Raw genomic sequence first — 144,179 nt, 5'->3', positions numbered from 1 at the left:
CGGGCAGCTTGAAAATATCTGACAGTCGGGTTGCCCACTTACCCGACAACTCTCTCAGCACAAGCTTGCTTGTGTTGGGGTCCACCAACCCGCACTAGGCCAGCGTGGTGGACTAGGCCTAAAATCCTTCCTTCATTGGAAGGAGACCCGTGCCCCAGCAGTGGGGACGTGATGGGTCGTAATGATGATGATGTTCTCGCGACCTCGGTTGTAATAAGGATTGTGTGCAATGTTTTCTTGCCGCGTTATTTTTCATACAATTTTATGTGTGGCAACCCTAGCTCCAGCATATCAATGACTTGACGACGACCGCAGCCGGAAGAGTGCAGGTTCGAATTCCGATCGCACCAATTAATCGCCCGTGTCGAATATATTGCTGGGGAAATTCATAATCTGCAGTTTTACACCAACGAATATTAACATGCTTTTAAAACACTTTTCACATTCTCTGTTTTAACGGTATATTGATTAAAATGAGCTTTATAGATTATAGTTTTTTTATTGTATACGAAATTATCAACAAGGGTTGTTCGTAAGAAAATTTTGAAATATTCAATCCTATTCGTGTGGCTATATGGGTGGCAGTTTTAAAGGAAATTGGCAGCAATTACAACCATGGGGATTTAAAAAAAAAAACATTTCAAACATATAGCACTTTTAGTTTTTAAATTGAAACTTTAAGTTTTAGTAAATTAAATATGAAAGCCTTTCTAAAAAAATATTAAAGTAGGCATGCATTTTATTTTCATATATTATTATAATATTTCAGTTACTTAAGGGCCCGTACAGGGTGACGTGCCCCGCCAAATTTGGGTTTTCAATGCTCTTCACACAGCACACGCAGTGACACGCACACATGTAAGTTTGCACAGTGGGTCGATAAACTTTTACTCGCCAACTTTATTGACAATTATTTTCAAGTAGTGATTTGAGGGTAAGTATAATTTTTAATTACACTGGTAAGCACCAGGAAAGAGTAGAAATTAATAGGGGTGCCACTTTTCTCCATACTCGGAACCCGATTAGCTTTCTAAACAAATGTAGTATTTACTTACTTGTAGAAAGGTAACTACAGGTATTAAAGTGTAGATACTAAGGGTATACTAAGCCGAAAGGCGATGACTCAACTCAAGGGGTCATTCTGAACAACTTTTGTTCAACGAGTTTTGCAAATTCGCGAAAAAAAAATATTCGTTTTCCATGGTAAAAAGTCACGTGTCATCAAAGTTTCTATGAAAAAGTTTTTTTTTGTTAATTTTTAAAACTCGTAGAACAAAAGTTCAGAATGACCCCCTTCCTCACTTGTTTTTACCCGACTGCCGAAGGAGGAGGGTAATATTTTTCGATTGTATGTTTGTATGTTTGTAAATATATTTTTTGGTAGCAGAATAATATTTTTTCTTATTTTTAGGGTTTTGTACCTCAAAAGGAAAAAAACAACCGTTATAAGATCTCTTTGTTGTCCCTCTGTCTGACTGACTGTCTGTCACCGCCCTTTTTCTCAGAAACGGGTAAATATATCAAGCTGATATTTCGCATAGATATGGGGAGTACCCCAAAAAAATATTGGGGTACTCCCTCTCCCATACAAGTAAATTGGGGCTGATATTTTTTCCGGTTATTTTGATGGTGTAGGTAGGGTATCGTTGAATTGGTCTTTTAATATAATAGATATAAAAAAAGGTTAAAATATAATTATTTTGCTTTTACCCTTAAATTTGGGGACCACACCATAGACAAATCCTAATTAAAAAATGATTTCAATAGATGGCGTGTTTTTATGTTGGGTAACTCAGAATAAGAAGTGATGATATCTCAGAATAATAATGGTTAATGGTACTATTCCGCTGAGCACCGAAACCGGTGGGACACAAGTGAAAAGTGGCGGTTCCCCTCATCTCGCATAATCTTTATTGACCAAAACTCATTTCGCATAACTCATGGTCTAAACTTTGGCCGAACCATCACTTTGCCAAGAATTATGTGGCATAAGGCTCGTTTCGTCTAAAACTCTTTAGGCACAATCTTTAAACACCTAAGTTTCGTTTGCTCAAATGTATGTTCGTCTATACCTATGTATAATCTTGTTTCTCCTAATGTTATCTTAATAAATAATATATTAAGTATGTAGTAAATGTACAAATTGTGGTATTTTTTCTCATACATCCCGAAAATCACGATATTGAATGATTAAAAAATCGAAAGTTAAAAATCGACAGCGGAAACAATACTAGGCACCAGTTTGCGCTATAGAGAGACGCTCCGTCAAAGTTAAAGCCAAACAAATATTATTACTTTGTATATAAACCTATTATTAGGCTATTCAAGATTTGGCCATACCATTATTAGGCTAATCAAGATAATGCGAAATAACTTTTTACTAATCGAGATTTATGCCATACGATTTTCGGCGAAACGAGACTTTAACCAAACGTTACTATGCAATACGAGATTAGGCAAATAAATCTTGGGCCAAAAAAGGTAGAACCGAAAAGTGGTCATGAAAATGCACTAGGGTAGACCCTGCTCCTAGAACAGGGCATGAGTTTGTGATTTGTGTGCGAGGATGGAAACTTTGAATATTTTCTTGATTTTTTTATTATTAATGCAATAACATATAGTATTTTTTTCTGAGTTACCAACCGAAGTCACCCCGTGACAGGGTGACTAGATAGGTACTTCTGCAAATTACGCCATCTATCGTTGGTTTTTTTTAGTAACTACTGTCTATAGAAGAAATTCCGTCATTATCAATTTTACGTTACGAATGAATTTAGTAAACCCAGTAAACCTAACTAATCCAGAGGAAACCTAAAATATCTTTCTGTCTCTCTGAAAAACATACTTAATAGCCCAAACTCGATGCTTTTAGCTATTAACATCTTTGAAATAAAATTCAGTCACCACCTTGTTACTGCCCTCATCAGATCCTCACGAGACCATTCCTCAACCAGTACCATGAGACTGTGTTTTTGATGAATCCTAACCTAATGTTCCTACGTATTGTCATCACTTAGATCCATTCGCTATATTCCTGCTCCTCATCGGACCTTTACGAGACTGTAATGTCACGCGAGAACATTGCCCACTATCTGATTTAATTTAATGTATTGAATATAGTGTAAGAATTATGCTTCCTCAATTTCAAATCAAATTATGTTGGTGTCATAAAAGTTGAAAAAGTGCAATGACAACCAATGTGCAGTGATTTTGTATCTGTACACGAAAAGATCGCGAGCTGTCAGTGCTGCCTAAACCGACGTGACCCTTCTTTGGAGGCCACCGGCCGACTGAGTCAAACGTCGCTTGTGTTTATGATTTTATAACACAGAAAGCCGCCATAGATATTTGTATGAAGATTTGAGGGAAAAAAATTGCTCAAGTTTGGGATTAATTTACACAAAATAGGTGTGTGTTCATTAAAAAACAAGGTATTTAGCGCCTAATCCAAGCATTTATCTTTATAATTTGATAAGAATTATATTAAAATTCTTGATAATTACGACACAGTTGTTACAATACGGGAGTGTGATTTAGTGATTTTTCAGATTTAATTTACAGTTATCCATAAGCATTTACTTAAATTCGAATGATTCAGCACCTAGCTAGACTCTTCGGCTACCTGTGTGATTTTTTTCAAGGCTGTAGAGCATCATTTACTATATAATTCTATGACAATGCCAACCCTCGATTACCTATTGCCGACCCTTAATTCCAAAAATACATTAGCACACTGAAAATATGTAGGTACGCAGGTTAAATTTGTAAATATCATGTACTTCGTTCATCAAAGGAATATTCTTACTGTAAAATTTCCGGTGCCTAATTTTATTCTAAGGAAGTATTTGTTTGTGTTCTCAAAAGGAATATTTTCTTGGAAAATTGCTTAAAGAATTCTGATTTGAATACATTTTTGAAACTTACATACAGAAATTCTGAAATCCGTATTTAGATAAATATTCATCTGGGTAGGGGGGGGTCAATCTACCATACGAAATCAAAGTCACGAAGCGGTGCCGCTGTAGCGATGACCACGGGCATTGAGTATGAATGGTCTGGAGACGAAATAGGCAGACGTTCCCCTCTGGCGGGGTGGTAGGCCAGAAAGGCCCACCGATTTATAAAAACTAGTTGCAGTCTCAATTTTCACTAGACTCAATCTAGTTGGCAAAGCGTTCGTTTCATAGAAAATGATTTGTTTACATACTAAAATGACAACTTCAATTCATAGAATATCCGGATTCCGGATTTGATCACAGATTTGGTCATGGTTTATTGTTATTAGCTGTTTCCTAGCAACCAATGTCAAAAAAATGCAATAGTGATGTACCGGTATGTATATATGTATATTATGTATTAATCGACAAAAAAGGTCATTGTTGGGAAGCGTCCGTTGTAGAATTGGCTTCAGTAATCGTAACTGATCACTGCGGTTAAGCAACAACTGACACGGTCAGCCATTGGTAGGTACAGCATGAGTTACCGATTTCAAATGGTTCTTTTCTGGACGCTTCCGTGCTTCGGACGGGACGTTAAGCCGTGGGTCCCGGTTGCTGCTTCGGCAGCAGTCGTTAAGCCTGGTCAGAGGCCGCCCGAAGGGGCGGCTTGAAAGCATCTGACCGTCGGGTTGCCCACTTACTCGACAACTTCAGTGCATTGTACTCATTCAAAAACGGCGATACGGCTCGCGACCTATCACGTGAGTATAAATGTACAGCGAAAAGCGGGTGACTTCGCTTATTAATCATTCCTAATTAAATTTAACTATACCTAATTAATTTGAAATTAGTATTTCTAACCCATGTTCTCGAATTCATCGATAACACTTATCGATAATTGTTACATCCATTGGCAAGAAAAATGAAGACACTGTGTTCATTATTAAATGTCGGTTCTACCTTTTTAGGCCTAAGATTTATTAGCCTAATCACGTATTGCATAGTAACGTTTGGTCAAAGTCTCGTTTCGCCGAAAATCGTATGGCATAAATCTCGTTTAGTAAAAAGTTATTTCGCATAATCTTGTTTAGCGTAATAATGGTATGGCCAAATCTTGAATCGCCTAATAATGCTATGGCATAGGTTTATACAAAGTAATAATATTCGTTTGGCTTTAACTTTGACGGAGCGTCTCCATATATACATAGCGCAAACTGGTGCCTTGTATTGTTTCCGCTGTTTGGAAAACGCTCCGCTCCGCTTTGGTTTTGACGAACATGTGCACCTAACATACTCCTCCTCGCTTTGCTCGTCGTCGCACCTATCTTTAGGTTTCGATCCCATGGGGTTCGTTATAATTATAATGCTCGTTAACTTTCGATTTTTAATCATTTAATATCATGATTTTCGGCATGTAGGAGAAAAATACCACAATTTGTACATTTACTACATTCTTAATATATTATTTATTAAGATCACATAAGGAGAATCAAGATTATACATAGGTATAGACGAACATAAATTTGAGAAAACGAGACTTAGGTGTTTCAAGATTGTGCCTAAAGAGCTTTAGACGAAACGAGCCTTATGCCATATAAATCTTGGCAAAGTGATGATTCTACCAAAAAAGTTTAGACCATACGAGTTATGCGAAACGAGTTTTGGGAAACAAAGATTAGGCGAGATGAGCGGAACCCTTAAATGTCACTTCACGTAACCCTTATTGCTGGGAATTAAAACTCATAATGATATTTCCCATGAGACATAATCATGGTAAACGGTAAAATTTCCCCCCGCAAAAATTGGCAGACTTTTTTGTATCAAGAAAGATCGCTATGACGCTTCCCGAGGGTACACCCGAGTCCGCGTTGTTCTATGACCACGGGTCGCGACTCTCGTTGCATTGAACGCACCGATTACATGACAGATGTCGTTTGTAAGCTTTTGCTAAAGCAAGAGTCACCCCCTGATCTTTGTCATAATACTCATAATTAATCTCATTATTTATGAGAACTTTAGTTTGATAACTACTTTAAGAAAATGGCATTGGTAATGGTACTGTAGCTATAGTACCTAGCTAATGACAGGAAAAAGTGTGTTTTTGCTGCAACTTAATAATTATATTATTATGGTTTAGTTAAATAGGTATATAAAAACACTCAAGAATAATAATTTACAAACATTTGTATAATTCGGCGTGACGTGTCGCTGTCAAATACAAATTTCCGAGAAACATTATCCCAAAGAAATAAACATTTAGCCGAAAGCGTCGGCATTTCGCTTTACTCATCCGAATGACATGTAGAGACAAGCGTTTATTTGTTTATTCTCATAAATGGCAGAATGCTGAAACGTAAAGTGATTTATTAAACATCCCACAGCCTTATTCGAGATCCTCTGAGCGGTTCTGATGTGACGAAGAAATTGTATTGTGGAGGTATCCTAAAGGAAATAATTTAAAAAATATAATATGCAAATAACAAGTTAAACACGTTTGAGTTTGCATATAATAATAAAGTAGGTCTCAAAGAAGAAATTTGGCGGTCCATATGCTAAACATCCTGTATATGTAGTTTATAAGCCCTGTAAAATTCAAAGTCAGTGGCCACCCACCGCAAGGAATAATGACATACTTACACTCACGGGCAATGAAAAAGTTCCACTCACAGAATTCCGACCAATCAACCTCAATTTTTTCAAAGATTTAATTTAAAATTTCAACAAAATATTACCTGTTTTTAAATGGTGATATCGTGATGCTCTGTTAAATGTAGTTTAATGTTGCAGAAGGCGTTATTAAGCTAGCCTTTTCCGTTTAGGAGTAATTTGGTAGATTTATCAGTGGAACCTTTTCATTGCCTGTAGGTACCACGAATATGTTGCCCCAATAAACTTTATGGAGTTGGCACTTTTTTCTTCTGTAAAGTTACATTGTTTACCAGCAAAGCGGGCACCAATTGCTTTTGACTAATCCTAAGGGCCTGTTTCACAATGTCTGGACCTGCTACCTGTAGGATAAAATACATGATTGTGACCGCATGTCTTTAATCCTACAGGTAGCTTTATCCAGACATTGTGAAATACGCCCTAATGCCATGGGGCCACATGGGGTAAATTGAGGATATTAAACAATGAAAAATATAAATATTCCTTAAATCATTTGTTTAGTCATCAATTTACACCTACGATTAACGTCCATTATCGCGATAATGAATGGCATTTCCCGTTAGTATGGCCCCAGCATAAGGGACCTAGAAACTTCTGCATTTAAGACGTGACAAAAGTTCTCCGTCGCGCTCGCTCTTGAGGCTGCGCGATGTGAGTGAGCGCGATGCAAAACTTTTGTGCGCCCCGTGCTACTAGCCGTGGGCAGTGGTCAACTCACTTGAACCCCTCATCTAATGAAACCAGGAAACTCCAGAACACTCGTGCTGCATACTCGTCCGTCCGTAAACGCCTGAAAAGAAGTTTCTTAAATAAGCAACAAATTCAATTGCGCTTTCAAGTAAGAAAACCCTTTCAGCCGCCACTTCAGAGTAGTTTACACAACTCTTCAGTTGGAGCTATGAAATTGGCGGTTTTGAAAGAAAGAAAGAAAGAAGAAAAATATTTTATTTGGTTTGGTTTTAGGTAAGCTTCCACCTTTTGGCATCGTACGCAACGGACGCATTGCATTCAGTATTATTTGTATAGAAATTCACACAAGTGCGGCATTGCTGTCGCCGGTTCCACATACATTTATGAAAGTCCGTCTGGTCCGATGTGTACAGTCAAGTGCAATTAATCCTGATCCCCTATATAGCTATAACTACAACCCTCCCACTTAGGCGCCACCTTTGTGAAAGAACCTTGAACCACCTTGTTTCGTTACTAAGACTTGTGCGTGTGTGTTAAAAGATGGCGCTAATTTGATAAATATCGACCTTTATTAATTTAAGCGCCATCTTAGAACAAATATTGGAACTAGCGTCATAAAATTCATGCCCGAATATGACACATGTGTTGTTCACTTTTAACTATTGCAAGCCAGCCCCGTGTGATACGAAATGATGGCATTTTTCACTCACCGACATAGTTGTCAATGTGGTTTAATCGTTAAACTATTCGCTTTTCATTATGGAGGTTGAGGGTTCGAATCTCGGGGACTTCTTTTTAAACATTTTTATGTTTTTTGTGAAGTATTATAAATACTGTGTAGATTATAATTATACTATCATCGTCAAAATATTTTATGGCCGAAAATTAAAAAAAAAACATAAATTAAAAAAACTTTATTTAACTAGGTAAACAAAGTATTACCTATCAGTCTTTAAGCATACAGAATTATGAAACAAAAGTGAATAAATTTAGAAATTTGTAGAATAAAAACAATAGGAACCAACATGTTACTAAATTTCACAATTTACATCTTATGCTGTTTACTACAATTACATTATTATACTTAAATAAAGAGAACCAACATAATAAACATAAAGAGATGTCAATAATTGTGAGAAATACAGGTTGTGCAAAAGTGGTAAGTAACTAAATTTCATCTCTTTATGTTTTCTACAATGAAATAAATACCTAATATTTTAATGGGTAGCCGTCATTGGCTATAATTTGTTCTAAACGGTTTTTCATGTGCATGACCATATTCCAGCACCCATCACTATTGCGCATTAATTCCCAGCTGGATAAGACTTCGTCCTGTAGATTCTGCTTAGTCTTAACTTCACTTGTGTCCCAATTTAAAACCATTTGACCCCACAAGTTTTCAATAGGATTCAAATCAGGACTTTTACTTGGCCAATTTATAACTGTAATGTCATTTTGAGTATGCAGCCATTCCTTCACAATGCGAGCGCAGTGCACTGAGCTATTATCTTGAATAAGATAAATCTGGCCTTCAGGATAAGCAACGCGAACTGAAGGCAGCATATCATATTTTAATATTTCCAAGTATCTTTGGCTTGTCATGCGTCCACCGATTCCAACCAGTTCTCCTGGGCCCATAGATGACATCCATCCCCAGTAACCTTAAAAAAACAATATTATTAATATCAATACATTATATCATAAATATAATATAATAGAACTATGTATATTTTTCTATAGATGTTACCTAACTACCTAATATTGTAAACTTCTTAAAGAAAATTTATATAATAGGCATTACTATAACTAAAATACGAACCCAATGTTATTCTGCCACTCGCCCTATTAGGCAAAAGATTTTTTGGTTCATATCGTTCGTTAGGTTTCCTCCATAAAAATTTACGACCATCTCTGTCTGATTTAAAAGTTTTTTCATCAGTAAATATGACAATTTCATTTCCCCAGTCAAAATTGAGATATTCTCTGGCAAATCTTACTCTATTTTGCCGATGCTCATCAGTAAGAGGTATCTTTTTTGCTGGCTTATAATTATGAATTCCTGCAGCATGAAGGTGCCTTCGAACTGTATGTAGGGAAACGCCATGCTCTTGCGCAGTCGATCTAGTCGTTGCGAACGGAGATTCAGTATGAACCCTTACAATATCACGGTGACGCTGTGACTCATCAGTATAGACTCCAGGAGGTCGCCCTTGGCGAACACATTTCACCTCACCCGTTTCCTGATACCGTCTAATCCATAAACGGACTGTATTTCGCTATAATAAAAATATAACATATCAATCGTCAATGAATTATACCTAGGGGTAATCCGATGATGATAATAATAATAATAAGATACTTTATAATTCTCAAAAAAATGTTGAGGATAAAATATATAAATACTCACGGCAATACCTAACTCTCGTCCAATTTCTTTATAACTCTTATTCTGTTCCCACAGAACTACAATTTTAGTTCTCAAAAAACTATTAAGGTGAACCATTGTATCAAATATAAATATGTAAAGCGGAATCAAATTGCACTTTTAACTCAATCACTTTGCTCAACACAATAGAACATTAGTCGTAAAAAATATTCAAAGAGTTATCAAAACTTGAAAATACCCTCTGCGCTTATTATGTGCTAATGCTGCTAAAGGACCGTAACATATTCACTAATTCAACCATGTGATTAACAGACACCATAGCTCAGTGGTTACGACGCCAGACTTGAGTCTGATAGTCAGTGAGAGCTCGGGTTCGATCCTCGCCCAAGCTCCTAATTTCTTTAAGTTTGTTTTTGATAATAAATAATATATTAAGGAAGTGTTAAAAATTTGATCGTTGAAATTATGAGGGAGAAATAGGAATTCTCCTAAGAATAGTCTACGAATGATACGAGACGCGATACCAGCGCCACTGCCCATGACGCGAGGACTATCGCAACATAAAAATACACAGACTTGGCTTTGCGAAGTTTGAATTTCTATTTGAAATGCAGGGGGTCAGGATTAATTGCACTTGACTGTACGATACCGATAGGTGGACGCTTACCTTTAACCTAAGTTTTAGAAAAGGAGCGTAATCGAATAACGTGTCACTTGTTCCTTACACCTAATAGGTACAGGAGTACATAAGTAGCTGTACACTTTTGTACCTTGTCAAACTCACAAACTGCCTATTCAATCATTGACGGATTGTTACGTAGGTAGTTTGACAAGGTACAAAAATGTACCTACGTTCAACGCACCCTTGTCAGTCAGCAACTGTCTAATCTGACTGAGAAAACCTTACACCACGGTGACAAACCCTAGGAGACAAATCTGAAAGTTTCTATTACCAATACGCTAAGAAGTTCGTTTAGGGAGAAAAAAATATATAAAAAGGTTTTCTATTTTACCTCAATATCGTTTGCGGTAAATTAGAAAACCTTAATCAATGTAGGTATATCTGTGTAGATATATCAACTCTCCGATACCCATATTACAGGCTCTGCCTAGTTTGGTGTCGCATTTGTGAGATGTCCCTACATATGATTATATACCTACCCTTCCTTAAGTGGTGAGGTGAGATCTCATAATTATTTTAATCATAAAAATAGTAGCAAAACGCTACTTTCATAGCCGCAAGCTACCCGGTGCCGGCTGTCCGGTGTATGAAAGAAATACATTTCTGACCAACTCACTAACCTGCCGCTTGTAAGTGACTTAGCAAACTTGGACCGACGTGGAAGGTGAAGGAAATAAAACGACGGCTTTTCTAGCACTTTCATAGGTCAAAAGTCTGTACTTGTAATAACAATTTTAAGTCTTTAGAGTTTTTTAATTAAAAAAAAACACGCACTCACGCCTTGTACGAATGTACCTACTCCCTTGCGGGGTAGGCAGAGGGGCATTGCTGCACCCACTTTTCGCCAGAGTGTTATGTTAGTCCCAATGTAATAGGGGGCGGGCCTATTGCCATTTTACGGGCACATCCAAGACCCGAGAACAAATATCTGTGTTTAAACAAATATCTGCCCCAGCCGGGAATCGAACCCGGGACCATCGGCTCAGTAGTCAGGGTCACTAACCACTACGCCATTCGGTCGTCGTTTTTAATTAATATAATATTTTAAAGATCTGAAAGAGACTTGTGGGTTTGACAACGTAGTGATGAATGATTGACAGCTCACCATGTGGTGACAGTATAGGGTGCCCTGAACTTATGTATGTCAGAATCAGTGATATTCTACGTCTCTCGTGGAGGTCTCCCTTTCATGCACCCAACATCCGTATTTCTGAAATTTTTACAATAGTGTTTAACATTACATAACATTGTGTACATATATTATAATACACTCACTGGCAATGAAAACGTTCCACTCACAAAATACCGACACCAAACAACCCCATTTTTTTTCTAACATTTAATTGAAAATTTGGACAAAATAATGTTATAGTTGGTAATATCGTGATGCTCCATTAAATGTACTTCAATGTTGCAGAAGGCGTCATTAAGTTAGCCTTTCCGTTTAGGAGTAATTTGGTGATTTTCTCAGTGGAACCTTTTCATTGCCGGTGAGTGTAGTATATTTTTATCAAAAAAATCACAAAACAAACACACTGAGTCCTCCATTACTCAGCCTATAAACATCCAGACAGACGGACATTTATCTGTACGCATATGAAGCTATATTTTCAGAATTAACGCCAAGTCGGCACGAGGCGCCAAGCACAACACTTGGCACAATTGTCTAACAAAACAAACCATATGCGAGGGAGATTTGATATTATGGAAGATGTGTTACAAATTGTTTTGCCTACAAATAAATATTTATCAGCATTAAAAAAAATGCTGTAAGTTTTAAAATATCACATAGGAAGAACATTGTCTCCAGAAACGTGAAATGTTTTATGATATTTATTTATTAATCAGTATGTTACTAATTAATATTACGTCCATTTACAGGGTGTTGCAAAAAGGGTAATACTAAGCCGAAACCTACATGTGCAGCATGTTATTGGTTATTTTTTTCGCGAAATTGACATTCTGATATCCTTTCCGGGCTGAGATATAACATACTGCACATGTAGGCTTCGGCTTAGTACCTATACCCTTTTTGCAACACTCTGTATAACACTCGAATTATGGTGCTATCCTAATTCGAGTATAATAGGCTAAGGTAATAGCTAAGCTAGGTAATAAATAAGTAGTTAGATAGATAGATAGATAGATAGAGTACTCTTTATTTGTACACCAAGAAATAATTAACAATTTTACATAGACACTTAACTAGGGTACAAAAGGCGGTCTTATCGCTTATAGCGATCTCTTCCAGACAACCTTTGGATGGATGGACTAGAGATATAAAAGGGGTACAGTGTACTTACTCAAGGAATATAGTTTAATTTAATTTATTATTATCTAACTACACACTAAATATAGGCAAAAAATAAACAAAATAAAATACACACAAGTACATACGCCAACTACATGTATTATAATACACAATTATATACAATATAATACATATATAAATATATAAACACACATATATACATATACATACATACATACATATCATATACATATCATACATATTAATTACATACATAGTTAATTATTTTATATTGTCTAACCATATAAAATCTAACACATCTCCGCTATTAACCCCTTGCGCGCAGAGCGGAGAAATGCAAATATTATTGCAGTGGAACGACCACTCCTGACCGTTAATGGAATAAATAACTACAATTATGCATCTTTTGTTATATTTGGCAGAACCACGCCGTAGGCTAGCGGAGATTTCGCACAGTTGCAGTGCGTCATCAAGACACGACTTCTGTACTCAGCTCGAGAGACTTTATCTATTCTCTATTCTCTATGGGTGTGTAAAAGTACCTGCACCTATCTCGAATGGAACCTTTGTGCACTTTATCCCCTTGGTCTAATCTGCCTTCCTAAGCTTGAACCATTTCCCACCACGCTGGTCCAATGTGGGTTGGTGGGTTCACATATCTAGATTGATATGCTAAATCTAGATATGCAGGTTTCCTCACGATGATTTCCTTCACCGTAAGAGCGATCGTATACACATTGTACTTAAATTCAAAGCACTCATGGTACATGTCAGCGAAGGGATTCGAACCCGCATCTCTTGCGTGATAAGCGGGCGCTCACCCGACTACGCTCTCGAGAGACTCATTGGACATTGGTCTCGCGACGACGTGACGTATGATAACTCTCGAGACCAAATGACAGCTCGCTTCTATTAGTTACTGGTTATTATTCTTTGCTAGGTACTACAAAATATACACTAAGGGCCACTTGCAGAAACATATTAAACCTAGATTTAGTGTCAAATCTCGATTTAAGAAACGTCAGTCCATATAAAATTTGACATTAAATCGAGATTTAACGCTAAATCTAGATTTAATATGTTGGTGCAAGTGGCCATAATAGTAGTATCATCCAGATAAACATAATAATATATATGGCTCATCTATATTATTATGTAATCAATATTTTCATTCCGAGCGGGCAGTCGGTGATTGATTTCTAATTGGCTAATTTTAAAAAAATGTATTATATCACAATACATATTTTAACAGCGGGCCCCGCACTAGTACAACTGTATCGTGGGCACCCATAATACAAGTGTACGTTAAGACAAAACTGTGACAGCTACTAAGAACATAATACCTAATATGTAATTATAACTATGGATCAAATAATTTTGAAAAAAATAAATTAAAAACCGGCCAAGTGCGAGTCGGGCTCGCGCACAAAGGGTTCCGTAGCAGCAAAATTACAGTTAAATCAACCTATCTCAAAAACTATAAGAGATACTTTGATCAAACCAAAAATCGTTGAAAGAGTTAATTAGCATGCATCACCTCTATTTTTTTTAGAATTTTATACCCCGTAGTTATAAAAATAGAGGGGGGGGGACATACTTTTTACGACTTTGAGAGCTGATATCTCAAAAACCGTTCACTTTAAGAAAAATGTTTTTTAGAAAACTTTATATCATTTTAAAAGACCTTTCCATTGATACCCCACACGGGTATGAAAAAAAAAATTTCATCCCTCAGTTACATGTATGGGGGGCCCCACCCCCAATTCTTTTTTTTACTATTTAGTGTCATATTTTTGTAGCGGTTCATACAACACATATTCCCATCAAATTTCATCACTGTAGTACTTATAGTTTCCGAGTAAATCGGCTGTGACAGACGGACAGACGGACAGACGGACATGACGAAACTATAAGGGTTCCGTTTTTGCCATTTTGGCTACGGAACCCTAAAAAATATGTGTGTGTGTGTGTGTGTGTGTGTGTGTGTGTGTGTGTGTAGAATGCGTGATATATACCAGTATACACATGATATATGCCATTTATACACCATACAAAAACCATAAATTACAAAAATATTAAATAATTAAATCCTTTGAACACAGTCGGAAACGATAGGCCAGTCCTATAGTCTTTGTCACTGACAGGCTAAGAAGAAAAAGTTTAGTTTGCTAGGAAGTGCCTCCTACCACTCTAAACACCAAAATATTTTTTTTAAATGTCCTAGAAATACCTACATTAAGGGTGGGTAACTAACAAGAGATAATAGACTTCATACACCGCACTAGTTACACCAGGCCAGTGGCATGAGAGAGGCAATACAATTTGATTCATAGATGTAAGTGTAATTCCCGTGTACCTGGGTTTATTGTTTCAGTTTTAGGCTAAAACTGGAAAAATTTAAGAGTGATTTAGTGTTTGTACTGCAATGTGTAGATATTTTTTATTATTTTAGCTTTGTGTGCTTTGTCTGAATATAATCATCATTCGCAGGCACAGAATAATAACTAGTAAGTACCGGCAAGCTTCCACGATACAAATACTTTTTATAGTATACATAATAAGGCCGATTTTTATTTCTACTGATTTTATTACCGGACAATTATTGTAGGACGTGTGCGTTGTAATGTTGCAATCTCTATTTTTCTACTATAATTATAAGGTCACCAGTTTTCGGTCGTGTCTGGGCTTAAACCCTGATTACACCTACGAGTAGAGTAGCGAGACAGTATCCTCAGCCGAGCACTTGGTCAATTGCTCGTAGTACTCGGCCGAAGATACTGTCTCGCCACTCTACTCGGTAGGTGTAATCAGGATAATAATATTATCCAGACAATGGGCGGAATGTTAATGACATTCGTTGGAATGACGCCGCACGCACGAATGAGACTACTCAAAAATAAATCTAGATCCTTGTACCAATTCCATGATGTTATTAACTCCCTTTATGGACCATAAAAATTTCTTTCGCCCATTCTCCTTTTATGCGTTTTGCCTAATTTAATATGGGCCTTCTGAGTCTCCATTGCGTACCCAAATTAAATATTCAAACGGAAATTGTGTTAATGTTTAATTTGTTCTCAGGTTTTATTATTTTAGTGGCTCCAATTAGGTTTTTGGAGCCGTAAGCTTTTTATTTTCTTGCATTATGAGTTGTAGGATGATAAAGTCTTGATATTTAGAAACTGTTTAGGTATATCGAATTCAAGTTTACTATTATAAGATTAAGATTTTTTTTAAATGCGTATTTTTGATCTATATAATATTATTATCATTAAAATTCACAATTATAGAAGCATCAGAAAATTATGTATCCATACTTAAAGAAAATACTCTGAAACAGTAAGAAATCTTCATGACGTTGGTACTGCACAGTTGATTAATCAGATAATTTTCTTGGCACAGTTACTCAGCAGAAACTTGTGTGTACAATCAACATCGAAATAATGTAAATAGTTTTCTCATCACATGGACTGTATTTCAACGCTCTAGAGACCATGTTTCTTTGGGAAATAAATTTTGTTTCTTCTTGTGATTGGCGACTGTACAAGCCGATACAAACTTGCATCGAGGTACAATGGGGGCAGTATGTGGAGTTCACCAATCACCGCCATTCAAGGATACAAAAATACCTACAATGTCATTAGGTTTGCAAAATCAGATATCAATTGATTTATTGAACCGTATGTTAATACTAACTTAATTATAAATTATTTAGTCTATTTGAGAGTAAGCAAATACTAGATAAATCTACATAGTGTTTTCAAAAGTCGTAGAATAAAAGTTATTCAGATCCCTTTTGCGCCTCCCCTTTCCAGCTCACTTTACGACTTTTGCCAAACCTTACGTTATATTAATCATGAAATTTGTATCTAGTTCTATAAATATACAGTGAAAGAGACCGCTCTGGTTGAACTATACTTGTATTTGAGCTTCGGCTGGACATCGGCTTGAGATACTGCAGGATATTTATGTGCTGGCTTCACTTTGCTCTGGGGATTTCGGAGTTTGAGACTCGATACTGTTGGCTCGCTTGAATGGAGACTCATTGGCGCGAAGTTGGCAGTTCGGATACTGTTGCAACTTTACTTTCGATATTTTGTTAATGATAACTTTCCTGATTTTCTGATTTTGTATCCGAACCACAGCAAAGTTTTTTTTTTAAAGTTAGTTTTAAAAATCACTTTCTTTAAATATAATCACAGTTTGTGATATATGTATAAAAGCACCCTTTTATGTACTTAAGTACCTACTTACTCATAAAATTATCAAATTATATTATTCGGAGACATCAAAATATATGGTATAAGACAACACATAAGTGATTCGTACATAAATAAAAAAACAGAAGTATAAATTAAATATGAAGAAGAAAGGAGAGCTTTTTGCGGTCGGCCAATAATTTTTTTTTTATGGATTACTACTGTTTGTGGACGATGATGATGAAATATAATTTGAGTTTATTGTACAAACAGAAGTCCGAAGCCGTGTATTTACATAGAATAAATTCAAAAGCACACGACTGTCAAAAGGACTTAATTTTATATTTACCAAGCATAAACATAAATACAGTTACCATAATACTGATTGAAATTTATAGTGCAAAATTTGAGTAGAACAGAAAATAAATTGTTAACCTGCAACGATAAATCAAAACTTGCCCACTGTGGCAGCGCTATTCTACACAACAATTCAAAACAATAACCTCTAATAGTGCAACATAGCAATAGTTCTGATCTTGCATGCTGTCGTGGAAAATCGGTTCAGCCGTTTGGAAGCTTCCAAACGGCTACCACAGACCGATTCACAGATACACATACACGTTAAACTTATAATACCTCTCTTTTTCGTCGGTGGTTAAAAAGTGATTGTTCAGTCACCTAGACCGCACGTGCGATTCTATGTGAGAACTTTCATATCGTTTTCATAATGTTTTATATTTCGTGACCGCGTCCGTTAGGTCAGCAAAAAGGAATCTTATTATAATGTAATAATATTTTTTACACGTCATGTATTATTTAGTGAAATGGTTTCTAACATAAGAATAGCCCTGCAGGCATCCGACTGAACAACGCAAAGTTTGATTTACTAAAAGCGTTGCAAACATCAGTTTTTGTTGTGCCTCGTACCTGGCTGGTCGCCTGTGCCGCTGAAGCAAATCATGGCTCACTCAATTTGCTTTAAAAAATTATGCTCTGGAATGAAGTTAAAATAAATTATAGGATAGCGATTTATTAATATAATTATATATCAAAACTCACATTCATTTAAGTTTACTATTATAAGAAGTCCATTTTTAACCGACTTCAAAAAAAGGAGGAGGTTCTCAATTCGTCGGGATATTTTTTTTTATGTATGTTCACCGATTACTCCGCCGTTTATGAACCGATTTTGAAAATTCTTTTTTTGTTGTTCAACCCAATGGTTGAGCTTTGAGGAGCATTTCCATTTTTTTCAGAATTATATCTCAACCCTAAGGATGGGTAAAGGGGTAAAAAAAGGGTATGAATTTCCATTTTGGACACATATTAACCGATTCTAATGAAATTAAGAACGTAAAAATAGTTCTTATAACAAAAAAATATGATGGTGACCTTGAGCTGATCTGATGATGGAAACGGAAGGCAGTCAAGAGAACTCCTCATCGGTACATAGCAACTTCCTCGTTTTTAGGCTTGAATGATTCGTATTGATTAGTAGGACTTTTTGGTATCATTTGCATCTTACTTTCGATTAAAAATTATTGCAAATAAACTAAAAACTATAAAATAAAATAATAATTAAAAAAATTAAAACCTTAAATTATTTCTTACATTTTAGTGGTTTTTTGAAGTCGGTTTTTTATAATAATCTCACTCTTCTGTTTCGTGGACGTGTATCTATTTTGAGCAGTAAGTATTTACCGTAACTTCCTACTAAATACGTAAAATTACTCTCTAGAACACTACATTTAGACTTTCACACAGAGTGTAAAGAAGGAAAACAGTAGAAGTAGAGATCATTGAAATAAAATGTATAGTACACTGACGGAAAAAGAAACAATTCCACTTACTAAATGCAGACACCAAATGGCCCCAATTTTTATAACATTCAATCGAAAATTTGAACAAAACATTTACGTTTTCCAGTTGCTAATATTCTGATGCACTGTTAAATGTAGCAAAATTCGTAATTACCTAAGTGACTTATTCCGTTTAGAGCTAAACATAAACACTATTTTGGGGACTGTAAAAAAATTAATACCTATCATACACACACACACGCACTCACGCCTTGTACTAATGTACTCCCATGCGGGGTAGGCAGAGGTACATTGCTGCACCCACTTTTCGCCAGAGTGTTATGTTAGTCCCAATGTAATAGGGGGCGGGCCTATTGCCATTTTACGGGCACATCCAAGACCCGAGAACAAATATCAGTGTTTAAACAAATATCTGCCCCAGCCGGGAATCGAACCCGGGACCATCGGCTCAGTAGTCAGGGTCACTAGCCACTACGCCATTCGGTCTTCATACATACCTATCATAATATAGAGCAATTCAACATTTTTTGAATCGACTGTATGGTTCTCTTTAACTGTATCGCCAGAATGCACTCCACTTTATGTACTTATCGATGGGTTGTTTATCGCAGACGATGCTTTCTTAATCTTGTTCTCTCCCATTTATTCTTAACTTGGATTTTCTCTCTATATCTATTGTACAATCGAGTGGAGACGAAAGAAAAAACAAACTCTCTATCGTCTAGCTTTTCTTCGTGAGTTTTACTAGTTCTTCAAGAGTGTACTTTAAAAGATTTAGGTGGAATTTCACCAAACGCTAAACGTATTTAGTAGTCTGTCAAACGTCTGTAAGTTAGTACAAAATCTATTTAAAATTTGATTTAAATACAATTTTAAATACGTTTAGCGTTTGGTAAAAGTGACCCTTAAAGCAATGTATGTGGTATAAATGTAACTCAGTAATTTAACAATACCATTAAGACCCTTCACCATTGTAGAATAAGGCTTATCCGATACTATAAGTCATATATTTACTCAAGAATCTAGAGTAAGCAACTACACTCACGGGCAATGAAAAGGTTCCACTGAGAAAAGCAACATTTTACTCCTGAACGGAAAAGGCTAGCTTAATAACGCCTTCTGCAACATTGAAGTAAATTTAACATAGCATGAGGATATTAATATTATCAACTAAAAACGGCAATAATTTGTTTAAATTTTAAAATAAGTGTTTATAGAAATTTGAGTCGTTTGGTGACGGTTTTTTTGTGAGTGGAACTTTTTCACTGCCCGAGACGTTGACGTTACAATCATTGAATATGAATGGTCACCCGAGTCCGCGTTGTTCTATGGTTACAATGGTGAAATCGGGTCTGACTAAAGTAGGGTATAAAATGCACCATTTCAATTAAGATTTAGTAGCAAATTTTCGTCTTGAAGTACATTTATTTAACCGCAGCATTAGTAATTCCATTTCTACTCTCTCTCGCTAATCTAAGCCTTGTGAAAATTTAAAATGCAGCAGTCTTAGCAACAGAAGCTAAGAATTCTAATTTCCTTCAAAGGACTCCCTCAAAAGTCTTTATAATCCGCATTAAGCATGAAAGCTACACAGGGCGCGAAATAAAAAAAGCCCAAGCATTATTCTAAGCGCCGAGATCTGGGAAATCCCCGTAAATTTAATTTTAAGCGAGATAAATCTGACAACATTAAAATATTCAAATCTTGTTCATAATGATCCTAAGTGATGTCCGTGGAGGCCACGCACCACATTGGTTGCTACATCACACGCTGAGTTGGCGCACTTTTGACAGAACCTGATATTTAATTTGAAGTTTTTTTTGTGCTTCTTTCTTCTGTTTTGTTGTTTTTAACGTATTTAAATCGAATTACTCATATAATAGATTTAATAATGAAATGATCGAAACTGCCCAAGAAAAAATTCTAGGCAAGTAGGTAATGAAAAAAAGTCAGATGCATAAGCATACAAAACCGAAAACCTTCATATCCTGTCTTTATTTATGAATTTCAATTAGGATACGAAAGGCTGTCGATAGTTATTCAATGTTAGTGATCCAAGTCAAGTGAAGACCTATTACCATAAAAACAAACGCATCGAGCATCGGCGTAACGCTTTTTATACGAGACAATTGTTTTTTTTTAATTTTGTCTTGCTTGTTTTTTGTGACAATGCATATTTTAATGGTGACTTGCACAACAAAGTTAATCAAAATCAAATCTATGTACCTCTTGCTCTGAGAGTATAATGTCAGAGCAAGAGAAAAACTATTTAATTTTGACACCCTAACAGCTTATCGTTGTCACTTTTCAAACCGCTGCGTTCGTGGCAACAGCACTCCAACTTTCTTGTTAATACAGACCATTTACACAGTTTGGATGTTTTCAGTGCTTTTGTAATCTAAATTATTGAGGTTTATTTTTGTGTCTTGAATAAATATAATGAGAGAAGAGAATCTTTGACTTCCCTCTTCATCTTTAAGTAGATTAAGAAATAGGTATTTTATGAGTTATGTCGCTATATATAATGCAGGCTTGTATTATTGTAGTTCATTAGTTCCAAAAAGCATTGATCGATTTTTAAAATTTATTACAATTAATACGATTTTCTCAAAAAAAGTCTCATATTAATTAATTATTGTTCCATTTACTAACCTAGTGACAAAACAGTTTAGGTACATTTATTGAATCGTAATTGAAGAATATATTCTACCTACAGATTGTTGCTAAAGAGTGTTTAAACTGAAACGGGGTGACTCAGGGAGTAGGCTTTCTATAACACTTTTGCATCATTCTGTATAATCGAATCCGGCTGTTTGCTTACATCTTTTGGTGTTGTTTTGACGTAATTACAGTTCCTTATTGTGTTTTTAATTGGAATCGGTTGTAAACACTTTAGTTTTTAATTAATTCGCGAATAAGGTTGCGGTATTGACTTTTACTCTGTGTTGTTAATGATGTTAAGTATATTAATATTTCAGTTGTCTAAATTCTATATTTTTAATACTTTCAGTATAACTTATTTGGGTTTTTTTTTAATTACTCTTCTGTGGTTCTGTGAGCTTTAAAATCTGTATTACGATTCATTTTGAAATTTCATTAGTGTTAATCTTTAATCCAATGCTGACTCTCATATTTTCTACATCACGACCCATCACGTCCCACTGCTGGAGCACGGGTCTCCTTTCAATGAGCGAAGAGTTTTAGTCCTAAGCCCACCACGCTGGCCTAGTGCGGATTGGTAGACCCCTGTTTCTTAACTATACATAAACCTGAATACAAAAAGAACACAAAAGAATCTTCCACTTCTTTAAACCCATTTTTGGCAATCGTTTTTACTGAGATGGATTATCCTGAGCGAATCCATCAAAAATATTCCTTAGCAAACACTCAAATGATAAACATATCAATAACTGGGGCTTTTAGCTTAACATCTGAACAGAAGCACAATTGTGGTGAATTATTTATTCCCCTATGACTGATATATGGCTGATAATATTTATAACTTGGGCTTAGTGTTGTACAAGAAAATAAAATATGTGCTATTCTGTATGACTGACCGAACAAACAGATATAATTAATCGAAATGGGAATAAGGCAATAAATGTATGAAATAAAATCGGTTGCAACGACTTTAAGATTTTGTTGGCTTCTTAAGCAACCTGACATCAGATGTCTTTTCAAAATGAAATTCTGTATACTATAGTTCATTCACTTTAATACACATGTTTTGTTGTAAGTAGTATGTAAGTGTGACGATGATACATACATACATACATACATACATATACTCACGCCTGTCTCCCAGAGGGGTAGGCAGAGACTATGGATCTCCACGTGCCACGATCCTGACATACTTCTTTCGCTTCCTCAACATTCATTAGTCTCTTCATACACGCACGTCGGTTTCGGAAACTCCTAATTTGGCTCTTCTTGAGTATTTCGCCTATCTGGTCGACATACTTTCGCCTAGGACGTCCTCTACCGACACAACCATTCATCTCTGCACAGTAAATTTCTTTCGTCAGTCTTCTTTCATCCATCCTTTCAATGTGACCAAACCATCTCAACATTCCTTTTTCAATTTTGGTCACTACGTCTTCTTTTACTCCAACTCGCTCTCTTATAATACTATTCCTTATCCTATCATTCAGTTTCAGTCCACACATACTTCGACGATGATATTAAAATATTATTTTAGTTAAGTATAGTATGTATAAGGTTTATGTATTGTATATGTATGTAACTTATAGGTATATATTTATTATACATGTATTATATACAAGTAAGTATATTCTAGTGTTTATAGGTATTTTAACAAAATTATCTTTCCTCTCAGTCTTTCGCACTACCTATAACTTTCTCCATAACACCCAAGGTTAGCTGGAAGAGAATGCTATTAGCATTAAGTTCGCCTATGTACATAAATTTATTATTGTGCAATAAAGTATTTAATAATAATAATACACTCGCGCGCAATTAAATAATTCTACCCACACAATGCTGACGATAAATTTAATGTCCCCAATATTTTAAAACCTTACATTTCGGACACAATATTTTAGTTGCTAATATTCTGATGCGTTTTTAATTAATGTAGGTACTTCGATATTAAGCTATCCTTTTTGTTTAGTATAAATTTTGTGCTACATCCCTGGAACTTTTTCTTTGCTCGCGAGTCGCAACTAAAAAATCCAGAAATAAACAATCATATTCTCGAATTATCCTGGGTAAACCCGTTTCCACCAAACACACGGGAGGTAACAAATTGACGCCTTTACCCTTTAGAACACGGCGCGAACGCGAGTGCTAACAAATAGTGGCTTTACCATGATTTATGTGCTGATAATCCGGCATCAATCAGCAGTGAGCCTCCATCGTATAAAACTGTTAGGCAGAGCGCGCTTTTTTCCGTCTATGGTTAGCTTTTAGCTTTTTCAGCGTTCCGGTTTTGAATTTACGCGAGGTTCTTTGATGAACATGCGTTATTCTACAGTTATTTTTTAGTTACGTTGTAATGTTCCCCTTCCCTTCGGACCGCGCTTGCGATAGACGTGTAATTTGCTGTCGCGTTTCGCTCCTAAACTTTAAAATTTAAATAAATTCTAACAATTAAATTCAGTGAATAGCGTGCTTTGTCCAGTTTATCAAGCTCCTCAATATCAGAATCGCCACCTGTGCGCGGAGACCAACGTATACTGGTTGAGATAAGGTGCGACACTGATACCACATAAACTGCGAACTTGGACGTTCATCGTAACTACCATTCATAATGCCTCTCACTCACTCCCCCTCAAAATCGGGATCAGACACAAATCTCCTCGGTAAGGATAAGGATACCAACCAAGATTTTATGCGTACCATATCAACACGAAGCAAACGCAAACGCACCGATGAAGATCTAGCCGCGACTATTGAAAATGAGTTAAAATCATTTAAAACTGAAATAATGGCTATGCTTACAACTTGGAAGCAAGAAGATGATTACAAACAAAACCAAAGGGACGAGATACTTAAGGAGATAAAAAATTCTACACAGGAACTAGAAAAATCGATGGACTTCATATCGTCACAATATGAAGAAATGTCAATAAAAATCAACGGACTAGAACAAAAAACCAAAATGCAGGATGAAATGATTTCCACCCTCAGATCTGAGATTGAGAATCTACACCGTGAATCTAAGAAGTCATATCTGGAGATCCGAAATGTACCAGCAGAGACCAATGAAACAAAGCAAACACTTACCACATCCGTTGTCACCCTATGCAAGACAATAAACGTTGAAGTTTCTCCAGCCGATATACGGGATATTTACAGGATTCCAGGAAAGCGCGACGCCAACAAACCCGTGATTGTAGAGCTCTCAACCAAAGAAAAGAAGCTAAGCATCCTCAAAACATCAAAAATCTACAATATGCAACATAAAACTTCAAAACTGAATGCTTCTCACCTGGGTTTCAAACAAACATCTCCTATATATGTGTCCGACCATTTAACTCCCTATGCAAACCGACTTTTCTTCTTGGCTCGTGACTTAACTAAGTCTAATCTCTACAAATACAGCTGGTCATCAATGGGCAAGGTATTTATAAAGAAAAGTGATGATACCCCAGCAATATTGATCAAAAACGAAGAACAACTACTAGAACTAAAGTCAAAGTGACTATCTGTCTGCATTCCTAGTAAATTTTTCGTATACATTACTCTTTTATATTGCATGTTACAATTAAGTGAACTAGCTCTTTCTTCTTGTTATTTACTATGTCTAGAAATAAGGAATACTATCTATCCAAACTCCAACTACCAACAATTGACCAACATACCCAAACCAATACAATTTCTACCCAGCCAAATTGCTATAAAGTTATGCCCTTATTGCACCTCTGCTTATCATCACCACTACGAAGTAGTTACTCTACTTATTTAATTAATACAAATGGTTGATATTGTTTCTATTCAAGATGAAATAGACTCTTTCAGTGTATCCGATAGTTTTTTGTTAGACCCAGAGGAATACTCAAAAACTTGTAGAGGCACCACATCATTAAAGATTATGACACAAAACATACGGAGCATTAACGCTAATCTCGACTCTTTCTGCTTACTTCTTAAAAGAACAAAAGTTGACATTGATATTCTGGTACTAACAGAGTGCTGGCTTGATGCTATCAAACCAATTCCGCAAATATGCGGCTACAATTCATTCGCTACTTCGAATCTCCTGAACCAGAACGACGGCATAGTCATCTACGTAAGAGACAATATAACATGCACAGTAGATGAACCAGTATGCGATGAAACTAATTGCCTTACTGTCAAGATCAAAGAGGATACTGCTATAGTAGCAATTTACAGGTCACCATCATTCTCAAATACCGATAAGTTCCTAAGCTCTATTGATGTGGTGTTAACATCTATGAAATCTTTTACGAATATATTCTTCATCGGCGACGTAAATATCGACATAAAACCCAATAATCTAGATCGTTCTTCTAATAGTTACCTTAATCTTATGGCAGAACATGGACTGCTGCCCGCTCATACGTATCCAACAAGGGAGGATAACTGCCTTGACCATATTAATTTAAAATCACAATTTCGTGCTCAAACCTATGTTCTGAAAACCCAAGTAACAGACCATAGACCAGTCACAATTTCACTTGACTGTATTAAACAGAATGAAAACACATCAATTAACACATTACGCAATAAAATAAACTACCCTAAAGCCATTTCCTTCCTTGAAACATCAGATCTTGAACCAATTCTTAGCTTTAATGATCCAAATAAAGCCGCAGACCTATTGGTAAACGAAATTACAAGAGCTTTAGTTGAAAATACGTCAACGCTTCATATCCCAAGACGATATCGGGTGTTCAAACCCTGGATGACAACGGGTTTACTAAAGTGTACAAAAACCAGAGACAAACTACACGCTAAAACCAAACAACAACCTGGAAATCAAATAGTTAGTTTAACATACCGCAGATATCGGAACTTTTGCAACAGTCTATTAAAAAAACTAAAAACATCATATGAAAAGATAGAATTAGAAAAAGCAGCCAATAATCCTAAAAAAACATGGAATATCATCAAGGACATAACTCATCTTAAACAATATAAAAAACCACCAACAGAATTACTTAAATCTAACGCAACTGATGAAATTAATGCAATAAACGAGGTGAATGCGTACTTCTCTGACATAGGCCAATCACTAGCAAAACAAATATTACAAAACCATGATATAACTAGGGATTCCGGTATCCATAAACATATACATACTAGATCATTTGTCTTACTAGACACTGATGATAATGAAGTCCATAAAGTCATCAACAACCTAAAATCTGATTCAGCCGCTGGATTAGATGGTATTGCTATAAAATTTATTAAAATGACTAAACATATTATTATTCCTTACCTAACACACATATTTAATATGTGCTTCAAAAATGGGGTCTTCCCTGACCTGTTCAAAAAGTCACTTATTCACCCAATACATAAGGGAGGGAATAGAGATGTTGTCGGAAATTATAGGCCAATCTCAGTCCTGCCGGCTCTGTCTAAAATACTAGAAAAACTTATGAACTCGCGTCTAACAAACTATCTTGAAAAAGAAAATCTGATCTCCAATTCACAGTTTGGATTCAGAGCCGGCAGATCTACAGAAGACGCGGTTTCCAGTCTAACTGAGTACATTGTTGACCTACTTGACAATAAAAGGAAGTGTATATGTATATTCTTAGACTTGGCAAAGGCCTTCGACACCGTCTCTATTCCTATCCTCTTATCCAAAATGGAAAATATTGGAATTCGTGGCCAATCTCTTGAAATCTTTAGCGACTACTTAACTAACCGTACCCAAAGAGTAAAAATAGGTAATCTTACATCATCTGATCTACCGGTGACTTTCGGAGTGCCACAAGGCAGTGTTTTAGGTCCGAGCCTCTTCCTCATATACATCAATGAACTGTGCCTACATACACCGGTTAATGGCAGAATATTTTCCTTCGCCGACGACACAGCGTTAGTATACGAGGGAGAGACTTGGATGGAAGCTCGAAACAATGCCGAAACCGGACTTCAAAAGGTAATGATATGGCTCCAAAATAATTTGCTCTCACTAAATTTGACTAAAACCAAATACATGTCATTCTCCATAAGGTCACCAAATTTACACGAAATGTCTATAAAAGCCCACTCTTGCAATTTTCCTAACACATCTACTTGCAACTGTACTCAGCTAGCCAAAGTTTCTTCCATCAAATATCTAGGTGTGATTCTCGATGATAGACTATCATGGTCCTATCATTTAGACTATGTCACTACACGCACACGTAAACTAATATATCTTTTTAAAAAACTTCGTCACATTGCGTCACCTAAGTTAAAGAAAACATTATATCTTGCTATGGGCCAATCTATTTTATCGTATTGTATCTCAGTATGGGGTGGTGCATGTAAAACAAAAATATTAAAATTAGAGCGAGCTCAGCGTTCTCTACTGAAAGTTCTATATTTAAAACCCTACAGGTTTCCCACCTTTTCCCTTTTATCTGAAACCGAGGTGTTATCTATAAGACAACTTTTTATAGAAAAAATCATTTTAATCTACCATAGAAAAATTCCATTTGATCCTAACATTTACAAAAATAAACGACGTAACGATCTTATCTGTAAACCCCCCAAGGTCAAAACGGACTTTGCCAGACGCCACTCTAAATTTATTGCCCCGTACTTGTACAAAAAAATAAATCGCATTCTTAAATTATATACAAAAACTACCCATCAATGTAAGATAGATATTAGAAACTGGCTTATGACGTATGACTACGCCAATACCGAATCCCTTTTGGTTATTATTGTTTGAATTGACAAAACTTAACACAAGTCTAAACTTTATGTGGTCTTACGATTCACTAACCTGCTACAAAAGTATTAACTTACCTTACCACCATAGCTATAAGTGTCAAATTCATAATAGCAAATATGAATCATGCATCATACACTTGTTTCACACTTACCCACCTCAACGCTAACATTATATTGGTTGAACTTGTATTACGTTCTTGTACCTAACTTATCTTTATGTTATCGCTGGTTAAAAAAAATGTACGTAAGTTATTATACCTATTTCATATAAAATTGTAAAATTGGTAGTTTCTAGCTATACCTAAGTAAATTTACTCGTAATTATAATATATGTAACTCTGCATGTTATCTGAAGGGAGGCGCCGAGTGCCATAGTACAGGGCTTTCCTAGTTTGGTTACTCGGCGAGTCTTATTATACTTAGTAAATAAAATAAAGTTACGATACACCTAATTACAGTAAGCCTAATGCGAGTATATAAATTAAGTATTTATAATAGCCTACCTTAGCTTACTAAGATAAAAATGTTAAGTTAAGTAAGTTACACAATAAATTTCTTTATTCTTCTTTATATTCTTTATTAATGTTTTTTGTCGTTTAATTAGCACAGGTGTTCAAATCAGCGTATAATCGTGAGTATCTAAGCTTCAACCACTTCCTGTAATCTGGAAAGGGAATTTTTCCCTAACCTTTCCCTTGCTATAATAACAATAAAGTGTCAGCGAAACATAATGGAATTTCAAATGAACTTGAAAAATATGCAGTTTAAAATTGATAAGTTCGACTTATGTTGTACGGGAAAATCAACTGAATCCAAAATACAAACTGAATTCCAAAATCTAACCTAAGCGAAAGATTCGAAGCACGAAATGCAAATACCGAATTCCACTCAAGTGTAAAGCATGCAACTTTTCACTACCGCCCGAGCAGCGAATATAAGATGTACCCATCGTATAAATGCTAGTTCTTAATATTTAACCATAAATCCTGGAAAGACCTTTAACGATTCATGGTAAATAGTATCAATAGGTATTCATTTCCACTTTTACATTTATATCTGTACACAAATTCCTCATTGTCATTGTATTCAAATGTGTTTCCTAGAACCTAATGTTGCCTGGAAGAGATTGCGATTAGCGATAAGGCCGCCTGTTGTATTGTGTTTTAGTTATAGGACTGAATTGTGTGTGTAAATAAGCGCATAATTATTATCTTTGTACTGCTATATATTTTTGTATGAAACGAATGGATGCTTACATACAATATGGAACAATTATTATTAACGTACATATTCATTTAAGTAATTACTTCTCAATCAGGGTTTGGTACTTAAATCATTTCTCTATCGGGAGTTAAAAATAAAATATAATTTTATAAGATGTCATTTAAAATTGTTCCCAGCTAAGAAACTATTATGGCGCCAAAAATTTAATTTGAAAAACTTAAGTAAAATTGCTTTTGACTTTAATCTTCCGAAACGTCTACCAAGTTATGTTCCTTCTCAATAACCCTTTTCACATCAGAGGAGTCGAGCCAAAGGTGCCCCTTGCGCCTGCCCGCGGTAATAAATCAAAAAGAAATCTTGTGCCAATATTAAGAATTATATTTCAAAGGGAGCGAAACACTTTACTATTAAATTGCCGGGAACAGCTTATAACTCACACAAAGGTTCTGGTGTAGTGTGATAGAGAAAAAAAGGCTACAGTGTTTAAGAGTACTTATTTTTTTTTTTATAAATAAATACTTATGTGGGGACATCTCACGCACGGCCATCCGACCCCAAGCTAGGCAGAACCTGTGTTATGGGTGTCGGACAGCTGATATATCTACACAAATACATAGATAGATAGATACTAAATATAAATATCAACACCCAAGACCCGAGTACAAATATTTGCCTTTAAACAAATATCTGCCCCAGCCGGGAATCGAACCCGGGACCTTCGGCTCAGTAGTCAGGGTCACTAACCACTACGCCATTCGGTCGTGAAAATTTATTGAAGGTATTTTTATATGAATGTGTGACGTATTTGATGAGACGTGATTAAAATAAGATCAGCCGATCAAAGTGCTCTCTTATTATTTTATATTATAGGCACTTAGTTATTTATAATCTCAAAATTCAAGATAGTCTGTAAAATATAGTATATTTATGTATTGATATATAACTATACCTATACACAATATAGGACCTATGAGAAAGTATATATTATTTTAGTGACTCTCCTTTCTCAAACTATCGCACTACCAATCGCTTTCTCGACTTCACCAAAGATTAACTGGTAGAGAAGGCTACTGGCATTAAGTTCGCCTATTACATTTTCAATTATTGTTTCATTGTGTAACAATTATTATATTAAGAAAGAAAACAAATAATGAACATCTTCATCTACATACATCTAAAAATCCCCGTCGGTGGCCTCAGGCCATCGGTCGTCGGGCTCGAGGGTGTCCCACGCTTCGTTGCAGAGTCCCCAGCCGATTGACATTGTGACAGAGTATTGCCCAGTTACTCATTTGATTAAATCTACCTAAGTTCGAACAGCTTATGTATTGCTCAGCGTAAATTAACCAAATCAAACATTCCAAACTTAAGAATAAGTTGTGCTTAATTTAAAATTCTTAAAAGAGAAACTGTGACCTTACTAAAAAAGCCTTAGCTCTAGATATTTTCGCTTTCTAATGTACTTCGGTTCCGCATTTTCCAGAACCTAACTCTTTTAAAGTAGTCCCATGAAAAAGCTTATCTTTCAAATTAGAAAGTCATTCTTCAGGGAAACACTTTTTAAAATGGACGTCGCTCGCGGAGTTTTGAGTTGTTTTAAACCCCGTTTGGACGACGATTTATACAGTCAACTTTATAAGCTTTTTCTGTCTCGTTGAAATAAAGCCACACATTTTTTGACAGACTTCTAAGACTTATAAACCTTTCGATCGGGAGCTCGCAAGATAATTATATATGTGATAGGACTGATAAGTATTATGGCATTTTTCATCTTCACCTTAAGGTGAACGAAAATAACCATCTCTAGTGACGTATCACCTGTTTCTTACATAGGCTAAATAGGTACTTGAACGTCTGGCGGGCAGTCAGATACTGATGCTAAACTGGCCCTGTAGTACAGGTCGCTATTAAGATGTGACAAGAGTTCTCCGTCGCGCTCCCTCTTGAGGCTGCGCGATGTGAGTGAGCGAGATGCAAAACTCTTATCACGTCTTAAATGCGCCCCGTATTAGCCCTTCTGATCGGCCAATCGTCTCACCACGCCCACGGTGACAAACCCTAGTCTAACTCAGAAAGTACAGTTAATACGTCACTTACCGAGGGGAAGGCTCATTTCACGTACCCCATTATCCTACTAATATTATAAAGGTGAAAGTTTGTAACATTTTCTCGTCAAAACGGCTGAAGCGATTTTAATTAAATTTAGTATGGAGTTAGCTGACACCCTGCATTAACACATAGGCTACCTTTTATCGCAGAATTCTTACGGGAAAACTTTTAAAGGCCTTGCGGGAACACCTAGTTACTATATAAATCAAAGTTACCTTTCCAGCGATCGAGTGGTAAACAGTAACAATAAACTATTGCTGAAAAAATGCAAGTGGAAAGACGAAAAAAACCCGCCTGAATGTTATTTCCTCTACGACACTTTATTTTCACGCACCCCACCGCTTGGGGTGTCACTACAGAAATCGAACGAACAATAGCTGTCATATGAAATCGGTACGCTTATTACAACGAGATAGAGTTCTGTTTAGCGCAGCGAAAAAAACGAAACCGCTGTGCTAACCAAGACTCTATCCCGTTGCATTAACCGCATAGATTCCGTGACAACTCTCGTTCGTTCGTTTTTACATTTATGTAGTGACCCCCACCCGTTTCCTGCTGTATGACGGATGTCCTGCCAAGGCATGTATTTTGCTAGACAAATGTCTTTTAGGGTTCCTTCGAGAGTGAATTTATCTGTGAACGGTGAGTTAGAAAATTTAATATCGCACTTGGCGCGGCAGCTCCTGTGAGCTTTGGTGGATAGTTGAGATCGTTTCGGCTGTAGTCTTGAAGCTTACTACATAAACTACACATGATGAAAACTATTAGACGGCGATACGGCTCGCGACCTAGCACGTGAGTACAAAATAATGTACACCGAAAAGCGGGTGACTCGTTTGCGAGTCACCTCTGACTCCCCCTTCGGGTATTACAGTAGTGATCATATTTATGTATGTAAACTGTAAAATATTTAATATACCACTGCCAATTTCACTATAAGGCCGCGGCCATTCACATTTTAAAAATAATAGTTACTAAAATATAATAATATGTTATTTACTCATATAAGTGCATATATGAGTAACTAACATAATATTATGTAATTTAGACAATAACAACTTTATATGAATATGCACTTATATCGTAAAAACATGAGCATCCCCTATCCAGCGCTGAAAGCTGAATATAATCCTCTTATTGAAAGCTTTCATTAATAAGATTGCCTTTGTAAACAATATACGCCATCACAATAATGGAAAAACTGAGTAAATATTCAGGTAGGGTTAGCAATATAATTGATTAGTTGCAGATTGTGCTATTGTATTTTTTTTGTAGAATATTGATCTAAATATAGAGCTTTTATACGGTTGTGTATCTGTTGCACCCTCAGTATAATAGGGACGTAAATCAGAACTTAATTTTATGAGATTATTTGAGAAAATATAGTATTTGCAGAAACAATTCTTCAAGCAAGTTAGTCACAACTTTTTTTATTGTAACACAAAAACTGTTATACATATATTCTTGGCTGTTATTATATTCTTGGCAACTCAGGAATTCGAAAAAATTGGTCAAAAAATTATGACTTCGTCCAAAGCCTTGTATTTCGGAACATAAATCAAAATGAGCATTTCAACTAAATGTACTAGCTGGGGTGCGTCCACTGTAACACGAACATTGAGTGTGAAATAAAATAAATGTTTACAGAGTTACACATTTTATCAATGAACTTCCCAAAGGCAAGTTTATTTGTTGCTTGTCAAGATCGGCTCGGTAACTGAGAAGAAATGGCCAAAATCTCCACGATTAGGCCTAAGCTTTCTATGATTAAGAATTACGATATAATACAGGGTCTAAATAAATTTTGCAATGGCATTTTTTTTATTATGGTCAGCTGTTACAAGAGAATAAAAATATCATGGTTTGAATCTAAAACACAGAATTAGCATCAAGCGAAAATTCGCTCTAAATCCAACTACAAAAGGTCTTGTGACTATTCCAAAATACCAACACACCAACTTAATCCAGCAGTGATTGCTGTACCTGTAGCTTTGGTTATCTACTTTGTTAAACTAATAAACAAAGCCCCTATTGTAAAATTTTTACTTCTATCGCCTTCCTAATTTGGTCACTAAGGTTTAAGTCTCAGAGCTCAGAGCTCTCTAATAATTTTTATATCATCTACCAAAATACATTAATTTCATATATTTTTTTTTTCATATGAAGACACACCTGTTTTATTTTAATGTTATAGATAAGTTGCACGGCCAAAATATTCCAATCGAGAGAGCTACGTACGTACACGAACTTCATCCTCTCCTAGAATACAATAGAATAGACTAGAAAGGTATAGATTTTCATAATAAGGCTGTAGCAAGAAAACCTTAACTAGAGTTGCCCCGGAGTTCACGAAAACCCCGCGCGATCCAGTTGCAGGCAGAATGCAAATTTTATTACTTCAGGAAGGATATATGGGGGCGGCGAATTTAATAAGTTGGCATAATATGCGCTAGAAGTTGGCATGCACCGCTCCTAGTTGGGATCTTGTTATGATGAACAGTAAATGGGGGTGCGAAGATGCTCGGTTTAAAAGTTGTAGGATAAGGCTGATCCGTAGAATAAGGGGGAAAATATGAAGTCTTAAGCCAGGTTTCTTGAGGTAATTTGAGTAAATCTTCCTAAGCATGAACTTGATTTTTGTTTAACGTCATTCAGCCTATCATACCGCTGCATGTAAAACTGAAGTTGTGATTACTTGACTTTCCCAGTTGTGAATAAGGACCGTAAAGACCAAAAATCTAGCTTTTGGTATTTTGCACAATTAGTCACGAAACTGGTTTTCACTGTAATCAATATTGCTTATGGTAATTTGTTGTGCACCAGAGTTCCACATAAGTTGGTCTCAAAATAAAAATAGTTTTTGTCGTGTTCGCCGTGTCGTGTTGCTAACAAGCCTGAACGATTTTGGCTTTGACAGATTGGCACTAAAAATAGTTTCGGTCAAGGGTGTAAATTTGCAAATTAAAAAAAAAACTTTTTAAAAACATTCAATTTGAAATTTTAACACAACATTTAGGTTTTTAGGTGTTAATATTCTAATGCACTGTTAAAGGTACTTTGGGAGCAATTTGGTGCAATGTCACTTTGTAGAAAAATATAAATACGTAGGTACGTATACATTTTGCTATTAATGATGCAGATAACAACAAAAAAGTGCTCTTACGGCAATAAAAACATCTCTAACATTTTGATTGATTTTATGTCAGTCTTTACCTAAGGAACCCTGAAACTGAAATTTCCACGTACTGACTGAAACACAAAGGGCTTGTGATGCGGAATAATTTGTGATTGACGCTTACTGACTCCTGCCTGATCCTGAATACCTTTGAAAATTACCATCGTACATATTTTTTTATTCATTAACTAAATTAATGCACAAAATAAAAAGCGAAATGTTAGGTGCTTTTAACCGATGACTGAAAAAAAAGAGTTATATTCCATTCTATAGTAAACGTGTTTAAAAATATTGATAGTAAAAAAATGTATCTGACATAAGTGTACTATAGACAATAAAATGAGTGCGTCGACGCCTCGCAGCCCGCCAGCTTCGCCTGCGCCCGCGACGAGCCCACGTAGGGAATGTGCCCAGATACTGTCCACTCCAGACATCCAGGACTACATGAACAGGATTGACTGTTGTTTAAACGCTATATGTACTATTGCTACCGAGGGAAAACTAAATACCGACCAAAAAATTAGAATCCACAATTTATGCCGGAAAGTAGGAAGTGAGACCTCACATATAGCGGTTCTGTACCAGGCTTTGGGGCAGAACACTAGACAAGCCTATACCGCTCTGGATGCAGTTCACGATAAAAATAACCTGTCCCAAAAACTTGAAGATCTTAAGTGCATTATAAGTGAAGCCCCAAAATCTCATCCCGGAACCTCCACCTTCGCCGATATCCTGAAAAAAGGACCATTGCCCCATATCCAGCCCAACCACTCAAGTTCGGTAGCTATCTACCCTAGTGACAGAAATAAATCAAGTGAAGACACTAAGTCACTAGTCCAGAAAATTATTAGCCCCAACGACATGAAGCTGCATGTCACGGGGTTACGAAAGACGAGAAATGGAGGTGTCATCATCAGCACCGACACTAAGGAGGATATCGAGAAATTGAAACAGTCAAAGCAGTTGACGACCTCTGGTCTTACCATCGATGAGCCCCATAAACGCAAGCCCAGAGTTGCTATCATCGGAGTTCCTGTGAAGATGCAGGACTCAGAAGTCTTCAACTACCTCTACCACCAAAACCTCGCCGACAAACTCCAGGATACTACCCAAGAGTCCTTTTTGAACACCATTAAATTAAGTCATAAATCTGGTATGAGAGATGCTAAGACCTGCAATTTTATCGTTGAAGTTCCAGCAGTGATACGCAACGTCCTCATAGCCCAAAGAAGAGTATTCCTTAACTGGTCGTCCTGCCCTGTGAAAGATTTCACAATTGTGACCAGGTGCTACAAGTGCCAGCAGTATGGCCATGCGGCCAAGTCGTGCCGGGAGACGGTCGCTACGTGCGGCCACTGCGGGGAGAGAGGCCACGTGCAGAGCGAATGCACCAAAAAAGCTGAGCCGCCAAAATGTGCTACCTGCCTCCACTTCAACAAGCCCTGCAATCACAAGACGGGAGATGCCGAATGCCCAGCTAAGCTTATAGCCCAGAAACGGTACATTGCATCAATTAATTATGAAGACGTCTAAAGGCGCCTCTTATTAAGTAGTCTAATTTGAACTTATTCATGTATAATATTATGTATGTACTTATCTTAATTTAATGAACTAGATTAATTCTACATAAGTAATAGAACACACGGAACTGTCCTACTAACCATAATAATAAACCCGTACCTAAGCTAATTTACACGTAAACAATGTATCAAACTAAATCTAAACAGACTTGAGAAATAATTTTAGTATGTACTTAATACCTATCGATCTTGACCCAGTTTACTAATAAATGATGATGCGGTCACCTCTGCACGTTGTACATATACACAAATTCAGCAAACAATTTTACTTCTACTTTGCACATTCCTTTTACATAATTTTGCCTTGTTTAAACTTATTCATAATATTAAGATGTTTAGTTACTATTATATCGATTATTTAATTAGATGCTTAAGTTTCTGTATGTAACTTTTTAATCTGAAACACAGGAAAAACTCGGTTATTTCCTAGTTCAGAGCAGTATTTCACCTACCTTTAGATGTAAGAGTTGACCTATTTTTAAAATATGTATTACCTATAGTTATCTGAATAAATTTATTCTTTATTCTTATTCTTATAGTATTTGGGGTGTAAGTAGTGTCCATGGCAGCATAAAATTCTATTTTTCCAACTAGTCAGGAGAATTTAGAAGAAAAAGCTAAGCCGGTTTTGATATATATGGACGAGAACACTCAGGGTAACATTACTACTACTATGACCTAAAAAAATATATCTAAAATCGGTTCAGCCTTTTGGGAGATACGGTACGACAGACAGATTCACAGACACACATTTACATATACACAGTCACGTTAAACTTATAACTTTATAACACCTCTTTATGTCGAGGGTTCAAAAAAAACTCCAAACGTCATCCTTTATCATCAATTTGTGAAAAGCTACGTTCAATAAAGACAATTGATTTGATCAGTGAATGCTAATCGCGGAATATTATTCAAAGGGAAAAACGTTTGAATGAACTTGAAAAGCTCACTTTTACCAGCACAAAGCATTTTTGACGTAGCCTAATTTCTGATTGACGTACCCCTATACCTATACCATACCATTGATACATTAAAGGGCTGGCGCCTTATTCTCTAACATCAGTCGAGATCCAGTTCTAAAACTGGTACCATCAAATGAAATCTTAACGCAATATATTCAACACTATTGTACCTTTTCATCATCATTGATTGAATTATTATAGTTGGTGTATGATGTTATAGCTTTTCAGTACCACTGTGATTTGCGAATGGACTGTTTATTACTTAAAACAGTTTTTGATACCATCTTTGAAATTAAATTTATGAGACTAGATAGGTAAATAAAATAAAAATAATTGTACATAACTTAAATTTATTTAAGTATATAGAAATATATATTTTAAACGTATTTAAATCCTTTCTCGCTCGCTTTGACAGTATAGTGTCAGAGCAAGACAGACATAGATTTAAATGTTTCGTGCAAGTCACCCTGAGGGCTTCTTGCACAACAAAGATAATCAAAATTAAATCTATGACAGTATAATGTCAGAGCAAGAGAGAAAAAAAAAATTGATTAACTTTGTTGTGCTAGTCACCCTGAGTATACTGTTATAAGGCTTTACTAAAATTCTGAAATACGGCGCCCGCTCAGTTTCATCCAGGTAAACCTTCCCATTCCCCCTCACGCATGATGTTACGAAGGGCACAGCGAAAAGGCACTTTCTTACGAAGAGTGATGAATGAATTATCTCGTGTCACAGAGTTCGCGAGTTTTATTGCCGTCATCGAACGGAGGCGAACGTTTTACGAGCTTCGTAAATCCAACAAAATTTTTGTAATACTCGTATATAACGTTTCTGATTGACAGGCTGAATGTATAAAAATAATTATTACTATCATGAGAAATATAGATTTTATTTATATAAGTAAGCAGGTACCTATTAATGTATCATGGTCATCAGCTTTGTGACAGCTAAAAAAATAGTGTAGAACAGAACCCTCTGAACATTTGGTCCGACTAACAGGGCTTAAGAATTTCACGCAAAATGGCCGCCACACTGAAAAACATAAACTAAATGGTTAGGGTAGCCTAGCTCACGCACTAGACATCACAAAAATGGCCACGTATTTGGCGCCTACGTCCGCACTAAACTTACAATCATAACATCACTAAACCTAACTAAACTTAAACAACATATTGGCACACCTTGCTGGGCTGTATGTGTATAAGGACATACTTGCACAGCAAGTTTAAGCAAAGAAAGGAAGGTAAAATTTCAATATTAATTTAGTATTCGTCGAGTTACAGAGCAATCAGTAAGACTGACGAAGGTTCGCAGAGATGGGGACACAGAAATACGTAGAAGTGAAAATTGAAACCATATAATTTTGTCTTTGGTGGTTTTCTAATCAGTAATTTAAGATTAGGTATAGATTACTCCTTTCCACAACACTCTGTTCTCGTCCGTAACATTTAATTTAGTAATCTTTGCTTCGGCATTATATCTATTTGAACATTTCTACTTCAGCTTCCAAATTTAAGAGCTATGTCGGTTACCTAATTTCTCTTACCAATTATCTCCGTATGTATTAAGGTTAAGCGGCCACCGTACACAGCGGAAAAATCGCATTCAGTATTCTTTCTGTAGAAATTCACACAAGTGCGTCCACTGATAGGCAGTGCCGACGCCGTTTCTCCATACAACCATGTATATGTGTTTGGTGGACGCTTACCTTTAATGTCACTTCTCCTTAATGATTATTTACTGAAACTCTGAAGGTTTCAGAAGGGGTGAAAACTTGGAAGTCGGCTCATCAGCATGTTGGTCGTAACTCCGACTCGACACTCCAGAATGTTAACTTTAAACCAACTCCAAGTTACATTTAAATGAAATTTTGTTGGAGCTGAATTTGGGGCTGCATTCCACTCTTTTGTAACTATTGTTTTCGCTGGTCGGTTCGAAGTTACGTAAACTATGGTTTAAGTACGGAAATTTTGAGTGAGTTTGTAGAATACGCCGTGTTGGTGGAAAACAAAAAAATAACAGTGCGGCGAAAATGGCAGGTATTGCAAGCAGAAATATGGCAAAACGTAATATTGTAATTCTCAGTTTATTGTGATTGATATGGTTTGTATCCTCAAACTTTTTTCTCGAAATTCTGGAAATGGAAATCGTATATAGTTAGCATAAGTTATATACAATAATATACAGTATTAGTAATACTATATTACTATATTAAGTAATACTGTATTACTTAAGTCAATATTTGCTAAACTATAAAATAAAAGTAACTAACTCGATGATAATAACTCGGAAATATTCTACCTTTAATATACAGAGGTCAGGCAGAGGTTTATTAAAGGTACCTACAATATTTCTTTCGTTTATAATTTAGTTAGCACAAGTTATTCGAAACTTCGATTCTTTAAACCGCTTCGAGAAGCTTCTAGTCGCTTCTTTCACACACAAATATGTTTAATTATTTATTACTGTAAAAATTAAAATAGCCGTGAAATTAAAAACTTCGTAACATGCCCACCTTACTACCCCACGCACGTTAATAATGTAATTAGTAAGAATTTGTCAAGTTGCCAAACTATAGTTCCACTGAGCCCAAACCCTTCGGGTAAAATTTAAAGATATAGATTAAAGAGAAATGGGGAAACAGTAGTTTAGTTAGTACGGTTCGATGACCATACTGACGATTTTTCTACACAAAATGCCAACTTAACAGCAGTTTGATTGGCTAAATGGTCATTGACCAGAAGTTTTAATGAGGAAACTGGTTTCAATTATACAATATAGGCTAGATCCAAAATCTAGATAATACGTACCCTAATCATGCGAAATGAGGTTTTTGTAACTTCTCTCCTTTGTAAATTTATAAGGTTTTTGTAACTCTTCTCTTATGAGTAACTGTTCCGCGCGTTAAATTAATATTTAATAGCACACCAAACAATTTGGACTTTAGGTCCTCGTGTTTGCGGATCAGAAGTTTTCGGTAAGATGGTGGCGTGCGTTGAATTACTTGTGTACCTGATTGTACCTATACTGATATACCTACTCATATAATGGTAATTAATCATTATAATATGTCAGCAGTAGAAAATATTTGTAAGTAACATAAAAAAAACATTACAACATGACTGTAAGCCGTAGAAAAAATTTGTATGTAGGTACCATAAAATGAGTTACTACTAATGTTACAATGAAATGCAGAGATGGACGACTAGAGGGTTATTCTACACTGACGAAAAATGAACGAAGGAGAGCTGTCGTGCAATAGGCACGTTTAACAACCAGATAGAGTCGTGGTTCGTGGCTCGTGCAACAGCGCTCCGAAACTTAGGTTTTCGACATATCGAGTGACTCACTTGGTCTCGGTTATCGTCGTCGATAAACTTTTTTAATGCGCTTTCCCCCAATAACAGCGCTATATTTATGGCGAAACGCAAAATAGTAACGTTTATCTTCGTTGATGAACGGACCCGTACAAGTACCTACACTATACAAGTTGTATCATTAGTATAGTAAGCCGAAACAGGATCACTCAGGGTGTCATCCAGTAAAACTTTTTACTACGACTTTCGATGGAATTATGTTAGTAACTCAGTTAAATTGTGTAATCTGTGCTACGCCTTTTAGAAAATCGTATTTCTCGTGCTTCAAAGCTGCACGGCAAAACTTTCTTTGAGGTTTCACTTCAAAATTCTTGCAACAACCTGCCGTATTCTATCAGTTCTCTCTGCAATAAACATTCCTTCTTGATACCAAATACCAGCGCCAATGGAATGCCAAGTGAACAATCCAAGAACTAAATAAGCAAAACAAAAGAAAATATTGAGAAAAAAACAAAAGACACTACTTTTATCACACACAGGCTGTATTTCCCGCTCACAAATCAACAGCAGCGTTTGACAAATCAGCATTCCAATTTCGAAAGAGGCGCCAACTTATGACTACTTCCGGCCCAGTGGCGGCATCTGGCGCTGGCTTGTGATGTATCGTGTCGGTCATTTCCGGTACTCACCGGAACTTCCGTCGGGGCAAATAGACTGTGTTGACAGTTCACTAGTTTGTTTTGGAGCTATTTTTCTTTTAAGTTTGTTTTACGACTTTTTGATGGAGATTTCTTGGTTTATTAGCTTATGATTACTGCTGTTATGCTAAGACTTTTTATGATCATCATTAATTTACTTACGTTTACATACACTTTGTTGGATAAATATATTTAATAAAATAAATATTATATAGGTTTTTGCTCACGTGAAGGTTCAAGGTCCAAAGCTCGGCGTGGAGGGCCCTCCCGATGCTTGAGAAATCCGTTTTAATCTTGAGGTTCTCACACACAAAATCACATGTCCACTTATAATCGTATACACAAATATAATGCCTAATAGTAGCTGGTAATATTTAACCGAAAATACAAATATTGCGAATATCGAGACCGCGCCGAAATACAAGAGCAGATAACCCGACGAGAGGCTGCCAACGACTGGGTAGACTGTCAAAAATAAAAGAACCTACCCACATACAAATATAAGAACCTACCCACATACAATTATTAAAGTGTTCGTCGGTACCGAACATTCTCCCGCCTAAGCAGTAACCGCTGCTTAAAAATAAATAAGTATACAAGTATATACGTACAACCGATTTTTTTTTGTAATTAGTCTAAAGGCAGTCTAGATAGCCTACCTATTGCCCGCTTGAGCGTTGCTCCATTTGCAACCCGAATATCCGCTAATCTGACCACACCATCCGATCCTGGGTAGAGTTTAATTATCCGACCGCGATTCCACTGAAGAGGAGGGACGTTGTCCTCTTTCAGCAGAACTAAATCACCTTCCTTAGGAGGAGAGGTGGAGTCCGTCCATTTGACCCGCTGTTGCAAAGTGTGAAGATATTCTAAGTGCCACCGATGCCAAAAACTTTGTGAAATTTGCTGTAACAGCTGAAACCGACTTAATCTATTCATCTTCACATCTTGCAACGGATACTCCGGTAGAGCATCCAGCGGATGACCGATAAGAAAATGACCAGGGGTCAATACCTCCAGATCATGAGGGCTTGAGGAGATGGGACACAAAGGTCTAGAGTTCAGTACGGCCTCAATTTTGCAGAAAACCGTGCTAAGTTCCTCAAAAGTTAATTTTGTTTCCCCTATGCACCGTTTTAAATGAGTTTTCGCCGATTTAACCGCAGCCTCAAACAAACCACCCCATGATGGACAAGCTGGAGGATCAAAAATCCAAGTAATACCGCGCTTGGACATATTATGACCATTATAATTTTGATTTTGTTCCAAAAAACGATAAACTTCCCTTAAATAATTATCAGCACCCTTATAATTAGTGCCACAGTCCGACCGAATAAGGGAGGGCAAGCCGCGCCTTGACACAAGCCGAGACAAGGCGGCAATAAAAGCCTCAGTAGATAGTTCCGAAACCAACTCCAGGTGAACCGATTTTGTGGCCAGACACACGAACACGCATAAGTATGCTTTGGTGATTTTCGGATTCCGTAACTTATGTGTTTTGACCTGGAAAGGTCCAGCAAAATCCGTACCGATACCTTGAAAAGGTCTAGCCGAAGTAACGCGATCACGAGGCAAATTACCCATCAATGGCTGAGTCGTCAGGCCTTTCAATGTGTAACATTGAATGCACTTCAAAGTGACATTCCTGACAGCTCTCCTAGCTGAAAGTACCCAAAAATTCCGTTGTAATATAGCCGTAAGAGCATTTGGTCCCGCATGACAATTTTTCAAATGCAAATCCAAAATTAAAAGTTTTACGAAATGTCCCGATTTTGGCAGAAGCAAGGGATGTTTTGCTTCTAATCCGATCTCCGCATTTTGGAGCCGACCGCCAACGCGCAACAGTCCACGAGAGTCTACGAATGGAGTAAGACTCCTTAAATTGCCTCTGATCTGCTCGCCGTTACCTAGAGCTTCAATTTCCGAACCGAAATGTTTCTTTTGAATCAAACTGACCCAACAAAGTAAGGATTCTTTCCTTTCTGTCACCGTTAAATATTGCTTTGAAATCCGATTATTTTTATTTTTACAATTATGAATAAATCTCCGAATCCAACCTGTAGCCGATATTAATTTATCAAGTGAACTATATCTATCTAAAATCCACTCAAATTCCGAATCCGATTCCGTTTTAGTAACTGCACAACATCTAATACCAGGCAGTTCCGAAGGCCTCTCCACCTCGCGAGAGGGCCAGGCGGACTCATGCTGAGTAAGCCAGGCAGGTTCCCACCACAATGGATGAGAAAGTAACGTTGAAGCCGTTGACCCGCGTGAAGCGACGTCTGCCAGATTCAAATTGCCAGGTACATGTCGCCAGGTGATAGTAACCGCAGAATTTTGAATTTGTGAAACTCTGTTAGCCTCGTATACTTGAAGAGTATGAGGTGATGTATTAATCCATGCCAAAGAAATCATACTGTCGGTCCATCCAACTATCTCCTCAAATTCAACGGATCTTTAAAGACAAAGACTCACATGATTGAGAAGCTTAACCAGTAGCACGGCTCCACACAACTCCAATTTAGGAATGGTGGGACGTGTCCTGAGAGGGGCGACCTTGCTCTTAGCCATGAGCAAGTGTACCGACACCGAGCCGTCTTGGTTACTTGATCGCAAATAAACCACTGCCGCAAAACCTAACTCCGAAGCATCACAGAACCCATGTAATGAGTAGCTCTCTGCTTGCAGGCTTAGTCATAGTACATCGAGGAATAGCCAACCTTTTAAGGTTAACCAAGTCTTCCCGAAACGCTTGCCACTCACGCAACAAATCCGAAGGTAAAGGATCATTCCAATCGAGCTTGTTTAGCCAAAAACGCTGCAGTTAACATTTAACCCAATACACTACTGGGCAAATCCAACCCTTAGGGTCAAATATCCGGGCAACTACAGATAAAATAGATCGTTTAGTGTCCGAACTCGATGCACCAAGATTTAGTTTATAAGAAAAGACATCTCGAACCGGATCATACAAAACGCCGAGAACCGCAACCGTATGGGGATTTTCCGAATTTTCAAATAAGAGAGGTAATTGTTTATGATCATCAGGTAAACCTTGTAGAATTGCTGAGCTATTTGAAATCCATTTACGGAGCTCATAACCACCCGATTTCATTAAAGTAATGAGTTCTTGCTGAAGGCTCAACGCATCAGATTCCGAATCCGTACCAGTGATTATGTCATCTACGTACACATCTGTTCTTAAAACCGCTGCCGCACGAGGAAGGCTTTCACGCAAGAGCGTAAGAGCGCAAGAGCCGAGCAAGAGCTCGGCGAGCTCGAAGATTGTTCGATTAGCAATGTACGGGCTACACCGCAACCCGTAAGTGTTAGTACACAACTCATATGTGAGGAGAGGCTGATCAGGAGACTCCCGCCATAATATAAGTTGGTACTTCCGATCCGATTCGTCTATTACCGTTTGCCGAAACATTTGTTTGACGTCACAAATGAAAATAATTTTATGTCTCCGAAAATTTAATAAAATGTCCGTTATGTCCCTTTGTAATTTGGGACCAGTGTGAAGACACTGATTCAATGATACGCCCGTAGATGTGACGCAACTGCCATTAAAAACCACCCGAATTTTGGGCACGTCACCCGAATATTTAAAAACCGCATGATGTGGGATAAAAAAGTGTTCCTCGCCCGATTTATAATTAAATTTTGAAACCGACATATGTCCCAGTTCTTCATACTCCCGCATAAAACTGATGTACTCCTTTCTTAAGACCGAATTTTTCATAAGCCGTCTTTCTACCGCATGAAATTGCTTCTCGGCTATGTAACGAGACTCACCTAACACTGGACGCGAGGAAACAAATAAAAGTCGAGTAGAGAACCGACCGCCGTCTGATAGCCGATGTGTATTTTGCTTATAAAGCTGTTCACACTCCTCATCAGCTGGGGTGATCTGGGAAACCGATGGAGGCTCCTCAACCTCCCAAAACTTTTGTAAAGCATCCGAAAGTGATAAAGCAAAAACATCACCTGCTGGCTCCGAAGTTACGTCAAACGAATGATCAATAGGTCCCAATAAAATGTAACCAAATACCGAATTATACGCCGTTAAACCGTTTGTACCTAAAGTAATTTTATCACCACCGACTAGTGAACCGTAAACATCCGAACCGAGTAATAACTCAACTGGTTTGGACTTATGAAACTCTGGATCAGCTAAGAACAGTCCTTCACATAAATTTAATACCGATTCATTTAAATTAAATGTTGGCTGATTACCGACAAGATTCCGTAAACAAGTAACCGGAGTGGAAATAACCGGAAACCGCTTTCCCGAAGGTGAAAATGAAACACAAGACCGACCGAAAATATTACCGAGTTCTAATCCTCCTACCCCTCTCACCAGCTCATCCGTAGGTTCTAACATTAATCCTAACTTCCTAGCTAAATTTAAGGTTATAAGAGAGCCTTGGGATCCTGCATCTAATAAAGCCCGAATTTCAACAAAATCATCCAAGTTATCACCATGCACTCTTACAATAGCCGTAGGAAGTAAAATAGTTTTATGTTGAACAGGTGATTGCAATGGGCAGGTAGGAGCCGTATCCTATTGTCGATCATTATAAGATCGCTGCGGCGCCTCACGTTCGCACCGCTGATCCCTTCGACCATCACCGTCACGCTGAGGGTGATGAGAATAACCGTTGCCGCCTACTTGAGCCGCACGACGCGGGCTCCACTGGTCGTTCCTCCGACGCTCCGGGGACGCGGCGCGAGCCGGTGACATCCGAGGTGAACGGGTTCGATTCCCGCCGCCGCCGCGACGATAAAACTCCGCGCTCCCGCCCGCACGCGGCGGCGAGCGTCTGTCAGATGTACCATTATTCACACGAGGCTGTGCAGTGCCTACCCGATTGAAACATAGCAATGGATGGTGCTTCTGGCTACCACATCCATCGCATTGCGGCACCTGGCGGCAGTCACGGTAGTGATGACTAGCCAAACAGAAATAACATAGCCGCTTCCGAGTAACAAATTCCTTCCGAGCTACGGGTGTAAGTTCCCTGAACCGTGAACATCTATTCAACACCGAGTGCGACGACTCACCACAGTAAGCGCAGCACGGGACTTGCGCTGCCGCAACCGCATAATTTTGGTGGCGCCGTGGAGGGCGCTGGTCCTCGCGATTATTATGCGAAACAAATTCTCTCTTGGTACTCTCCAATAACCGACATTCTGTTTCTAAAAATTCTACCAACTCCGAGAATGTTGGTATAACATCTGTTTCCGTACCGTATTTTTGTTCGAACCGAGTTTTAATTGATGGCGGCAATTTAGTATACTAGCAATATACAGTAGCAAAAATGACCATTCAGCTACAGGGAATCCCAAACGTTCCAGCGAGTTTGTTGCCATAATTAATGGATTTAAAAATTGCGATCGCAATCCGATTAAATTTGACGAAATAATTGGCAAGTTCATAATTTGACCGACATGAACGTCCGCTAGATGGCGGGAATTTTGGTATCTCCGCATCAAAAGGTCACGAGCTGTTTTATAACCAGCATCCGATATTTTAATATGTTGAATTAGCCCGCGAGCCTCACCAGAAATGCATGACATTAAATAAGCTAGTTTCTGTGAGGGTGACAAATCCGTACGATTATCTACCAAGCTGTCAAATAAATTATTAAATCCGACCCATTGATCCAAATCACCCGTAAAAATAGGTAACTGCAGGGTAGGTAATCTCGACACCAAAGCCTCTGAGTCGAACCTGTGTCCGTCTGACCGCGGCTCCGACTCGTCCGTGGAACCGCTCGTGCTCCGGCGTTGTTTTAATTTTTCATACATTAATTTGTCAAAAGCTTCTAATGCCCTCACATACTCCTTACGTGCCGCTTCTAAAATTTGATTTTCCGAATTATTTTCCGGGTCCGCGAGTTCAATTATTCGTTGATATGAAGCTTCTAAACTCGTAAATTCCGTATTAACCGTTAACAGTCGAACAGAGACACGGTTGACATGTTCAGGTCGATCCAGCACTGTCAATAAGCCATTGAAGTTTTACTTTAAATACCGAAAACGATGCTCTCAAAGCCATATTACAATCTTAAACAATAAGCAACGCAACAATACCGAACTCGATGGTCGGTTATGAATATCACCTCACTTTATAATGTCAATATTTACTAACTCCTGAAATTTATTCAAATAAAACTTTATCCCGTATTATAAGTATAATATTTACTATGAAATTAACCAGTTATCTTTAATCAAAAAGCTATAGTTACTAAGAAATCGAAGTTACAAAGTGACTAAACCAACCGCCATTTAAATTCACAATAATATTAACTACACTTCAATATTACACCAAATCTCACCACAGCAATACTGCACGATTAGTTAATAAATAGGTAAGTATGTTTAACTTAAAAGATAAATGATTCAACGCCCATAGCGAGCTGAGACAATATGGTAATTACTAACGTGAGACGTAATTGTACCTACCGAATATCTGAGTTACAATAATAATCAAATTATAGCCGTAAAGTTAAGTAGTTAGCTACCGTAGCTACCGTAGTACCTACCGTACGAAAACCAACACAAATATAAGTATTGACCGAACCGAAATAAATATACCTATACTTAGTACAATAGAAACTGTATTCCGAAAGTAAAATTATTACGTAAACAATATGCAGTGAAGCTAACCGAATTGATAACGCCGCCCTGAGCTAACCTCAAAAACTTACGTAACACGAAAACCTAATAATATAGCCGTATTAAAACCACGCTCTGCCACCAAAATTGGATAAATATATTTAATAAAATAAATATTATATAGGTTTTTGCTCACGTGAAGGTTCAAGGTCCAAAGCTCGGCGTGGAGGGCCCTCCCGATGCTTGAGAAATCCGTTTTAATCTTGAGGTTCTCACACACAAAATCACATGTCCACTTATAATCGTATACACAAATATAATGCCTAATAGTAGCTGGTAATATTTAACCGAAAATACAAATATTGCGAATATCGAGACCGCGCCGAAATACAAGAGCAGATAACCCGACGAGAGGCTGCCAACGACTGGGTAGACTGTCAAAAATAAAAGAACCTACCCACATACAAATATAAGAACCTACCCACATACAATTATTAAAGTGTTCGTCGGTACCGAACACACTTTAAAAATAAAATACCGATCGATTATGGTTTTTTTACGGATTTGTCCTTTAATAAATATAACAGATCGATTAAATACGATCTTAAACAATTAGTTAGGATCCACTTCCGTTTTCACGACTTTATAGTTGGACTGTACACCTATATTATTATAACTGGTAACATGATTTACCAGTGCACAAGTAAAATATCATTTAATTTTTATATAATTTTTCATTTCGTTTTTTTTCACTCGGATGCGCAGACTTCCTTCGCTTGAGTCATGACTTGCTTCCGGCATTTACTAAGAACTACTAGACTGGCCATAGTGTATTAAATAATGACATACAAACTTAAAAAAGGTGTTTTAAGATTCATTGAGTATGTGTGTGTCCACGTGCACAACATGATTATAACACTATATTTATGTACTTATGTATTTCAGTCGAGGAACCATAGTGCGAATATAAACCCTAGCAGGTTTCTGACGCACTATTCATTAATTGTAAAGTAATGTCTTTTATGTTTGCTCAAATAAATATATAATAATAAATAAATAACAAACAAAATAACCTATGTATGAAATTATGTCTGAGATGTTCTAAAACTAATTTTCAGATAGCTCTTGTTTAGAGTTGTTGCACAAAATTCCACACTACAGTGCCACAAACTTATCTGTTTCGGTGACAGCTCACGTAAATGTGTAATATTTCTTCATTCTATAAGATTTTAAGTTTGCCAGTAGTGGCAATTCGCTCTTGTGGTTTCAATAAACCCATCTAATCTATATCAATACATAATTCATTAGCAAATAATGAGATATGGATCAATTTAGTTCGCTCTCACCGGAACAGATAATTTTTTCGCACTATACATAGAACATTATCAGTGGCCTGGATGGATCCTCTACATCTCTACGTGTATCTCAGTCTATGGCTCGGAGGGTTACTCTATACTAACGAAAAAGAACGAACGAGAGCTGCCGTGCAATCGGTAAGTTTAACACAACGCGATAGAGTCATTGCTCGCGCAACAGCACTTCAAAACTTAGGGCCTTACCACAAAAAATAGACACTGTTTATCAGTTGTTTAGCGCTGTCAAACGCCTACAAAATCTGTCAAATTTCGTTTTAAATACTTGTTAAACAATGTTAAAAGTTTTTTGTGGTAGCACAGTCAGTTTTTGTTATGTAGATTAACCCCCCTGCTTCCGCCTTCCTTGCAACAAGTCGTGGCCGGAACCTTCTCGAATTTATGTACAATCTGAGAAGTCACACGCTCGCGACAATGTGCCTATACAGGGTGTTGCAAAAGTGACATACTAAACCGAAAGGGGGTGACTCAGGGGTCATTCTGAATAACTTTATACTACGACATTTGGAAATTCGTGGAAAAAGAATCTGTCCCCAACCCATAGTTATAGTCACATAACCAAAAATGTTTTTTTATAGTCACATAACCAAAAATGTTTTTTTATGTAAAAATACAACTGTAAATTTAATTGCATTGGTTCATTTGGTATGTTTCATTGCAGTGAGACTAATTTATCCGTGGTATGTCGGAAATGTTAACGTTGGTTAGTAAAGATTAAATAGAGAAATTTAACTTACCTTTCAGAATCTGAACGCCTCATAGCTTAGAGCGAAGACTCTACATTATGTCGCGAGTTTAATTAAAGTTATGACAATATTTTCTCATAATAATATTAAATTCATCGTGCATTTCGAAGTTCGGAACGCACCAAGTTTTTGTTGCCAACCTGATTTAGTGTATGTAATTTAGTTTGCATATTTTCGTGGGAGACGACCGCCGCTTCTACATTTTTAACTTCCCAGACTGCCTGTAGTCTGGAAATTGTGTAAATTTCATAACCTCATCCCGCCTTTTTGTGATGATTTTTAAGTGCTTATACAGGGTGTTGCAAAAAGGGTATACTAAGCCGAAACCTACATGTGCAGCATGGTATATCTAAGCCTAAAACTGAAATCAGAATTTGAAAATTCGCGAAAAAAAAAAACATTTTCCATAGAAACTTTGTCGGTCACGTGACTTTTACTATGAAAAATAAATTAAAAATTCGCGAATTTCCAAATTCTGATTTTAGTTTCGGGCTTAGATATACCATGCTGCACATGTAGGTTTCGGCTTAGTATACCAATTATGCAACATCCTGTATATGGAGCCGGTTTTTAAATCTGCTCGTGAGTTCCTTACATTTAGGCCCTGATTTACAATGTCTGGTTAGTGGATACCAGTGAAATAAAACACATGCTGTCACTATCTGTTATTATTTTTTTGACAGTGACAGCATGTATTTTACCTCACAGGTAGCCACTAACCAGACATTATGAAACAGGGCCTTATAATAATATAAAATCTTTTTTACAAAAAGAACGAGCACCGCCGTTTATTACTGCGTTGCCATTGGTCCTAACAATGACCATCTCACACCGTCAATATTGGACATTTGCGAGTGGCACACTCAGTAGGTCACTTAGGTACTCGTTACTAAAATAGACTATAGGTTAACTAAAATTTCCATCATAATATACAGGCTGTTGCAAAAAGGGTATACTAAGCCGAAACCTACATGTGCAGCATGGTATATCTAAGCCCGAAACTGAAATCAGAATTTCAAAATTCGCGAAAAAAAAAGTCATTCTGCATAGTAGGTTTCGGGTTAGTATACCCTTTTTGCAACAGCCTGTATATAGTGGATTCTACTGTGTCAAATTTCACATAAAGGCATATTAAATTTCATTAGAACACCAAGCACCACTTATATATCGACTTTACTGAATCACAATCTAAATTATTTCTTAGTCCCTAACCCAGTTTCGGAACTGATCCAAACACTTCAACAATTTGCAAATTAGAATGAATAAATTTGAAACCAAAATCGACCTCTGCCCTCTGAGACATTTTGAAACAGGAAACTTTTTAAAGTGGTTTAGCGGTTCCTTTCCCACACATTTTATAGTAATTATCTACGAAGCGACCTCTCCTAGACACCTGCTTTTCCGGCAAACAGGCAGTTAGTAGATAATACCTATGTATATGAGACGTAAGAAGAAGTGAGAAGGGAATATTAGGAGCGGTGGTAGCTCAGTCGGGTAAGCGCCCGCTTCTCACGCAAGAGATGCGGTTTCGAATCCCGGCGCTGACATGGAAAACATCGTGAGGAAACCTGCATATCTATATTTAGCACATCCAGATATGTGAACCCGCCAACCCGCAGTGGACCAGCGTGGTGGGAAATGGTCCAAGCTTAGGAAGGCAGTTTAGTCCTTGGGGATATGCACAAAGGTTCCACTCGAGAGAGCCAGGTGCAGGTACTTACACCCCCACAGAGAATAGAATAGAATAAAATAGAATGTATAACAATATACATTCTTATATCCATGTCAACTCTTTTCCGAGTTTCCTCTTTGAAGTTCCTGGAATCTGGCCCTATAGCGCGCCATTTTGTCAATTGTATGCAGTACACAGAGTAAGGAAGGAATCTGGGGAATGTGCGACGAAACTCTTTGATAAATTATCTTCTTCCGATAAAGATGCAAACTTTTTGGTAGGTATATTATTTTGGGTATAGGGAATAGTATTTAATAGATCCTAACTAATATTATAAATGCGAAAGAAACTGTGTGTCTGTTACGCTTTAGCTAGTTTTATATAAACACTAGCTATTCCCGCGAGCTTTGCTTCGCCTTAAAAAGTTTTCCCGTGGGAATTCCGGGATAAAAAGTAGCCTATGTTCTTTCTCAGGGTCTAGACCATATGTATACCAAATTTCATCCAAATCCGTTCTGTAGTTTTGGAGTGAAAGAGTAACAGACAGACATACACAGTTACTTTCGCATTTATAATATTAGTTAGGATTAGGATGTCGGGAGCGCTAAAATATACATATACAATTTTGCAGTATATGAATAACGGGCAGCTTGAATAAAAAAGATTATCTGATGCATAATCCCTATTTCGTGTAAACAATAAAAAATATTTCTCTTTGTATGTGCTCTGGACAAGGCAGGTGTTAGTACTCAAGATAGTTCCTAGTTCCTACCTACATGTAGCGGCACGCAAAAGTACTACCTCACCTCCAGAATAACCTTTCGGAACCTCCCTATACATATTTATGTCCAGTATAAAGCCCGCTTTACATTCAGTCCATGCAACTTTCAAACACTAACTGCATTGGCACTAACTACCCTGCCAGAGCCCGATGCAGGTTGTCCACAGGACTTCCACTCGTATTTACTGGGCAATAAGGTTGTTTGTAACAGTTTTTAATGTTGGTATTTAGTAGCCAACGAGTCTCATAACTAGAACAACAGGATTATGAACTGTTTAGTTGACACTTCAGTGCGGCCCGGCTTAATGAGTGAGCGCTGCCTTTTTACTTTAGTCGGATTATAGGATTGGGCACGAAAAATACTGGATTGGGAATCGTGTAAAAAGTGATATAACGTAAGCTAAACAGCTTTAAATGTTACGTTGAGACGTCCCTATGAATATATAGGTATTTGATAATTCCTATTTTATACTCTAGAGTCTAGCTAATAGTATAGTCTAAACTAAAACACAACAAAACCGCGATCGGAAGACGGAACTTTTAAGTTAATCAATTGCTTACACAGAGATTTTAATTCATTAGTGCTCCTAGTTTGGTTCTAGTGAGACAGAATATTGATAAAAATGTGCACAGTTTGTCTATTCTTCTCCTTGAAAAACAGTCGCAATTTGCGACTCGCAAACAAATCACAAACTATGATTTTCCATTAATATGAAAAATTGTGAGCGTTGCTGAATTTTTTCGAACGTAGCCCATTAGACCTCGATGCGTATTTCCGTTTTTCAATGAGAACAATACACTAATGGTACCTATGTCGCAGGCATCTGGTTTAATCTCCTGTTTGATTGAACCACTAGCCCGTTCATTGGATAGCGCTATTCAGTTGTATGACTAAAGGACAACTCGTCAAGTCGTTGATTTTAGCTTTCGACGTCTTGACCTAACGTCATTCAGCGAAGTCGTTGAATGGGATATAGTATAGCAACTTTGTAATGTCTGGTTAGGGCGAACATGACCAGACAAGAGTCAACAAAAAGACTATGTTACAAAGCTCTTATCTCACAAATTAACTAAACAATAACAATAAACGTACCTTCATATTGTTGTTCAAAATTATCCAGTTTCGCCACAATGTTTTCTTTGAAAATATCCGCCTGCGGCGTAATAATAGGTAAATCCATGTTGTCACACTATTTTAACACAAATAACGCACGTTAAAGCTAATTTATTTGCAAAAAACTAACAATAGGTGCTTTTTTTGTCAGCTGTTAGACGCCATATTTATTTGTTCACCACCTGACTGATTTTAAGTCAGCTAACTAGTTGGACGTTTTGTGACGCTTGTGCAATCAACGTTCGGCCTAGTCATACAACTAAACAGCGTCATCCAATGAACGGGCTAGCGGTTCAATCAAACAGGAGATTAAACCAGATGCCTGCGACACCTACACCATCTAGAATCTGTAAAGCTCACTTTAGCTTCAGTTGGTCAAACTCTGTACCCCCAGAGCAATATACAATCGTCCACTGTATGTGTATTTGTTCTGTGAATCCTCAATTACTTGCATAGTTTCCAAGTAAATAAATATGGAGTGGAATTTTATCAGTGATACTCTCATTTACAGGCAAATTTATATCGATGTTACTATAATTTCTTAGATAAAGTACTTTAATTACGGGATAAATTACCAACAAACTGAAACATTCTGGTTGAGTATTACATACCAGGTATTTACTATCACTGTGAAACTGCGATTTCAGCGTAACTTTGGCCTCACTGTATAACGGACCCACTGTCAACGGTACAGTCACTAATAAAATTGCACTCCATATATTTACTTAGAAACTGTGTATAAAACCCCACCCTGTATAGTTAGTTAACCGTCGGCGTTGTTGACGAGTAAAAACAATTGCAGGCGCACGACCGTTCGTTAGAAAGATTGTGACGTCAAATATACTGCAGTTTTTATCGAGTACACTTGGTTCAGTGTTGCCGTATTGGAAATAAAATAATGGGAGATTTTCTTTTGACGTTTAAAAGTTCCAAAATTGACCAATAGATGGCATCCGGCCTGTCGTTCTTTATGAGCTGCATTCTTCTGAGGGGACGGAAGATGTCATAAATGGTACAAAGCTGTCTTAAACTAGTTGACACTTAGGGTGGGTTGCATCAACATCCCGGTTATCTCTGAGTCTATAAAATAGTTTTGGTTAGTCTGAGGCTATGGCGATGTCTATTATCAACATTATCCAGACTAAACACGGCATCTGTTTCCCGCTCAAACAGAAAACATTAAAAAGTGATAAATCATGGGTAAGCGACGAAATAAAAAATACTAAATGTTTACTATTTGAAATGAAAGAAGCAGAAGAACTATTTCCTAATAATATGTGCTTAAAATCTATAATAATAGAGCTCAACAATAAGTACGAGCAACTTGTAAAATCGACAAGAGCTAAACACTACGCAAACGTGATCGGTAAAAGTAAAAATATCTGCAAAACTATGTGGCAGGTAGTTAATAAAGAAAGAGGTAAATTAAACCAATCACGCGTCGACTTCATAGACATCGTCGTAGACTCAAACGGCGATAAATTCCCGTCCAAAAAGGCGATTGTAAATTGCATGAATAGTCGTTATGTCGGAGCCGCACTAGCGTGTGGCGCCCCCCGCGCCGACGTGCAGGCTGCGAGCGCCGGCCTGGGCGCCGCCCGCCCTGCGCCGGACCGCTCCATGCGGCTGCTGCACTTCACGGCTCTAGAGGTGCACCGGATCATTAAGCTACGTATACCGCATAAGCCCACAAAAGATATATATGACACATCAATGGAGTTGCTCAACGTCATTGCCGAGCCAATCGCTCCAGTATTAGCAACACTATTCAATAAATGTATCCGAGACGGTGTATATCCGGTGCCCTTGAAACAAAGCAAGGTTGCACCTATATATAAAGGTAAAGGCAGAAGAGATGACCTAGACAAATATAGACCCGTATCTGTCGTACCTGCTACCTCGAAAATATTCGAGAACGGGATAAGTACTAGGCTCACTTCGTTTCTGAGTTCGAGTTCGGCGCTGTCCCCTCGTCAGTATGCGTACCGCGAGGGCCACTCCACGGCGCAGCTGGTGCGGGAGGTGGTGGACCGCGTGCTGCGCGCGCGCGAAGCTCGCCTGCAGGTGGCCGTGCTCTGCTGCGACCTGTCCAAGGCATTCGACGTCGCCGACCACGACGTCATCGCCGCCAAGCTGCGACACTACGGCATCGGTGGTATGACGTTAGCCCTCCTCTCAGACTTCCTGAGAAATAGATCACAGGTGGTTGTTGGGGATAAAGGTAAGACGAGATCAGATCCACTGAGTACAACAATAGGAGTGGCCCAAGGCTCGTCGGTGTCCAACATACTGTTCTCGCTACTGCTTAACGACCTCCCCGACGCAGTCAGCGGTGGGGAGGTGTTCATGTACGCCGACGACGTGGCGGCGGTAGCCACTGCACCCACTGTCGAGGGCCTCGAAGTGCAGCTGAATGTTACGGCATCTCAGCTGGCTCAGTGGTTCCGACTTAACGGTCTCGTTCTTAACATTGAGAAAACCCACTTCTTACACTTTGACCTATCAGGGCGACCACCGAAGCCAATACATGTCGTAGTCGGTAACTCGAACATAGATCAAGTAGATGTAACTACGTTCCTAGGTTTCGAGATGGACAGAAAACTGACATGGGGGCCGCATATTGATAAGATGTGCGGACGGCTCGGCGGCGCGTGCTTCGCCTTGCGGCGAGTGGCGCGGGCCCTGCCGCGCGAGGCGGCGCGCGCGTGCTACTTCGCGACCGTGCACTCCGTGCTGCAGTACGGCACAGAGCTGTGGGGGCGCGCTGCCGACTGGGAGCGTGCCTTCAGAATGCAAAAGAGGGCAATTAGAGCGCTAGCAGGCGTCTCTTGGGATACCTCAGCCAAGCCGCACTTTAGGTCGCTCGAAATCCTCACGTTGCCGTCGGTACTGATACTGCAGATTGCACTATATGTGAAGCAGAATCTACCCACATACAAGAAGCACAGTGACGCGCACGGATACGCGACCCGGGGCGCCGACAGACTCGCTGAACTGCCGCGAAGACTCGCCAAGTTCTCCAAGACCACTCGCATCGCGGGCCCGGCAGTGTATAACTCTCTGCCAAACGATGTTACGTCCGCCACAAACATACATTGTTTTAAGTCTAGGCTTAAGAAATGGCTTGTTGAGCAAGCGTTCTATACCTTTGATGAATTATTTACTGTATAATTATTCCAAATACCTATGTTACTATGACTATTGTTAATGATTGAATTTATGTTAATCATTGAATTTATTTTTAATAATTTTTTAATTATTTTAATCATTTTTTAATTATTTTATTCATTTTAATTATTTTAATTAATGTGACTTTGACGACGTGTACACTTTTTTGTTTAATCTATTGATTAAAATTATTATTAACATAATGAATAGTATAGTTACTTATAATAAATATAATATTTGTAACATAGTTTCTAACGAATCCTGTTTGACGTGTAATGTAAAAACTTACCAATAAATATGTTTCAATGTTTCAATGTTTCAATATCGTAATAGTTAAGGTTAAACTTAGCAATGACAGAGTCGTTATAGTTAATATTTTACTGCAACGCGTTGCACCATCAAATCGTCGGTCATTGTTAATGTTATTAGGGTTGCTATTCGTTTGAGACATAATTATCCCCAAAGTTATTGTGGGAAACGTTTTTATGTAAGGCAATACCAAATCTAGCTGTCGGACTGATGCCGTCACAGAGTACATTGTAGCCGTCATTCTCTGTCAAAGCACTCAAAGTCAACATGCCATAGGAACTAAGTCTGTTGTTCCTCCAAATATTGACCAAAAGATTATCATCAATAAAACCCGCGACAAAGTAGACTCTAATAAGTCTTTATTAAGAGCGGTGGTAGCTCAGTCGGGTAAGCGCCCGCTTCTCACGCCAGAGATGCGGGTCCGATCCCGGCGCTGACATGTACCAATGAGTTCTTTTAACATAAGTACAATGTATACCATCGCTCTTACGGTGAGGAAAACATCGTGAGGAAACCTGCATATATCTAGATTTAGCACATCTAGATATGTGAACCCACCAACCCGCAGTGTACCAGCGTGGTGGAGAAATGGTCCAAGCTTTGGAAGGCAGTTTAGACCTTGGGGATATGCACAAAGGTTCCATTCGAGAGAGCCAGGTGCAGGTACTTACACCCCCAGAGAATAGAATAGAATAGAAGCCTTTATTATTAATTATCTTATTAATTAATTCTTAACAAGTTGAAATAAAAACTAACGATGTAATCTATTAAAATAATTATTTATTGACATCCTTTGATTATGCTCATCATTCCTGTTAACTGCATAGACAGGTTCCTCTTCATCAGATGATGAATCATCATAAAAAACCTAGCTGGTGGTACAGCACAGGGTCTCTATTTTGTTTACATAATATATTATGCAGCTATGCCGTAGCCACAATAATGGGCTGCACTCTTCTTAGTTCTGTCCTTATTTTTCATTGATATATTTCTGTATTTGAGTGATTGCAAAATTTCTGAAAACAAGGTTATTCTATTAAAGAGTTACGTAGGTTACTTTGATATTAGATTGCTGCGCTGAACCGGCAACCGGCAGGTAGCCGGTAGTGGCTGGATAAGGAAGGCCGAGGGCACAGTGTTGTTTCGCTCCTTGGAAGAGCCCATGGCTAGAAGTGGACGCTTATTTGGTGGTGAAGATGATCATTACACCTACAACATAATAATAGGTGCACTTACTTCGTCGTTGGAGGCAGTAAGAAAGGTTCTAGTTTTAAAGCCAACACACGAGCCACATTTTTGAGACCTGGAACCTGCGAATCTATCAGTTTTCTGAAAGTACACCTTTCTCTTCATATTTCGTAAGTTCCGTACTTACGAAATATGATGTACCTCAATCTCAATTTCTGAGGAACTTGTTTCAAGCACTATTTCACGTAGAAGCGACATGATAAGAATTATTGAATATTAATATTTGTACGTAATACTGTTACTTTGAGGTTATACAACGGGTTTGACAGCTACCTGACTTTAACTTTAACAGTAACCGGCCAACATGGGGTGGTTATGGTTATCGTTAAAGTTATGACGTCATTTTAACCATAGTTGAATGGTGCAACCAATTTTTCGCTTAACCGATGCTTTGACAGACGATGTGACGTTTGTAATAGTTAAAGTTAAATGGTGCAACGCACCCTTAATATTATGCATAATATAACAGCTAGTTACTGCATATGGTTGAATTCACATCCATTGAGTTTTTGTATTGGCTGAAAGGACAGGAATCCATGCCGGCAAAAAAAAAAATGCAGTGCTGCTGAGTATGAAGTTTTACTAGCGCCATATATAATTGGTTTTTGTCTATGGTTGAAAATCTCCCATTGCAATAGCTCTACCGCTATAGTTAAAGGTCTGAAAAAGTTAGGGCATAATAGGTACTCGTTTCCCTTGTGAAAACGTTTTGGGTTTAGTTTATGATTGTTATTGTATCATACGTATCGGATTAAACGGATTTTTATAAATGTATGGAGAAACGGCGTTGGCAATACCGATGAAGTAATAATAAATATTATAATAATATGTGGGGTACATCTCACACACGGTCACGGATACACAAATACATAGATAGATAGGTACATATTATAAATATCAACACCCAAGACCCGAGTACAAATATCTGTCTTTAAACAAATATCTGCCCCAGCCGGGAATCGAACCCGGGACCTTCGGCATAGTAGTCAGGGTCACTAACCACTACACCATTCGACCGTCGGCGTAGTAGACGCATTTGTGTGAATTTTTATACAAAGAATAGGTACTGATTGTAATAGGAGAGCGCTTGACTTTCAGCATTGGTGATATGACGCAATAGTGACCCTATACTAAGCCGAAACCTACATGTGCAGCATGGTATATGTAAGCCTGAACATTAAATTACAAATTTAATTTCGAAATTCGCAAAAAATAGTAATTCTCCATAGTAAAAAGTCACGTGACCAACATCTAACAGTTTCTATGGAAAATGATAAAAAAAAGGATTTTCAAATTCTGATTTAATTTTCGGGCTTAGATATACCATGCAGCACATGTAGCTTTCGGCTTAGTATACCCTTTATGCATCACCCTGTATACCTATGACTTTGACTTCTCAGCGTAGGTAAAAGTAGGCAGAGTGTGGTAAGTTCAATTTGATTTGAATAAAAAATCACACGTGCACGAAGTGTGACAACACTCTTTGTAAAGGAGAATTCGAGGAATCTCTGGTTGAATATTGTTGTATTCATATAGGTTGTATCACATTTTATAGTTTTTATACACCTATGCTGGTACGTAATATGTGGGCGAGCAATTCGCTTTTTTATATGAAACGATTGGACAAAATTCTCTATATTGGAAACATATCGAATTCCTAAAACTTTGAAAATGAAATTGTTCACGTTACAGGTTTATTTTTTAAAGTAAGTTATCCTAAATCCGTGGGATCAATTTTCAACATAGCCGCTTCGATATGATGAAATTAAGTTGAATGATGGTTGAATGTCATGAAAAGAATGTCATCTTTGAACGTTGTTTATTGCTTTCATATTTTTCTTATATTCTATAGCTGTTGTTACCGGCCACCAACCAATATAAACCGACAGATTTTGATACGCATTGCTAACTCTTAACTCTCGTAAAAATCTAAAGAGTGTCGCGAGCATAGGATTCGATACTATTTTCGAATCTACACGAATGGTCACTTTTACCAAACGCTAAACGTATTTAAATCAAATTTTAAATACATCTTGTACTAACTGACAGACGTATGACAGGCAACTAAATACGTTTAGCGTTTGGTGAAATTCCACCTAACATATGGAAAAAAGAAATGTCACTTTTGGAACTAACTTTGCCTTACATTTTGACAGTGACAGTTGACGATACGCAACGTTGACGGAGGTTCGAAACTTGTGCTCACGACTCAGACCACTTAACCTCAGACCTCAGAACAATTTCTCAAAAAATACCAGTTGTTTTTTGTATCCCCAGTGTAACACTAGTGGTGTACAATGGTAGGTTTATGTGGATTGGCGAGCGTCCAGGAGATGGGTTGTGCGGGACAGGACACAAATGTATGGCACTCTAATAGGAGTAGATTGCTGCATGGTGTATATTTTTTACCGCTGACGATAAAGAGAGGTGTGGTAAGTTAGAGTATGTGTGTGTGTACACTCTGTCCACTATGTGTATGTGTGATTATGTCTGTGGTAGGCTGGTAGCGTGGTTCTGAAACGGTTTTCATTATTTTTTTTCGGTCATAGGTAATGTTACTTTGGATAAAGCCACAATAATACACACAAATACAAAGCGTAAAGCTTATTAAACACTGGAATTAAAGAAACTTCGGTAACATAATGAAACTGACTGTGTAGTGTAGATGGTTACTTCCTTAGTACACTCACTGGCAATGAAAAAGTTTCACTCACGAAATTTCGACACCAAAAACAAACCCCATTTTTTTCAAACATTTCATTTAAGATTTGAAAAAAATATTATTGCTTTTAGTTGGTTATATCCTGATGCTCTGTTAAATGTACTTCAGTATTGCAGAAGTTGTCATTAAGCTAGTCTCTTTCATTTAGGAGTATTTTGGTTCTTTTCTCAGTGGAACCTTTTCATTTCCCGTGAGTGTATTTGCACTTAGATTGAGGGCTGTTCCGGCTGGCGTCACTGAAATGAGATATCTAGATTCTAGATATCTGCTGGGAGATTGGATCATGGATTAACATGAGATATGTACAATAGTGCATGGGTCCAATCCAAAACCATTCAATTCCTACACCTCAAGCAAGTTGTGTCATCGTTATAAACTTAACTGTGTCAAATGCAGTATTATAAAAAAAGTTTTGTAAGCCGAAAGGGGGTAATTCTGAACAACTGTACAGTTGTAAACTTATCAATAGATGTCACCATCCCGGAATCTGTATCTCGGTATTAACATTTCTTTCTTGTCAATAACCTTTGTAATACATCAATAAACATTGCTTCTACTACCAGCGATCTGATCATAAGGCTACCAAGCCTATTATCGAATTTCCAAAAGCCGTTGAACAAAAATTTATCAGGATCATCACCCTCCTTCAGCTTAGTATAACACTTTTGCAACTCCATAAAAAATACAGACACCGTTGCTTGTTGAATTATGAAAGTAAATGACTGAAGGCTACATTGATGGTTTGTGAAGTTTGGGTTTGACTATTACGAAAGTAAATGAAACATAACGAAAAGATGCTTTTTGATCAGTTTTTTTGTCCTAGAATAATTAAATATTAATACGCTGGTTTTAAAAATAAATTCCTAAATCTGATGCACGTTAGTATGAGGTAGACTTAAAAACAAAATATTCGCAGTGTTAGAGAGGTACCTAGGTATTTTTTAATTTTCCCGCTAAAACAATACACTTTGAACGGCACAAAAGAAACAAAAACGAGAATGCTGCGGCGGATTTTATTTAGCCAGAGTCGACTCTTGCATTTTCTGTCCACAACAATTAACGAGCCACGGCGCTATTCTGGACAACGAGACTGTTACGATACTCATTTAGCGTTGTAACTCGGGGTTAACCTCATTTCTAACATCAATATTGTCGGACGCCGAGCGGGTGTAATGAAAAGCCTGATAGTTTAGTGCAGTCACTAGGTATGTAGTGTGGTGCAGAGGGTGGAATTTTGTCAATATAATTGCCGTCAAAGTTTCAAAACTTAGTAAGAAGTCCGGAATTCTCTTTTGTTTCTGTGATTTCAAAATTGGATTAGTGCTATAATTAAAGTTCCTAAATATGTATGGTGGTGGTGGGTACACAGATATGACGATGTATGAGGTACACTGATGTGACAATATGAAGTATACTATTAAGATTGTATAGTTGGGAAGGTGTTTATCTGCTACATAATGTGGCAATTATTTTGAGGTTTTAAAAGAGTTTTATATTTATTCAGCTTACCTGCTACCTATATAATCTATATATTCCCATTATAAAAAATATATCTTGAACAAAGCTTTGCATATGCTGTGCAAGTAGCAAAGTATTTTTTTTTGGATCTATAATTTTTTTTTATTTGTCACAATCTTGAAATCGCAGTGCGATTGTTTCTTAAACCAGAATAAGCCTCTACATCCCAAGTAACAGTGGAAAAAGGGACCTCGCTTAAAAACGTGAGAAATTACTAGCAGGTGATAAAGCTAGGGTGAAATGTGGTGGAGGTTAATGCTTGGGATTTTTAAAAGGTATGCACGTACCTGCCTTTTCTTTTAGCCAAGGGTAGGTGTCGCTATCTAATGACGGGTTTTTTTGGTGACCGTAGAAGTTTCGGGTAAAAAGTAGTACACTTTTGTGGTAAAATTTTACAAATGGTTACCTACAATCAAATTACAAAATAATGGTTCTTGCATTTAGTAGTAAACATTAGATTAGAGATTTTCAAGATCATAACAAGAAGTTGTTTCGTGTTATAATCTTGAAAATTACGTCAAAACCATTTCAAAAGAATCAGGTTGCATTATCTTCTTGTTTTACTCCTTCCTAAAATATGAAGAGACGGAAAACAAGAAATAGCGCGAATGTAAATACAATATTTTATTGCAGAAGAGAGAGATTCGCCGCAAATCTGCAAGTCATGAAACCGCAGCTGCTAATCCTGAAAAACCACTCCGTTCTCAAAGGACGCAAGAGAGGGACACCAGATGATTACCATAATAATAACCAAACAAAACCATCCACACAACAGGGACAGAGATATTATACAGACAACTTGAAACTCCGTAATTTAACCGCCCATCCATTGTTTGAATTCGATTAAACAGGAATGGTTTGCTGAATTGAATTTCAGTACCACAGACGCCTGAGGTTAATAATTGTGTGAAAACATTCGCTAATAATGTTCATTGTGTTCTTAAAATAATATAATTAGATGGCGGAATGAAGATAAAGGAGGGTCACAAATAAATTGCGTCTTTATACAGCGTCTACCGGAATTTATGTGGCGCGAATTAAGTAAATGGGGTAAAGTGACTGCCACCCGAACCAGCCAGTATGCGTGTGACAATGACAATACAGCAGATTTAAATTACGAACGCAAACAGAGCCGATTGTGTGTCAACAATTTTCGAGATTTCCATTTTCAAACGCCGAATTTAAATTTCGAATCCTCCGGAGACACGGCCAGTAACATTGAATAAACGAAAAATGCCGCGTCGTCTGTGTGTGTTGTTTTTTTCTGTTTTGTTTTTTGTCGGCTATGGAAGCGTCGTTGTGCCAGGCTTTATCAATCTAAACGGGTGTGTTATTTCGGAAACGTTGGCTGCGACCCAGCAAGGCAAAGGTTTAGTCTCCAAACAGCCAGGCTGCCGCAGTTTTCTTACTACAAGCCTGTGTCTAATGTTGGACATTTAGCTAAAATGTTTTCTCGTACTGCCTGTTCCATTTTTAAAATTAGAGTGTCACATCGCTTCTGCCAGTGACAAAGTCTAAAGAGCTCTTTGTTTTCCATATGCACATATTATTATCGTAATCATAACAGGGTACTTAATTTAAATTCACTCCATTAGCAATTAAAACCACCCATGAGAGTGCTAATCCTGAAAACATGATAAATAACAGAGCTACTAACCGCATTACATTCCATTGCCGCAAAAAGGGCGCAATTTAAGAGTAACAATAAACGGACAAGATGGCGTGTTCGCATTTTGATTACTGTCAAACAGTTTTAAGCTTTAAGGTCATCCAATTGTACCAAAAAATAAAGTAAAAAATCATCCAAACGAATTCAAAATAAGAGCTCAGTGGTAGAAGTGGCGTGTCATTTGTCGAGACGTTTCTTTTGCACTGACACTCCATCTAGTTGGTATTAAAATATCGACGTTTCTTATTATATTGCATTGACACTCCATCTAGTAGGTATTAACATATCGTTGGCTGCAAGTTAGACTGATTAAAATGCTCTCGGCAATATGTCCGCTCCATTAAGGCATCAGCAGTATAGCATACGGAGGGTATTCAGTATCATTTTCATTTCAATCTGAAAGATCTATTCAGGCGGTCGCCGCGGAAGGAATAACCGCATTTCATTATAGCTCGATGAGTAGTGCCGAGAAAATTATTGAACAGTAAAATGTACCGCCATAAAAAATAGAGGCTCCAATTTTTTTACTTTTCTTATAGGAATTCTATCTAGCTGTGGAACTATGATATTGATAAAATTATAACTGTGAGTCAAACTTAAATGACATAATATTACTCGTATATTTTAAATTAAATTTGAAAGAACAACTTCTTTTTTAATGTAAAATACCTAAGTATGAATGAATCTAGCACCATTCCGGAAAAGCATGGTCAATGAAGAGAAGACATAAGTATAGACATACATTCTGTATACAGAATGTTAACAATAGAGCAATGTGACACGAAAACGGGTGACTCAGATACGCGGTGACGCTTTAGCTATAGAACTGTTGTGTCACTCTCTGAAAGAGAACAATTTGTTCTTTGACAGAGAGGGACAAAACAGTTCAATAGCTAAAGCGTCCACTAACTTTTTTATGAATAAGGGGGTATGAGTTTTGAGAAATTCCGGTTAAAACTAGTTATCCATAGAAATTGGCTCTAGATGTTTTATTAGCGGTGGTGCATTTTTTCCACGGTTTTTTGAAGCGCTATAGAATGTTGTTTCTAGTTATCCGTTACTGTTCTACCACTTTTGAAACACCCTGTACTGTGCAATGAATAACATTTAAGCACATGTTATTTTCCGATAAGTAGGTAGGTACTTAAACACTCTTGTAGATAATAATAATATGCTCCTTCTGCTTAGAAGTACCTAGAGAATTATTAGTTACTTATAAATAAATTATAACTAATATACGATAATGATACATCACGTTTTGAGTTACCCAGTCATGAAAACGAGACACTTTGGACAAATTAATTCCATGTCGGCAAAAACTGACGTTTTAGAGTTTTTAAAATTAACTTTTTACTCTAGATACCTCCAGGCAGTTTTGAAAAGAATATTAATTTTAATTGGCGGCGCGGATAATTTATGAATGATAAAATATACTTAAGTACCTATCATTTTATTATAAATATGTAAATTCTCTATAATATATGTATGATGTATAACAGTATATACAATTACGTTTATACGATCGTGATTGTGATAATAGCACCCCCCTATTTCCGTCGGGGGTATAAAATCCATTCACTAAAAAAAATATTAGTTACTGTCCGCTTTTTAGCACAAGAAGGCCCTCGCCAGGATAAGACGAGCGAGCGACAGAAACAAATTGGAAATGCGATGCGATGTAGAGACACATCCAAATTGTACTCACTCTAGTTATATGAGACTTTATGTGTTTGCAAACATAATGATAGGTAAAGTATGTTTTTTAATCTCAGATACTAAATTGTATCTGTGTGTACAAGTAAGCTTATACAGTACTATTGGTAATTACCTGGCTAAAATCTAGGATATAATATAGGCAGGGTGTCAGGAACCCTTTGCGCTGAAATTAATATACCAAATATAGAGATAAAATTATTAGAATATTATAATATTATAATTACCTACTTGAAGTGCGCAAAGCACAGGATTGAAAATGCAATGAATAGGTCTATTAAATAAACTATATTATTTTTCAAACAAATTTGATTATTTCACTAGGAACACACTATAATATATTTAAAAAGTTACATGTTATATTCTATTCTATTCTCTGTGGGGGTGTAAGTACCTGCATCTGGCTCTCTCGAGTGGAACCTTTGTGCATATCCCCAAGGTCTAAACTGCCTTCCTAAGCTTGGACCATTTCCCACGCTGGTCCACTGCGGGTTGGTGGGTTCACATATCTACATGTGCTAAATCCAGATTTGCAGGTTTCCTCACGATGTTTTCCTTCACCGTAAGAGCGATGGTATACATTGTACTTAAGTTAAAAGAATTCATTGGTACCTACATGTCAGCGCCGGGATCGAACCCGCATCTCTGGCGTGAGAAGCGGGCGCTAACCCGACTGAGCTACTACCGCTCCCGTTACATGTTATTACGAGGGCTACACCGAAAAGATCGGGAATAGAATACTTAGGAATAAATTAGAGTAAAACCTTTTTGGTGTATCAAATGTAGTGTTTTTTCAAACATAATTCCATTTTCGAATTTTAAAAGAACATTATCAGTGGCCTGGATCCTCTACATCTCTACGTGTCTCAGTCTATGGCTAGGAGGGTTACTCTATACTAACGAAAAAAGAACGAACAAGAGCTGTCGAACAATCGGTACGTTTAACACAACGCGGTAGAGTCGTTGCTCGCGCATTAGCACTTCAAAACTTAGGGCCTTACCAAAAAAAATAGCGTGTTTATCAGTTGTTTAGCGCTGTCAAACGCCTACAAAATCTGTCAAATTTCGTTTTAAATACTTGTTAAACAATGTTTAAAGTTTTTTGTGGTAGCACCGTTAGTTTTTTTTAATATAGATTGACCCCCCTGCTTCCGCCTTCCTTGCAACAAGTCGTGGCTTCGGAACCTTCTCGAATTTATGTACAATCTGAGAAGTCACACGCTTGCGACAATGTGCCTATACAGGGTGTTGCAAAACTGGCATACTGAACCGAAAGGGGGTGACTCAGGGGTCATTCTGAATAACTTTATACAACGACATTTGGAAATTCGTGGAAAAAGGATCTGTCCCCACCCCATAGTTATAGTCACATAACCAAAAATGTTTTTTATGTAAAAATACAACTGTAAATTTCATTGCATTGGTTCAATTGGTATGTTTCATTGCAGTGAGACTAATTTATCCGTGGTATGTCGGAAATGTTAACGTTGGTTAGTAAAGATTAAATAGAGAAATTTAACTTACCTTTCAGAATCTGAACGCCTCATAGCTTAGAGCGAAGACTCTACATTATGTCGCGAGTTTAATTAAAGTTATGACAATATTTTCTCATAATAATATTAAATTCATCGTGCATTTCGAAGTTCGGAACGCACCAAGTTTTTGTTGCCAACTTGATTTAGTGTATGTAATTTAGTTTGCATATTTTCGTGGGAGACGACCGCCGCTTCTACATTTTTAACTTCCCAGACTGCCTGTAGTCTGGAAATTGTGTAAATTTCATAACCTCATCCCGCATTTTGCGATGATTTTTAAATGCTTATATATTTGGAGTCGGTTTTAAAATCTGCTCGTGAGTTCCTTACATTTATACTAAACTATCTGTTCCCGCGAGCTTCGCTTCGCCTTAAAAAGTTTACCCGTGGGAATTCCAGGATAAAAAGTAGCCTATGTTCTTTCTCGAGGTCTATAGACCATATGTATACCAAATTTCATTCAAATCCGTTCGGTAGTTTTGGCGTGAAAGAGTAACAGACAGACATACACAGTTACTTTCGCATTTATAATATTAGTTAGGATTAGGATTAGTAATATAATATCTTTTTTACAAAAAGAACGAGCACCGAAACTTTTTTCTGCGTTGCTATTGGTCTACGGAATTAATTACTGCATTGCCATTGGTGCATGGCCAATGACCATCTCACACTGTCAATATTGGACATTTGCGAGTGGCACACTCAGTACTTAGGTACCTACTTGTTAATAAAATAGACTATAGATTTACTAAAAGTTCGATCATAATATACAGGGTGTTGCAAAAAGGGTATACTAAGCCGAAACCTACATGTGCAGCATGGTATATCTAAGCCCGAAACTGAAATCAGAATTTCAAAATTCGCGAAAAAAAAGTCATTCTCCATAGTAGGTTTCGGGTTAGTATACCCTTTTTGCAACAGCCTGTATATAGTGGATTCTACTGTGTCAAATTTCACATAAAGGCATATTAAATTACATTACAACACCAAGCACCACTTATATATCGACTTTACTGAATCACAATCTAAATTATTTCTTAGTCCCAGGGACTAACCCAGTTTCGGAACTGATCCAAACACTTCAACAATTTGCAAATTAGAATGAATAAATTTGAAACCAAAATCGACCTCTGCCCTCTGAGACATTTTGAAACAGGAAACTTTTTAAAGTGGTTTAGCGGTTTCCTTATTAAACATATTATAGTAATTATCTTATTAACCTTCAGAAAGCAGAAGCGATCTCTCGTAGACACCTGCTTTTCCGGCAAACAGGCATTCAGTAGATAATAAATGTATACAGGGTGTTGCAAAAAGGGTATACTAAGCCGAAACCTACATGTGCAGCATGGTAAATCTAAGCCCGAAAATGAAGTCAGTATTTCAAAATTCACGATTTTAAATTTCATTTCCATAGAAACTATGTCGGTCACGTGACTTTTTTACTATGGAGAATCACTATTTTTTCGCGAATTTTGAAATTCTGACTTCATTTTCGGGCTTAGATATACCATGCTGCACATGTAGGTTTCGGCTTAGTATACCCTTTTTGCATCACCCTGTATGAGACGTAAGAAGAAGTTAAAAGGGAATATTAAATGTAGGTACAATATTCAATCTATAACAATATGCATTTTAATATAGATCCATGTCAACTCTTTTCCGAGTTTCCTCTTTGAAGTTCCTGGAATCTGGCCCTAAAGCGAGCCATTTTGTCAATTGTATGCAGTACACAGAGTAAGGAAGGAATCTGGGGAATGTGCGACGAAACTCTTTGATAAATTACCTTCTTCCGATAAAGATGCAAACTTTTTGGTAGGTATATTATTTTGGGTATAGGGAATAGTATTTAATAGATCCTAACTAATATTATAAATGCGAAAGAAACTGTGTGTCTGTTACGCTTTAGCTAGTTTTATATAAACACTAGCTATTCCCGCGAGCTTTGCTTCGCCTTAAAAAGTTTTCCCGTGGGAATTCCGGGATAAAAGGTAGCCTATGTTCTTTCTCAGGGTCTAGACCATATGTATACCAAATTTCATCCAAATCCGTTCAGTAGTTTTGGAGTGAAAGAGTAACAGACAGACACAGTTACTTTCGCATTTATAATATTAGTTAGGATTAGGATGTCGGGAGCGCTAAAATATACATATGCAATTTTGCAGTATATGAATAACGGGCAGCTTGAATAAAAAATATTATTTGATGCATAATCCCTATTTCGTGTAAATAATAAAAAATATTTCTCTTTGTATGTGCTCTGGACAAGGCAGGTGTTAGTACTCAAGATAGTTCCTACCTACATGTAGCGGCACGCAAAAGTACTACCTCACCTCCAGAATAACCTTTCGGAACCTCCCTATACATATTTATGTCCAGTATAAAGCCCGCTTTACATTCAGTCCATGCAACTTTCAAACACTAACTGCATTGGCACTAACTACCCTGCCAGAGCCTGATGCAGGTTGTCCGGAGGAATCCCACTCGTATTTACTGGGCAATAAGGTTGTTTGTAACAGTTTTTAATCTTGGTATTTAGTAGCCAACGAGTCTCATAACTAGAACAACAGGATTATGAACTGTTTAGTTGACACTTCAGTGCGGCCCGGCTTAATGAGTGAGCGCTGCCTTTTTACTTTAGTCGGATTATAGGATTGTGCACGAAAAATACTGGATTGGGAATCGTGTAAAAAGTGATATAACGTAAGCTAAACAGTTTTAAATGATACGTCACGACGTATTTCGGAAGAGTACCTACCTATATTTATTTGATAATTCCTATTTTATACTCTACAGTCTAGCTAATAGTATAGTCTAAACTAAAACACAACAAAACCGCGATCGGAAGACGGAACTTTTAAGTTAATCAATCGCTTACACAGAGATGTTGATTCATTAGTGCTCCTAGTTTGGTTCTAGTGAGACAGAATATTGATAAAAAATGTGCACAGTTTGTCTATTCTTCTCCTTGAAAAACAGTCGCAATTTGCGACTCGCAAACAAATCACAAACTATGATTTTCCATTAATATGAAAAATTGTGAGCGTTGCTGAATTTTTTCGAACGTAGCCCATTAGACCTCGATGCGTATTGCCGTTTTTCAATGAGAACAATACACTAAGGGTACCTACACCATCTAGAATCTGTAAAGCTCACTTTAGCTTCAGTTGGTCAAACTCTGTACCCCCAGAGCAATATACAATCGTCCACTGTATGTGTATTTGTTCTGTGAATCCTCAATTACTTGCATACAGTTTCCAAGTAAATAAATATGGAGTGGAATTTTATCAGTGATACTCTCATTTACAGGCGTATATCGATGACAAATGTATATCGATGTTACTATAATTTCTTAGATAAAGTACTTTAATTACGGGATAAATTACCAACAAACTGAAACATTCTGGTTGAGTATTACATACCAGGTATTTACTATCACTGTGAAACTGCGATTTCAGCGTAACTTTGGCCCCATTGTATAACGGACCCACTGTCAACGGTATAGTCACTAATAAAATTTCACTCCATATATTTACTTAGAAACTGTGTATAAAACCCCACCCTGTATGGTTAGTTAACCGTCGGCGTTGTTGACGAGTAAAAACAATTGCCGGCGCACGACCGTTCGTTAGAAAGATTGTGACGTCAAATATACTGCAGTTTTTATCGAGTACACTTGGTTCAGTGTTGCCGTATTGGAAATAAAATAATGGGAGATTTTCTTTTGACGTTTATAGTTCCAAAATCGACCAATAGATGGCATCCGGCCTGTCATTTTTTATGAGCTGCATTCTTCTGAGGGGACGGAAGATGTCATAAATGGTACAAAGCTGTCTTAAACTAGTTGACACTCAATATTATGCATAATATAACAGCTAGTTACTGCATATGGTTGAATTCACATCCATTGGGTTTTTGTATTGGCTGAAAGGACAGGAATCCATGCCGGCAAAAAAAATATGCAGTGCTGTTGAGTATGAAGTTATACTAGCGCCATATATAATTGGTTTTCTATCTCCCATTGCAATAGCTCTACAGCTATAGTTAAAGGTCTGAAAAAGTTGGGGAATAATACTCGCTTCCCTTGTGAAAACGTTTTAGGTTTAGTTTATGATTGTTAGTGGGCGACTGCCTTAAGGTAAACATTCACCTATCGGTAATCGGTATCATACGTATCGGATTAAACGGATTTTTACAAATGTATGGAGAAACGGAGTTGGCAATACCGATGAAGTAATAATAAATATTATAATAATATGTGGGGTACATCTCACACATGGTCATCCGACCCCAAACTGAGCAGAGCCTGTAATATGGGTATCGGACAAGTGATATATCTACACAAATACATAGATAGATACATATTATAAATATCAACACCCAAGACTCGAGTACAAATATCTGTCTTTAAACAAAAATCTGCCCCAGCCGGGAATCGAACCCGGGACCTTCGGCATAGTAGTCAGGGTCACTAACCACTACACCATTCGACCGTCGGCGTAGTAGACGCATTTGTGGGAATTTTTATACAAAGAATACTGACTGTGATGCGTCCGATTGGTGAGCGCTTGACTTTCAGCATTGGTGATATGACGCAATACTGACCCTACACTAGGCTATACAGGGTGTTGCAAAAAGGGTATACTAAGCCGAACCCTACATGTGCAGCATGGTATATCTAAGCCTGAACATTAAATTAGAAATTTAATTTCAAAATTCGCAATAAAATAGTAATTCTCCATAGTAAAAAGTCACGTGACCAACATCTAACAGTTTCTATGGAAAATGATAAAAAAAAGCATTTTCAAATTCTGATTTAATTTTCGGGCTTAGATATACCATGCTGCACATGTAGGTTTCGGCTTAGTATACCCTTTATGCATCACCCTGTATAGGGTAAAAGTACTAGTAACTGGCACTTTAAGCGATTTGCAACACAAAAAAATATTTTAAAAATAAAGTATTGGCCCTATTTAAGCACTGGTAGGCTTGAATTACTGGCAATAAGACGACGAAAAATTAAAGGCATAAATTGTAAAGATATAAGATTAATATTAGATTTTAATGAAGTTTATATCCACTACCCCCAAAAAACCTAGTAACTGGCAGTAAAAATTAGTAACTGTCACATGATGTTTCAGTAACTGGCACCTTTCAAAATATCATGCAATTAGGTCAATAAGTACTCTAAAATCAATAATATATTTGATATTAGGTAATGTACAACTACCTGTCTAGGTTCTGTACCGGTAAGACTCAAAATCATCGGTGTAATGGTCGACTTCTACGACAAAATGACAGTACAAGTATGCGACGAATCGTGGGTCCATATGGATGCAACAAATCGAGAAACCCTTAGATTTGGAAACGGAAATGGAGAAAGCAACTGCTTGTTGACCTTGATGTATTCATTCAGCAGCTTGGAAGAAGTGACCTGGCTAAGTTGAAGACCGCTGACGGTAGTATCTCTTATCTGAAATTTCATGGGGAAATTGAAGGTTTCTATGGCTTTTAGCTTCACTTGCTCACTGATTACAGAGCTCCATTAACACGCCACCATACTAACGATTTCCTAGACGTCGACAGAGGTAAGATTAAGATAGTCCTCAAACAGCTCAAAATGAACAAAGCTCTGGGTAAAGACGGAAATAGTACAGCGCTTTTGAAAGCTATTACTATCCTTGAACAGCCTCAGAAGCTTTTTAATTCGCTTTTTCATACTGGCACAACACTGGAGGCGTGGAGCAAGAACTTGGTGTTGTTCTTCAAGAAGGATGATAAGACCTTATTAAAGAAGAATTGACCGATTTTCTTTATTAGTTATAAGTCATGTATAAGTTATTGTATAAGGTCATCACGAACCGTCTTTCTATCAAGTTCTTCAAGGACTATGAGAAAGCCTTTGATTACATCGAGACCTGGGCAGTTCTGGAATCCCCTCGTTATATCGAGTTGTTGAGATGAGATGCCTTCCAAGTCCAGGACCACAAAACAAGAGGAGACAGGGGGGTGTTAAATTATATGCCGAAGCTGTTTACCAATGCATTGGAAATGTCTTCAAGACGATGGACCTTTCACATCGCCATTTCATGTTATCACAGTGGCAATCTGCAGAAACTCAGTAAAATGCTTTGCGGCCTTAGTGTAGCAACAATATTATTATGTCTACCTTGGACAAACTATTCGACTAGGCAGAAGGAACTTCGAAAAGGAAGCTGCAAGATGCATTCAACATGTTACTGGATTGGACTGATATGATAGGGGAAGTTAATTTTCAAAGACAAATTTTCACATCAAAACCTGAAGGCCAAGGTCTTCAGTCAGTGTGTCTTATTGGTAAGACGTGGTTGGATTGGTTCACCGATTCAAAACCGATCAGTGGGCATTAGAAAGACCTAAGCTTGGTGGTTCTTTGAAGGACCATATCAGAAATGAGGTATAATCCGTTAGAAAACTCGAGTGACCAATATAGCTCTTAGAATCAGTATGCTCAAGTGGCAGTGGGCCAGCCATAGCTGCTGAAGAACCGATGACCAGTGGGGCAAACCAGCTCTAGAGTGGAGACCACGAACAGGCTAGCGTAGCGGGGGATACCTTTAGCTGGACCAACAACCTTATACAGCTGGCCGGTGGCTAGATGAGAAAGATCAAGGACAGAGTGCAGTGTCACTGCTTGGGAGAGGTCCAGCAGTGGACAATTACAGACTGCTGATGATGATTGCCTTGATTTTTCTGAAAAGAAACATGAAAGAAATGTTTACCGCACCAGTAAGTGCCAGTTACTGGTGCGTTAGAAAAATCTATGAAAATCAGTAACTGGCAGCCCCGTGCCAGTTATTGAAACAAAGCTAACTAGACACTGGGGGTTTTTACAGTGCACTTTAAATCGTATTTTCTGTCGATAGAAGGCATAAAATAGCTTAAAATTACAAAATCCAAAATATTAGTAACTGGCAGGGGGGTGCCAGTTACTAAATGAAGATATAAATTACATTTCAGTAACTAGCACCCTCAAATATAACTCGAAAGCAACCAAAATCACAGTGAATCGGACTATTATGATATTGTTTAGACCTTTCCCTACTTCCTTGTTATTGTCACTTTATAAAAAACTTATTTATTTTCACAAAAACAGGCCATACAAATGTTGGTGTCTCCTTAATAAAAACTTAACACACGAGCATTTTTTTGGCGATCTTCGCCGCTTTGACTGAGATAATTTCTAGCGCCGGAAAATACCCACCTAGCGGTGTAAAATTAAACTATAATATCAATGAATGATTGGAGATTGCTGTAGACACATCAAAGATGGCCTTAATATATCCAAAAGCTTAATATATTTACTTTTATAGTCATAGTGCCAGTTACTGACGCATGCCAGTTATACCACGATTTACCCTACCTATGACTTTGACTTCTCAACGTAGGTAAAAGTAAGCAGAGTGTAGTAAGTTCAATTTGATTTGAATAAAAAATCACACGTGCACGAGAGTGTGACAATAACACTCTTTGTAAAGGAGAATTCGAGGAATCTCTGGTTGAATATTGTTGTATTCATATAGGTAGTATCACATTTTATAGTTTTTATACACCTATGCTGGTACGTAATATGTGGGCGAGCAATTCGCTTTTTTATATAAAACGATTGGACAAAATTCTCTATATTGGAAACATATCGAATTCCAAAAACTTTGAAAATGAAATTGTTCACGTTACAGATTTGTTTTTTAATGTAAGTTATCCTAAATCCGTGGGATCAATTTTCAACATAGCCGCTTCGATATGGCGAAATGGACTAACCACGAATGAGGCACAGCAATGATTGGCGCGCGGCGGTGGACTGACTTACTTTGAGTGTGAATGTGTGTGTGGCGGGCTCGTCGTAACAATGAAACTGACTTACTATGGGTGCCTCACTTTTTAGTTAGCGAAATTCCTTCCGTCTTTTTTTCTACTTCCATGCCAGTAGGCTACAATTTAACATATACCCCAAAGTTTAAACAACTTTTAACTTAATCATCACCATCATCAGCACAAGTCAGCACAACCCATCACGTCTACTATTGGGACACAGGTCTCCATCCAATGAAGGAAGGGTTTTAGGTCTTTCTTCTAACAGTGAAATAATTGGTCTGAAATTTATGAACGAGGGGAGGTAATGACCAGAGTAAAAATCTAAACAGACCACTTAACCTCAGACCTCAGAACAATTTCTCAAAAAATACCAGTTGTTTTTTCTATCCCCAGTGTAACACTAGTGGCGTACAATGGTAGGTTTATGGATTGGCGAGCGTCCAGGGGATGGGTTGTGCGAGACAGGACACAAATGTATGGCACTCTAATAGGAGTACATCGCTGCATAGTGTACATTTTTGACCGCTGACGATAAAGAGAGGTGTGGTAAGTTAGAGTAAGTGTGTGTGTGTGTATCTGTCCGTGGTAAGCTGGTAGCGTGGTTCCGAAACGGCTGAAACGGTTTTCATATTTTCTTTCTTTGGGTCATAGGTAGGTAATGTTACTTTGGATAAAGCCACAATAATACACACAAATACAAAGCGTAAAGCTTATTATACACTGGAATTAACGAAACTTCGGTAACATAATGAAACTGACTGTGTAGATGGTTACTTCCTTAGTACACTCACTGGCAATGAAAAAGTTCCACTCACAAAATTTCGACAACAAAAACAAACCCCATTTTTTTCAAACATTTCATTTAAGATTTGAAAAAAATATTATTGCTTTTAGTTGCTTTTATATCCTGATGCGCTGTTAAATGTAAGTACTTCAGTATTGCAGAAGGCGTCATTAAGCTAGTCTCTTTCATTTAGAAGTATTTTGATGCTTTTCTCAGTGGAACCTTTTCAGTTCCCGTGAGTGTATTTGCACTTAGATTGAGGGCTGTTCCGGCTGGCGTCGCTGAAATTAGATATCTAGATTCTAGATATCTGCTGGGAGATTGGATCATGGACTAACATGAGATATGTACAATAGTGCATGGGTCCAATCCAAAACCATTCAATTCCTACACCTCAAGCAAGTTGTGTCATCGTTATAAACTTAACTGTGTCAAATGCGGCGTTATAAAAAAAGTTTTCTAAGCCGAAAGGGGGTAATTCTGAACAACTGTACAGCGAAATCTGTATCTCGGTATTAACATTTCTTTCTTGTCAATAACCTTTGTAATACATCAAAAAACATTGCTTCTACTACAAGCGATCCGATCATAAGGCTACCAAGCCTACTATCGAATTTCCAAAAGCCGTTGAACAAAAATGTATCAGGATCATCACTCTCCTTCAGCTTAGTATAACACTTTTGCAACTCCATAAAAAATACAGACACCGTTGCTTGTTGAAATAAGAAAGTAAATGACTGAAGTCTACATTGGTGGTTTGTGAAGTTTGGGTTTGACTATTACGAAAGTAAATGTTGTACATAACGAAAAGATGCGTTTTGATCAGTTTTTTGTCCTAGAATAATTAATACGCTGGTTTTCAAAATAAATTCCTAAATCTGATGCACGTTAGTATGAGGTAGACTTAAAAACAAAATATTCGCAGTGTTAGAGAGGTATTTTTTAATTTTCCCGCTAAAACAATACACTTTGAACAGCACAAAAGAAACAAAAACGAGAATGCTGCGGCGGATTTTATTTAGCCAGAGTCGACTCTTGCATTTTCTGTCCACAACAATTAACGAGCCACGGCGTTATTCTGGACAACGCCATGAGACTGTTACGATACTCATTTAGCGTTGTAACTCGGGGTTAAACTTATTTCTAACATCAATATTGTCGGGCGCCGAGCGAGTGTAATGAAAAGCCTGATAGTTTAGTGCAGTCACTAGGTATGTAGTTGGATGCAGAGGATGGAATTTTGTCAATATAATTGCCGTCAAAGTTTCAAAACTTAGTAAGAAGTCCGGAATGCTCTTTTGTTTCTGTGATTTCAAAATTGGATTAGTGCTATAATTAAAGTTCCTCAATATGTATGGTGGTGGTGGGTACACAGATATGACGATGTATGAGGTACACTGATGTGACAATATGAAGTATACTATTAAGATTGTATAGTTGGGAAGGTGTTTATCTGCTACATAATGTGGCAATTTATTCAGCTTACCTGCTACCTATATATTCCCATTATCCTAACTACTGTGTCTGTCTGTCTGTCTGTCTGTCTGTTACTCTTTCACGCCAAAACTACTGAACGGATTTGAATGAAATTTGGTATACATACGGTTTAGACCCTGGGAAAGAACATAGGCTACTTTTTATCCCGGAATTCCCACGGGAAAACTTTTTAAGGCGAAGCGAAGCGCGCGGGAACAGCTAGTAAAAATATATCTTGAACAAAGCTTTTCATATGCTGTGCAAGTAGCAAAGTATTTTTTTTGGATCTATATTTTTTTTTTATTTGTCACTATCTTGAAATCGCAGTGCGATTGTTTCTTAAACCAGAATGAGCCTCTACATCCCAAGTAACAGTGGAAAAAGGGACCTCGCTTAAAAACGTGAGAAATTACTAGCAGGTGATAAAGCTAGGGTGAAATGTGGTGGAGGTTAATGCTTGGGATTTTTAAAAGGTATGCACGTACCTGCCTTTTCTTTTAGCTAAGGGTAGGTGTCGCTATCTAATGACGGGTTTTTTTGGTGACCGTAGAAGTTTCGGGTAAAAAGTAGTACACTTTTGTGGTAAAATTTTACAAATGGTTACCTACAATCAAATTACAAAATAATGGTTCTTGCATTTAGTAGTAAACATTAGGTCTACAAAGTTTTTAAAAGTTGATAAAAACAAGATTTTCACGATCATAACTAGAAGTTGTTTAGTGTTACGTACTTGAAAATTACGTCAAAACCATTTCAAAAGAATCAGGTTGCATTATCTTCTTGTTTTACTCCTTCCTAAAATATGAAGAGACGGAAAACAAGAAATAGCGCGAATGTAAATACAATATTTTATTGCAGAAGAGAGAGATTCGCCGCAAATCTGCAAGTCATGAATCCCGCAGCTGCTAATCCTGAAAAACCACTCCGTTCTCAAAGGACGCAAGAGAGGGACACCAGATGATTACCATAATAATAACCAAACAAAACCATCCACACAACAGGGACAGAGATATTATACAGACAACTTGAAACTCCGTAATTTAACCGCCCATCCATTGTTTGAATTCGATTAAACAGGAATGGTTTGCTGAATTGAATTTCAGTACCACAGCCGCCTGAGGTTAATAATTGTGTGAAAACATTCGCTAATAATGTTCATTGTGTTCTCAAAATAATATAATTAGATGGCGGAATGAAGATAAAGGAGGGTCACAAATAAATTGCGTCTTTATACAGCGTCTACCGGAATTTATGTGGCGCGAATTAAGTAAATGGGGTAAAGTGACTGCCACCCGAACCAGCCAGTATGCGTGTGACAATGACAATACAGCAGATTTAAATTACGAACGCAAACAGAGCCGATTGTGTGTCAACAATTTTCGAGCTTTCCATTTTCAAACGCCGAATTTAAATTTCGAATCCTCCGGAGACACGGCCAGTAACATTGAATAAACGAAAAATGCCGCGTCCTCTGTGTGTGTTGTTTTTTTCTGTTTTGTTTTTTGTCGGCTATGGAAGCGTCGTTGTGCCAGGCTTTATCAATCTAAACGGGTGTGTTATTTCGGAAACGTTGGCTGCGACCCAGCAAGGCAAAGGTTTACTCTCCAAACAGCCAGGCTGCCGCAGTTTTCTTACTACAAGCCTGTGTCTAATGTTGGACATTTAGCTAAAATGTTTTCTCGTGCTGCCTGTTCCATTTTTAAAATTAGAGTGTCACATCGCTTCTGCCAGTGACAAAGTCTAAAGAGCTCTTTGTTTTCCATATGCACATATTATTATCGTAATCATAACAGGGTACTTAATTTAAGTCTTAATTCAGTCCATTAGCAATTAAAACCACCCATGAGAGTGCTAATCCTGAAAACATGATAAATAACAGAGCTACTCTAGCTACTAACCGCATTACATTCCACTGCCGGAAAAAGGCCGCAAGCTAAGATTAACAATAAACGGATAAGATGGCGTGTCCGCATTTTGATTACTGTCAAACCGTTTTAAGTTTTAAGGTCAGTCAAATGACCGCCATTGTACCAATAAATAAAGTCACAAATCATCCAACCGAATTTTAATTCAAAATAAGAGCTCAGTGGTAGAAGTGAATTGTCATTTGTCGAGACATTTCTTATGCACTGACACTCCATCTAGTGGGTATTAACATATCTTTGGCTGCAAGTTAGACTGATTAAAATGCTCTCGGCAATATGTCCGCTCCATTAAAGCATCAGCAGTATAGCATACGGAGGGTATTCAGTATCATTTTCATTTCAATCTGAAAGATCTATTCAGGCGGTCGCCGCGGAAGGAATAACCGCATTTCATTATAGCTCGATGAGTAGTGCCGAGAAAATTATTGAACAGTAAAATGTACCGCCATAAAAAATAGAGGCTCCAATTTTCTTACTTTTCTTATAGGAATTCTATCTAGCTGTGGAACTATGATATTGATAAAATTATAACTATGAGTCAAACTTAAATGACATAATATTACTCGTATATTTTAAATTAAATTTTTTGTAAGTTCAACTTCTTTTTTAATGTAAAATACCTAAGTATAAATGAATCTAGCACCATTCCGGAAAAGCATGGTCAATGAAGAGAAGACATAAGTATAGACATACATTCTGTATACAGAATGTTAACAATAGAGCAATGTGACACGAAAACGGGTGACTCAGATACGCGGTGACGCTTTAGCTATAGAACTGTTGTGTCACTCTCTGAAAGAGAACAATTTGTTCTTTGACAGAGAGGGACAAAACAGTTCAATAGCTAAAGCGTCCACTAACTTTTTTATGAATAAGGGGGTATGAGTTTTGAGAAATCCCGGTTAAAACTAGTTATCCATAGAAATTGGCTCTAGATGTTTTATTAGCGGTGGTGCATTTTTTCCACGGTTTTTTGAAGCGCTATAGAATGTTTTTTCGAGTTATCCGTTACTGTTCTACCACTTTTGAAACACCCTGTGTTGTGCAATGAATAACATTTTTAAGCACATGTTATTTTCCGATAAGTAGGTAGGTACTTAAACACTCTTGTAGATAATAATAATATGCTCCTTCTGCTTAGAAGTACCTAGAGAATTATTAGTTACTTATAAATAAATTATAACTAATACTCGTATACCATAAGGATACATCACGTTTTGAGTTACCCAGTCATGAAAACGAGACACTTTGGACAAATTAATTCCATGTCGGCAAAAACTAACGTTTTAGAGTTTTTAAAATTAACTTTTTACTCTAGATACCTCCAGGCAGTTTTGAAAAGAATATTAAGTAATTTTAATAGGCGGCGCGGATAATTTATGAATGATAAAATATACTTAAGTACCTATCATTTTATTATAAATATGTAAATTCTCTATAATAAATGTATGATGTATAACAGTATATACAATTACGTTTATACGATCGTGATTGTGATAATTGCCCCCCTATTTCTGTCGGGGGTATAAAATCCATTCACTAAAATATTAGTTACTGTCCGCTTTTTAGCACAAGAAGGCCCTCGCCAGGATAAGACGAGCGAGCGACAGAAACAAATTGGAAATGCGATGCGATGTAGAGACACATCCAAATTGTACTCACTCTAGTTATATGAGACTTTATGTGTTTGCAAACATAATGATAGGTAAAGTATGTTTTTTAATCTCAGATACTAAATTGTATCTGTGTGTACAAGTAAGCTTATACAGTACTATTGGTAATTACCTGGCTAAAATCTAGAATATAATATAGGCAGGGTGTCAGGAACCCTTTGCGCTGAAATTAATATACCAAATATAGAGATAAAATTATTAGAATATTATAATATTATAATTACTTACTTGAAGTGCGCAAAGCACAGGATTGAAAATGCAATGAATAGGTCTATTAAATAAACTATATTATTTTTCAAACAAATTTGATTATTTCACTAGGAACACACTATAAAATATTTAAAAAGTTACATGTTATATTCTATTCTATTCTATTCTATTCTCTGTGGGGGTGTAAGTACCTGCATCTGGCTCTCTCGAGTGGAAACTTTGTGCATATCCCCAAGATCTAAACTGCCTTCCTAAGCTTGGACCATTTCCCACGCTGGTCCACTGCGGGTTGGTGGGTTCACATATCTACATGTGCTAAATCCAGATTTGCAGGTTTCCTCACGATGTTTTCCTTCACCGTAAGAGCGATGGTATACATTGTACTTAAGTTAAAAGAATTCATTGGTACCTACATGTCAGCGCCGGGATCGAACCCGCATCTCTGGCGTGAGAAGCGGGCGCTAACCCGACTGAGCTACTACCGCTCCCGTTACATGTTATTATTTTAACACACTTTTAACACCGTTGAGTTTTTTTATTAATAAACTAATGTAAGGATGATGTATGGCGCAGCTAACAGTATTGTGAGTGATGCATCGTACAGTACTCAAATACTATTTATGATATAGTAGGTATATATTTTTGGTACCTAACCGACGAAAATACACGAACAAAGTTGGTTCTCCAATATACCCTGAAAAAACGCGGTGGGACGCAGAAAATTATCATCAACGAAATCCTCACAGCATCAAAATCCATTTTCCATCGCCGCAAGCCAAAAAAAAACTAAACGTAATCCTTGAAAAATACATATGGCGGCGATATAGTCGGTTTTTTTCCGCCTTTTATTTCAATGACCGTCGGATGGAAACCAGTAAAATATTCGGGCGATGTTTGTACAAACTAGAACACATGCCTTTCCATAAACGCTTGCGGGAGTTTCGGCCACGGAATTCGGCTTACTTTTTGTTTGTGCTCAACGAACAGCTGAGATTGTGATTAAAATACCACCGTTATTGAGCGACAGCAGAATTACCTACGGGTGGCAAAAAATACGATTTAAAAAGAATAACTAAAATACTCATTTGAAAAGAGAATTTCAAATATATGATTGAAGCTAGCAATGCACTTATTTTCAGATACTGAATTTCAGCTGTACTTGTTCAGTTCAGTTGTAGTTGTTAATTCTACTCTTCTTAGCGTATGAAGAGGGTGATGATAGGCCTAGGCCCAGGGTGCGACAGGGTCCAACCAGAGTATGATGTATTGTAGGTATCAAATGAAACTAAGTACATATTCATAGATATTACGTAAAACTAAATGCAATGTTTCACTATAAAAATACTCCTACTTCTATTTGATTTTTCCATCAAAACTTAGACACAATGCTAAACGTTGTCATTTGGTTGTCAAACTCCAAATGTGCATAATTTTGATTTTTAAACACCTCTTAAACAAGTTTCATTTTTTTTATATATAATATTAACACAGATCCGATAAGAGTAGGTAAGTCGCATCGCTTGTTCGGCTTTTAAGTTTTTTTTGCCGGACTCTATTATAGCAGTTTAAAAATTCAATTTTGAACCGGCATTGGAGGCGATTTGGGTCAGATGGATTTTGGTCATCCATTTCATGCTTCACATTTTGTCTAAAGAAATGGTTTTGTGCTATTAATTTTCAGTACCGTAGCTTAATTTCGAACTTAATGAAGGATACGTTAAGTCAAAATTAAAATGCCATAGCGTGAAACTGTTAACTTGTTAAACAATAATGATTTAAACAATAATTATAATATAATATTCAATGCTTTTTATTAATTTATGTCTCTTTTTCACAGAATCACACTTTTCATTGTTTGACCACCACCTTTCCCACCACTTTTCTTTGTAATATTTGTACAATAAACAATTAAATAAATAAATAAATATAGAGCTTCCAAGTATTTTGTAATAATAATAATAAATAAATAATAAATAAAAAATGTTATTGCATTTTTGACGTTTCTTTATGTCTGGTAAGTAAATTTGGTTTTCTCTTGCAGTTATCAAATATGTATAGTAGTTTGCAATAGAAACCAGCAATCATGTAAACAAATATGGCGGACTGACATTGACAGCGTATTGTTTATGCCCATAGTGATGTTATAGTGTTCTAATTAGATTAAATATATAAGCCATAGACTATAAAATAAAACTGATTATATATAAATAAAGTGTTTATTAAAACAAATTTAAATCTTCGTCTTCGTCATCATCACTATCAGAAGTCGCCAGTGACCGTAATTATAAATGGAACCACTGTGTCATCGCTTGCCGTGTCTAAAATGCCGTCGAGCTTTTTCATTACTTCCTCTTCTTTTTTTGTTTTGGTTAATTATATTAAGCTCTTGAAAAAAATTTTTTATTGTATTCAAATAATATTAAATTAAAATAATTTATTGAATTAAAAATAAAAGATAACTTCAGATTACGAACAACACTAACTTTTCAATGACTTATAGAGTTCGATGAGTAAAAAACTAAGATGACAGCTTGTCAAATACTTCGAAATTTTTACGTTGCAAATGTTTTAACAAATTTAACTTATAAATACAAGTTAAATCGTGTTGAAGATAATGTGAAAACAATGGTGCGTTCGTTGAAATCAGACTATGTTCATAATTGATCGTCAAATGTATGTGATTACGGAGTAATCGTGACAATTTGGTTTGTTTACATGATTGCTGGTTTCTATTGCAAACTACTATATATGGGATTTCGAATGTCAAAAAACCAATAATATAAGGGTCAATTCAGACGTACCCCAACCACTCCACAGCCACAACCACACCACAACCACGCCGTGTGGTCGGGCGCACATTTTGTATTGAAAATGAATAATCCAATTCACACGTGCCACATTTTGCCGTTGTTATCGACCACCTGTGTAATACGACCACATCGCAACCACATCGCGTCGGCAACGCCGCCACGCGGCGGCGACACCGCGGCCACCTTCTCTCCCTACTAACTGAGTACGACCACGTGGTTACCACATCGCAACGACAGCGACAACCCAACCACATCGACATTTTGTCGCTGCCTCAACGCAACTGCAAAAAGCCGCTGTCACACTATTCAGACGTAACCACAGCTTGACCACATTTTGTCGCTGCGACGTGGTGTGGTTGTGGTACGTGTGAATTGACGCTAATGGACAGAGTATAGTAAGTATTATTTATAATTTTCTCTAATTTCCCAGTGACTGTAACATGATTAAGACTGGCTATCCCCCAAATATTTAATCAAATTTAAATCTATCACAGCCTTGCTTTGACTATATATAATTATACTATTAGAGCAAGATGGCGATAGCCTAGCGATATAAAGGCCAGCCTAATTAAGTATACATACTATATGACCCTCTGAGTTTTCTCTTCTTTTTAGCTTCAGTACATAATTTAATCAACTTAAACTTAGAGATAAGGTCGCCTATTGTTCATTGTTCCTAGTTTATAAGTTCTCTTTTTATATTTTAATTTGTGGTGTTCAATAAAGATATATTCTATTCTAAACTTAGGTTCCCTTTTTCGAACATCCTGTAGTTTACTACATTGTTGGCATGGAAACTTATGCATGTAACTTGTAGTTAAAACGTACAAAGTTTAAATTTAATTACAAGAGTCCTTCCTAGATCAAATTAAAGTTTGAGGAACAAACTTTCGATGTGTCTATAGGTAAATAAGTATTTTTATTTCACAATCCTTTTGCAATCAATATTGTTTACAGTTCCATAATGTTTGTCCTAGTATCTTATCTATTGAATGTTTCATACATAAATAAGTGTCGAAAGGTACGTTGGACCTATTCTAGGTTTCCTGATTCACAGTGTCGTGAAATCAGATTTCGACACTCAGTAATATAATTATGAATCATTAAGTATATTTAATGTTACCGTAAAAGCATTAAATCTATTAACGGTGAAATGTTTAGGAAAAGGTAGTGTTCAGATTCAGATAAGTGTACTTTATCCGCCTTATTATAAAATATGTATAGGCAAAACATACGTACCTAGTTCTAGTTTAAAACTTTCGACTACCTACTGTTATGTTTAAAATCTCTGGTCTAAAACCGGTTCAAGAAATCTTTAGTCTACGTTTTATATAAAGGTAAGGCGACAATGTTTTGTATCGACCAAGATTAATTTCTTACAAGAATGAGAGTTTGAAAGAAACGTAAAGACTGCGTTAGATTTACAAGGAAAAATCTTGTATTTTTTACTTTATTACGCCATAAATTATCACAGTTTGTCCTTTAGGGCCTCTGATAAAACCCAACTTGGACATGAATCATAAAACTGTCCGCCTTCTTAAAAAGTTTAGTTATCAATTTATTGCTATTACAAAAATTACGCTACTTATTAATACAATTCTTCTTATACCTTAAACTTTTACTTTAATTTCATTAGATAATGATTGTTAGAAAAGCTTTGGGAAATACATTGCTGTACTACAAGTTCACCCACGGACATAAAGAGAAAGATAAAATATTCTTTATTGCACACAAACAGAAACAGTTTCACAAACATAGAAAAGAAAAAGTACAATCGGCGGCCTTATTACTAAAAGTAATATCTTCCAGACAACCACATAGATAGGAAATAGACAATATGAAAATGGGTAACGTGTGAAAACAAGAGATATTTATAAATTGGAGCAACGGTCGTCGGTTCTTCGACATATACATAATTATATCGAAGACCCACTGGCTTAATTAATTTTATTCATGTTATATTACATGCAACGTTATGGATACTTCAGTAATCTTAAAGTCCTGATAACAAATCCTTATAAATATGAAGTGATACTTGACACTGTTTACACAGTCTGGCTAAATTTTGTGAAATAATTAATTTTAATGAATAATTACTTATTAAATTAATTTTAACAAAAATGTGTCAAACATTCAAAGTTATAATAACACTGCTTTGTGTGGTTATTAATTATGTGGTTTCCAGTGAAAGTAAGTCGAACTTATGAATAATATTTAGGTACCTACGTACTAAGGGAACAAAGCTTAAGCAAAAAGCAAAAGCTACATGTAAAAGGGCTACTGGGCGCCCAACGCCCAACGCTACGGCTGAGTATTTTATTGTTTTACTAGTTCCAGTCCAGAATTAATCGATATAAAAGATCGAAACCTAAAGATGCTACAAGCAAGGAAAGATTCCATGACAGAAACGACTCTGGAGAAGAACTGTGGAGGCCCTGAGTATAGGAATTATCATTATCAAAGTTGCTACTACTCCAACTAACATTCTACTATGGCACGGTAGATACGAGGTATTAATGTTATATTAAGGTATTGAATATTTATGTATATTTTTATTCCCTTCACAGAGAAAATAGTATGTTACTACGGGTCCTGGTCTTATTACCGTCACGGTAATGGGAAATTCGAGATAGAAAACATAAATCCACATTTGTGCACTCATTTGATCTACACTTTTGTTGGGCTCAATCAGGATGGTTCGATAGCTATACTGGACCCGTATTTGGACCTCAGCGATAATTGGGGAAGAGGTAACATATATATTTACCTTCATTGTTTTGTGATTAGAATAGTGCAGTATAGTTTTGGTAGGATCTGCTACCTTATAATGTTAGGAACAGAGAATGATCTTGCAGAAAATATGCTTTTTCTAATCTAGTAGTACATACACTTTTTCCAACAGAAGAAACAATAAAGAAATCATTTGTATTCGTCGTACACTCTTGACGAAAGTCAACTAAAAACTACTCCTGACTAGTAGTTTAGGGAATTTGTGTTTCAAATGCAAATTCAAATTAGTTATTAATTAAAAATTGACGAACATCAAAGATATTGTAATATACGGACCAGCATAACAAAACCACGTACCTATAATTTAAGCTAAACGACGCATTTTTCCAGGAAATATACCTAAATTCGCAGAGTTAAAATCACAAAATCCAAACCTAAAAACTATGATAGCAGTGGGGGGTTGGAATGAAGGATCGGGAAAGTATTCAACGGTGAGTACTTATATCTCCATATATCACATTGTGCTTAAAAGGTAACTTATTTTTTATTTATTTATAAATATCTAGGTCTCCAATCATCATCTTCAAAGCACGCCACTGGATGCGACCTATAGCTTTCCGTATCTACCAGCCACCTTACGCAAGTCGTCAGGTCTTCACCGCACCTAGCCGGAGGGCGTCCTACACTACGTTTGACAAATCGTGGTCTCCACTCCAGAACATGTTTAACGCCACCAGTTATCGGTTCTTAGACAGTTGTGACCAGCAACATATTATATAATTTCAGATGGCAAACGATCCACAACTTCGGCAGAATTTCGTCAACAGCGTTGTGGAAAATCTACAAAAGTTCAACTTAGATGGGTTCGACGTTGACTGGGAATACCCTAACCAGAGAGACTCGACTCACGGGGCCGTTGATATCGATAATTTCACAACACTGCTGAAAGAACTTAAAGAACAGTTTGTAAAGTATGGATACTTGTTGTCAGTGGCGGCAGCAGCCCTCAAACATTCGGCTAGTTTGTCATACAATATAGCAGCAATGTCCCAGTGAGTGACCGTTACATTACTAACAAACACATATAAAACAAAACACAATCACCAAATTAAATTCTTGTTCTCGACCAAAATCTCTCAAAAGGATCGCTCCAGAGTATTGGAGCGAATAGATCCTCAACTTTCTTCCTTCAGCCCTTTTCTACTCCTTCACCCAAATAACTTAGGTCATAGATGGTCAAGTAGGTTTTCTTAAGTTTATATTTATTATACGCTGCCTTTACCATTCGCTTTTTACCAAATTTTCATTGTTCTTCAGAACATGCGAATGCATTTTGTATATTTAAATGAACGATAATATTTAATTTGCAGACATGTGGATTTCGTAAATGTTATGGCATACGACTTTGCTGGTAGTTGGGACTCAGTGATAGGATACAACGCACCATTGTATGCAGGAGCTGACCAGGAGTCCAAGCCTGCTGAAGACTTGTGGACTGTTGAAACTGCTATTGAATACTGGTTAAGTGAAGGTAATGGAAAAGTAGAAAGTGTAGGCAAAATTTAATTTTTACATGAAATCAATAATTAAAGCACTTTTTCATTTATATAAATATAGGATTTCAAGCATCGTGTACAAGAGTTCCTTGCTTTAAATTTTGAGGTCTTTTCAGGGTGTCCACCAGAAAAGATAGTTCTTGGTTTGGCTCTATACGGTAGAACTTTCAGCCTTTCAAATCCTGAAGCGACGACCGCTGGATCATCTGCTTCGGGACCTGGACTCGCGGGTCTTTACACTGGCACTAGTGGGTTGATTGGATATAATGAGGTATGTACCTACTTTCATCTACAACAAACTATGAAAGTCTATTAGAGTGCCTGCTTATCTCATTTCTGCCTTTTCCAATACAATTATTATTCGTTCTTATTCATTCCGACCAGTAAACCATATTAATATCAGTAGTATACCAACAGAATTCTTAAGTTATTGTTATTATCTAGTGGAGCGATGTTAACTTCTAGAATAATCCTTAGTAGTAAGTTAACTATTGTTATTTTCAGTTTTGTGAAATTCAACTAACACAACCATACACAGTTAAGTTTGACAGTCAAGCCAGAGTTCCATACGCTTACAACGGTCGAAACTGGATCACCTATGATGATCCCAACTCTCTGACTGAAAAAGTAGAGTACGCTTTAGCTAAAGATATAGGAGGAGTAATGATATGGAGTATAGAGACTGACGATTTCCGAGGAATATGTGGTAATGCCTATCCATTACTAAGAGCTATAAACGAGGCATTAGGGAAACATGACACTGTCACCACCACTACAACAACAACAACAACTTCTACTGAAGGTAAGTGAATAATTAAGCTTATTATGTTTAGAAATAAAGTCATATTGTCAGTACATGTACGAGTGTTGTGGCGCTCCTTGGGAGAGGCCTATGTCCAGCAGTGGATGATTATTGGCTGATGATGATGATGATGTCAGTACATACACATAAGTAAAGTAGTCATATAAAATACGTTTCGGCCTTCTGAATAAATTTTAATTCATTAGGTACATACATTTCATGTTTTTTTCAGCTCCTACTACCGGACTATCGTCAACGTCAACAGATGCACCCACTACAACGACTTCTCAAGTGCCTTCGACTTCTACTACTACTAAATCTCCTGAATCAAGTTCCTCTGAACTTCCATCTACTACAGACACTTCAAGCTCAACCACTACTGAAACCAGTTCCGTTTCCTCATCAACTGATTCCCCAACTACTTCTACACCAGAGACTACAGCAACTTTGACTTCAACTTCGACACCGGTGACAACAATACCGACTTCTGCACCAGTGACTACAACTACTGTAACTTCACCTGCTTTATGTCAAGAAGCAGGAATCATTTCACATCCAGACGATTGTTCAAAGTTCATTTATTGTATTGACTACCCTGAAGGACTCATTCAGCCGGTAGTATTTCAATGTCCTAAGAATCTTCTTTGGGATCAAAGGATTTTAACATGTAATTATGTATCTTATGTTACCTGCTTATAAAATATAGACATCAAAATGCTGAACTAATCGGTATAATATTGGTGAATCAATTCGCAATATTAAAATACATTAAACATTCATTTCAAAAGTTGAATTGATTTTTTTTAATCACAAACCTACTTAGGTATAATAGGAATAAGTCAAAGATTTGTTTTATTTTTGCAGCTAGTCAGCAAGACAAGCGTCTCCAAAATTAGATTCTGAGGCTGTCTCCCTTATTTTTTTAAGATAACGAACACATCATTTCGTCTCAATAGATTGGCGCCGTTCCCTAAGATTGGAAGAGCCGATTTTTCTTGTACGTGTCCCGGAAAAGTCTTTTCTCTTTTTTGTGCCTCACAATTTGTGGCAGCCCTAATCACTGGTGACAATAAAGTGACAATAACAGAATGCCACTGATGTCGGAGGTGTTGAGTGGTGTCTTTATAATTGAAGTGGACTTTAATCGCTTCTTTGTTTTTCAGGGTACCTACTTACTACATTATTTTAGTGTTGTTTAGTAGGTATTTATGAGCTATTACTTAGGTAACTAGGTATTTAAGTACTCTTTCTGTTGTTTTTGGTAAGTAAATAGTTACTTACCGAAAAGTTATTTGTGATTCTGTTTTTCTTGTTAGGTAAAATGTTGCAATTTTATGAAAGTATTAAGTATAAAACCCTTTTGTTTATCATTATCGCGTTGCTTGTTTGATACTAGAACAACTTACAATCTACAGGTAGGTACCTATCAGCAATTACCCGGACCAACTTCTTCCACTAAAAAGGCCATCTTCCGTCAAAAAGTTTACTAAGTACCTATCTAACCTAGCTACGTACCTGGGGGGCTACTCTACACTGACGAAAAACGAACGAGCCGTAGCCTGTCGTGCAATCGACACGTTTCGACAAGATGTCGTGGCTGACGCAGCAGGACTCCGAAACATAGTTTTTCGTCATATAGAGTGACCCCGCATTTTGTACGGTCAGGGACTCAGCAGTCAATTTTATATCTTTTGTTTGAAGCTATTGAAATAAATAACGTTTTGTAGAGTGACCCCGCTGGCTACACAATAATCACGGGCACGTACCCACGGCCGCTAACTTTGTAGCTGGCAACACTGCCTCTCTCCAACTCATCAAAAGTCACTCCGTCATCGGCAGTGCGTCGCTGGTTTTATTCAGCCCCTACCACGAGTTGTCGCTGCGTTGGGGCCCGTCGGGTTTTGTTGCGGTATATTAACTCAAGTGGGTAAATAGTTTGTACCTAGTTAGGAAATTATTTACGTAAGAGTTTAATGAACAGAAACTAGTGAAGCTACCTGTGGGATAAAAGATAATATATGCTGTCACTGACAGTATCCATTATCCAGACATTGTTAGACAGGCCTAAAGCACAGTACCTATAATAAATTTTATAATTTATTTTTATATTTACCGTTTTTAACACCCCAATACCTAGGTAGCTGACTGCCTGAATGCGCTGGTATTGCCTACGCAACTAAACGCAGGTCCATGATGTACTTATGCCAGGGAGAATGCTGAGGAACAATATTAAATAATTAAGAGTACCTACCTATATTACATAGTGTAGGACGCCCTCCGGCTAGATTGGGTGACGACTGTTATGACTGTGAAAGATTATGATTGTATGCGGAAAGCTATACCTGGCATTCGTGCTTTGGGAGGCCCAACAACCAACAGTGGACTGCAATAGGCTATGATGTGATGTGAAGAACCTATTGTTATGTGCCTACTAACTACTTAACTACTAAAGAATTCGCTCTACAATCTAACATCGAGAACCCGTAGTAACTTCTGGAACATGTACACGGATCAAAACTTGACTCTCACAAGTTGAGAACTCTTTCAAATGCTTGTTTTATTACCAACACTTTTTTATACAGAGCGAGTGCAAAAACTTCAGAGACAAATTGGCTTTACGTGCCATGTTTGTTTATTATGGGGGAGCGGGAGTCATGGCAAATGTGGAGACATTTCTCGTAACGGAGATAGAAGTTGTGGTGCCTTGTTGATAAGAGAGTGTACTGTGATAAGAGAGTTTCACCTAATTTAGATTCAAGTTAGGTATATAAGTATACTTACCTAGTTACCTACTTGGTTTTGTTATTTTAAACTTTGTAACTACCTATCTACTGTCGGTTCAGCAGGCTTTAGAACCATGATACGAGGACGGACGTAATGGACTACAGTCGTCGAAATATAATAGGCCCGTTTGGACAGCTACAAAATGTATGCGATGACATCTAGGGCCACTTGCACAAACATTTAAATCTAGATTTAGTGTCAAATCTAGATTTAAGAAACGTCAATCCATATAAAATTTGACACTAAATCGAGATTTAACACTAAATCTAGATTTAATATGTTGATGCAAGTGGCCCCTAGTGTCAAATCAAAATCATTAAAAATCTAGACAATAAGATACTATTGGTGCCTTAAAAGTTCTTTTTCCTGTCGACCGTTAAATTATAAGCCAGAATATGTGTTTTTTATGTATTTCATAAAGTAAATCAAGAGTAAGTATTACCTATAACCATTTCGACGACTGTAAGACGGACGTAATGGACTAGGACGGATGTAATGGAGGACCTACTAACTAACTGATAATATTTTGTAGTCGTTGCCTATCTGTCTTCGGTTCGGATGCTTCGCGCAATGTGTTATAAACAATCTAGGTAAGTACTTATCACTTAGGTACAGTCATGTGCATAAACATGATGTAGTTAGGTACTTACTTAGACAATGCCAGTCAAATAGTAGAATTTCAGTTCATTAGGCTCCTGCCTAAATATTGTCTCTGCAGATGATCTGCCATGGATCTGCCTTTATGTTCATTCTGCCATTATATTGTTCAGCTTACCATGCCTCATGAAAGCCTCATGAAAAACGCTTCGTAAAAACCAAAAAGCACAAAATAAACGCCGTGAAACGCGGAGCACTGAAAAGAGCCCATGGTATTTTTCATTGTAGCAACAACACAAAACAAATGTCAAACTGACACTGCCATGACAATGACATTTGATTTGACATTGTTTTGACACTTCAATTGCATTTGCATTTTGGAGGAAATTGTTGTCCTCTTGCCGAATATTTTAATTTTATAATTACCAGAAGATTATTACTATTAGTAGCCCTAATAAATATCATTTTTTTACACACAATGGCCTCTACATCAAAAGGAGATCTACCCGCATCGTCGGATGTTCAGGAAAACCCGACTAATGAATTGGAACCAGGTGCATGTCCAGAAAGTGTTATAAATCCTACAGATTCATTCGAGGAGTTTGCGTCTGAAATGAGTACTTCATTATTAGAGAGGAAATCATCCCTCACACCTCACAGTAGCACTATCAGTGAAATACAAAGTGAAATTGGCCAGAATGATAAAGAACCGATTAAAACTGTGAAATCTAGTGATGATCTACAAACAGATGTAAGTTTTTGATATTGTGTATTTGATTTAAAATAGTGGAAAATATGAATTAAAATAATGAGAATAAGCCTAGACTGTACCTTTACTTATAAGAAAAATTCTTACATAGCTTTACAGAGAACAAAGTTAGATTGTTCTATTTACATTCTTTATCAGCCTAATCAACATGTCACATTTAATTCAGAAAAAATAATTTCTGCAAACACAACATTATTTAAAACTTTTCAGGATTCAGTGTCTGCTTCAGCCAGTACTTCAAACATATGTGAACAGAATGGTGATGAAGATGATGATGATGATGTGCTGGACTACTTGCAGTCTCCAGAGCTGGTCAATAAGGAGAAACATGTCTTCATACTCAGTTCTGCCGGGAAGCCCATTTATTCCAGGTGTGCAAAGATGGATTATAAGTATTTTCTTCTTCAGTATAGTACAAATATCTGTATAATATTGTATACTTTTGGTATTGCATGCACACAAGACTGGACCAGTAAGGTTCCCCATTTACCTTTTGAGGTAGCTGAGATAGCTAGGAAATTACATAGAAAAATTATGAAAATCCTCTATTTCAATTATTTTCTTCTGTATCCAAAATCATTGTTCATTCCTGTCAGTCAAAATTACCCATGCATCATCTTTCCAAAGTAATATACCTACATAAATATTTTAACATCATTTATCTCTTTCTATTCCCAGATATGGCAGTGAGGACAAGTTAGCTGGTATGTGTGGGGTCATCCAAGCATTAGTTAGTGTGGTAGAAGACCAAAACCAGGATATACTGAGATCCATCATGACTAATGATTGCAAGGCGGTGTTCCTAGTCAAGGGACCACTCATACTGGTTGCTGTGTCCAAGTCTAATGAGAATGAGACACAGCTAGTGCTACAGTTAAAGTGAGTAGCTAGATATCGTTCATTTAATAAAATAACTTTGTTATATGTAAATAAAATTGAAAAACATAACAAAATAGGGAGATGGGGTTTGACTACACATCAAAGGTAATAATAATATGTGGGGACATCTCACACATGGCCTTCCGACTTATAAATATCCATAATCTAATTTGACTTCTCTCAAAAAATCCATAAAGTGAGCTTTAACTTGTGCAACATAACCTAGAGATAAACCTTTTATAGCAATGTGAAAGCCTGCATGAAAAGCTAGTAACATCACAAAAGGTTAAAAATGAAATCATTTTCTTAATTCCAGCTACGCATTCAACCAAATAGTCTCAGTACTGACACTGACACAACTGAACCGCATATTTGAACAGCGAAGAAACTACGACTTGCGCAGACTGCTGTCCGGAGCTGAGCGACTTATAGACCACTTACTTATATTCATGGAGAAAGACCCAGCATTTCTACTTGGTGCAGTAAGATGCTTACCACTACCAGTGAGCGCTAGAGAGAACATTACAAATGCTATAATCTCTGCCTGCAGCAAAATAAGAGATCTGGTCTTCGCTATACTGATTGCGGGTAATCAGTTGATAACTTTGGTCAGAATGAAGAAGTATACTCTGCATCCGTCAGATATACATTTGCTGTTTAATCTTGTGAGAAGTTCTGAGAGTTTTAAAACGGCTGAAAGTTGGACGCCAATTTGCTTGCCGAAGTTTGATTCGACGTGAGTATTACGTATTTAAAGTCATCACCATAAATTATATTATTATACTAGCTGACCCGGCGAACTTCATACCGCCTCTTACCCTACCCTACACTACCCTACCTTACCCTACCTTACCCTACACTACCCTACCTTACACTACACTACCCTACACTGCCCTACCCTACACTACCCTACCCTACCCTACCCTACACTACCCTACCCTACACTACACTACACTACACTACCCTACACTACACTACCCTACCCTACTTCTACTTTTCTTAACTTTTAAACCTTCCCTGGAACTCCACGAATATTTCAAGACCAAATGACCTAAATCGGTTCAAGCCGTTCTCGAGTTTTAGCGAGACTAACGAACAGCAATTCATTTTTGTCATATATGTAGATAGCTGTTCCCGCGCGCTTCGCTTCGCCCTAAAAAGTTTTCCCGTGGGAATTCCGGGATAAAAAGTAGCCTATGTTCTTTCCCAGGGTCTATACCGTATGTATACCAAATTTCATTCAAATCCAGTCAGCCGTTTTGGCGTGAAAGAGTAACAGACAGACAGACAGACACAGTTACTTTCGCATTTATAATATTAGCTGTTCCCGCGCGCTTCGCTTCGCTCTAAAAAGTTTTCCCGTGGGAATTCCGGGATAAAAAGTAGCCTATGTTCTTTCCCAGGGTCTATACCGTATGTATACCAAATTTCATTCAAATCCATTCAGCCGTTTTGGCGTGAAAGAGTAACAGACAGACAGACAGACACAGTTACTTTCGCATTTATAATATTAGTAATTAGTAAGGAGTAAGGATAACTTTAAGTGGGCAAAGTACAGGACGATTGGTAAGTCGATGCACTTTAAAAACTGATAGAGGAAGGCATTTCCAGTTGATTGAACCCTATAAATGTCTTATCCAAAACTGTAAAACTTTAGACAAAGATACATTGTATATTTTGGTTGGGTTAAACTTTCAACCCTATCTTAAACGATTCCGATATTCCCTTACCTTATAAAATATTGATATTTCCAGGGGATTCCTTCACGGCCACGTATCCTACTTGGCCGACGACTGCCAGGCGTGTCTGCTTCTACTCACAGTGCAACGAGACGCCTTCTTCCCGCTGTCACAGGCGAAACACACTATCACAGGTACATATACCTATTATAACATAACATAAGGTAAGGTAAGCGTCAACCTTTCAACGGACATATTATTATTAAGGCATTCAGTATTCATTGTATAGAAATTCACCATACATTTATGAAAAACCGTTTAGTCCGATACCGATAGCCACCTATCGCTACCACAGACACAACAGTAGTAGTAGTAGTAGAACTAGTACCCTATCACTTTCAATACTTACCTACATTTATATATTTTTTCAGAGAAATTAAGACGGTCCAACTGTTTGACCTCAATCAACGATGCGCTGAATAGGAACGAAGATTTGCCGACTTCGAATCCACTGAAATACATAGGTAGGTGATTCATCATAAATTAATACCTATAGCCTCCTATAGGACCAATATAAGTTACTAGTACATTCTGGTTAAGATACGCATGGGACTATTTTGAATGTTTTTTGAATAACGATCGACGGAGAAATGTACCTATACTTATTAGAAGATTTATCACAAATTAACCTGTTCGGACATTCGTAGTTATGTATTTTAATTGGTTTGGTTCTTAGGTACACTATTCTACTCAGGCACTTAAAATATGTACATACTCGTACCTTCTTTAAAAAGTTATGAGGCTGCTATTACGTACCTATTCACTAATACATAGCCAAAATTAACCTACCTAATCTTATTTACTATTTTCCAGGTATTCCAGAAATCCGACATTTCATGTACAAGTGTAGGTTTACAGCGCAACTGTTTACATCAGATCCTCTTAGTCTGGAGAGATTACAGGACTACAGAATAAGGCATAAGGAGGGCGGGGATATTTCCACGAAAAAACCTGAAAAAATGTCCGATATTGACTATGTGAAGAAGTATAGGAAGTTTTGTAATCAAATTCATGCCAAGTTGATCTTTAGATCGAATGCCGAGGATACTATTTTGGTTTGGGTAAGTGCATCTTTGATTTCTCTTTATATCTTTCATTACATAGAAATACAACAAGAAATACAACATTAGAAAGTAAATGCTAAGGAGCGGAGGTTTACATTCCTATTCATTTGCACTATAATATTTACATACCTATACAGTGTAAACTCTATATAACGACACTGAAGGGACTGTGCATTTTATGGCGTTATAGAGAGTTGTCGTTAAATGGAGAGAAGAAAAATTAGAATTAAAAAAAAAAGTTTATTTCTGACTATTGTTTGTAGTTATGTACATCAAAAAGAATCTTATATTTGATCGCTACTGCGTATAGTCTATTTTTGTCTCACGTCTTTTGCTGCACCAGTAATTTTGTTGGATTTTTTTACTTATTTTATTCATATCTTGCGATATTGAGGCATCTGGGTGATAAAGGAAGTAATTTTCCAACAATTTAGCTGCGTCCAGAGCATCTTGAATGCTTGGCGGAGGCTCAGACTCGTCCGTCTCATGTTCATCTTCTTGTTCTTGATCCTCAAGTTTTATCACCGAATCCAAATTTGCTTTGTCTGTGAGTGAAGTTGTTGTAAGCAAGCAGTCATCTACTTCGATGTAGGTTTGAAGAGATACCGTATTTCCTTCCATGTTGAACTGACAAATCCACTTAGTTAATAGAAGGTCATCGTCACTATCAAACTCAGGTTCTACTTTCACCTCATCAATCATAGAATTGGTAAATAGTCCAGCATGTCGAAAAGAGTTATGTATAGTTGTCGGTGTCACTTCTTCCCACGCTTTAGATAATAATGTTACTGCATGCAGCATATTAACAGAAGTTTTTCCTTCAGATTCGACGAGTTCCATCAATAATTTCCTTCTGTAGTGACCCTTGAGGCCTTTTATTACACTTTGGTCCATTGGCTGTAAGACACTAGTCGAATTTAGAGGAAGAAATGCCAACTCTATGTTTTGAAGGTTAGATATAAACGGGTGAGCAGGGCATTTGTCAACAAGAAGTAATATTTTTCGTCCCTCTAATTCTGCATCCCAGTTTCGCACTTCTTCTTCAAAAAGTTGACTCGTCATCCAAGCTGATTTATTAGCTTTATACGTCACTGGCAATTTTTTAATGTTCTTAAAACAGCGTGGATTTTTCCATTTGCCTATTACCATTAGCTTTCTTTTTTCTGTGCCATCCATGTTAGCAGCCACAAACACCGTAATACGTTCCTCGGAAAGCTTTCCTCCTACACACATTTCCGCTTTAAATTTCAGAGTTTTATCTGGAGTCAACTTATAGAAAATTCCTGCTTCATCAGCATTGAAAATGTCACTTGGGGCGTATTTTTCTGTGAATTTTGACCACACTCTATTGATCCAATCATCAGTCACATTCGCATCAAGACTTCGTGCTTCGCCACTTATTTTTCCATAGTTGATATGATGACGTTGCTTGAACTTTCCGAGCCATCCTTCTGAAGCTTTGAAAGAAGTTAACCCAAGTTCTTCAGCAAAATTCTCCGCTTTAGCTTTCAAGAGTGGCCCTGAAATAGGCATATTATTCTGGCGCTGTTGGTGAAACCATGATATTATTGCTTGATCCAAATCTTCGTATTTTGGTTTCTTTAATTTTTTGGAAGATTTCCCCGCGCCCTCAGCTTGGAGAATTTTTTCTCTGTTTTTCCATATTGTGGACACGGTAGAACGACTAAATCCAAAACGTTTGCCAACATCACTTATCTTCTCTCCCGTTTCTATTGCACGTATCAGTAAAACTTTTTCGTCAATACACAGTGATTTTCTTTTACAAGCCATGTTTACAGTTTGAAAGTTTGTGAGCAACTAAAAACTAAAGAATAAAATAACGTATAAGTAGACAATCCATGATCCCTACTTATTAGTCATGGTCAAGCAAGATCAGTCTACACGTGCAAGCCCAATTGTAAACAATCCCAATTTGTAAACAAAAGAACGAATTTCTTAGAAAGTTCGGTATGCGGGATGCCCACAGTCGAGTTTATTGCAGGCTAGGACAATAAAGCGACAAAAAACGTACACAGCTGCGCAGTTTTAACTAAAATCAGCAACTTAAAAGGTTTATTACTCATTGTTGTCGTTATTGAGAGTGGGTGTAATCAGCCGTTTTCCTTGACAGCTGCCAGTTGAGTTTTTGAGCAAGCCGATAGATGTCGTGACAACATAGTGTACAGTACCTACTGTCAAATATTGCACACACAGAACAAAGAGGTTGACGTTTTTAACTCAGAATAAGAACTCACTACTTTTAATAGCATCTCTATTTAGTCTAGTTTACAAGTCCAGCCCCCGTATTATGTAACTCCGAGTGGGGTTGGTTGGTATAAAATGGCTGACAACTTATTATTAATTAATAACTTTTTACTGACTTATCTGATTTCACAAACGTTTATGTTGAATGTAAGGATATATTGGTAGGCTTCTTGCATATTTCTTTCACTAAGATTTTTGGTGTTTTCGGTTAATAAGTCTCTAAGTTGATACCAATTATCACCGGTTGCTAACTCTCAAAAAGTTACAAAATCTTCTTTGTAATATGTAATTTTTTTAACACGGCTCATTCATTGTAATGATATGTACCTACAAGCTAAACCAACCAAAACGAATTTATTTCGACGCTTTAGAGAGTTTGTCGTTATATCGAGTGACGTTACATTGAGTTTAGGTACACTATATTTTTCTTTGTATTGTTCTGTTTGTATTTTTTTTGCACTTTCCCCTTTTCTTGTTACAATTTCTCTTCCCAGGAAATTAATAGGTACTATAGCTTGACAACTTCGTGCGCGACCCTCCTTGCGGGGTGAAAGAAGTGGCGGGGGCGAGGTAGCACGACATTTTACACACGGAGAAAAGTGTCCCCGGATAAATCTCGCGATAACGTGTCACTATTTGTGACGTAATGTAAGAGTAAATTATGTTGATCAATAAAAACTAGTTTCATTATTTAGGGTGGATTCGACCAAGCTCGAGTAACTTTTTACTCACGAGTAAACTACCAGTTACTCGGGAGTAAGCAGATTTTGCATTCTACCAAACCTCGGCCAAACCAAGATTCGGCACACGGTTCTACAGGAAACCCTCGAAGATTATAAAGTTGTCGGGGAGTGGGCACGAGCTAGCGGTGGTTGGTCCATGATTCGATCAGCCAGGTCGTTGGTATCGCCATTCATCATCACACCCCAGAAATAAAGGCACAGATAGGTAGTACACACTCGATTTATTCGGAATTACAGATCAATGTTACAAAATACACGAGGATGCACTTGATACAGTTCGATTAACTTTGATAGCGAAACGTTGTGATCTCTGCGGAAGGTGCATAACCGACCCGTTCTATAATTCAAATCAGAATTACAGTCCGTCCCCGCTCAACCGACTACCCACCTAACCTTTTTATTTTTTAATATGCACCGTCCACAGATTCCACGCAAACTGCCAACATTTCAAGTGACGATTTGACGTTTCGATTAATCGAATAAATTTAGTAAACCTAATTATAAAGCAAGGTAAACTCAAAATCTTCTTGAACTCCGACATAGTTTTATAATGCGATTTCATCTATTTGCGAAATTATACGATTTGTTGTTTTGGCGTTATTTTATTGACGAATTATAGATAATAATAATAATAATATGATTATTAAAATTCAAAAGGCAAATATTCCAAGAATTGTGGCGGTTCTGGCCTCAACACTCATCCTAAGACTAATGGTCTCAGGATCAGTGGTCTCTTGTGCGTCGAACTCAGATTATGACAGATTTTACAACATATGTGGCCGCCTCGACTGCTCGGCCGAGACTGCCGTACAGTGTTGCCAGTCCCATTGAACCATTTCGGACGGTATTTTACCTAAAAGCGGACGGTTTCTTATAAAAAGGGACGGTTTAAAAAAAAAATTACGATCTGTAAGTGTATCAAATTAATAAGGCTGTTTTATCTTATAAGGCCGATAAAGAGTTATGAGCTGTTGATTTTTTTGGTGATAGATATGTATAAGTACTGCGGAAGCACTTACCCCCATATTCATAGAAATGTTACAATACGTTTTAACTAATAAACTGTTTTGTCCCTCTCTGTCAAAGAACAAATTGTTCTTTGTCGGAGAGGGACAAAACAGTTTATTAGTTAAAACGTTCTGTAACTTCTCTATGAATAAGGGGGTTAGATTTCGAGAAAGAATTTTGTGAAATCTTATGATTTTCGTCAACTATAAACGGAACACCCACAGTGTAAACAAAAGTCGTTTTATTTGCTTGCCGTTCTAAATAATGTTAACCTATTTTGACACTTTTGACAGTCATTTGAATAATAATTTTGGGTTTTATTTATTAATTGTGTCTGTTTTTATTCGTGAATTTTTATCTGCGGATCATCGTTATGGGCAAAATAAAGTACCTAAATGAGCGCGTTCACTAAAAGACTCCGAACTTATTGCGTCCTAAACGGGACGGTGGATGCAAAGGGACGTCGAGGGGACGGTTCAGCGTCAAATAGGACGAAAATCGTCCCTTTTAGGACGATCTGGCAACGCTGCTGCCGTAATAATGACGTGCAGTGCACGCGTTGTCCTTCCCCGCTACCTCCCCGCTACCCACTGTCGTCTTGGGTACCTCGTCCCCTCCGCGTCTGTCACCCCGCAAGGAGGGTCGCGCACGAAGTTGTCGAGCTATAGTAATTGTACCGTCTATGTTGTGCATTTACTTGTGTAATTTCTGTGTGTGTGTGTGCAATAAAGAATTATCTATTATTAATTTATTACTAAGGATCATTGTGTTCATATTTTAAAACTTTATCATTCCTTTCAGGTGACCAACGGCTTTGAACTCTACGTAACATTCGATCCTCTCATGGAGAAGGACCACGCTATAAAAGCTGTCGACCGACTCCTCAGATGGATCAAGAAAGAGGAGCAGAGAATATTCATAATGAACGCTCCAACGTTCTAACCCTCAAAGTTTGCCGCTCTGAGTGGTATGATCAAAAACTCTATGCATAGGAACTCCAGTGCTGACGAGTAAATCTGTGATCTATTTTTATTAAATAGAGATATAATATAATTAAAATAATGTTACCTAATTAGATCTTGAGTATTTCTGAAGGCCTAGCACGGGGCTTAAGACACGCACATCAAGACGTGATATGAGTGTTACGTCGCGTTCACTTACATCGCGCAGCCTCGGGAGCGAGCGCGATGGAGAACTTTTGTCACAGCTTGACGCGCATTCTTGCGCCTCGTGCTAGGCTATCTGAATGATTAATATTATTTGGCAAGATGTTGATGATGATTTTTGCTTTTATTGGCTGTATGAGGAAGGTTTCGGACAGATTGTACTGTAGGTGTATTATCGGGCTGTTTTGTCCATGCTGAAATCGGTAACAAAATTAAAAAAAAAATACTGAAAGAATTTTCATAGTAACGTAATTTTTTTATAGGTAGATAAATTGGAAGGTCAACCTATTTTAGTGTGGATAAAACGGATGAGACACACTGTTTAAATGGCCAATGTTAATGTAGTATTTTCGAATGGCTATAACTAGCATTTGATGTAAGTAAAAGTATCGCATTTATAATATTTCAAAAGTTATATTATTATATAAAGTATAAAATAATTTCATGTATCTGCATCATCTGATCTTATTAATGTTTAGGAAATTATATAACTATTATCCTGTTGTATTAAATTTTATGTTTGTTAAAAATATGCAGATATGTTTACTATAATAACTATTCTCTAATGCTGAATAGCTTATCCTTGTCTTGGCCTATGCCTAATACAATATAATATTATTATGTATAGTGATAAAATTATTAGCCAATGGCCAAATTTAATACCCAGATAGGTAGATGAATCATGTAAGTATTATTTGTTATTAAATATTAAAATGGTACCTTTATCCAATTCATGAGATTCCAAGTATTTTTGTAAATATTATTTTACAAATGTAAATAAATGTACCTACATATATATTATAATTATCCTGTGTAATTGATATTTGAACAAAACGAATTATTTTATGTATGTACTTAGGTGAAAGAGAATGTAATTATTTATACTATGTAATGTACATAATTAATGTTGAAAATACAATACAAACCTACTCATCTTAAAAGTTTTTTCAATGAATCAAAATCCTTGTATCAAATTAAACTTATTTATTAAACCTTACTAATAAAGTACCCACTAGTATCTACCGCTTCTTTCCTCCCTATTTCTTTCTCTTTCTCTGACTTCTCTGCCTCCCCTGTCCCTTCTATCTTTGTATGGTTCTCTCTCACGGACTCGTTCACGATCCCTATCCCTTTCCTTCTCCCGTTCCCTGTCTCTTTCACGCCGGTCATCTCTCCTTCTCTCTTTGCTTCTTGAGCGCTCTCTTTTCCGAGGTTTGTCTCTCCTTACTTCCTTTTCTCTTGATCTGGAATGAAAAATGAATGGATTAACAAGGTGAACTAAATATTTGTAGGTATAAGGATATGGGGAGTTAACAATGCCACAGTAACCAACAAGATAATTTCATCCATAAATACAGATGTACATAAAATTTACTGCCAGAGATACATGATAATGATTATCTTGTAAATGGAACAATATTATAGTGAAAAGTTTGTAAGTTGAGGACAGCTGAAACATGGTAGTGTATACCTCTCCCTCTTTCTGTCCTTATCCTTCCTGTCTTTATCGCGTCTGTTTTCTTTGGATTCGGGCTCAGGGTTTTCTTCATCAGAGGGCATATCCTCGTCCAAATCGTCATCTAAAGCTGAAACCTTTGGTTCAAGTTCATTGTTCTCTTCCAACACATGTCGCTTCTGTATTCTTGGCAAAATAATATCGCACAGACGTTCCTCTCTCAGTAATTCATCAATAAACTCGTCCATGTGCACTATTTCAAACTGGCCCTGTCGATTTTGCCTGCGCAGTTTTCGGTTATCATTGAAAAGAGGTTCCAAGTATTTGTAGCAATCAACAGAGGTTCCCGTGAGTCTCATATAGTAAGCGCCAAGCGCTCGCACATACTTGAACTCTTCATTCTTTATAAATTCAACGACGATGTCCTTTTCAGGTTGTATTTGTAGCATTTTTAACACTAAACACAGAAACGGTGTGGGGTAAATAAACCCTCCGTGGACACCTCCGATATACCGCAATTCCATGGCTTTGTCGACCAATAACTCGGCGGTTAAAGCGAAACATTCTTCCTTCCAGTATTTGCAGTCATAAATACGCGATCTTATGATCTTTTCTATCAAATATTGAGGATTTGTACCGCGAATAGATTTCGCGTCTTTTACCGTGCGGTTCGCCATTTTGACTGATTTTGACAGCAGTAAGCAGTGTTACCAGCTGAAGGTCTGCAGACTGCAGAGAATGTGTATTAGCATTGCACATCACTGTGTGATGTTTATTTACGTTAAAGAATAAAATAATAAATAATATCCGGTCTTACATAAACTTATAAAAACGTAATTTAATACCTAAATAAAGAAACTTACCTATCTCTATCAAGATATAGCTAAAAAAAGTAGCAAAAAATTCTAAAAATAAATTTTAAAAATACTGTAGCTGCCTGACATTAAAAATACCAAGATATAGCTATAATAGCCCTAGCTGACAACACTGTTGACATAAGGTTTTTTTTTAATCACAGAGCAGCTGAAAAAATGTTGTCAGCTTGAGAGTTATTCTGCGGCGACGCAGGGCGGTAATGTAGAGGAAACTTAAAATATACCGTTATTCTAGCCTACCTAATATCATAAACAATAAAATATTCGAAAAAGAAAAGTGTCATCAAGTCAAAATAAACGAATCCGCGGTTAAATTTTGTTTTGTTGTGTTCAAACGGTTTTGTGAACTTTTCATCAAGTTATCTTTAGTTTGCCAGGTTAGGAACACATTTGTTACAGTCCAGTTGCTATTATTGTCATTATAATGCAGAAGAACAAGAAAAGAAAGGGTGAGGAAGAACCGATGGAAGTGGACGAAAGTCCGCAGAATGATGAGATGCCGCCAAGAAGTGGTGATGGTGAAATAGACCACATATCCGACGACGAAGAAGGCGGAGTTCGTATAGGGGATATCTACATACCGCCTGCTCCTAAACCAGCGCTAACTTTCGACACTACAGGCCCAAGGTTGATAATCACTCATATTGTGAATGATAACTTCAAGAGTTACGCTGGAGTGCAGACGTTGGGACCATTTCATAAGGTAAGATGTCATTAAACTATTACGTAGTGCATGCTTACTCTTAATTTACGCTACAAGCAAGTTTCTGATGTATTGAGAAAACCTAACCTGACCTGATTCAACTCCAGGCCTATTCTGTACCTATATCCCTAGTTTTACGTACCCTTTTAGCTACTGTTATCCCTTAAGCACCAATCAATGTATCCTACAAGAATACAAAACATTCCTTTCCAGAGTTTCACAGCAATAATCGGACCGAACGGCAGCGGCAAGAGCAACGTCATAGACTCCATGTTGTTTGTGTTTGGTTACCGAGCCAGCAAGATCCGGTCTAAGAAGATCTCTGTCCTGCTACACTCTTCCAGCAAGTTCCCCAATGTGCAGAGTGCGAGTGTTGCTGTGCACTTCTGTCAGATACTTGAGGGGGTGAGTTGGTTTTTGACCTCTATTCTATTCTCTGTGGGGGTGCAAGTACCTGCACCTGGCTCTCGTATGGAACCTTTGTGGATATGCATAAGGTCTCAACTGCCTTTTGACCTCTAATATAGGGTGCTCTGACATAGAGGTGTCATAAGTTTTAGTGATTCATAATGGTTATTAGCCTTTTTATAGCCAAACATATCTTTAGTTATTGATGTGTAGAGACACTAGGACCGTGTGGGAAGAAGCAAAAAAGCTATTCAAAGCAGTTGGATCATGGCTGATCAACCCTTTGAGTCACCCAAGGCTTGTATATTAAAACAAATTTCCCTTTTCCACAGGAAGGAGAAGACTTCACAGTGGTGCCCGACAGCGAGATAGTGGTCTCCAGGACTGCGTTCAAAGACAACTCCTCGTTTTACACATTGAATGGCAAGCGTGTGCAGTTCAAGGAAGTCGCTAGGATGCTGCAGTCCCACGGGATTGATCTGGACCATAATAGGTTCCTTATCTTACAGGTACCTAAATTTGCTTTTTGTGGAAATTAAGATTAATCTTACTCAGCATGTGTGACCAAAAACTAGTACTTTAAAAGCTTCTTCATCAAGGTGAAAGCTTTAGCCAAGTGTGCTGGACATGTAAGGTACAATTTGGACATGCTTATTTCATAAATCATGTGCTAAATTAATAATATTTACTTACTGTGTGTGTGTGTTAGTTAAGTACAACTATTCTAGATCTCGTGTATGAAAACTTTTCAGAAATTAGCTCTTTAAACTGTTTAAAATTGTAGCAAAGGTTATGACAAAATCTACATTTATTACTTATTCTGTTGTTCTTAGGGTGAAGTGGAGCAGATAGCTATGATGAAGCCGAAAGCCCTGACTGAACACGAGTCTGGTATGCTAGAGTACTTGGAAGACATCATTGGCACATCTAGATATAAGGTTAGTGTCATGTAACATTAGCCTTATGTCCATTTATTATATACTCAGATTAAGCATTTGGCTCATGGAAGGTCCACACTTAAGATCTTCAATCTACCCGCATTTACTATTGTTATTGTTGTCTCATACTAATCATACTACCATCATATCGTCGCTTAGCAAACAACACCATATGTGATTTTTGCCTACTTTACAATCTGATTGGATGGGTCGAAGCGCGTTTAAAAGCTGCATCTAATGGCATTCAAATGGAAAAACCGCCAATTTTAAATCTGGCGCAGTGTTATTTGCTAAGCAACACTAACATTACACCGATGAAATAAATCATGTTTTTATGCTTATCTAAAGAAGATTAATACGTAAAGTGCCTCCAATCAAAATCCTTTCCATCACCTAGGACCCAATAGAAAAGCTAGCAGTCCGCGTAGAAGAGTACAGCGAGATGCGCAAAGAGAAGCTCAACCGCGTCCGATTGGTGGAACAAGAGAAGGTGAAGCTGGAACAGCCAATGAGAGAGGCGGTGGAACAAATGACGCTCACTAACACTGCGCTGCGGACTAGGAATATGCTGCTGCAGAAGTATATGTGAGTGTGGGTTTGTAGGGTTTTTGGGAGGGTTAAAATTAGAGCCAAACAACATTTGATGACTTCTTTTGGTCCACCTACCTTCACAAATATTGATTTAATTATCTGATTAGTAACTATAGTACTTGTTCACAGCCATGAAACTAACAAAATAATAGAAGTTAAAAACAAAGAGATGGAAGAATTGAAAGAAGCTCTGAAAGTAATCGATGATAAACTGGCCACGCTGAAGACAGACTTGGATGAGAAAACTGGAGTCCTGAAGCAAGGCAATAAGTAAGTAAAACTATAGCCTCTTTTTTGAATACATAAAACACACAGTAAATAGCTTCAAAATATCAATGATATTAGGTTTTTTTTACTAACCCAAAACATTATGTATATACTGTGTTTAAATAAAGAATATCTACCCAATCCACATAGAAAAGGCATTAAGTAATTGTCACCAAATATATCAGATACGGGCATAAACTTATAACAACACAACTCACCTTCTTTACAATTTCTGTTTTCTCTTTAGAAAATACGAGAAACTACAGAAGCAAAAAGAAGAATTGACAGAGAAGCTACAAAGCAGCAAGAAGAAGTTTGTATCAGTGCAAGCGGACAACACCCAGGCTGGGAAAAAGAAGAAGAATCTAGAACAACTGCTGGAATCAGAGAAGGGAAAACTTATGGAATTGGAGCTGGTAAGACAGAAAAACATGGATTGGAGTATTTTTATGCTGTAGAAATGATGACTGCGCCGCTACACGAGTTCGTTACCGACGTGGATAAACTCCTTTGATGCTCGTTCTACCAATCACAGCGCCGTATTTATGGCGAATCGAGATATAGTGACGTTTTTGTACTTACGTCGATAACGAATCCGTGTAGCAGGAGCTGGTTTGGTTAAAAGGATTAATTGTGTTCACTCAAGAACTCATTTACATACGTTATTGATTATTGGTCAGCAGTTCTTAGGAAAATTGATGATCGCATATGACAGGTCCTCCTCTATGGCCAGCTGTATGATATGTCTAGGGTTGGCTTAAGACAGTTGTTATAATTCTGTACTGGATACTATACTTTCTTCTTCTTCAACAGATACCAGAGAAGAATGAAAGAGAAATAAAAGATTGTGAGAAGCTTCTAGAAAAACACAGACAGAGCAAGAAGACTATGGAAGAAGAGTTACAAACGGCTATGGCTGGGGTCAGGTAATATTGCACTTTTATTTATTTTTAAATACTTAAAACGTAAAATGTAGGCAAGATGAATCCTGTTTGGACATCGTTTCATCATCAAAGACATCAATCAGACATTATAAAGTTGTAAATTGTCATTTTTTCTGCCGGAAACTATGAATTATTTTCACCAATTTCAAAAGACCTTTTTTAAAAATTACATTGTTTATTTCAAAACGAACCGATCATGTCACCCGAAAAAGTTTATTTGAGAATAAATATTTCCCTTTTCCAGGTCCAAAACTCAACAGTACCAAGAAGTAAAGGACAAACTGCAAGCAAAATTAATAGACCTAAAGAAAATAGTTGATGAAGCGAAAAAGGACTTCAAACTTGCGGAGTCAGAGCTCAAAATCTATCTGAGTACAGAAGTCAGCGAACAGGAAAAATTGGCAAAGGTTAAGGAAGCTTACGAGAAAGCTGTTAATGATTTGGAAGAGAAGAAAACGTAAGTTGGAAACTATATCCTTATGAAGAGTGACATTTAGTAAGTGATCCGACTATAAAACTGAGGATAAGTAGAGGAAAAGTAAAAGGTCACAAGTAGATAAAGAATCAATATCAAAATTACTTTTGCTTTTTGTTACAGTCAGATTATAGGATGGAGTATTGACAGACCTAAAGATACTATAGCCATTTTGATATTGTTTTATTATATAAATTCATAACACTATTTTTATCACGAATAAAAATCTGTCTAACTGCAAACCAAAGCATCTTCACATTTAAATTTTGTTATTTCCAGGCTACAAAAAGAGTTATCAACAAAAGTGCCATCAGAAGAGAAGCAGTTATCGCAACAGATGGCTAAATTGCAGGCACTGAAGCAAGAAGAGACCAAAATTGTCGCTGAGGCCAGGTCTTTGAGGTGAGAAATCATTCTGGATATATCTTCTTCTAAAAGAGCTGGTTACAAATACTAGAATTGATCTAGGGCTTGTCACCGTGGTGACATGATTAACTAGTCAAGTCTACCCTAGATCAGCTCTAGTATTTGCCAACAACTCTCTCAGCTGCCGCTGCACGGGTCCGTTATCGACGAAGATAAACATCACAACATCGCGATTCTCCATAAATTCAGCGCTGTGCATTAGTGAAACGCGCACTAAACGAGTATATCGACGTCGATAACGAACCCGTGCCAGCAGTTGTCGGATAGATAAATATTTTTTTATTTTTATTTATTTATACTTTATTGCACAATTTACAATCGTAATAATGTACAATTAGGTGGACTTAATGCTAAAAGCATTTTCTGCCAGTCAACCTGCAGGAGGTACAAGGATCAAAAAGTACGGGTGTGCAAAAAAGAAAAAAAAAAGATCAAAACATAATTATGATTGTGGAGTTCCTAAAATAAAATAATACCTAAACCCTAAATATAAGTCCATACTTTAAATGAATTCTTTCAATTGTGTTTTCAATTAAGGAGTTTAAGTACAATAATACCACGTGCTCTTACGGTGATGGAAAACATCGTGAGGAAACCTACACATCTAGATTCTAGATGTGTATCCTAAGTGCATTGTAGTTATTCCAAAACGGCGATATGGTTCGTTACCTATCACGTGAGTACAAATGTGCTGCGAAAAGTGTATGGCTCGCTTGTGAGCCACCTCTGATTACCACCTTCGGGGATTACAGTCGTGAGTGCATATGTATATGCATATGTGTATGTATGTACTTTAAAAGATTTACCTACTGTATTGATATGACATCTCCAGCTTTTCTTTGAATAGCCATAGTATTCTCTTTAATAAAATGAAACTCCACATTTACAGAGCGACACTAGAAGAGTCTAAACAAGCTATGAACGCTAATCGCTCGCGCGGCCGCGTGTTGGACTCGCTCATGAGAGAGAAGAATGCCGGCCGCTTGCCGGGGATCTTCGGACGACTGGTGAGTGACTTCACATACACAGAAGGGCTAGCACGGGGCGCAATTAGGACGTGACAAAAGTTTTGTATCGCGCTCACTCACATCGCGCAGCCTCAAGAGCGAGTGCGATGAAGAACTTTTATCACGTCTTAAATGTGCCCCGTGTTAGCCTTTCTGATCGACACTAGAAGAGTCCAAACAAGCAATGAATCTTCGGACGACTGGTGAGTGACTTCACATAAGGTGGGTACTGTTCAACGTTACGGACTGTAATGTAAAATTCCCAGCGAGCATCGCTATGATCAAAAATCGGCTTGTTGCTCGCTGGTTTCCCCGTAACAGTACGTACTGACTGCACGAATGCTCGCTGCGTAACATGTTACATTACACCTCGAAACGTTGTTCAGTACCCACCTATACACAGAGCGACGCTAGAACAGTCTAAACAAGCGATGAGCGTCGCGCGGCCGCGTGTTACACTCGCTCATGAGGGAGAAGAATGCCGGTCGCTTGCCGGGGATCTTCGGACGATTGGTAAGTATTATAAAAATTGGAAATTTAAGGGTCACCGCAATACTAAATCTTGACTATCGTCAGTCAGTATTGGTCTACTAAAGGGTATAGGCCTTAGTCTGGGTGGAATTTTACAAGTAATTGAAATCATGTTTGCCAAATCAATGGGAAACACTATAAGACCATTGTGTCATTCAGAAGATATGACAAATACTGTAAACTGTCTTAAGAGTCCTGAAACTTGATGGGTTTATTTAAAATTATGATTAAGGAATCTACTAGTATATTATTTCATATCCCTACAGTGGCATAAAATACTTGATTATTATTACAGGGTGATCTCGGCGCAATAGACAGTAAATACGACGTGGCGATATCAACGTGTTGCGGCGCGCTAGACAACATAGTGACAGATACTGTGGACACGGCACAGGTAAAAAAACATGTATATATGAGCATTTATAAAGTGGCTTCTAAAATAAATGTTTTATTCCCTAGATTAATATAATTTGTATTCCTGGTGTATTAAGTTTGATTAGTTTTTTAACTAATTTATTATCAATTTAATTTATAATTTTAAAATATTAATTTAATTTATCATAGGTATTGGATATTTATAGTTAATGATTAACCATTAAGCCATTATTTTATTGATTTGGACTAAGTTTAATGCGTACTTATAAAAGTTTCATTTTATACCCATATTCAGCATATATTTTTCCTTCTTTCAGGCGTGCGTGGAGTTCCTGAAGAAAAACGACATAGGCCGAGCCACGTTCATAGCGCTCGACAAACAAACGCACCTGCAGAAGTATTACGAGAAACGAGTCAATTAGTGAGTTCAATGTTTATAAATACTTGAATTTTGACGAATATTTGTCTGTGATTTGGTTACAGGGTGAATTTTTCATCAGTGACATACCAGTTGGCAGGTAAATCTACCACCGTTGTCATGTAGGACCAATAATATGATATAATTCGATAGTAAAATTCGGTATTCAAGAATGACGTGCTATAAAATCCTTTAAGCTTCATTTGGTGATAAAAGTTTTCGAGCCCTATGGATTATAGATCTTTTTGTTTATCTATAGCAGAACCAACACCAACATGCAGTTATCGTCCCATATGCATACTTTAACACAACCTTTTATCTCTTTCCACAGCCCAGAAAACGTGCCCCGTCTCTTCGACCTGGTCCAAGTGAAAGACCCGCGCGTTCTATGCGCGTTCTACTACTCTCTGCGCGATACTCTAGTCGCTAACGACTTGGACCAAGCGTCGAGATTAGCGTACGGGGCGACGAGGTATAGGGTTGTGACGCTGAAGGGCGATGTTATTGAGACTGCTGGTAAGTTTTAGATGTGATCTTGGACATTAAAATAAACACAATAAATATTCTGGTAGTAAATGGAATGTAGGGCATGGGATTCATCCAAGGTTGGAGGTGGATGGTGTGGTAGATATTAAACAATTCAAACATGCAAAAATTGAGACAAATATAAAATAAAATTGCCTAGGCCGAAATTCGGACCTCCTAGGGGCCTCTAGTACCTAAGTTATACCATGTTATACTAAGTAACTTTTACCATATTGCACACATACACTGTAGGTACTCTTGTACATTAATCTTCAAAGTAGCTATACACTTTTTAGCTTGCCAACTCTCAATCGGTTTACGATACAAAAGTACTTACATATAGCTACTTACATATACATATTCTGACCGTACTTAGATATAACCTGTTATTTTTCCTAACATTTAATCTATTATATCGGTAAGTGACCACTGATCCTCATATTACAGGTTTTTACCTAGTTTGAGTATCAGGGACACATTATTTGATGCATATTGCTTACAGCCTATATCTATGCTTGTTAACTTTGGTTTCTGTACATAAGTTTAAGTTTGGCTATGAAATAAATTATTGTTATTATTATAACTACAATAAAACACAACAATAACCTCTATTCCCCCCTAGGTACGATGTCGGGCGGCGGCAAGACAACCATGCGCGGGCGCATGTCCAGCTCCGTGACACAAGACACTCGCGAGCAGGACCCGAGCGCGCTGCGGGCGAGCGAGGAGACACTAGCCGAGTTGGAGAGACGGTATGTGGAGGTAGAGCTAGTCTAGGGTTGGTCAAGGTACATAGTCTAGGGTTGGTCCAGCTCCGTGACACAAGACACTCGCGAGCAGGACCCGAGCGCGCTGCGGGCGAGCGAGGAGACACTAGCCGAGTTGGAGAGACGGTATGTGGAGGTAGAGCTAGTCTAGGGTTGGTCAAGGTACATAGTCTAGGGTTGGTCCAGCTCCGTGACACAAGACACTCGCGAGCAGGACCCGAGCGCGCTGCGGGCGAGCGAGGAGACACTAGCCGAGTTGGAGAGACGGTATGTGGAGGTAGAGCTAGTCTAGGGTTGGTCAAGGTACATAGTCTAGGGTTGGTCCAGCTCCGTGACACAAGACACTCGCGAGCAGGACCCGAGCGCGCTGCGGGCGAGCGAGGAGACACTAGCCGAGTTGGAGAGACGGTATGTGGAGGTAGAGCTAGTCTAGGGTTGGTCAAGGTACATAGTCTAGGGTTGGTCCAGCTCCGTGACACAAGACACTCGCGAGCAGGACCCGAGCGCGCTGCGGGCGAGCGAGAAGACACTAGCCGAGTTGGAGAGACGGTATGTGGAGGTAGAGCTAGTCTAGGGTTGGTCAAGGTACATAGTCTAGGGTTGGTCCAGCTCCGTGACACAAGACACTCGCGAGCAGGACCCGAGCGCGCTGCGGGCGAGCGAGGAGACACTAGCCGAGTTGGAGAGACGGTATGTGGAGGTAGAGCTAGTCTAGGGTTGGTCAAGGTACATGGTCTAGGGTTGGTCCAGCTCCGTGACACAAGACACTCGCGAGCAGGACCCGAGCGCGCTGCGGGCGAGCGAGGAGACACTAGCCGAGTTGGAGAGACGGTATGTGGAGGTAGAGCTAGTCTAGGGTTGGTCAAGGTACATAGTCTAGGGTTGGTCCAGCTCCGTGACACAAGACACTCGCGAGCAGGACCCGAGCGCGCTGCGGGCGAGCGAGGAGACACTAGCCGAGTTGGAGAGACGGTATGTGGAGGTAGAGCTAGTCTAGGGTTGGTCAAGGTACATGGTCTAGGGTTGGTCCAGCTCCGTGACACAAGACACTCGCGAGCAGGACCCGAGCGCGCTGCGGGCGAGCGAGGAGGCACTAGCCGAGTTGGAGAGACGGTATGTGGAGGTAGAGCTAGTCTAGGGTTGGTCAAGGTACATAGTCTAGGGTTGGTCCAGCTCCGTGACACAAGACACTCGCGAGCAGGACCCGAGCGCGCTGCGGGCGAGCGAGGAGACACTAGCCGAGTTGGAGAGACGGTATGTGGAGGTAGAGCTAGTCTAGGGTTGGTCAAGGTACATAGTCTAGGGTTGGTCCAGCTCCGTGACACAAGACACTCGCGAGCAGGACCCGAGCGCGCTGCGGGCGAGCGAGGAGACACTAGCCGAGTTGGAGAGACGGTATGTGGAGGTAGAGCTAGTCTAGGGTTGGTCAAGGTACATAGTCTAGGGTTGGTCCAGCTCCGTGACACAAGACACTCGCGAGCAGGACCCGAGCGCGCTGCGGGCGAGCGAGGAGACACTAGCCGAGTTGGAGAGACGGTATGTGGAGGTAGAGCTAGTCTAGGGTTGGTCAAGGTACATGGTCTAGGGTTGGTCCAGCTCCGTGACACAAGACACTCGCGAGCAGGACCCGAGCGCGCTGCGGGCGAGCGAGGAGACACTAGCCGAGTTGGAGAGACGGTATGTGGAGGTAGAGCTAGTCTAGGGTTGGTCAAGGTACATAGTCTAGGGTTGGTCCAGCTCCGTGACACAAGACACTCGCGAGCAGGACCCGAGCGCGCTGCGGGCGAGCGAGGAGACACTAGCCGAGTTGGAGAGACGGTATGTGGAGGTAGAGCTAGTCTAGGGTTGGTCAAGGTACATAGTCTAGGGTTGGTCCAGCTCCGTGACACAAGACACTCGCGAGCAGGACCCGAGCGCGCTGCGGGCGAGCGAGGAGACACTAGCCGAGTTGGAGAGACGGTATGTGGAGGTAGAGCTAGTCTAGGGTTGGTCAAGGTACATAGTCTAGGGTTGGTCCAGCTCCGTGACACAAGACACTCGCGAGCAGGACTTGAGCGCGCTGCGGGCGAGCGAGGAGACACTAGCCGAGTTGGAGAGACGGTATGTGGAGGTAGAGCTAGTCTAGGGTTGGTCAAGGTACATAGTCTAGGGTTGGTCCAGCTCCGTGACACAAGACACTCGCGAGCAGGACCCGAGCGCGCTGCGGGCGAGCGAGGAGACACTAGCCGAGTTGGAGAGACGGTATGTGGAGGTAGAGCTAGTCTAGGGTTGGTCAAGGTACATAGTCTAGGGTTGGTCCAGCTCCGTGACACAAGACACTCGCGAGCAGGACCCGAGCGCGCTGCGGGCGAGCGAGGAGACACTAGCCGAGTTGGAGAGACGGTATGTGGAGGTAGAGCTAGTCTAGGGTTGGTCAAGGTACATGGTCTAGGGTTGGTCCAGCTCCGTGACACAAGACACTCGCGAGCAGGACCCGAGCGCGCTGCGGGCGAGCGAGGAGACACTAGCCGAGTTGGAGAGACGGTATGTGGAGGTAGAGCTAGTCTAGGGTTGGTCAAGGTACATAGTCTAGGGTTGGTCCAGCTCCGTGACACAAGACACTCGCGAGCAGGACCCGAGCGCGCTGCGGGCGAGCGAGGAGACACTAGCCGAGTTGGAGAGACGGTATGTGGAGGTAGAGCTAGTCTAGGGTTGGTCAAGGTACATAGTCTAGGGTTGGTCCAGCTCCGTGACACAAGACACTCGCGAGCAGGACCCGAGCGCGCTGCGGGCGAGCGAGGAGACACTAGCCGAGTTGGAGAGACGGTATGTGGAGGTAGAGCTAGTCTAGGGTTGGTCAAGGTACATAGTCTAGGGTTGGTCCAGCTCCGTGACACAAGACACTCGCGAGCAGGACCCGAGCGCGCTGCGGGCGAGCGAGGAGACACTAGCCGAGTTGGAGAGACGGTATGTGGAGGTAGAGCTAGTCTAGGGTTGGTCAAGGTACATAGTCTAGGGTTGGTCCAGCTCCGTGACACAAGACACTCGCGAGCAGGACCCGAGCGCGCTGCGGGCGAGCGAGGAGACACTAGCCGAGTTGGAGAGACGGTATGTGGAGGTAGAGCTAGTTGTAATGTAGGTAGATCTATATATGATATGTATAATTCATAGTATAGGGTAGGTGTCTATGTACCGCGCCTTTAGTCTCGCATTAAACGGTCAACTGATAACTTGTGTTTGATTTATTACACTGGCGAACGAGGCTGGTTCAAATTTAAAAATGGCCGGTAAAATAACGGAGTTCGACGTGGTTGCCGGGAACTGGGAAGCTTATTGCGAACGGTTGGAGATGTCGTTCCTAGTAAACGACGTTAAGGAATCACTGAAGGTGCCTACATTAATAGCGTGCGTCGGCGAGAGTGCATATGAATTGATGGTTAATTTGTGTAGCCCGTCAAAACCAAAGGACAAAACATACGCGGATCTGGTGGCCCTCGTCAAGGAACATTTACAGCCGAAACCAGCAATATTAGCAGAGCGGTTCCGTTTTAGACAGTGTCGTCAGCGCAGTGATCAAAACGTGGCTCTGTTCGTGGCTGAATTAAAGAAACTAGCGAGGTATTGTGAATTCGCGAAAACGTTGGACGAGAACATGCGAGATCAATTTGTGTGCGGGTTAGCTAGTGACGCCACCCGTCAGAGGTTATTTGCGGAGGACACCGTGGATTTTACTAAGGCAGTGCAAATAGCCACCACTATCGAAGCAGCGGAACGGGACGCGCGAGCGGTGGAGCCGGGCAAGATGGCGGCGGGCGGCGGCGGCGGGCCGCCGGGCTGCAGCGAGGTGCACCACCTGCGGGCGGCGCCGTGCAAGGCGTGCGGGGACCATCGACACCCGCACTGGGACTGCAAGTTCCGACTCTTCGAGTGCAGCCGGTGCCGGAAAGTGGGACACTTAAGGCGAATGTGCCCGATGGGCCTGGAGCAAGGCGGGCAGGCGGGCGGCGGAGGCGCGCCGGGGATGGCGCAGCAGCAGCGAGACTGGAGTAGCGGAGCGCGACGCGGGGCGGGCGGCGGCGGCGGGCGGCGCGGCGGGAGCGCGCGCGGCGGCCGCGCCACGTGGCAGCGGCGCCGCGGCGGCTACACAGGGCGGGGCGGCCCTACCCCCTCATATCTCATGAGGGAGGAAGAAGAAGGACAAGAAAGGGACAGCGATGAACAACGGGAAGAAGACGAACCTGTTCACCAAATGTCCTTGAGGGAGTATAAGCCGGTTAGTTTAATTTTACAAGTAGAAAATTGTAAACTAAATATGGAAATAGATACGGGCTCAGCCCTTTCGTGTATTAGCAAACAAATGTACGATAGCAATTTCAGCGGTTTCACGATTAAACCATGTGAATTAATTTTATCATTTTACGATGGGTCAAAAACGAAACCGGTAGGTTACATAGAGGTCAAAGTGAAGTATAAGGGGGTCAATAAATTATTAGATCTATACGTAATAGATAAGGGTACAACGACGCTCTTAGGACGACAGTGGTTAACTGAACTCAGTATAGATGTACCTAAATTTCAAATTAACAGTGTAGAGGTGTCAGAAAAAAATAAATTAATTGGCGAATTGCATTCCAGGCATGGTGATTTATGGAACGGTGGACTGGGATGTTTCACCGGCGGGCGCGCGCGCCTGCACGTGCGCGAGGGCGCCGCGCCGGTGTTCTGTAGGGCGCGGCCGCTGCCCTACGCGCTGCGGGAGCGGGTGGACGCCGAGCTGGACCGCATGCTCCGCGACGGCGTCATCGAGCCCGTCGACGCCTCGGACTGGGCCACGCCCCTCGTCATTGCCAACAAGGCGGATGGTTCACTACGGTTGTGTGCTGACTATAAGGTAACTCTTAATCGTGTTCTCGCAGTTGATAAGTATCCGGTTCCTAAAATTGAGGATTTATTTACTAATTTAAACGGGACTAGCATCTACAGTAAAATTGATTTATCTCAGGCGTACAATCAAGTATTACTAGATGACACCAGTAAGTTTACAGTGATTAACACACATAGGGGTCTTTTTAAGTATAACAGACTGGTGTATGGTTTAGCGTCGAGCCCGGGAATTTTTCAAAGAATAATGAGCAATATATTCAAGGATATTCCGAATGTTATTGTCTTCTTGGACGATATTTTATGTGCAAGCTCAACAATAGAGGAGCATTTTGAGACATTAAATAAGATCTTAGATCGATTAAGGGATCATGGTTTAAAAATAAAGCGGGAAAAATGCGTATTTTTTACAAATGAGATAAAGTTCTTGGGTTATGTCATAGACCATAATGGAATAAGAGCGGACCCGGACAAGGTTAAACCCATATTAAGGATGACTCCGCCGAAGGATGTCTCTCAGCTAAGGTCTTTTTTAGGAATGATAAATTTCTATGCTAAGTTCATTAACAATTTAAGCTATACTTTAGCACCGTTGTATGATTTATTAAAAAAAGATCAGGCCTGGATCTGGGGGCCGGAACAGAGGTTAGCTTTTGAGAAGGTAAAAAGTCTATTATGTCACGCGGAGGTATTATGTCATTATGATGTGTCACGACCGGCGGTGCTGACAGTGGACGCGAGCTCGCGGGGGCTCGGCGCCGTGCTGGCGCAGGGCGACGCCACGGGCCGGGAGCGCCCCGTCGCCTACGCGTCACGAGCACTCACCAACGCGGAACAGAACTACAGCCAAATTCATAAAGAAGCATTAGCTATTGTATACGCGGTTAAAAAATTTCATCAGTACCTATATGGTCGTAGGTTCGTACTTAAGACAGACCATAAACCATTGGTTAGCATTTTTGGACCGGGCACGGGAATACCGAACATGACAGCGAGCCGATTACAGCGTTGGGCGTTAACTTTATCAGCCTATGATTTTGATATACAATATGTAAGCACGGATAGAAACACGGCTGATTGTTTGTCCAGAATGATAGCGGAACACAGGGCCGAGGGCGGTCGGTTAAGTGGGGATGACCTTGTACCGGAGCAAACTTATTTACATTTTGCTACAGAAGCGTTTCTTTTAGACTATAACGACCTTAAGAAAATGACTCAGCGGGATCCAGTGCTAAGTCGCGTGCTAAGTTACGTTAGGGACGGCTGGCCAAATGAAGTAGAAATACGGGAATTGAAACCGTTTGTAACTAGAAAAAATGAGTTGTACACGGAGCTAGGTTGCCTCATGTGGGGGCATCGGGTAGTTGTTCCGGCGGAGTGCAGGGACAAGGTTTTAAAAGAGATACACGACTCTCATATGGGCATAGTAAAGAGCAAGTGCATTGCACGGAGCTACGTGTGGTTCCCAGGGATAGACGAGGCGCTGGAGGCGATGTGCCGCGCGTGCGCCGTGTGCGCCGCGGTGGCGGACGCGCCGCCCGCGCACGCGCCGCGCGCCTGGCCGTGGCCCGACAGGCCGTGGTCGAGGCTCCACTTAGATTTTCTGGGCCCTATAGAGGGCAGTACGTACCTAGTATTGGTGGACGCGTGTTCCAAATGGATAGAAATTTGGAAAATGAATTCTACCTCAGCTAGGAATGTCATTGCGAAGCTGAGAGAAAGCTTTGCGAGATTTGGCTTGGCAAAACAAATAGTTACAGATAACGGACCACCTTTCTCCAGTAATGAGTTTATTCAGTTTTTAAGAAATAATGGAATAAAATCAATCCATTCTGCGCCCTATCATCCTGCTTCAAATGGGGCAGCAGAGAACGCGGTCCGGACTTGTAAAAAAGTTATTAAAAAAGCGTTAATACAAGGGGTTGATGTTGAAACGGCGTTATGTCGATTTTTGTTAATATACCGTAACACAGAGCATTGTACCACAGGGGAAACACCCGCTAAATTGTTACAAGGTCGAAATTTGCGTACACGTCTCGATATGTTAAAACCGTCGCGGTCGGATCACGTACGGGAGGCACAGCAGCGCCAGCTGGCGGCGGCGGGCGGCGCCGAGCGCGGCCTCGCGCCCGGGGACCTCGTCTGGGCCCGGAGTTACCGGCCCGGCGCGCGCTGGTTAGCCGGTCGAATTAGCGAAAAATGTGGTGATACGAATTATAAAGTTAAAATGCTAGATGGAACCGAGATACATAGGCATATAGATCAATTAAAGAAACGTGTCGAGCACTCAACACATTCCACACCGGTGAGGGTGGAGGGAAGTAGGCCAAAGAACATCAGCAATCCTTTCATTTATCCGTGTGAACCATCCGAGGGGCAAGGACGAGGGGGGGGAGCGGAGGCGGGCGCGGCGGCGCCGGCGGCGCTCGCGGACCAGGCGCGGCTCGACCCGGCTCCCGGCCCGGTGCCACATCCCCGTCCACAAAGGGACCGTAGACCTCCACATCGTTTCGGGATTGACGATGTTTTCTGATAGCTTGTTTATTATTGATTGTATTGGATTGTAATTTGTATATCTACCTGATTAATGTTAAAGATTGTATTTTATTGTTATCGTGTCAAGTAGGTACTTCTCCTGATCTAAAGCTGTACTACCAAACTAATAATATGTTAGTAACTAGTCACGTAACCTGTAAATGTAAAAGTAACTATAGTAGAAACATTGTTATAAGTACTTTGTTATTATTATTATGTATAAGCACAAACTCACCAGTAATAAAAATAATAGCTAGGTTTGAGTAAGTAAATAAGTTAGTAGGTACCTATCTAAAGGATAGTCTTCTGCCTCAGAGATGCAACTTTATTTGTATGACATGTTCGTAATTAAGGGTGGAGGTGTAATGTAGGTAGATCTATATATGATATGTATAATTCATAGTATAGGGTAGGTGTCTATGTACCGCGCCTTTAGTCTCGCATTAAACGGTCAACTGATAACTTGTGTTTGATTTATTACACTAGTCTAGGGTTGGTCAAGGTACATAGTCTAGGGTTGGTCCAGCTCCGTGACACAAGACACTCGCGAGCAGGACCCGAGCGCGCTGCGGGCGAGCGAGGAGACACTAGCCGAGTTGGAGAGACGGTATGTGGAGGTAGAGCTAGTCTAGGGTTGGTCAAGGTACATGGTCTAGGGTTGGTCCAGCTCCGTGACACAAGACACTCGCGAGCAGGACCCGAGCGCGCTGCGGGCGAGCGAGGAGACACTAGCCGAGTTGGAGAGACGGTATGTGGAGGTAGAGCTAGTCTAGGGTTGGTCAAGGTACATAGTCTAGGGTTGGTCCAGCTCCGTGACACAAGACACTCGCGAGCAGGACCCGAGCGCGCTGCGGGCGAGCGAGGAGACACTAGCCGAGTTGGAGAGACGGTATGTGGAGGTAGAGCTAGTCTAGGGTTGGTCAAGGTACATAGTCTAGGGTTGGTCCAGCTCCGTGACACAAGACACTCGCGAGCAGGACCCGAGCGCGCTGCGGGCGAGCGAGGAGACACTAGCCGAGTTGGAGAGACGGTATGTGGAGGTAGAGCTAGTCTAGGGTTGGTCAAGGTACATAGTCTAGGGTTGGTCCAGCTCCGTGACACAAGACACTCGCGAGCAGGACCCGAGCGCGCTGCGGGCGAGCGAGGAGACACTAGCCGAGTTGGAGAGACGGTATGTGGAGGTAGAGCTAGTCTAGGGTTGGTCAAGGTACATAGTCTAGGGTTGGTCCAGCTCCGTGACACAAGACACTCGCGAGCAGGACCCGAGCGCGCTGCGGGCGAGCGAGGAGACACTAGCCGAGTTGGAGAGACGGTATGTGGAGGTAGAGCTAGTCTAGGGTTGGTCAAGGTACATAGTCTAGGGTTGGTCCAGCTCCGTGACACAAGACACTCGCGAGCAGGACCCGAGCGCGCTGCGGGCGAGCGAGGAGACACTAGCCGAGTTGGAGAGACGGTATGTGGAGGTAGAGCTAGTCTAGGGTTGGTCAAGGTACATAGTCTAGGGTTGGTCCAGCTCCGTGACACAAGACACGAGCGAGCAGGACCCGAGCGCGCTGCGGGCGAGCGAGGAGACACTAGCCGAGTTGGAGAGACGGTATGTGGAGGTAGAGCTTAGCTGGTTTGAGATATAGTGTAGTTTTAATATAAATGGTTTGTGTGTATTCTGTACATAAACCATTTCCATGTTTATGTGTAGTTTTGGTAGTAACACCGTAAAAAGATAATTACACCGTAATCAAACCATATTTATAAGGCGTTTGTTAGCTTGGCAGCGTTTAGCAGGTGTCTATGTTTTTATGGTAAGGCCCTGTCTTGGTTCTTATTATTAGAAACATCAAGTACGATTTGATTCAATCGTCCTATGGTCTTAACAGTCGAAATATGTCCACTGTATTATTTACCTACAGTAAGCGGAAAGGGGCTGAAAAACAAAGTGTAGAATAAAATCTTGAACAAAATATTGCATTTCAAAAAACCTTGTAGCCAGTTTTTTTGTAGAAGTTTTTTTTAATTTTATAATCTCTCCAAACAATACTTCTAAATGACCCTCTTTTGCCTTACTACCATTTACTTAACACCCTGTATAAAAAATCCCACTAATACTGAATTTCTTTCACCAGGCTAACAGAACTGCGTAGCGAGCAAGTCTCTCTCGAAGACTCGGTGGCCTCCCTACAACGTAGCACACGAACAGGCAAAACCACGCTGCAGAAACTGAGCGTCGAGCTGAAGAGTCTCACGGAACAGGCGCCGCTCTTGAAGGTATGTCTGTTAGGGCGTGGCCCCATTGCGTTGTGTCGCCAAAAAGGAACGATCGATCCAAACGTCCTAAAATGTATGGCAGCGACGTCGCTGCGACGACGCAAAGCACTAGTGGGACCGACTTGATACCAAGTACCAGGCTCACAGAACTGCGTAGAGACTAGAGGCAAGACCACCTGAAGGTATGTTGGTTACTTGTCTAATGCTGACAACTGAATATAAACTACCAGGCTCACAGAACTGCGCAGCGAGCAAGTCTCTCTCGAAGACTCGGTGGCCTCCCTACAACGTAGCACACGAACAGGCAAAACCACGCTGCAGAAACTGAGCGTCGAGCTGAAGAGTCTCACGGAACAGGCGCTGCTCTTGAAGGTAAGGCCGCTGTTTTGTCTGTTGGTATTTTGCTTATTTGTCATGTGGTTTGTTTAGCCGTTTATTCTGTGGGAATTGCCGGATAAAAATATAAAGAGTGGAATTTTATCACTGACTTTCCCGTCAGCCGATTACTGTGTTCGTCATATTTAAGCTATTTTGATTGTTCTTCGACGACCGAATGGCGTAGTGGTTAGTGGCCCTGACTGCTATGCCGAAGGTCCCGGGTTCGATTCCCGACTGGGGCAGATATTTGTTTAGACAGATATTTGTACTCGGGTCTTGGATGTGCCCGTAAAATGGCAATAGGCCCGCCCCCTATTACATGGGACTAACATAACACTCTGCCGAAAAGTGGGTGCAGCAATGCACCTCTGCCTACCCCGCAAGGGAGTACATTAGTACAAGGCGTGAGTGCATGTTTTTTTTTTTAACTTATTTATTACTAGCTGTTCCCGCGCGCTTCGCTTCGCCTTAAAAAGTTTTCCCGTGGGAATTCGGGGATAAAAAGTAGCCTGTTCTTTCCCAGGGTCTAGACCGTATGTATACCAAATTTCATTCAAATCCGTTCAGTAAGAGTAACAGACAGACAGACAGACAGACACAGTTACTTTCGCATTTATAATATTAGTTAGCATTTATTTATTTTATTGTGGCACCAACTTTCAGGGTTAAGTATTTTCAGATATGAAAAACCGATGCAAAGTGAGTCACCTCCAAGGGAGAATCCTCTGATAAATCTGGGTCTCATAATTTAGCGGCCCATGGCCCAGGTAGTTTTGGGCATTTATATATCAGCTACTCGTAAATTCAGTAATACCTGTGTAAACTCTATTTTCTAGCACTTATTGACCATAATCACAATTCACAATGAAACCTCATAATATTAAGAATAACCGTTTATTTTAGTTGTTTTCAGGGAGCTTTCTACAAATTCATACAAAATATAAAGACATCAGCTAAAACGAAACCATACCGCGATGTACACGACTAGCTACAACGCCATCTATGAGCAGACTTCGCAACTATAAACTTATAAACTGAACATTCCGCCCACCGAGGACCATGTCCGATTCAACCTTTAAGAAAACAATACAAATTAAGAGTTTAAACTTATCGAAATAAAAAATAAACAACATAGTTATGTTGGGTGGGCTTAGAACCTCTAACCATTATAACAAGCGCTTTACGTCTCAAAGCTACCCTACCGCCCACCGTGACAACTCCGCCTTAAAATAAACATATCTTATACACAATGGCAACAAGCAACTAAACCAAATAATTTATAAAAATACACAAACTTACACCTTTTGACCTCCCTCAAGACTAATGAAACATAAAAACAACAACTTCTTAAACAATATGTGGCTAGCATGCTGTTATAGATTAAACGATACTTAATAATAATGAACATAGTTATCCTACGTAGTCTTAGGCAAAAAACATAGTTTGTTACATGGCCTCTTTACCAAAGAATTTTTGCATTTAACAGTAACAACACGAGTAATGTTATCCTTACCGGTATGTTTCTCTACAATTCTACCTAAAAGCCATTTGGCTGGTGGTAAATTGTTATCCTTAATAATAACTACGTCGTCTATCTGGGGTTCAGGTAACACATTGTTCCATTTATGTCTCTGATTAAGCGTAACAAGGTATTCATCAGACCATCTTTTCCAAAAATCATTAACGATTTTTTGTACAAGTCTCCAACGTTGCAATCCTGTAACTTGAGTATAAGTGGCGTCTTCATCAGGAATGTTTAATAACGGCTCACCTACTAAAAAATGCCCAGGTGTCAGAGGCAATGGGTCATCTGGATTATCGCTTAACTTTGTTAAAGGACGCGAATTGAGGCATGCCTCGATTTGGGTTAACACTGTTGTCAGTTCTTCGAAGGTGAGGATCGAATCACCAATAACTCTTTTCATATGTGACTTTGTAGAGCGCACCCCTGCCTCCCATAGTCCACCAAAGTTTGGTGCGCCTGGTGGTATAAAGTGCCAAGAAGTTCCTTCTAGAGTTAGCAGACTCGCAATGTCTTGATGTAATTGTGATTTAGCACTCGTTAACATCTCCTTTAGTTGTCTGTCAGCGCCGACGAAATTCGTTCCATTATCACTATACAAATCTTGGCAATGACCTCTTCTTGCTGTAAATCTTCTGTACGCCGCGATGAATCCTTGTGTGGACAAGTCTGAGACCGCTTCCAAGTGTATGGCCCTCGTGACCATACAAACAAATAGGGCAATGTATCCTTTGTATGACTTGGCTCCTCTTCCAGGTGAAAACTTAATGTTGATAGGGCCAGCATAATCAACTCCTGAAGCTTGGAATGGTTTGCTCGGTTTAAGTCGTGCTTCTGGTAACTGACCCATCAATTGATTATTACTTTGCCTGGAGTACCGTAAGCATGTGACACACTCTCTGTAGCATTTTTTTACTTGATCCTTGCCTCGAATAATCCAATACCTTGACCTCAAATAGTTATGCATTACTTGCGGACCTCCATGTAGAGTTATCTTATGGGCTTCCACAACAATTAATGTTGTAAGGTGTGACTTGGCAGGCAATATTATCGGATGTCGTTTTTCATATGTTACTTGAGCCAAATGAATGCGTCCACCGACTCTGATTATTCCATCCTTATCCATGATAGGATTTAACGTGTACAGTGAACTTTTCTTCGCAACCTTCCCTTCGGTACGCAATTTTCCTATTTCTTCGCGGAAGTGAAACTCTTGTGTTTGTTTTATGCTTATTTTGAGTACTTCCTCTCTTTCCTTTGCTGTGACAAATTTGGGTATTGTCTCTCTTGTCTCTTTCGTCTTTTTCATTCTGAGAAACCTCCGACAATATGCCAGAATGGTTAACATTTTGGCTAGTGTTGAAAACCTCGTCCACACAAAACTTTCTTCTTCAACAGCTACTGCTAAGACCTTGACTGTCCTCTCTTCCTCATGTGTTAGAAACTCCTTCTCAGTGGCAGGAGGTATATCTTCTCTCAACCATTCTGGTCCCTCCCACCACAAAAGATGTGTTGACATTTCAGATGGTTTCAATCCTCTCGACGCACAATCAGCAGGGTTGGAATTTGTGTTAACATGTCTCCACCGATCAGCCTCTAATAATGTCAAAATTTGCGATACTCTATTACTGACGAAAGTTGTCCACCGATTCGGTAATCCGTTCAGCCAGGCTAAAACAACTGTAGAGTCAGACCACGCATATAATTTTTCTTGTGGAACATCCATAACTTCAGACACTTCGAATATTAATTTGGCTGCCAGTACTGCCGCACACAATTCAAGCCTAGGAATTGATATTTCCTTCTCCACTGGCGATACTTTGGTTTTAGCAGTCATTAGATGTACGTATATTTGGCCACTTGGACTGATAACTCTCATGTATACCGCTGCTGCATAGGCCGTACGTGATGCATCAGCAAATGCGTGTAGTTCAATATGGCAGTCGTTTGTCGTATTTAACCATCTTGGTATCACACATCGTTTTACTGTAACCAGTTCACTTCTGAATTGTAACCACTTGTTTCTCAGATCTTCAGTCAATTGCTCATCCCACTCCAATCCTGATTTCCATAGCTCTTGGATAAATACCTTTGCTACTGCCACTACTGGGGCTATCCACCCCATAGGATCATACAACCTTGAAATATCTGACAACACTCTCCTCTTGGTGATAGGTTGCTGATTCTCTTCTGGTAGCCGTACTGAGTACTCAAACTGATCGTTCATTCTGTTCCAGCTGATTCCTAAAACCTTAACAAGGTTACTCAATTCTACAGGTATCGATTGATCTGCTGTCCTTTTTTCTTCTTCGATGACCTTTAAAACTTGGTCATTGTTGCTAGTCCATTTTTGCAACTCAAATCCACCAGCCTTCATGAGTTCATCCATTTGGTGATAAATGTCTTTAGCTTCGTCTTGTGTCTGGCAGCCTGTCATCAGATCGTCCATATAAAAGTCTCTGAGGGTTATATCAGCTGCCAACGGCCATTTGGTCTGTTCGTCTTTTGCAAGTTGCTGGAGTGACTTAACTGCAAGGTATGGAGCAGCTGCGGTTCCAAATGTTACGGTCAATAATCTATAGTGTTTTATCGGTTCATTTGGGTTAGATCTCCATACAATCCTTTGAAAGTCTGTGTCTTTATCATTTACTCTCACTTGTCGATACATTTTGACTATATCAGCCACCAAGCATATACGATGACGTCTCCATCTCAGAAGTATATGGCGTAGGTCTTGTTGAAGTTTAGGGCCTATTAATAATTCATCATTTAATGACACTTTATTGTATCCCTGGCAACTTGCGTCAAATACCACTCGGACCTTCGTCGTTTTCTTATCGTTTCTAACGACAGCATGGTGCGGTAAGTACACTGCTCTTGGATTATTTATCTCTTCCTCCTTTACTATCTGTGCCATATGATTAAGCTCTAAATATTCGTTTATGACTCTTTTGTATTCATCATATAACACACTGAACACCTGTGTTTCTTTATCTTACTAAGGGTGGATTCGTCCAAACATCTCGTTACACGAGAATAACTATACCGGAATAAAATTTATACGCGAGTAAATATCTGGGATAAGTACATTTGCATTCTACCAAGTTATACCATGATTAATTGAATGAACGAGGAACGAAACTATACTGCAACTAAAATAAAAATAGCTGCGTTTTCAAAGCGTGCAATAGAAATGACATGCCAACTTAGTTTGGATGGATTATAATAGTAGGAAATTGTTTATGTTTTAATATTTTATTCGCTGTTGTTATTCTGAGAATTTGCCTTTTAACGTACTTTTGTTTATGTTTTGACAGATGTGTTTATATGTCATTATGACGGTTTTCTAATCAGCTGATGTGCTGCCGCCATTACAAAATTACTCTCGGATAAGCTCGATACACGGTCAATTTTGGCGGTATAACATTTTATTCTTGGGATAAGCTAGTTATCTTGGTTTCAGGTTTGGTAGAATGCAAAATCTGCTTACTCGCGAGTAACTGGTACTTTACTCGTGAGTAAAAAGTTACTCGACGTTGGTCGAATCCGCCCTAAATATATCCATTATTTTCAGGCCCAAGTGAAACAGCAAGAGAACAAAGCCAAGTCCAGTAAAGTGGACGAAAAACAGAAGTCCAAGCTCGAAGCTGTCATGAACACGGCTGAGGAGAAATTAGACAAGGCTACTACGGACGCGGGCGAGGTAATAATACAATAATACTTATAGTGGTATCTCCAACCCGCCTGCCAAGCGTGGAGGTTATGGAGGAAGCTATTGTCTTGGAGTGGATTATCAGGGGCTGTGCGTTGCGTACTATTATGAGTATAGTAACACTTACTTCATAATTATAACTACCCGAAATACCTACTTGAAATCGCCGACTTCTGAAAAATAGCATCATAGTCTCCACTTGAACACTGGCTTATCGGTTCTTCAATAAGTATATTAAGTGACTAACAAGCCAACAAAAAAAATGGACAAAGTGACGAAGGCGAAGGATACAGTTGTGGCGTTCCTTTGGAGATACCTATGTCAAGCAGTGAATGATAACGAGTTTATGATGATGATATTGAGCATAAATCAATGGTGATTACCATTGATTTATGCGCAATATCATCGTATCACAATACACAAACCGTGCATCGTTATACAAACCGTTTCATATGGTTACAGGTAGAGAAAGAGGTGCAAGGTGTAGACGCTCAGATATCTAAGGTGGCCGGCGGTAAAGTGAAGGATCTGACGAAATCTGTCGACGAACTCACTAAGAAGATAGACAAGGTGTCCACGGAGATTACGAAGTTGAGAGTAGCTATCAATACGAGCGTAAGGTTGGTATTTAACTGAGTAATAAGAAATAATAATCATATTTAGGGAAATCTCACATAGGACATGGAAGGAGGCCTATACCCAACAGTGGGCGATAGAAGGCTTATGATGATGATGATGAGGGAAATCTCACACACGGCCATCCGACCCCGAGCTAGACAGAGATTGTAATATGGGTATCGAACAGCTGATATGTTTACATAGATAGATAAATTAATTTTAGGGTTTAATTTTAACTAAAAACTGTTTGCTTGCCTATCGTATTGGAGAGTAGCTGTAATGATAGGTTTTAAGTTAATAAATAAATAAAAAAATAAAATAAAAAATTAACACCCAAAACCCTCTTGCGTATTAACTGATATACGTCCGGCAAACCCTGGTCATTAAGCTACTGATAACTGATCTGACTGGCTAATCTCCACCACGGTGACAAAGCCTAGTTCAGCTTTAGTGTTTGTCACCGACACGATAAGAAGAAGTGAAATGTCTGATGTCTTTATCACTATCTAATCCATTACTTATAATATTTTTTTAAAATTATTTTCATCCTCATTAAATTTATGCTTTTTGGCTAACAATAGGTACCTACTACTTTTTGCAACATCCTGTATTTCCATTTATTGTTTTTAGGAACTCCAAAAAGTCCAAAGACAAGATAGATCAAATGGAGGCGGATCTAAGGGAGACGGAGAAGAATATAGAAACCTACTCGAATCAGAAGAAACAACTCACTCTGGAGACTTCGCAACTGCAAAAAGAATTGGAGGAGGTAAGAAATATTCGTTCCCATAAGTCATGTGCCATTTTATCATATAAATAGTAAAAAATACCCATGAAAAATAATCTGAAAAATCTACTTTTCAACATTGCCGTAATTTAAAATAAGGTTGTTATCAAATGGTTCATTCTTAGAACATAATTCTATTCTTACCTGTCCCAGCTGAACGAGTCCGTTATCGACGTAGATAAACGTCACTATATCGCGACATAAATACAGCGCTGTGATTAATAGAACGCGCATTAAACGAGTTTATCGACGTCGATAAAGACCTGTGCCGAGGAGCCTGTCTTTTATTTAACTAAAACCCCCCAAAACAGGTGGAAGAGCAAATAAGCGAAGGCTCAGGCGAATTCTCCGACCTAAAGAAAGAGATAGCCAAGCTACAGAGCAAGGAGAACAAGGTGAAAGCAGAACGACTGGAAGCGAACAACGCGGTGGGGAAAATGGAGAAGTCCATACAGGACTGCCGGAGCAAGACTCCGATGTGGGAGAAAGAGGTGAGATATATGACCCCCGTAAATAAAGAAACAATGAGGAAATGGCGGTAGTTACATGAGTGGGCGTCGGATCGAGTATAGGCAGACTAACGAATAGGGATAGTTTATTGATTCTTCCTTACTGTGCTTGTTATCAAAATACAAGATAAAGGTTAGTATAATAATTGACTAAAAACATGGTAAAATGACGGCCAGCTCATTTGCGAATAACTAGGAAGAACAAGAGCATTTGGAGTTCGTTATTCTTTCGCTCAATCATTACTCTGGAATTCTGGATTGTATTACTTTGTGATATCTCTCAGGTAAACGACTCTATCATAGATCGCATCTGTAGCTATAGTGCCTTCCTGTAAGAATCATTATTAAAATGTTGCTATTTTAGCATAATTTCCAATCACCAATCACTCCTTTTCAGCTACAATCCCTAAAACTCGAAGACCCCGGTATCGACGGCATCCCAGGCGTGGAGCGACCCGCTCCTCTAGAGACCCACACTCCAGAGGAACTAGAGGACATAGCGGTAGAGGAATTGAGAGGACGGCTGACAGCACAGAAGGGGAGATTGGCTGAGAGCAAGCCCAATTTGCAGGCTATACAGGTATAGCTAATTTTCTACACATTTCTTAGTTTCTTAGAAACTTGTAAGGGCGGGCCCGCATTGATGCCATATGCATATTTGTTATGACCGTTCGTTTGGGGCGACGCGACGCAACGCATGAATGTAGCCTAACCCTAATATGTCAGATTCTTATACAAGATAGACACAACTTGAATATTGAGGCATAAGCCTGGTTTTTGCTTCGCTTTTGTCACGGTTCACGTTTATTTACTAATTACTCTGTTCGGAACGGGCCTTTTATCCTTGAAAGGAGAATAACGGAGGAAATAAACTTCTTCCGCCCCGTCTTCAAAATAAAACTTAAAATCAGTTTGATTATAGTTTTAGCTAACTAACCTGACTATTGCATTACCACCAAAACAAATTTATAATTTCTTACCCTATTATTACCAGGACTACAAAGCTAAAGAGGAGTTATACTTAAAACGAGCAGCGGAACTAGACGACATCACTACAAAGAGAAACGAGATGAGGACTCTCTTCGACCAGCTGAAGAAGAAACGCAGTACAGACTTCTTGTGTGGTGAGTGGTTTTATTGAAACTCTTTTAATTTAACCTCCGACTTAAAAAGAGGGGTGTCGTAACGTATCTGTGTATATGTGTCTGTGGTAGAGTATCGATTTTTGTTTTGTTTTTATCTGTTATTTGTATGTGTAAAAATTAAACTGTATTAATTAGTCACCAACCTATATCCTACCAGGCAATATATTATTGTTCTTAATTGATAGACAGTAGTAGGTTGAGGAAGAAGACAGAGGTCCAAGTATTATAGTGAAAAATAATGAGAGGTTATGCCTGTTAACGATTATTGTCCGATGATGATGATGTAAAGTCTACGCTAAATCGACTGTAATGACCAACTTTCCCCACTCATATCGGGTTCCCTACCAGTCTTCGAAAGTTGTTGATTCGATTTTTCCTATATCGAACATTATGTATCGATAATTCATTAGCGCGATGTTTTATTCCATCGATGCTTTATTGACCCGATGTAACGTTTGTGCGAAAACCCCTTTAGCGAAAAACTCATGAGCGATAGCTCATATCATATCACAATCCTCACTATTATCCTTCCAGGTTTCAACACAATAACAGCGAAGCTCAAGGAGATGTATCAGATGATCACGCTGGGTGGTGATGCGGAGCTCGAGCTGGTCGACTCGTTGGACCCCTTCACTGAGGGCATCATATTCAGGTATACTTTTCTGCTTCTGTACCTCCTGCAGGTTGACTGGTAGAGAATGGTCTGAGTATTAAGTCCACCTGATTGTAGATCTACTTTTTGTAAATTGTACAATAAAAGTATAAAGTATATAAATAAATATAGCGGAAACATATTCTGACCCAGTTGTAGCTATATTTTTGTTATGGGAATCCTTTATAGTGTTAATAGTATTTTTCGGTAACCAACACTAGATCTGAGAGCCTAGTGTTGGTTTTTCTTGACCCGTTCATTGAGGGTATCATATTCAGGTATAGCGGAAACATATTAATTATATTCTGATCCAGTGGTAGAGCTTCATTTTTTTTTGTGAATCCTTCATAGTGTTCGGTAACCAACACTAGATCAGTGAAATTCTCAAATCTCTAGTGCAGCACGTCACCGCTAGGTGGCGACTCTCTCGCGTCATAAAAAATGCGTTTACTCAACTCCACTCGAACGGTGTTAAAACTCGAACTCACATGCTGTAGACTAGGTTTTGTCACCGTGTACGTGTAGTGGCATGATGAGTGCCAGCCAGATTACCTTCAATCACCATAGCCGATAGTTCAGTGCCTAATTCAAGATTTACTTATTCTGTATAATAAATATGCCTATCCCTAACGTAGCGTAATAACTCTGAATCATTTCTCATTCCAGCGTCCGCCCGCCAAACAAATCGTGGAAGAACATATCAAACCTATCCGGCGGTGAGAAGACCCTATCATCGCTAGCGCTAGTGTTCGCGCTACATTACTACAAGCCAACCCCGCTGTATGTGATGGACGAGATAGATGCGGCTCTGGACTTCAAGAACGTGTCTATTGTGGCCAACTATATTAAAGTAAGTGTCAGTTTCTCCATTAATGTATGTTGTGTGTGAGTATGGTTGTTCTTCTTTCACGGGAAAACGGCTGCACCGATTTGGATTAAATTTTGTTGCTTTGAAGCTAGCATCCAGGATTAGCGCTCAAATAACTTTTTATCCCGGAATTCCCACCCAATAACTTGGCTACTGTCTACCCCGAAATTTCCACGGGAATTTTTTTAAGGTGAAGCGTAGCCCGCCGGTAATTGCTAGTACTACTTTATTATGCCTTCCTCATCCTTCCCATATCCGCCACCTCAACCAGTAACCCGATCCGGAAAAAAACAGAGCTAACGTATAGTGAGTGGATTGGAGGGCGTCCCATAACGTAGTGTTTTTTTTCCTCAGTGGGCGTCCCACGTTCCTATTTTTGCGTCCTACGTTACTATTTTTGCCTATTCTCTCATTGCAATTACTTACTATTTATTTTACTTCTTTCAGGAACGAACGAAAAACGCGCAGTTCATAATAATCTCCCTACGATACAACATGTTCGAGGTGTCCAACCGTTTGGTCGGCATCTACAAGACAGAAGACTGCACTAAATCAGTCACAGTTGATAACAAGATACCAGAGAGTAATGATAATAATGTACTCAAGGATATTGATCTAAAAATGGTGTCCAATGGAAACGCGTTATGCGCGTGAGAAAATAAGTAAAGTACAAGATAATGGAATGTCTTAGTTGAATCAGCTGGCACTCGATTTAAATTTAAGAAGGTAATGTAAATAAATTCTAATGTTTTTGAATATACCTAATGTCTTTAGTGATTTTGTTGGACTTATACGAGGGCGGGTCAATAAGTCCGTGACTTTTATAATTTCCCGCCACTTAACTGAAAGAACAACATTGCTCCTGTCAACAGGCAACTGTCAACTGACATCTGTCAAAATTTGGACCAGTTACGTCACTTGGTTTGTGTTTTACACCCGTTCTTAGCAACTACCGCGTGATTTAAAAACATAATGGAAAAACCTGAATTTCGTGTGCTCACTAAGCATGATTTTTTGCGGAAAAAAACCATCACTGAAACCAAGGCTAAGCTTGATAAAGATTATGGGGACTCTGCACCATCAATATCTATGGTAAAAAGTGGTTTACTGAATTCCGTTCTGCCGTACAAGTACGGAAGATGCCGGACGTCCATGGCACCCAGTTGAGGTCTCTACACCTGAAATGATTGAAAAAATTCACGACATGGTGTTGGCCGATCGGAGATTGAAAGTGAGAAGGATAGTGGAAGCCACAGGGATATCACGTGAATCAGTGGTTTCAATTTTGAATGATCACTTGGGTATGAAAAAGCTTTCCGCAAGATGGGTGCCGCGTTTGCTCACAAACGCAATCGAATGACAAAACTTCGCAGGAGTGTTTGGCGTTGTTCAACCGAAATTCGGACGAGTTTTTGCGCCGTTTTGTAACCGTGGACGAAACGTGGATCCACCACAACACACCAGAGACCAAACAGCAGTCTAAACAGTGGGTTTACCGGGGTGAATCGGCGCCAAAGAAGGCCAAGGTGGGTATTTTGATGACCTCGTGAAATCTTATTTTTTGGAAGGGATAAAAAAATTGCTGAAACTTTGGACAAGGTGTATAGAGCTCAAAGGAGACTACGTTTAATAATAAAAAATAAAATTATCCAAAAACCAGTATTTTCTTCAGAAAGTCACGGACTTATTGACCCGCCCTCGTATTTTTCAACTATTAATCCAACAAAAGAATACTGCAAGCAGAACTATCTATGAATTAAAATGCCTATCACATTCTCTCATTGAACATTGATGGTCATTTTATAACTTGTAATAAAGTACAACCAATTTTAATGTAATTTCAAAATACTTTATTATCCACAGTAACATTAACTCCATATACAAAAAAGTCTTAAAAACAAGATAAATAAATTAAATATGGACATCGAGCTTACACAACATTACATAAGTAAGTCTATGGCTCTACAAAGACTGCATTCATTTCAAATACTAGTCGTTTTGCAGTTATATTGCTTTCAAACAGAACCTGAAGGCATAGCACAAGGCAAGACAATCGCGTCTTGCAAACCATGCTACCTTCAATGCAATAACATTTACAAATGGATCGCAGTTGAAATACGTTCCGTATGTCTAGAGCCTAAATAAAATGGAACGTTTTAAAACAAGGACAGGACGCGATGACTAAATCGAAAATCTTTAATAATAATCCTAGTATAATGTTGGAATAAGTAGTTCATGATTTTGAATACAATAAAAAATTGTTTGCTCGTTACATACAAAAATCATGTGGCTGTCGCAGCAAATATTTTGTTAAATACTTTCTTGTATGATATAATGTATAGATTATTTCATTGCTTTGGTTATAAAGGGATATAATGTGGATCTATTATTTAATTGTAACATACAATAAAATGCTTGCATAACATCATTAAATCTCGAACAAGCAATTACAGGCACTATCCGTGTGTACATAGAGATTATTATTGAACAACGAGAAACTATCCTAATACAGCTTTAAATATCTAAGCAGTATTTATCGATACATAGTTCATCCAATTCAGTTTAAATCTAAGTGCAATTTATGCAGATGTGACTTCAAAAATTGTGCAGTAAAAGAGAACCATAGTTCTTAGATTTAAAATGCACCGGAAAATGAACTTAATAACAAACATCGTAGATTATAAATACATTTATAATTCCTTTACCAAAATCATTACCTCAGGTTTCAAATACACATCTTTATTCGGGCTTCTGCTAATTTCTTCAGCTACGGACGAATGCCAAGCGAATGTAAGTATTGTGGCTGGTACTAATCTAAGGTCTATAAGGGTCTTATTCCCATCCTCTTCGGGTATCAACTTATGTCCTGTTGGCGTGTTGAGAACGAAAGGTAATCCGCTATTTTCTAGGTTTTGTTCGACAAAATCGTGTATGTCGTTGTACCTTTCGTAGACAGAAAATGTGCCCTGTAGGATAGAGATAACAATATTTTAATCAAATAACATGTATGCATGTAACATCTACAGAAGAGCTAGCACCGGGCGCATTTAAGACGTGACAAGAGGTTTGCACATCGCACAGCCTCATGAGTGAACGCGACGGAGAACTTTTGTCACGTCTTAAATGCGCCCCGTGATAGCCCTTTTGGGTGGTAAAGTTGTTAGAGTAAGCTGAAAGGGGATGAATTAAATGATAATTTTGGCAATGACCAACAGCGTCTCTAGAGCCTTCCATCGTGTTATACCACTTTTGCAACACTCTGTATGTCTGTGTATAATAATAAATAGTCTTACCTGTAACAATATACCATCAGGGAAGCGTACTCTGATGATAGCAAACTTGTATTTCTTCATTTCACGCAGCTCGTCTTTCTCTCTCATAGCTTTGGTTCGCAGCATTTGGCTTTTCTCTATAGCTTCGGACCTGTGACCAAAATAATAATTTAATATGCAATGCCCCTCTGCCTACCCCGCAAGGGAGTACATTAGTACAAGGTGTGAGTGTCTGTTTTTTTTTAATATGGCTCAAGCTGAAATGTTCACAAAATGCATAGAATATACAGTAGCAGTAGTTTTTTTTGCATAAGTTACAATATACTTAAGTACTCTTCTATATCTTGGTGGCGCCCTATATAGGTACAACTTCCTTAAAACCTTTCTGATAAATACTTTAATACGTATATTCAGTATCCTTCCTTTTTGCGCGTCGGTTACAAACACTAGAGCTAGACTAGGCTCTGCTCTATTCACGTAGTGAAAGGATTAGCCAATCAGATTAGCGTCATTAACTGTCTTTTCAATACTAACACACTATTCATTTCTACCACACTTCTTATCATCATAACTAATCATACCTCAACTGCTGTTCCCTCTTCAACTCTTCAGGCGACATGGTATAAAAGGAGGCTGGTAGCTGGACCTTGGCAGCAGCTTGAGAAGGCAACAGAACTTGCAGGTTTCTATCCAACTCCAACTGTATAGGCTCGGCTGAACGGAGCGCGTCTATTATTGCCTGGAGAAAGGGTTTTGATTATTTAGAGGTTAGAGGATTTGAATGGTAAGGAAAAGGTTATCAATACAAAGAGAATGCTGCTCTACATTACTTATCGATACTGCTCTACATTATTAAAATGCTGCTCTACATTAGTTAGGTTCTGCTCTACATTATTTAAATGCTGCTCTACATTATTAGAGCAGCATTTTAATAATGTAGAGCAGCATCTGAGTAGAGCAGAACCTAACTAATGTAGAGCAGCATATGAGACTATGAGTACCTAATGTAGAGCAGCATTTAAGTAATGTAGAGCAGCATCAGCTCTACATTACGTAAAGCAGAAACAAAGGAAAATCAGAGTTATTCTAATGCTGCTCTAGTTGCTCTACATAGCTAAGTTCTGCTCTACATTAGCTACATTCTACTGCCTGGCTAGAATAATGTATACTTACCAGTAACGGAAGAAAACTAAACTTAATTGGATTTTGGAAACTATAACACAAAACCTACCGGCAAAGCATCCACCGAATAGTTAGCATCATCAAACACTAAATATTCTTCCTCTACCCCGTCAGGGTTAGCCAGTTTCTGTTGTATGAAACCGGCCCCTTGCAGCAAGTCCAATGAACCTTCTATAGGCAACACTCGGTCAGTGAACACCCTGTAAATACGCAATGTTTAGAAATTGTAGAGATGCCATTTCTTGGGTTAAAATTGTATGGTAAGTGGAACCGTGTTGTAATCATGTTGATTTGATACTGATGTTATAGCATGGAACATGAAAAAGTTTATGACGTGATAACCAAATATATGGAAGAGACTTTTAAGATATACCTTACCAGATAGAGCAATAAGATATAGGTCTCTTACATACAATACCTGATGTCAGTTAAGAGGGACAGAGTACCCCTTTGGTATCTTTGCCTTAATGTAGCCACAAATGAAAAAATATATCCAACTATCACATCGGTTATTTAGTAGTAATAATTTTATTACCTATTGCTCATTCGAATTTTCTTGAATTTCTCTTCGTCTGGGTGAAGTATTAAGTTCTCCAAATATTTGCAAAGAGTATCGACGCACGAATCCACCTGAAACATTAATGAAGAAGTACTATTACTTTTACCGAAGTACTATTACCGAAATCGACACGACGGCGACATATCTTTTTATCAATGCTTGACATAGGTGCATAGGAGTGCGAGTTTTTACACCAACGAGTAGCGGCGAGTAAACGAGATTATTTATGGCGTGGGAGAGTCGCCACCTAGCGGTATACGCGCTGCACTAGATCCGCGACATAAAATTTACGCAGATTTTCACTGCACGATAGCTTTAGAAAAACTTACACTACGCTCTCAGGATGGATGAAAATCATCTGATTGCCATGTCAATCAATGTACTCTACAAACTGAGGTTAGTTAGACTACGAAACCGATGTCCGAAAATTAAAGTTGCTCAGTGTGCGAATCACGAATATTATCGAGTCTAGTCTATTGGAGTTTATATACGGTTTATTAGTTTTAACATTGCTGACAGGGGCGCTGATCAAGGCCTATAGAATTATTATTTGCCTATTTGCTAGAGTCGAAAATATTCGTGTTGATTGGCACACTGTACACTGCTGTAAATAGGTCGAGAGGTATCAACCTACAATAATTTTCAAATTTCACCCTATATAATATTTTCTGAAATCATAATCAAATCATACCTTTTCCCTGTTGCTATTGCAGGAGTATATTATCAGGCAGGCGGTGAGGCTCCTCTCTGACTCTAGTTGTTCGTACAGAAACGTCTTGATGTTCTTCTTCCATTCGTCTCTAGGCAGGATGTCGTTGCTTATCAATGGGCATCTGGAAAACACGAAATTAAATTACTATAATTTATATAACTCACAAACCTATTTCTTTCGAGTGAAATATAATTTCTACAACAATCAGCTTTATGCATTCCCAAGTGCCAAAACACCTTATTCTCGGCCTACCTTATACAACCGTCTAGCAGTCTGGAGGGTTTCCCACACTATGTTAAAAATATACACAACATCATCATCACGACCCATTACCTCCCCACTGCTGGGGCACAGGTCTCCTTCCAATGAAGGAAGGGTTTTAGGCCTAGTCTACCATGCTGCCCAAGTGCGGGTTGGTGGACCACATAATCATTATGATTATCAACCCGTAATAATCCACTGCTGGACATAACCCTCTACAAGGAGTGTAACTACACTCTGTCCTCAGCTTCTTTCATCTAGCCACTACCTTGTCTAAGATTATTGGTCCCGTGGACCGATTTCCCTTTATTACAATATTCAATACTCACTTGAAATAAACACCAGACACAGCCATGTTTCGTGGCACATCCACCTCTTCAGTGGTTTTCTGAACAACAGGTGGAGGTGACTCCTTTGATGAAGCCGCCTGTTCTGCTTCCAATTCCTTCCTTACTTGTGCCTGAAATTTAATAAGATAAAGTATTTATTTGAATCAAATGCACAAACGGCTGGACCAATTTAGTTGACTCTTGGAGAGTAAAGAGATTGGAAGTTGGATACTATGATTATGATAGGGTGCATTTCTCAATGAAAGTTTACAATATTATAGAAAATTTATAATTGCAGTAATTAACCTTTAGGAACCATGGTCTAAGTTGATTTCTAAAGTAAAGAGGCAATGAAACTAAAGGAGCATTATTTTATCAGATCAGATAACTATTCAGGTACAATTCTATTAATAAGTTAAATTTGAAAGACATAAACCTGAACTGCAGCCAAAGAAGTGTTAAAAGCGGGATTTTCCCTCTTAGACTGTAGCCTGGCCAGCGCGGCCTCCGCAGCCACCTTACTCTCCTCACTCAGCCCGCTTCTCTTCATGGGCATTCTATCTGAAGCCGAAGAACTATGACTTGGAGTCGTAGATGTAGTGTCTGCTAACTTGTGACCTTTGCCCGCCATCTTGAATTTGGCATCCACTTTCTTCTTCATGAAGAATTTCTTTATTTTGTCGGCCATTTTGGATTTCTATAGTCTGGTTACTTGAAGATAGTTTGTTTAGAGTTTGGAAATGTTGGTACTAAATGCGTGGGGTGTGCTCTTTGGGTAGTTTCAGTTTGGAAACACTCTCTTTCAGTTGTTCTATTGTTGCAGATGTAGCTGAAAATATAGAATAGGATGCATGGTAAAAATACAGACTGACTCTAGAATTTAACATTGCACAATAATAAAAAGCATTGTCAATAATATTGATTTCTAGAGGTTAACTTTTTTAGTAAGTATGTTTATGATGCAATATTTAAGGTAATGTGACCCTACAAATTCAATTGTTATTTTCACGCTGGTTTCCATTGCATTGTAACACATGCAGAACACTTTAACCGCAATAGAATTGGTAAGGATTGTCATAAAATGCTAGATTTACATTAGTTGGAGAACTAAAACATAAAGGCTATAAAGAAAACTTTACAAACGAACTAGGTTAGTAAATTCGAACGCACTCAATGTCCTCACCCACTCACCAGGCTTCATAAACCGCTCCGATATACGCTTCCCGTAGACCCTCCACGACACGAATATCAACAGAAGCGTAAACAGCAGGATGGTAGAAAACGTCTTCAGAAGCAAGAACTGGAACTCATTGAAGTGGAACACTTCAGCTACCTCCTCGTAGAACGCTAGCTCGTTGAGACTGACGAAGGATTTGGGCAGACTGTCGATCGGTAAAGTTGAAACGCAGGAGTCAAAGAAGTCCCTGGCAAAAGACAGAGTATCCCCAATTTGAAGATACAGAGCCTCGTACAGGGTGGAGTTGAAGACGGTGGTATCAAATACAGACATCACACATAAGTTGAACTTTTAGACCGACTGAATTAGGTAAGAAAACAATAGCAGTAAAGAAATTCACCAACAAAAATGCAAATTTTGCAAATGTAATGTCATTGTCACATTTGATGACATTTTGACTTTGACGTTTGGTGTCAGGTGTAGGTGTCACTGTCAGCTGACTAAGGCTGCGTTCGGGATTATAGAAATAATAGTGAATAGATTTATTCACTCTCGTAAATGCCCTCAAAATGTGTGAGAAGTAAAGTTGAGATGTATTTTTATTATTTATTAGGATTACCTATTGGTATTAATAAATTTAATCTTAGAACTATCGCATCATCCAATTCCAGGCCATCCAATGAAGCAATAAAGGTTTGGCGAGCCATATGTGGGAAATTCTGTTCCTTGTGAATGTTTACTCTGGCTGGCCAAGCATTAAAGGAAAGCATGAGTAGTAGAATCTATGGGACAGGCATGTAGTAGGTCTATGGGGACAGGGCTTCAATAGCACTTGAGAATGGGAGATTTTCTGACAGGTCATTAAAAGAAAAGAATCAAATCTTTGTGCGAATCATAATAATAATATGGCTCTAGCTAGTAATACGATCAAACGAACTTACTTACCTGTAAGTACCTAAGTGAAGTCGATCCATAATAATTACGCGAGCAGCAGCTTTATCTTTATACGACGCGATTTACTTATTACATAACTATTATAACTACTTACCTAAAAAAAACACTCATACCTTGTACTAATGTACTCGATTGCGGGGTAGGCAGAGGTGCATTGCTGCACCCACTTTTCACCAGTGTTATGTTAGTTCCAACTACCTACTAACTTAATAATGGTGTAAGTACCTATACAAAGGGGGACTAATACCCTACCGTGGGCGATAAAGGGCTGATGATGATGACTATGACGATGGACTATACTTACCAAATGAGATTACAATGCAAGATAGAAAATTATTTATTTATTGCACATAAATAGATTTATGATTACTTATTTTAAATTTTAATTTCTTAAACTAGTACATCGTATATTAACAGAGTGAAGAGCAAAGGAGTCATTTTAAAACTACTTAACTAGGGTAAAAGTACTAGTAACTGGCAGTTTAAGCGACTAGCTACACAAAAAAATTTATTAAAAATAAAGTATTGGCCTGATTTAAGCACTGGTAGGCTTGAATTACTGGCAATAAGATGACGAACAATTATAGGCATAAATGGTAAAGATATATGATTAATATTCGATTTTAATGAAGTTTATATCCACTACCCCCAAAAAACCTAGTAACTGGCAGTAAAAATTAGTAACTGTCACATGATGTTTCAGTAACTGGCACCTTTTAAAAAATCATGCAATTAGGTCAATAAGTAAAGTACTCTAAAATCAATAATATATTTGATATTAGGTAATGTACAATTACCTATCTAGGTTCTGTACCGGTAAGACTCAAAATCACCGTTGTAATGGTCGACTTCTACGACAAAATGACAGTACAAGTATGCGACGAATCGTGGGTCCATGTGAATGCAACAAATCGAGAAACCCTTGGATTTGGAAACGGAAATGGAGAAAACAAATGCTTGTGGACCTTGATGTATTCATTCAGCAGCTTGAGAGAAGTGACCTGGCTAAGTTGAAGACTGCTGACGGTAGTATAGTTGCCTCTAAGCTGAAATTTCTTGCGGAAATTGAAGGTTTCTACGGCTTTCAGCTTCACATGCTCTGGGTAAAGACAGAATTAGTACAGCTCTTCTGAAAGCTATTACTATCCTCGAACAGCTTCAGAAGCTCTTTAACCAATTTTGTTTATAAGTCATGTTTTCAAGCTGTTTTATAAGGTCATCACGAACCGTGTTTCTATCAAGTTCTTCAAGGACTATAAGAAAGCCTTTGATTCTATTTAGACCTGGGCAGTTCTGGAATTCCCTCGTTGTAACATGCATAGCGGCCTTAATGCAGCAACAGTATATTATGTCTACCTTGGACAGTCTATTCGACTAGGCAGAAGGAACTTCGAAAACGAAGTTGTAAAGTGCATAAAACAAAATACTACTGGATTGAACTGCATAGGGGAAGATTTGACAAATTTTCACATAAATGCCTGAAGGCAAAGGTCTTCAGTCAATGCGTCTTACTGGTGATGACGTATGGATCATAGACGTGGACACTGACGGTTGGACTGGTCCACCAATTCAAAATCGATCAGCGGGCATTGGAAAGATTGGTGGTTCTTTGAAGGACCATATCAGAAATAAGGTAATCCGTAAGAGAACTTGAGTAACCGATATAGCTCTTAAATTCTGTATGCTCAAGTGGCATTAGGCCGGCCATAGCTGCCGAAGAACCGATGACCAGTGGGGCAAACGCGCTCTAGAGTGGAGACCACGAACATGCAAGGGTAGCGGCGGATACCTTCGGGCCAGCTGGACCAACGACCCTATAAAGCTGACCGGTAGTGGCTTGATGAGGAAGGTCGAGAACAGAGTGTCACTGCTGGTGAGAGGTCCAGCAGTGGACAATTACTGTAGATTGCCTTGATTTTAGTCATTTTTCTGAAAAGAAACATGAAATAAATGTTTACCGCACCAGTAAGTGCCAGTTATTGGTGCGTAAAAAAATGTATGCAGATTAGTAACTGGCAGCCCCGTGCCAGTTATTGAAACAAAGCTGCCTAGACACTGGGGGTTTTTACAGTGCACTTTAAATCGTATTTTCTGACGATAGAAGGTATAAAATAGCTTAAAATCACAAAACCCGAAATATTAGTAACTGGCAGGGGGTGCCAGTTACTAAGTGAAGATATAAATTACATTTCAGTAACTAGCACCCTCAAATATAACTCAAAAGCAACTAAAATCACAGTGAATCGGGCCATTATGATATTGTTTAGACCTTCACCTACTTCCTTGTTATTGTCACACTATCAAAAACTTATTTATTTTCGTGAAAACAGGCCATACAAATTTTGGTGTCTCCTTAAGAAAAATTTAACGCACGTGCATTTTTTTGGCGATCTTCGCCACTTTGACTGAGATAATTTCCAGCGCCGGAAAATACCCACCTAGCGGCGTAAAATTAAACTATAATATCAATGAATAATTGGAGATTGCTGTAAACACATCAAAGATGGTCTTACTATATCCAAAAGCTTAATATATTTAGTTTTATAGTCAAAGTGCCAGTTACTGACACATGCCAGTTATACCACGATTTACCCTACCTATAATAATGCAGTCCCCTTCATTATTAGTAGGTATAATAGGTAAAGGTACCATTTCTAACTTGTCAAACTCACAAACCGCCCATAGGCGTAGGCGTATAGGTGTCGCAGGCATCTGGTTTAATCTCCTGTTTGATTGAACCACTAGCCCGTCCATTGGATGGCGCTATTCAGTTGTATGACTAAAGGACAACTCGTCAAGTCGTTGATTGTAACGTTCGACGTCTTGACTGAACGTCATCGTCATTCAGCGGAGTCGTTGAATGGGATATAGTATAGCAACTTTGTAATGTCTGGTTAGGGTGAACATGACCAGACAAGAGTAAACAAAAAGACTATGTTAACAACAAATAAATACATAAATAACAATAAACCTTACGAACCTTCATATTGTTGTTTATAATTATCCAGTTACGCCACACATTTTTCTTTGAAACTACCTATCCCCCCGTGTAA

The 144,179-nt window shown here is 38.6% G+C and overlaps 6 protein-coding genes across 6 annotated transcripts; 3 read left to right on the top strand and 3 right to left on the bottom strand.

Moving 5' to 3' along the window:
* Positions 1–41,302: 41,302 nt before the first annotated feature.
* On the bottom strand, positions 41,303–42,706 carry LOC125490931. Its single transcript, XM_048631443.1, has one exon. It carries the CDS (start codon positions 42,682–42,684, stop codon positions 41,731–41,733), a length of 954 nt encoding a protein of 317 aa, XP_048487400.1. The 5' UTR covers positions 42,685–42,706; the 3' UTR covers positions 41,303–41,730.
* Positions 42,707–86,057: 43,351 nt separating this feature from the next.
* LOC105383909 (probable chitinase 2) lies at positions 86,058–89,889 on the top strand. The gene is made up of 8 exons (XM_048631437.1): positions 86,058–86,214; positions 86,592–86,774; positions 87,145–87,245; positions 87,541–87,806; positions 88,125–88,285; positions 88,427–88,581; positions 88,815–89,112; positions 89,345–89,889. Exons 1-8 carry the CDS (start codon positions 86,145–86,147, stop codon positions 89,809–89,811), a joined length of 1,701 nt encoding a protein of 566 aa, XP_048487394.1. The 5' UTR covers positions 86,058–86,144; the 3' UTR covers positions 89,812–89,889.
* A 2,960-nt stretch (positions 89,890–92,849) lies between these two features.
* LOC105383910 (protein SAND) lies at positions 92,850–103,023 on the top strand. Its single transcript, XM_038111224.2, has 8 exons — positions 92,850–93,244; positions 93,473–93,633; positions 93,941–94,141; positions 94,458–94,877; positions 95,896–96,014; positions 96,252–96,344; positions 96,694–96,941; positions 101,762–103,023. The coding sequence occupies exons 1-8, from the start codon at positions 92,972–92,974 to the stop codon at positions 101,900–101,902; spliced, it is 1,656 nt and encodes a 551-aa protein (XP_037967152.2). The 5' UTR covers positions 92,850–92,971; the 3' UTR covers positions 101,903–103,023.
* Positions 103,024–103,095: 72 nt separating this feature from the next.
* Positions 103,096–104,285, bottom strand: LOC105383912 (pre-mRNA-splicing factor 38). Its single transcript, XM_011554049.3, has 2 exons — positions 103,598–104,285; positions 103,096–103,370 (listed from the first exon to the last, which is right to left on the bottom strand). Exons 1-2 carry the CDS (start codon positions 104,257–104,259, stop codon positions 103,139–103,141), a joined length of 894 nt encoding a protein of 297 aa, XP_011552351.1. The 5' UTR covers positions 104,260–104,285; the 3' UTR covers positions 103,096–103,138.
* A 435-nt stretch (positions 104,286–104,720) lies between these two features.
* On the top strand, positions 104,721–133,457 carry LOC105395941 (structural maintenance of chromosomes protein 4). Its single transcript, XM_048631220.1, has 25 exons — positions 104,721–105,160; positions 105,374–105,565; positions 105,901–106,077; positions 106,402–106,506; positions 106,904–107,091; positions 107,227–107,367; positions 107,612–107,780; positions 108,178–108,290; positions 108,553–108,765; positions 109,063–109,185; positions 110,099–110,216; positions 111,043–111,141; positions 111,440–111,543; positions 111,872–112,056; positions 112,688–112,817; positions 122,348–122,489; positions 127,964–128,092; positions 128,564–128,721; positions 129,350–129,488; positions 129,818–129,997; positions 130,413–130,595; positions 131,010–131,139; positions 131,695–131,812; positions 132,479–132,662; positions 133,128–133,457. Exons 1-25 carry the CDS (start codon positions 104,882–104,884, stop codon positions 133,332–133,334), a joined length of 3,906 nt encoding a protein of 1,301 aa, XP_048487177.1. The 5' UTR covers positions 104,721–104,881; the 3' UTR covers positions 133,335–133,457.
* A 1,054-nt stretch (positions 133,458–134,511) lies between these two features.
* On the bottom strand, positions 134,512–140,317 carry LOC105383914 (UBX domain-containing protein 6). Its single transcript, XM_038111336.2, has 9 exons — positions 140,179–140,317; positions 139,432–139,824; positions 138,996–139,126; positions 138,385–138,526; positions 137,670–137,764; positions 137,184–137,334; positions 136,534–136,691; positions 135,974–136,103; positions 134,512–135,646 (listed from the first exon to the last, which is right to left on the bottom strand). The coding sequence occupies exons 2-9, from the start codon at positions 139,681–139,683 to the stop codon at positions 135,371–135,373; spliced, it is 1,335 nt and encodes a 444-aa protein (XP_037967264.2). The 5' UTR covers positions 139,684–139,824; positions 140,179–140,317; the 3' UTR covers positions 134,512–135,370.
* Between the last annotated feature and the right edge of the window lie 3,862 nt (positions 140,318–144,179).

This window comes from Plutella xylostella, chromosome 28 (assembly GCF_932276165.1).
Source record: "Plutella xylostella chromosome 28, ilPluXylo3.1, whole genome shotgun sequence".
Taxonomy (NCBI): domain Eukaryota; kingdom Metazoa; phylum Arthropoda; class Insecta; order Lepidoptera; family Plutellidae; genus Plutella; species Plutella xylostella.
The sequence above is the reverse complement of the archived record's forward strand: the minus strand, read 5'-3'. Positions and strand labels throughout refer to the sequence as shown.

Bases quoted from the DNA above. Each gene is read 5' to 3' on its own strand.
- LOC125490931 (XM_048631443.1), bottom strand. From the start codon at position 42,684: ATGGGTAATTTGCCTCGTGATCGCGTTACTTCGGCTAGACCTTTTCAA.
- LOC105383909 (XM_048631437.1), top strand. From the start codon at position 86,145: ATGTGTCAAACATTCAAAGTTATAATAACACTGCTTTGTGTGGTTATT. The intron at 87,246-87,540 runs GTGAGTACTTAT...ATATAATTTCAG, and splicing joins GATCGGGAAAGTATTCAACG to ATGGCAAACGATCCACAACT. The intron at 87,807-88,124 runs GTGAGTGACCGT...TTTAATTTGCAG, and splicing joins AATATAGCAGCAATGTCCCA to ACATGTGGATTTCGTAAATG.
- LOC105383910 (XM_038111224.2), top strand. From the start codon at position 92,972: ATGGCCTCTACATCAAAAGGAGATCTACCCGCATCGTCGGATGTTCAG. The intron at 93,634-93,940 runs GTGTGCAAAGAT...TTCTATTCCCAG, and splicing joins GGGAAGCCCATTTATTCCAG to ATATGGCAGTGAGGACAAGT. The intron at 94,142-94,457 runs GTGAGTAGCTAG...TCTTAATTCCAG, and splicing joins CAGCTAGTGCTACAGTTAAA to CTACGCATTCAACCAAATAG.
- LOC105383912 (XM_011554049.3), bottom strand. From the start codon at position 104,259: ATGGCGAACCGCACGGTAAAAGACGCGAAATCTATTCGCGGTACAAAT. The intron at 103,371-103,597 runs GTATACACTACC...TTTTCATTCCAG, and splicing joins AAGGACAGAAAGAGGGAGAG to ATCAAGAGAAAAGGAAGTAA.
- LOC105395941 (XM_048631220.1), top strand. From the start codon at position 104,882: ATGCAGAAGAACAAGAAAAGAAAGGGTGAGGAAGAACCGATGGAAGTG. The intron at 112,057-112,687 runs GTAAGTTTTAGA...ATTCCCCCCTAG, and splicing joins CGATGTTATTGAGACTGCTG to GTACGATGTCGGGCGGCGGC. The intron at 131,813-132,478 runs GTATACTTTTCT...TTCTCATTCCAG, and splicing joins ACTGAGGGCATCATATTCAG to CGTCCGCCCGCCAAACAAAT.
- LOC105383914 (XM_038111336.2), bottom strand. From the start codon at position 139,683: ATGGCCGACAAAATAAAGAAATTCTTCATGAAGAAGAAAGTGGATGCC. The intron at 136,692-137,183 runs GTAGGTTTTGTG...CCCTTTCTCCAG, and splicing joins ATTCGGTGGATGCTTTGCCG to GCAATAATAGACGCGCTCCG. The intron at 136,104-136,533 runs GTATGATTAGTT...TTTTGGTCACAG, and splicing joins AAGAGGGAACAGCAGTTGAG to GTCCGAAGCTATAGAGAAAA.